At 40.5% G+C, this 121,741-nt stretch overlaps 5 protein-coding genes across 26 annotated transcripts; 3 read left to right on the top strand and 2 right to left on the bottom strand.

The window, feature by feature from the left end:
- Positions 1-1,008: 1,008 nt before the first annotated feature.
- Positions 1,009-62,818, bottom strand: SPAG9 (sperm associated antigen 9). 9 transcript variants are annotated; one of them, XM_088176615.1, is made up of 31 exons: positions 62,498-62,818; positions 56,322-56,442; positions 45,663-45,733; positions 37,488-37,582; positions 32,793-32,946; positions 28,512-28,722; positions 27,916-28,015; positions 27,227-27,348; positions 24,658-24,672; positions 24,138-24,195; positions 23,447-23,599; positions 23,307-23,358; positions 22,765-22,895; positions 21,075-21,131; positions 20,039-20,212; positions 19,248-19,377; positions 18,928-19,020; positions 18,487-18,654; positions 17,628-17,799; positions 16,302-16,529; positions 15,410-15,605; positions 14,856-14,978; positions 14,245-14,325; positions 13,703-13,770; positions 12,060-12,208; positions 10,837-11,008; positions 9,784-9,897; positions 8,044-8,082; positions 6,995-7,171; positions 6,472-6,609; positions 1,009-4,704 (listed from the first exon to the last, which is right to left on the bottom strand). In XM_088176615.1, the coding sequence occupies exons 1-31, from the start codon at positions 62,801-62,803 to the stop codon at positions 4,589-4,591; spliced, it is 3,984 nt and encodes a 1,327-aa protein (XP_088032741.1). In that variant the 5' UTR covers positions 62,804-62,818; the 3' UTR covers positions 1,009-4,588. The 9 variants fall into 9 exon arrangements, with proteins under 9 accessions (XP_088032741.1, XP_088032742.1, XP_088032743.1 ...); XM_088176616.1 differs by having other exon boundaries at positions 10,837-11,005; XM_088176617.1 differs by lacking the exon at positions 8,044-8,082.
- Positions 62,819-67,306: 4,488 nt separating this feature from the next.
- Positions 67,307-72,267, top strand: LOC106854320 (nucleoside diphosphate kinase-like). 2 transcript variants are annotated; one of them, XM_088176554.1, is made up of 5 exons: positions 67,307-67,502; positions 67,987-68,119; positions 68,655-68,756; positions 69,402-69,514; positions 69,843-72,267. In XM_088176554.1, exons 2-5 carry the CDS (start codon positions 67,991-67,993, stop codon positions 69,958-69,960), a joined length of 462 nt encoding a protein of 153 aa, XP_088032680.1. In that variant the 5' UTR covers positions 67,307-67,502; positions 67,987-67,990; the 3' UTR covers positions 69,961-72,267. The 2 variants fall into 2 exon arrangements, with proteins under 2 accessions (XP_088032680.1, XP_014733678.1); XM_014878192.2 differs by having other exon boundaries at positions 67,308-67,531.
- A 1,041-nt stretch (positions 72,268-73,308) lies between these two features.
- On the top strand, positions 73,309-75,860 carry NME2 (NME/NM23 nucleoside diphosphate kinase 2). Its single transcript, XM_014878190.2, has 5 exons — positions 73,309-73,393; positions 73,594-73,726; positions 74,284-74,385; positions 75,074-75,186; positions 75,624-75,860. Exons 2-5 carry the CDS (start codon positions 73,598-73,600, stop codon positions 75,739-75,741), a joined length of 462 nt encoding a protein of 153 aa, XP_014733676.2. The 5' UTR covers positions 73,309-73,393; positions 73,594-73,597; the 3' UTR covers positions 75,742-75,860.
- Positions 75,861-76,293: 433 nt separating this feature from the next.
- On the bottom strand, positions 76,294-111,588 carry MBTD1 (mbt domain containing 1). 13 transcript variants are annotated; one of them, XR_015807807.1, is made up of 17 exons: positions 111,410-111,588; positions 103,757-103,958; positions 102,475-102,614; positions 101,808-101,922; positions 101,634-101,719; positions 95,973-96,090; positions 95,224-95,358; positions 94,662-94,750; positions 93,106-93,340; positions 91,918-91,973; positions 91,563-91,667; positions 90,598-90,751; positions 88,115-88,197; positions 87,570-87,804; positions 86,915-86,992; positions 79,116-80,176; positions 76,294-77,715 (listed from the first exon to the last, which is right to left on the bottom strand). XR_015807807.1 is itself a non-coding variant. In XM_088176550.1 (17 exons), the coding sequence occupies exons 3-17, from the start codon at positions 103,908-103,910 to the stop codon at positions 80,058-80,060; spliced, it is 1,902 nt and encodes a 633-aa protein (XP_088032676.1). In that variant the 5' UTR covers positions 103,911-103,958; positions 109,485-109,673; positions 111,410-111,586; the 3' UTR covers positions 76,294-80,057. The 13 variants fall into 13 exon arrangements, 12 of the variants coding, with proteins under 12 accessions (XP_088032676.1, XP_088032677.1, XP_088032678.1 ...); XM_088176550.1 differs by adding an exon at positions 109,485-109,673 and having other exon boundaries at positions 76,294-80,176; positions 111,410-111,586; XM_088176551.1 differs by lacking the exon at positions 111,410-111,588 and adding exons at positions 109,485-109,673; positions 110,028-111,118 and having other exon boundaries at positions 76,294-80,176; positions 101,634-101,716.
- A 228-nt stretch (positions 111,589-111,816) lies between these two features.
- Positions 111,817-120,800, top strand: UTP18 (UTP18 small subunit processome component). Its single transcript, XM_014878273.2, has 14 exons — positions 111,817-112,411; positions 112,523-112,650; positions 112,746-112,841; positions 113,585-113,664; positions 113,896-113,981; positions 114,554-114,679; positions 115,574-115,748; positions 116,074-116,174; positions 116,927-117,017; positions 117,334-117,457; positions 118,392-118,566; positions 119,305-119,447; positions 120,035-120,094; positions 120,642-120,800. The coding sequence occupies exons 1-13, from the start codon at positions 112,112-112,114 to the stop codon at positions 120,057-120,059; spliced, it is 1,650 nt and encodes a 549-aa protein (XP_014733759.2). The 5' UTR covers positions 111,817-112,111; the 3' UTR covers positions 120,060-120,094; positions 120,642-120,800.
- Positions 120,801-121,741: the final 941 nt, after the last annotated feature.

The following is a 121,741-nucleotide window of genomic DNA, read 5'->3' as shown; positions in this document are numbered from 1 at the left end:
ACACCAGATCTGAAAAATTCAATTACTTACACACAGACCTGAGGGGCTCCATGGCTGCTGGAAGAGCTGAAACATTTCCAGAGTGAAGATTTATGATGTTTCTTCCCTTTTAATACAGACACACTCTGCTTTAGCACAGTGCAGTGTGTGACCTGCCTGGGAATGGACACGGCCCCAGAACCATCACTGTGAGGACAGGGAAATGCATCAGGACATCTGCTCTGGAGAGGCAAAAATCTTGCAGGAAAACTTCACTAACTAAGCAAAAATTCTGGCAGGTTTGTTAAGGACCAGCTTTGTAAAGCTTCAAGGTGGTCCAACAGTGGTAACAGGACATTTGGTGGTTCTCATCCCAGGATGATTCCAGTGTTTGCACAGGCATTTGTGCAAACAAATCCCAAGCATTTTTGTTCTGGAAGTTTTAAACAACTTCATGTGGGCCCCTCACCAAGTGCCAAGGGCAGGAGTAACACCTGCAGGGACACTCACAGGGAGGGCAGGGGGGCTTTGTGTCCCCAGCACAGCTTTCTGCACCCAGAGGGGCTCCCCCAGCCCCCGGGAATAGCCGGGGTTCTCAGGGACACTCCTGACACTGATCAGGGCACACACCTGGGACAAACGTGCTTAGAAAGGGGCAGGTGAGCTGGGAAAACACGAAACCCTGGCTCTGGCCAAGTGTTCTGTTTCTGTAGTCACCATGTCCTCATTCTTCTGCCTTAAAAACACATCATTTCCTTTGCTGAGCAGGAAGTAACCAGCAAGCATTTGAGCTCTGATGAATCTGTGCTAAAACAATTTCAAAAATAAATCTTATTGCCAGCATCTGTTTCATCCAAGCTGCATTAAGCAGATCTCCTCCAGATCTGTATCTCAAGAGAGGCACAGACATCACAGCTTTTCTAATGAAAATATTTGGTGTTAGTGTAAAATCCCCAAAATTGTGTCTTCTGATAGCACCAAAACTCTGCAAAATTAACATGAGATTACAAAGAACACACTGACCCAATACATGTTTCATATACATATTTATATATATTTCATGTACAAAGTTACATTCTGAACCTCATGGATTCAATAATAGAAATAAATACTGAAATAACTACACTGCTATATGAGCTCTTCTGCTCACAGAAAAGAAGCCTCAAGTTTTAACAGACAGCAAGTTTAACGCTGTAGAATCCATCTCAGATTACAGAGGCAAGTAAAATTCAGCGTAAAGTGTCCAACAGACAAAACTTGCAAAAATTACAGACCATAAAATGTTTAAAATATATGTTTAAAAGATTGAGAAATGTGCATCAACAAAATTAATAAAGGAAACTTAATCTTGTTAGAGGGTGGGAGAGACATTTAGTGTATAGAAAAATGCTTTGAGGTGCAATATAGGTTGTTACAATATGGCATAACCCTGTTAGAAAAGAACATTTAATTTCCCTAAAGAAGAACTGTATTTGAGTTTACCGTGTCTCGTTTTACAGAGTTGGGGCCTTCACAAGGCCCACCTCAACAGGGCCATTTACAGAGTGCTAAGTCAGGTTTAATCCTTTGGTAACTTTTATAATACTCACATGGAAATAAATATTCAGTTACACAGCATTTTTTAAAGACACACGTTCTTTAGAACAGTTAGTATAATAAAACAGATTGAACATTTGTTTGTTACTAAGGCAGCCTATGATAAAGTGTCTACGCTCTGTCAGCTCGGTCCTACCCGGCCCAGGAAGATCCTCCCAAGGAATGGACAATGCAGCCTCACCCTCACCATGCAAACACCCCTACCCAGGCAAGTCATGTGCTGCAGATTTTGTGCTCGAAATGTTTCCAAACTATTAACAAGCTGTAGCTATCGAGAGATTAGCTCCTATTTATATGATGCTTGAATCATGAGTGTAATGCATAAAGACATTCTCGAGACGGAGTCGAGGGTGTATTGTCATCCCAGTGCCTGGGGTTTGTGTGATTTATTCACCTTTCAAAGTGACCTTAAGGGGAGTTTATACAGCCCAGCACACTGTGATGGCAACAGGGACCCAGTCAGTCTACTGTACCCTAGGACAGGGGATAATGCTTTAAAATGAGAAATACAGAGAAGTGCACATGCCTTTATCTACACCCATAGTGCTACACAGTTCAGCTACTATCTATCTGCTTTCAAACCCTTCCACTTGTGGACAGAAGCAATCAACCATTCTCTGAAATATTTGCAGGGGCTGGCCCACTGAAATGACTAAAATGGCACGGTGGGCCAGCTCCATTTGGCAAAAGACCAGGTACACACTTGCCAGGTTGCACTGCTCCAGCTGGAGCAGTAACTCCACTCAGAGAAAACAGCTTGCCTCTAATAACAAATTAAATCCTACACAGAACCAAGGAACACAATTGTGCGCTTTTTTTTCCTAAGAACATGAGAATGTGACAATCAACCAGTGAGTAAAAAACTTTGGAGATTGTGTTTTCCAAAGAGAAAAAAAAAAAATAATAAATTCAAGAAAATGGCAGGAAAAGCAATTAAACTGCACCACTCACAGTGAAGATTCTGCACAACAGTAAAAGTTTAGACAGCATTTTTCTTAAGACATCCAATCCCATTAGTCAATTCAGATGTGCTTCATGTTCAGCATACATGCCTATAAGTTTAAAATAGGTCTAAGAGTGTTGACTCAGGTTATTTTTGTATAATTAGTATTTGTATAATTTTTATAAGCTTCCAGACTTTATATTTAAGCCGAAGTACTTTAAGAGTGACATTCAAGATGAATATGGAAAGCAAATTATGAACAACATGCTCTCATTGCTTTTGGCATTCTGAAGAGAAAAATACTACCAAGGTATTAAACATCTTTAATAAGGATTTTTACTACATAGTTCATGTCCTAAATACATATTTACGAGAGGAACAGCTGTGTACAAAATATGTTGCTTAAAAAGTATTTATACATATAAATCTAACCAATAGACCTGAATGGAGATTTTCTGGTTTATCAGCTATGATATGCATTTGAAAAAGCTGCCTAAATATATATTTACACAATAGACTTCAGCTAAATGTGTTCATTTAAAAAATTAAGAAAATATATAAACACATGTTTGCCTGATAGACCAGAACTGCTCCTATTGCATAAAAATGTTTAGGCAGTTTTAAAAAAGTGTTTCTATATTTACTCCTCTGAAACTGTTCAGTTCTCTCACACAATCAAGTTACTAAATTTCTCTGCTAATCTGAACAGCCCCAGCCTTTTGGGGATAAATGCTGGATGTTTATTAAAACCCCTCAAAACTTTTATTTTCCAGACACTAAATTAAAGAGCAAATCTGGTTTTTTAAATCTTCTGAAGTACAGAAATCATGAAGTGTTTAACTTAGATCTGATAATAATGCAGAAATTTCAGTGTAAAAGGAAGACAGTCTTAAACTCACATTTATGGTTAAAAAAATAGATGGTGAGTAGACAGAATGTCAGCCTAATATTAGTCTCCTGACTTTTGGTAATTTTCTCTGTCTTTGTGTTACCTGATAATATTGTTGCTAAATTTTTTTTAATTTTTTTTTTTTTCACTAAATTGGGGTATGGAGCTACAAAAAATACATTTTGTACTTAATTATCTGGAACTACACTTCCTTTATGATCTCACTTGAGCAGAATGTGTTTTTTTTTCCTGTACACTCTCAGTCTTTTCTCATGCTCTAATTGAGGTCTCCAACCTTCACACACATAGTGCCTTATGAGTTTGACCAGCTAGGCAGAGAAGATCATTCTAAGTGCTTAGGACACAAGAAGTTAAGACAAGAAAAGAACAAAACATATCCCCTGTTTGAGAATTTTACAGTTATTTTCCAATTTATATCAACCTAAGAATACCCTTTGGAAACAGAGTTGTTCCGTGTCAGGGAGATGGAAAAACATGATACTCAAAATTGCTCATTACTGAGGGCAGCAGTTCTCAAACTTTAAAGTTCCATAGTGAAAATATGATTTTATTTAAATATTTTCATTTTAATTCCTATACAGCCTCCTTTTTCCCCTCACAAATTCTGAAGAATGTTACAAATTAAACCGTGTACACTGTATGAGCAAGATTTCCCAGGTTTGAAAACAAAAGCTGAAATATACAGTTTATTTTAGCCCTCACTAAGTATTTGGATGAGTCTTAATAATCCATCTTCTAATTTGCCCATTTTTTCCATACTCTGGGAATAACTTTGCTGTTTTACCCAATGCATTATACAGTGAAATGAAGATCAGTTGGAACAAAGCTGAACTCAAGTGAGACTACCAAAGAAGGGAACACATGAGATTGCTGTGGTACAGTAAAAGTGTCTCAGCTGCTCACTGTGGTGTGCACACCAGCTGGAGAAACATCTCATTTCCTCACACTGTTCCATTCAACATGGGTGCAGTAAAACAGCACAAGCTAATTCCTGTATAGCTAAAGGTATGACAGGTCTGCAATATAAAGTTAAACAGCAAAGAAATGCTTCAACATCATGTAGTGAAACAGGTTCACAAAATAAAAAAAAAAAACATGCAGAAGCTTTTTTTTTTTTTTTCTCCCCCCATTTTTAAGGTCTCCAACTGCATCCTACAGGCTCACTCACTGCCACACATGACTTGCCACACTATCAAGTGACTCCTCTCAGCTTTGGCTACAGAAGGTTCAAGTGGTAGAGCTTCTCCCAGGAGTTCAGATTCTCCTCCTTCATCACCTGGAAAAAACAGCTTTGCTTGAGGCAGCCAATAACCAGAACAGCATCAACACCATATGCACCAAGACAAGAAAAACACTAAAAAGACAATGTTGCCATATGTTGATATAAAAACATATTAAAGTCTGTGAATGTAAAAAGAGTGTGTTGCATAATTATCTCAGAGCCCAGCATGCTGCTGGACATATTCTTTATTCCTGGCCCAAAAAATAATGGCATTTTCATAAGTATCCACATTCTACATGTTTCATTACTTATAACTCTTTAATGTAGAGAGACCTAATCTGCAAACTAGCAGGCAGACACAGAGATGGTTTTGCCACTAGAAAGTGCTCTGGGACAAACCCAAACATACAAAAGCCCTGGGACAAGAGTTGTAATTGAGCACATGTGAGACAACACGACGTTCATGTCTATTGTCAACCTTTCCCACTCTTTCCTCCTGTTCCAGTTATTCCAGCTCGTCACAACTCCACCCACAGTGGCAAAGGCAGCCTTGAGCATATTCTCCATTACTGCTCTTCAGAAAGAAGAGCAGTTTTGTAGCTGCACCTGAATTCTGGGTGACAGGAGCTGACTGGGACCAAAGGTGACACTGAGCTGCACATGGACAGCCAGGACCATCAATCCAGGAGGTCACTTTAACCACACAAAACAGGAACTGACCTACACCTTCAGGAAGGTGCCAGATCAAATCCTGGCTGTTGTTCTGGTTAGACTCCTCTGGAGGGCTGAACACAGAGTAGCCCCAAATTGCTCTTGACCAGTTTGCTGGGCTCAGGTGGCCCTGGCTGGGCTAAGGCAGCACTGGCACTCAGCTCATGGCTTTGCCATCGTACCACAGGGACAGCAAAGCCAGCATTTGGAATGTGGCTGTTCCAGCTGCCCTGGAGTGACTGCAGCACTTTGCCTTCACTGCACTGTGGCACACAACTTCCTCCAGCCCTGCCTCCCACAGAAATCCAACAGGCTCACCCCAGGAACTGCTTGTCACTGATTAGTGGGATGACAGGATTTGGAATGGCCTTCCCGAGTTTTCCTTTGTAATGGTTTATGTGGGTTGTTCTTCTGTTTGGTTGCTTTTGAAAGTTTACAGACAGATTCAGGCAAAAGGTCAAAAGGAGGTCTAAGAGTTGTGACACCTTTTTATGCCAAAGGTCTCCAACTGCAGACTACAAGCACAGAATCACAACAGCTCTCACTTTATTTCCCCAAAGAGTTCAATTTAAAAAGAAGATAAATGTTTACACAAGAACTCTTGAACGGGCTAGATCATGCAGAAGTGCTATCCAAGAAAAGCAGTGATCAAATTCGATGGGCATGCAGAGATAAGTGATCTACTTCATTCCTTCCCACTCAAAAATGAGTAAATTCTACACTGAGCATTCTTCACTTAACACGACTTGTTTTCATTCAGGCTGCATATTTAACTAACTAAGGACATGTTTTCCAGTGGTTTGAGACAGAAGATTAACCTGCCAAAGAAAGACTGAAAGCATAAACAGGAAGGTAGTAAATGACTCCAAAGCAGAGTTTCAAATAAACCTTCTTACACAGTCATCCCAAAGGTCATCGTTTATTGGGAGGAGGAGGAGGAGAAGCTGAAGGCATGTGTCAGAACAAACATACTTCTACCCCTGCAGTGTATGGTAAAAACTGTATATACTGACCACATAAATGCACTCATTGCAATTACAGCAGCAGTTATCATGTGGTTAATGCCCTTTCAGTATAAAGTATGACTCATTTAAAGCTCAGATTTCTTACCCATTCTGAAGTCAATGTATCCTTCTCCACCGCTTATCACCAATATTGATTTTAAGGGACTCTGGTTGAAGGACTCTTGGGCTTGTTTGTCAGCTGTTAGATCTGTTCCACCACTACTCTGAGGACAAACAACCTGACCTGGGTGAAAAATAGAACACTTTTTTATGCCTTATCTCAGACTAAAACCTTCTGTGTTTGGTCACTGGATGACAATGCCTAAAGCAGTTGAGGGCCTTCTTAACAGGCAAGTGCTCACTTAGCACAGCACCTTTTCCACAGAAGGAAGCAAAGTCCTGCCTTGTGATCAAGCCCTTTCCCTCCCATTAAACAGGGCTGCACTCAGCAATCAGACATGTCTTGTAATTAAAATACAGTACATTGTTTCTGAAAGCATGAATTCATACTCTTGCTCTCTTTGCCTGAACACTGTGTTTAACTAAGAGAATGAAGGAAAAACAACAACGAACAAACAAAAAATCCAAACAAAATAAAAACCCTTTTCAAGATGGTAACAAAACCTCACCTGGTACTGCAACAAAGAATTTCACAGCATCCCGGTGGCCGTGGAAGCAGAGCTGTGCGTGTGCCATGGAACAGTAGGGGATGAATGTCCCTGGAGTTACTTTGTCACTGTGCTCATCTCCATACACACGGATCACACTCCCTGGACGGTTTCCAGAGCCTGCTGCTGATTTATTGGCTGTAAAAAAAGAGGAGTTGTTTTCTACTTCAAAACACAAATTGCTGAAGTGGTTATTTGTTAAGAAACCTTATGGTACCATCTAAAAGCTAAAGCCAACTTAGATAAAAATGAAACAGGAGGGCAGCAATGCCAATTCAAGACAGAGCTGGAAAGAAAAAGATTGCATGCTTCGTTATTTTAAGTACATCAGAAAATGGAGCAGGATTCTTATTAGTCTAGCATAAACATCAGATTTCAATATCCTACTTTTGGGAAAAAATAATTTGTGACAGGACTGTATCTTTCATAGAAAATAACTACCTCTAATGTGTTTCAGTATGAGCAAATTCCATGTACTTAAACATGTAATTAAATACAGTTTCATTCCAACTAATCATAATGTATGAATGTATGCCCTTGCCAGCAAAAATTCTCTAGAAACAGCCACCTGTGGGCATGACAGAGCTACCCTGTTATCATTCTACATCTAGATTTTACTGAGAAGTTTTAAAATACATTAAACCAGAGAAGTACTCATGCTAGACATACAAGCCATCTCCATTCCAAAGACTATCAAAGTAGTGAAAGAAACAGTGATTTGTAACAAGACAGCAAATGATGTGGATTAATGACAAAGTTATAAGATGTGGTATCACATTGGCTGGAAGAAAAACAGTCTATATGAAGTTCAGCTGCAACACAGGATGATATGCTAAACTGCTGAGCAGATTGGTGGCCATTTAGCAAACATAAAACTGCTGCAATGCAGTAACTGCAAGTGGAAAAACATTTAGGAACATACAAAGGGTAAATCTATAAAGAGTGGGAAACAGCCTCAAAGTGGCTATTAGAAGCCTGAAAATAGGTTTTGGTTGAGGATCTGCACTTACCCCGCAGCCCCAGTAAACGTCCCTGGTGGAGGATTACAGCTAGTGAGAAAGGAGGAAAGGGGAAATGGATAGGTATGACAGTAGAGGAGAAGGATTAATGAGAACCCACCACTCATATTTTGGTTTTTGATAAGGTAGAGCTTAAAATTTTAGCTCCTAAAAAAAACCAATAGATATTTAATTACAGAAGATTCAATCAAAAGTCATAAAGAACAGCATCTTATTAGAGAAGTTTCAGTACAAAATAGATCACAAAAACACTGTCACATATTTTTAAGTTTATTATTGATTACCAACGTTTCCCCTTTCTCTCTTTCCTTGGTAGGAGACTTCAGAATATTATAGAACTACTCATGTTTTCAAGTATCCTTTTAGAACATCATCTGCTGCCCTGCTACTGAGACCCAGGGGACTGAGAGGTGCCACTGTTCATGCAAGGATGTGACTGCTTTTAAAATCCATTAATATTTTTCACCAGGGTTCTCAGCCCCACTATCAGGCTACCCCCAAAAGGCTGTTCTGACCCACAACCAAGCAACAGAACTGAAATGAAACTGAACAGCTTTAATAGGGATTTCTTCATGTTCACTTCTGGTTCAAAACAAACTCCTCTGGAAACATTAAATTAAGCTTGATGCAAATTAAGAGCTATAATTTTTGAAAGCATGATTTAAAGTGTCTCAAAATCCATGACAGGAAGCCTGTCCTTCCTTAATACATTCATGCAAGGCAAAAAAAAAAGTTACTGAATGGATGGAAATGCAATGGAACAATATGAGAAACAATGCATGTGTTTGCTGTTCAACAAAGCAGATACAACATGAAGAGTTTTCACTATTAAATCACCCTAAAACCTCACCTGTCACACTGCACTATTTTCTAGGTAACAAGAGTACAATTAGGACTATCAAAGGTCTGCATTTTACTTTCTGAAACTTCTGTCCACCTGTTATAACTTTAGTCTCAGGTACGAGTGTTGAGGCTTTTTTTAAATTGCTTAAATGCAATCAATGTACACAGACAGTCTTCCCAAGCTTTACCTAGTTAAGATTTGGTTTGTCCTTGAGCTGTTCTTTTCTCCTGAGATTCAACTGCCCTCAATTAGTTTCAGCCTATGACAAGAGTCTGGGGTCTGTTATTAAGGAAACACCAGGATTTACATGATTGGAATTTGACCTGGATGTTAATGCCCTGTTTGCAAAATGTGTTTACAGCTCCTATAACTCTGAACATGTCCTTTAAAGCAGTCTATGCTACTTCTGTTCCAGTCCTTTATACCCACTTTGTGATGAATTCTCAAGAACTAAAGCCAATCAAATTGTATTAGCAACAAAACCAACGTGCTCAAATCAAATAAAAATCCACTTTGTGATCATATGGCAATCAGAAATAACATTAATTAGAAAACTAATGATGTCTCATATAAGCAATAAACTTCTATCAATGCTGCTAATGCTCAGAACACCTCTAAGGCTTCAAAGCATCCTTTTGATTCAAGCCAACTCTGCTCAAATAGCAGCACAGGAGATTCTGGAGATGTGATATTTTCTCAGAGTAATTGTAACCACATACACAGATTTAGGTGCTAAACATCACACAGTCTGATCTGTTACAAACCTGAAAGAGTCAGACCAGGCAGTGAAGCTTTCTATCCATTAGCAAGCATCTGAATGGTGTTCAATACTCTTTTTTTATGCCTACAGCATATTGCACAGTGCTATTCATTGATATTTTACTTACTTTCTGTTAATGGAATGGAGATGATGACACCATTTCCTGTTCCTACCCATAAACGATTACAAGACACCATAAGTGCTGTGATTCTCACAAATGAGAATCCCAGTTTACCAGTACCTAAAAACAAAAGATGCTTTTCATCAAAAATTATGAGCAAGAATAATTTTAGTTCTAAAACAGAGAACTCCCAAATCACACAGACAAGTAATTCCCTCCCACTTCTGACAGAAACAAAGTAGAGGAGCACACTTAAGTTGTAAAGATAACCTAGAAGGCTACAGCACTGCAATTAAATTGAGAACCTATACTGCAAGAGTCTAACATTAGTTATGAGAAAGCAAAAAAGGTGTAACAGCTCCTTAATGCTGCATAGTAAAATCTTTTGAGGCTTACCAGCTTCTAAAACAACAAAAAAAGTGAGTTTACAGTTAGCAGATAGTGGCTTGTCATCCATTAAAATTAATTTCTCATTTGTTAGCATGATGAGGGGAGCAGAAGGCTGACCAGCCACGTGCAATGCACAGCAGTGACTTGTGAAGGATTTCCCAGCCTAATTACCTATATTTGTTGTGTAATGTAGGTGGTCAAGCTGCTCTTATATACATAATAATGAAGAAAAACCAGAAAGCTTACTAGACTCAACAGCAGTAAAAATTCACTATTTCGAGGGGTTTTTTTTTAAAAAAAGAGGCAATTTTTCCAGGCAGGTAATGGATTATTCACATTTTTAGCTATTAAAAAAAGTATCAATATAAAAAAAAAAGATTGCAATGTCTCTGTTGGTACCTGCCCAACTCAACCACCTCATTAGCTGTGAGTTTTTAAGGACACTTTACACACCAGCTAAGGTCAGACTGTAACAGATGACCCATCACCCCCATCATGCTTTACAGCCTGACTTAGGCTTCTACTTCCAGATTCAAGTTTGCACAAACTGATTTGAACTGGCCATTCCACCCACCCTTACCCTGAACCTGCAGTGAGAACTGCCTGATCCCCAGCAGGAAAAGGAAGCTGCAGACAGCAAGAACAAAGCAGTTTTTCCTGGGAGCTCACCAAGCATTTTGCTGACATAGGGCTCAATGTCCACGTCCTGCAGGTGCTGGTAGGTGTGGGCGTGGTAGAGGCGCAGGGTGGAGTCCAGGCGGATGGACACCCACACCCCGTCCCCCACCCATGCCAGCTGCCTCACTTGGCTCTCCCTCCTTGGGTGGGCATCAAAGGACTTCTAGGAAACATTGGGGTTCAAATCAGAAGGTAAAACAAAGGGAAGAGTAAGAAAAGTTTCTGTGTTACTCTCACACAGCTGGAACTGGCAATTTTAAATCAAACACAACCCTCTGATTTGCAAGATCACAGACAGTGTTTAGCTCTATCACAAACAGCATGTGATGCTCTAAAATTGCTGATTCCCTTCCTTGAGTGTGATCCCAAAGCTGTAATTTCCCACTCTGTCTTCATTTACACATCTTATCCCAGTCTGCTCCAGCTTCTGTCTCCCTTGAACCTGGAGCCTGTTTGGTCTGAGATCCTGTGGCCACAGCACAAGGTGGATGTGGCCAAAACGTGCCTTTCTTCCTTGTTCCATCACAAATGACTCTCATAAACGACTCCACCTGTGCAAAATACACACTATTCACCAGCAAAACAATCCATCTCACTTTTATATGAACTTCATTTCAGTTTTCCCATATATATTTATATTCTTCTTCACAAAACCAGGTTATTCATGGGTGATTGATGTTTTCAGAAGAGCTGAGCAGTCACCCTCAAAGGCCTGGCCTATGTCTCAGGCCAGTTAGCAGCTGAAGCACTTCTATTGCTCAAGGCTTGCAGAAACCTCAGCCACTTTCTGCTCTTGAGATGACAGACTAAACACTGTGGATAAAACACCACCTCACACACTTTGCATGAACTATTCTCTAACTGGAAGTAGAGTTTTTCCAAATTAACACTTACAAACTTCTGCATGGGACTGGAGGACAAAATGAGGCACACAGAATAAGCTAGGTGCTCACCTTTCAAGCTCTGCACAAGGACACTTCCCAGTTTCTGGCCAGGTAAAAGTGGAGAACTAAATCTCCCAAAAACTGCTTTCAATAAGTGAAAACTGTCTCATCACAGCTTTAAGTCTCCCTAAAAAACTATTTTGTAAAAAATATTTGCTAGGTAGCCTGTTTCCATACTGATGAAAACAGATGTTTCTGAAGTTACTCTGGAGTCTGAGCTGCAGCATTAACATCCAACATTTAATTATGTTGATCACCATTGGAACTTACCTCTATTTTCATGGCCTTTGGTTGAACAACATAGATTTTGTTCCTGTAGCCACACCAGACTTTGTCATGCACCACTGTCATGCAGCGGATGGAGTGGTGCGGCCGGCCCAGGTCCAAGAGGTGATAGTTTGTCAAATCCCACTGACCATCTGCAAAAACAGGAGGAAAACAAAGAGCAAAACTCATAGGAACCTGTGTTTAATTTAAGGAAAATTTAGAAGTGCAAGCACCTATCTTAAAAGTCTAAATTTTTTTAAGCATTGTAATGATCTAGGTAAGTCGGTACAAGTTTATGGCTAGGCCCCTCATTAAAAAAAAAACAGCAACTAACATTCCATATGTTACCTTTTCAAAAAAATAAAGTTATACAATGATTCAGGTTAAAAATCCAGCAAAACATTTTTAAATCAGCAGGTTAGCCAGTGCTACAGGGTGTGTTTGACTAGCACCAGCAGCTGTGTGTGACAGCTAGAGCAGTGTGTGAGCTCACAGACACATTGGCCACACCAGACCTCACCTGCACCAGCCTGGCTCGTTAGAGAATAGAAATAAACGAGTCCCAGGTAAGATAATTATCATTATTATTGTAATTACAGGTTAGATTGGAACTCAAACAAGGACCCCAAGCAATCAGGTGTTAGAGCAGGAATTTGGAAGCCCCTATAAAAGGGGAGCCCATCCATGGACTTTGGCTGCTGCCACATGAACTCGTGTGTTCAGTCACATGCCTGCCTCCAAAACTGAGACACCTGTGAAACAAACAGCTTCCCACACAGCACCAGCACTGCTGCTTCCTAAACAGAAGTGTTCAGTGCAGTTTTTTTTTAATTATGCTGTAAGATCTTTTAAAAAGCACCTGAAATCTACCAAAAGCATACTAAATTTGGTCATTCAACACCAAGTAAAATTGGTCTGTAGGCTGAACTAAGGCCACATATCATCAATGACATTCACCAGAGAGGCTTAGGTATTGTAAGCCACTGCAGTGAGTTTAAAAAAAATAAACAACAAAACAAAACCACTAAAAACAACTTCATCCCAGATGCATCCTTTCCAATATTTGCATCACTGTTGTGTAACCTTTTTAATTCTCCTAAATGCTGAGCACAAGGATTTAAGCATCACAAGGGAAAGATGAAATGAACAGGGTGAAAAAACAAGCTAATAGATTAGTTCCAGTTGCTCATAGTAAGACCTTCCCCTCTAGGTCCTATTCCTGGAGGCTGAAGAATGGAGCTGGTTCAGGAGCAGTTTGGGCAGAAATTCTGAAGGGATGCTTACAAATTCTCATCGAAGGACTTGTTCAGAGACAATTTTTAACACTAATAAAGCAGAAGACAGGACTATTGAGCATAATGAAAAAGCAAGAGAGATGGTGATCAAAGTGGACTTTCAGATGGCTTTTCCCTATTTAGCTCAGATTCATTCCATTCTCCCTTTCAAAGTAAGAAAATTCTCCATGAATGCACCACAACAGTGCAAAACCAGTACTTGAATCTGCAACTGAAATAACAAGAAATATTTCTCATGACAACCCAGAAAAAGGTCATTGGGGAATACATTATCAAAGCATGGAAATGGCACATTTCTTTCCTGACTACTGTTAAAAATGCCCTGCTTTCCAGATGCCACACACTCCTTACCAACTCCCCGGTGAAAGATGGCGAGTGTCCCATCTGCCAGTGCCACCAAGACTATTCCTTTGACATGTCTGGGGAAAAAGGAGGCACAACAACACACTCTGTTAGACTGCTCTGCTCAGAAGGCAGGTTTAAAGCTAGGTATTTCATATTTCAGCATGGTTTTTTTTCAGTCACATTTTTTACAGTCACATTAGCCCCAGTGTTTTGATTTCTACAATGTAGCTCAAGAGAAGGGATGTAAAAAGGGGTCAAAATCCAGTTCAGAGAGCTTGAAATATATCTGGCTACAATGCCTGAAGAAAACAGCAAAGATAGCAACCTATAACTGTTTGTACAGCTACAGCTCATCCTTTGGGCTATGTATTTCCAAGATTCCTTTCATTTTCCTTACTCCCCAGAAGTTTTCCACTGTCCCTCAAAGAGCATGCAGGCAGTTATGGCAACTGACATTCCCAATATCTGAGGAGGAAATATAAAACTACTTCGGAAAGTATTTTAACAGAAATTCATTATGATTTACATGACATTCTTTCAGGACTTACACAATACTGAGAATAGAATCTTTAAGTTTAATGGCATGAACACATTTCCTCCACTGGGCCACTGATGAATGAACATACAGGCTGCAAAGACAAATCAGGAGGGATTAAAAGCACTACCAGACAAAAACAACCACAAGCAAAACCCTTATAAACTGAAATCCACAATCAAATGGAAAATAAGTTTTCATCTTCCACTGGAAATTATGTAAACACTGAAAGGAAGAACTACATGAGCTGTAAAATGGCTTTTTCAGAGGCCTAAAGCATTACAAACTCCCTTGCAGATCCATCTGCAGTAAAAATTACAATACATTTTTCTAGCGTACTAAAATATTGAAAGTTATGGAATTAACAGACCATAACAATTTCTTTGACTACAAAAAATGTCCAGAACTTCTTTGCAGATGAAGCATTAGCTAACAAAAAAGGGCTTGCTAATACTTCCTTTGAATTCCATGCCTAAAAATGCAGCAAAGTTTTCAGGGTTTTGGCTCTCTTGAGATCATCCTATGCTTAATCTTGACTTGAGATGGTTATCAGGCCTGTAGGCACAAGAAACAAGTTTAAAGTAATTATAATAAATAAATGTAACAAGATAAGCACTTCCTTACCATCCATTCTGTGCTCCAAGCCACATAGTTGGTAAAAGGCTACTCATTTTCTGTGCTTCTTCTCTCACTAGATCTTGCTCATTTGGCAGAACTGCAACGTCCTTATATAACTCTGACTCAGTACTAGAAAAAAACACCAGTAAAAATACATTTAATGGAGTGCACAGATTACTCAGGCTATAACCCAGGTGTTTACTTCACTACTGAGTGTTCCTACACTGGCTTTTGAAGTACATGAGGTGTTTAAAAACACAGAAACCACACATGAAAGGACAATACAGATGAAAACCTCAATAGCAATGAATTTCTTGAAGTGAACATTTACTTTTACAAGGAAAACCAGGTTCCATTCAAGCCTGTCAGTATTATTATCTCTGGGGAATGGCAGAAGAGAGTCACAAAGCACAGTCTTGTACCAAGACTACTTATATAAACCTCAACACACTTAAAAAAGAAAAAAAAATAGTCATTTTGTCTCCATGCTATATTCCTACAAACATTATATTTCTTTTTTTAAATCCATTTTAAGAGGTATAAAGACTGAGACTAGGTACTTAGGCTGATACACTGGAGATGCCTCTGTTGTATGCTGCACTCCCAAGGGATCTGTAAAGACATGCTCTGTGTAGACTCCAGTTTGTGCAATATCAGCTGTGTCTTCTCCTGTCCCTGCATTGACTTCTGTTGCTTCTGTTGCTTCCTCTGCTGTTGGAATGTTCTCATCTACTGAATTATTTTCAGTTGCAATATCTATGAAACAAACAAATTTGAAAAACTTTTGAACAACTGTGATAGAATTTGCTTTTGTTTAAAACAGCCAGAACTTGATACTTAAAACTGCAGTGAATAGCTGTTCTAGCCACACAGTTAAAATTTCCACATCAGAATCAAAAACATCACATCAGAAACGCCCAAATTTTAGCAGGCTGCACTGTATAAACAGCTGTCAAATGCACTTTAAGTATCAACCCAGTGACTGATGGCTCAGATTAGCCATTAAATGATTAATTAGGACAGCAGTGAATGAGGCCAATCATGACATATCCAGTGACAATCATATCACCATACAGCTCTGCAGGGCATATTAAAAAAAAACAGTAAGAATGTCTATGAAATAATCAGTTTCACTTAAATCCCCATTAAGACTTGACAAAATCCAAGGCATTTCTTTTAGTCAGTCTTTGGGAAGATCTGCATGTCAAATACTACATTAAAATCTCCCTCTAGAGCAAGCACAAGAATTGTCTCAAAAGGACCTGCAAGAAGCAGCTGCCAATTCCCATTTCCTGTCACCTCCAGCACGTTTTCAGCTACAATAGACAGATGTACAGAGCTTATGTTATCACAGTTGACACACTGTTAACCTCAGTAGTTACAACATTTATTTCCAGCTGCACCTCGAGGTGTTTGGCCAGCCCTGCCCCACCTGCAGTGTTTATCACACACCTGACTGTTTCTCTGGCACAGGTGAGGCCCCATTGGTGTCGTGGGCAGCAGGAGCCCCCGTGAGACCCTCAGCAGTGCAGCCCACCACGGTGATGCCCCCCAGCAGGCTGTCAGTGTCAGCAGAGCTGTTGCTGGTCATACTGCCACACAGGGAGGATTTGTCCACTTGGCTGGAATCTGCTTCCTGGGACCCTTCTTCTCCTGCAGGGTAGTCTGTTTCCCTTGCCCCTGAAAGAGATTAAACTTAGAATGACAGAATATCCTGAGCTCCAAGGGGACCCACAGAAATCCAGTCCAACTCCTGGCCCTGCACAGACACCCAACAATCCCATCCTTTGTCTTAGAGCATTGTCCAAACACTCCTGGAGCTCTTGCTGCCATGACCACTGCCCTAGGGAGCCTTTCCAGTGCCCCACCACCCCCTGGGGAAGAATCCTTTCCTGATATTTAGCCTAAACCTCCCCTGACACAACTTCAGGCCATTCCCTTGGCCCCTGTCACTGAGTGTTTTTCATAAGGATAAAGCTGAATTATTTCTCTATCTCATAACTAAGCTTCAAATAGAATGACATCTCCAGCAACTGAGAATAAACATGCAGACAGCCCCTATCTACAAGGTTATTTTAACATGATCAGCAAATGTGGAAGATACTGTCACAAAGCTCACAAAACAAAAGCAAGATCGACATATGCTGCACTACAATGTCATTCACTGCATTGCAATCTGCAGTTTTCCAAATAGCTCGTTTCTATTTTAATTATATCTTCCTCAAAAATAAGACTTCATAACAGTGCATGTACACAATGGCACCTATCTATATCTTTATACAGAATTTAGGTGCAATAGATCCTTTGTTCTGGAAGAAAAACTGTTTTTCTCATCTTCAATCCTCCTATACTTTCAAGACTTAAAATACACTCAAATGCAACCAGGATTCCCTCTGCAGGGAGCTCCAAGACTTGCTGATTATCTTCAACAGGCTGAAGAGGTCAAAAAAGCAACCAACATATTATTCTTTTTGTGATGTTCACAATTCCATGAAATATTGACACTGTTGCATAGTTTACAGTACATCAAACAAAACAGCTCCCCTTGTCTGCTGACAGCTTTCTGACTTTTGGTTAATTTAGGTCAACAGCCAACTAAAGAGTGAAACAGTAGGGTAGAAATGCAATAGTTAAATGAACAACTAAACACTTTCTTATTGCTGTGTTACAGTAACTCTTTATCACACTAGGCAACAAATCTGTGGGTTTTCATGGTACAAGAAAAGCTGAATAAGAAAGAGTTAAAAAAGCAGGAGCTGAACCAGCCCAAGTGTTTACCTGGCACACTGGCAATACAAAGCACATGAGAATTGCAAACAATGAAACTGTCCAGAATATTCCCTGGTTGATTTGCATCAATAATGATAACTTTTGTAGCAGAATGTGTGCTAGTACAGATCCAAACTAGACTGGATAATTCTTCCTGATGCTTCAGTTCCTTCTGCTGATCCTGAAGGAAAACAAAGGCAGAAAAGAACAAAAGAAAGGGAGACAAGAATAGAATTATTACCTTTGATCTTTTATGGTCTAACATTTTCACCTACAGAAATACACATAAATATGTGGGAACTTAAGTATCTTCAATGCTATTGTAAACTACATGTAGTTACTTGTTCTCTGTGTATCTGAAGTATAAAGCTTCCTCATATTTCATACTTCTATTAAAAATATATAAAACATTAAAATTACACTGCATAATTTTACAGTTAGACCAGTATAAAATAAAAACATTACTGCCATGCCAACTGCCATACTCACCAGCACCACAGGTTAATGTGATATCCCAAAGCACTTCAAAATTAAGATTTTGTTTTTATGCCTTTAATATGAATTCCATTCATGGCAGTTAGAACATAAATAGTTCTGTCAGAAATGGTTTTTAAAGAAGGCAGCACTGGTATAAGCAGTATATCATTTTGATGTAAAATTGATTTGCTCCTGAGATTTGCCAGCAAGGGAAGAATCAAAGCATTTAATAGTTGGATTCAATAATCCAAATATCCTGAGCTAATGACTAACCAAGAAAAATCTATTTGTTGCCAATGAACTTGATTAGAAAATACTTTATTACTCTACAGTTACACAGTAAAGATGTATAAGTATAGAATTTATTAAATGTGCCTTGCAGTGACCTTACCTTGAGTTCCTGGTCTAGTTTATCTAAGCTGCTCTGGGATCCTGTTTGCTGCTTGTTGCCCTCTGCATCCACAGCAGTGACATCATTGTAGAACACACTGGCACCAACCACTGACCCTCCATCTCGTGTCTTCCCTCCTGACAGGTTCACCCCTACAGCACACCACAGCTTGGGAGAAAAAGAAATGTTTCACTTGAATCTCAAACTGAAAAAAGAGACACAAGCATTGTTAAATATGCTAAGTGATATCAACATTATTATATATCCAAAGTCTATTTTAAGTTATTAATCACAAAGTCACATGCATTCTACCGAGACATAAATTCTTCTTTGCTGTTTTAAAAATAAACAACTTAATTTGAAAAAGAATGCAAGTGAGTCCAAAGCAAAAGTATTCAGGCTATAATTTGCCCAAGTCTATCATCACTGGAAATATTCTACCTTCATAGAGGTATCCTTCTCATCCAAAGGTCTCAGGTAAACAGGTACAGGCAAGTTCTTCATCTTATTTTCACCCTGTCCACCATTTGCCACCTAGGTAAAAAACAAACAAGAAAAATGTTACCTTTAAAAAAGGTTTACAATCTTTGGAATCAGTTGCTCAGAATTTATTAAACACAATTAAGAGTTTTGCACTGTTGTTTCCTTTAGAAAGATTCTTAAGTGCTAAATTCAACAAAAAAAAAAGCTGGAATCACTCAAACCCTATTCAAATGTTACAAAACACCAAGCTGTTGCCATTACACTTGAAAACATCCTACCTGTTTGTACTTCTGAGGTAGACTCCAGCCAAAAGCCTGCACTCTGCCATCCTCCTTCTGGACATGAGCCTTCACCTGGCGGTACTGCTCCCTCTTCTGCTCCCGGCGTGAGGCTAAACTGGCTTCAGTTCTGGGCAACAAGCAGGACACAGCAACTGCTCATTTATGCTCTTTAGAATATCTTGTGCAATGGGAATTGCTGCTCAATTCAATAAGCAAAATCTCTGTGGAAGCACTGGGTTACCAAGGATATCACCCCTAGTTTTTTTCATCAAAACAGGAGGTTTCCTGTGGGCTATTGGTGAAAAATAGGCAAAACCAGAAAGTCTATTAACAGCATCCTTAAAAAGAAATTAACTTGGGTTGTGTATCTCTACTAGGAGCTTTAAAAGTTGTAACTCAAGGATATATTGCCAAAACAAAGCACAGGATAAAAAAAAAATAATTGCAGATTCTTGTTAGCTTCACTCTTAAGTGAACCTTTTGTACCTGTACAATTATTGCCCAGCTAACAACATTTGCAAACAAAAGTGTATCAAGTGTTGCCTCTTGTGCCTAAATGAACTTTTTTGCAAGACAGTGGTATTTACCAAGCAGAATTATTTCAGCCAGATGCTCTAAGTATTTAGCTACTGCACATTTCACTCTGCACTATCCTGAGTCCTTATGAATCAACACTCACTTCAGGAGAATATTATACTTCACTTAGCAGCATGCTAGTAATCTCAGAGGACTAAAAAAGTAAACTCCTGATAGAGCAAATCTACCAGTATAAAACCAAAGTGTCTTACTCTTCACTGAGGAATTCAAAGGCTTTAGATTTGTCACTGGGTAATTGAGATAAGGTGCTGCTTCTTTTCTTGACTGATGGAGTAATGTGTGAGGTTGGAGCATTATATTTAACATTGACAGGAGGTTCTGGTTTCTTTGCTGTATTGCTGGATGAACTGAAAAGCCTGCTAAAACTAGAAGAAGAGAAAAAGACAAGAGTCAAGATTTGTCAGATATATCCAAATTTGACTATGCAGGCAAAACACCACATATGCCAGCCTGCTCAAAACTGTTAAAGTAAGAAACTGGAGCCCAACATAGCAGCAACCACCACACACTCAGCAACACTCTCAAAGCACAAAGTCTGTCAGAAAAATTCTTAAAGGATTATTTTCCCATTTATCAAATTCAATGGAAACTTCATCTTGAACTAACACCTACAGGGAACCAACAAAATTAGGATGTGAACATCACACCTGGAAGACAGTTCTATGGAGGACATTCAGTCATGCAGAGAGCATTTTAAAAAACCCACTATTTTCTAGGCAACAAGGTAAAACAGTTATCAGCAAATCACAACATCAAAAGGATTATTTGACAAATATCTTGTTGTGAAAAACACTGGTTTAGATTTAAAGAGCTAGAAGTCAGCAAGGAGAATGTAACAATCAGTAAGCTGTACTTCACAGAAGGAAAAGAAGCTGAAATAAATGCAATCCACACACACTATTCAGGTTTCTACTTTTCATCATAAAAATGAATCCAGAAAAAACGTTCAGAACACGAATCCTGGTGCACATTCAGCAAAAAAAAAAAAAAAATTCCATCACTTTGGCATTTAACTTGAAAGTTCACAGCCACTCACTACATGCTGCAGCTTACAATACATTTTGTCTCCAGACCAGTCTTACCGGGCTGGCATGCTGGGCAACAAGAGGAGAAGGGTTAAGATATCTTCATCTGCCAAAAAATAATTAGCTAACATACACAAATGTGCCAGCTCATTGATTAGGGTCTTTAATTATTTCTGCCAGTGAGTTGTGTTTCTGTACTTACAATTGCCAAATGCTTGATCTTTTCTTCTCTTGCATGGCTGGATTTTCTCTGGATGCTCTAAAAGAAATGAATTCCAAGTTTACTGAGTGAGCAACAACTAGAAAAGGAAAAGGAATGGAACAGTGTGTAACTCTTATTTTTTAGAAAAGGATAACATCATGAAAATAACTAAGACTGTTTTTTCACACTGCTACTTTTTTACTGATCAGAGCACAATAGTGAAATCCCCACTAGAGAAAATAAAGTTACATAATAAACTTCATCCACATTTCTTTGAATCTCAAACAAATTGACAACTTTTCAGACAGAAGAGACAAGTCTGCATAACACTTTGTAATGAAAAAAGCTCCAAGAAAGCAGCAAACCATTTTAGATTATTCTGCCCCCTATTTAATATTTTAACCATTGCTTTTTGTTTTAAAGCCTATTAATCTTCAATGCATCAGTAAATAATTGATAAAGTGAGTGTTCCCATAGCCACAGACAAGAGATAGGAGAGGGTTTCTGCAGCAGACAATAGCTACAGAAGAACAGCCATGGCTGTTAGGAATGTGCATGTTTCCCCCCGAAGGGTCACAGGCATGAGGACAATGGGAACAGTTCCATGTCACTGCCGGCCATGGCCAGCAGGCAGCACCACAGCCTCTGGGACCTGTGGTCAGGGACAAGGAGGAGCTGGGCTGACGTCTGAGGCACAAGACTTAGGGTTTTAAACCATATTTTCTAAACAATTGAATATTCAGGATGCAAATCACTATCTTTACTGCTTATGGCTAACACACCTTGCAGAACTTTAAACTGTTTTATCCTGAACAACCAAGTCCTTCCAAAGGAATTATGCTTAGTCTGAAGACTACATAATCCATATTTTGACATCACAAGGTATGTGCAGACACAGAGTAATTTTTACTGCCCACCAGATTAACATTATTTACAATTACCAACTTTTGTAACTGTGCCAAAATAAGCATCCCTGAAAAAATGCATGTATTTCACATCCCATGAAGTAATACATCTTCACTGAGGTCTCACAAGAATCATTCTGACAAATTATATGCTAATAATTTTTAAAAAATGTTCCTCATGGGCATGAGGAAAACATGCAGAATGAGAGGAATGTTGAATTTGTCTTTACAAATGAGTTGTGGATCAGCCTGTAGATAAGGCTAGCACTGAGAGATAAAAGCAACAATGGGATGGATTCCACTGATTGATGAATGGAAAAAGAGATTTGCCTTTACAAACAAACTGTAGGGCTGCTGATAAATGAAACTGGATATCGAAAGATGAAAGAAGCAACGTGGGGAAAACTATGAATTCTATAAGAATTAAAAATGAAAAGGGAGGGTTATACATTAGAGGGGAATTTCAGGCATCAGGCGTTTGGGCAGTCTGCACCTCTCAGGTACCTCAGCCAATGGGGAAAGAGAGAGGGAAATGCAGATGGGAAAACAGGATAAAAAGGAGGCTGAATCCTCCAAAAATTGGAGAGATCCCAGGGGATTGTCCCATGGCCTCTCCCTTTATTGGAATAAAGCAAAAAGGACTCCTCTGTCTCCTTTGTGGACATAAACCTCTGGTGTTTGTGGATTACTTTTCCTGACAAGAAGAAAATTAACCTGCTGAGCAGATCACTCTGCAGGTAAAAATCACAAGGAGGTTGTTAAAGATCCTCTAAGAGCCTTTTCACCTTATCATCTCAGTCCATCGGACAGCCTCCTGCAGCTCCATCAGCCTCTCCTTGTACTGGTTCCTCTCCATCAGCACTCGTGCCATTTCCACACGAGTGAAGCGTTTCCTCTGGGCCGTGGGGACATCGCTCTGAAACACAGGGAACAAACAAACGTGGCAGGGACAAAGGAGCACCACAGGGCCCTGCAGAGCCACCCTCTGCCTCCTGACAACAGCCAGGCTAGGGCAAATTGCAGATTTCAAATAGTTTGGGGCTTTGGAAATTGGAGTTTTGCCTTCCTCTCCTCCCATCCTTTGTATGCAATATGGGAATGGAAACTGCTCTTCAAAAAAAGAGTGTGATAATGACGGGCAGAGAGGAAAGCAAGTAAACTCATCACTGTCAGTTTAAGTTTACTTGTGCTCTTTAGATCTTCAGTCATTTCTACACAGGGAGGAACTTAACCACTAATTATTAAGCAGTAAGCTTCAGCAGCACCCACTAAACACATGGATTACATTGAATTACACACACAAAACCACACACATCTATACACCTACATCATCATCCTCTTTAGCCTTCTGTCTTGCTTCCTCTGCTTCTGCACGAGCTCTAAATACAAAGTAAAAAACAGCTGCATTAAATACCACAGTAGAGGCCTACATTTTCCTTTTTTTTACAACCACAGAATTAAACTTACTTTCTCAGCTCTTCTTCCAGTTCTTTATTCTTCTCTTCAAGCTTTTGTTTTGCTTGTTTTACAGCCTCTAATTCACCTTGTAGTACATCCTTCTCACAGGTCAATTCATCCACCTTTGCTATTAAATCATTCTTCACTACATTCAGTGCATTTCTACACAAACATTGAAAACACATGGTTATGAGGATGACCATGGTCTCACAGTTCAGCTTCAGCCTTGGTTTATTTTTGAAGACCTACACACGTTTTACACAGAGCTGCTGTAAAGAGATACAGCTTTCTCAGAGGTCAAACCATCTCCCCCCAAATATCCAACATTCAAACACATTCACATTCTCTCTATTAAAAAAAAGTACTGATAAATCAGTTTGCTTAGAACAAATTCCTCAACAGTGCTCCAGTGGATTTGCTTCTGCACTTAAAGCTGTGTGTCTGACAGGGAGTTGCTCTCACCAGGACACAGCACTGCATTTCTTGGAGCCTTACAAGGATAAAAACAGATTTTGCTTCTTAGGTTCTTAATATCTAAAAGAAGACCAACTCAAACAGATACACCTACAAATTCAAAATACTCACACCCCCACTACTCTTAGAACTAAAATCAGATTTGTATAGTTTCAATTCTGTATCAGGATATTGAAAATATAATGAAATAACAGGAAGTCAGTATTTTTTACATATTCTCACTTACTTTGTCTCCAGCAGCTGAGTGTTTTCCAAAATAAGGTTTTCAACCTCACGCCCCATTCCTTTCCAAAGGAAACAAACACATTAAATTAGCAAATAAAATGGACGTTTTTACAACACTTATGTTTTGCCATTGTCTAAAGTCAACTGAATTTTAATTATGACAAACTTGTCAGAAGAACTGTGAGCTATTTGAAGTTTCAAGTCCAACCTACCTTCTACAATTAGCTTCTCCCTCCCCACCTTCTCCCAGTCTGACTTCAGTTAAAGCCCAAAGACATCCCTGACTAAGCACAGCCCAGTGCTGCTACTCTGTATATTTAGAAGATGTTACAGTACTAAGTCAAAAACCAAACACAGCTTATGTTGCAGAAGTATTAGACCACAAAAATTTAAGTTTAAAATGCTCAGTCTTTTATACCATGTTAGATACCAAAGTGTATCAGTTACAGACACAAGACATGCTGAATATAGTTCAGATTGTGAAAGCCCTGCAGATTTCCCCAGAGCAAATGATACCTTACCAAAGAAATTATGGTCTTTAAAGCCCATGCATTCCATGTAGAGCAAAAACAAGAACAAGAAACATTTCATGTGAGGTGTAGTATGAGAGAGGAGCAATAAGAGATTTAGGCTTAGGAAGTAAGAGCAAACTAAAACAAAGCCACCACCAAAAATCTGAAGTGGGATGTGATGTGATTAGAAGCAGGATTTATATATATAGAAGACTGATGCTGAAGAATTTAAGTTTGTCACAACCATTTCCACTGGTTAAACCTCTTATTAAAAAAAAATAATCAGTAACTTAATAAAAGTCTCATTTTCTGTGAAATAATTTAGAAGCACAACCCTTAGAAGAAATTCTAAGCCATTCAGAAGTTTTCAATTAATATGTTATTATGGAAGAAAGTGAACATAACTTTTCAAGTAACGACTTCAGTGTTACTTAAATTTCTGGAAAGTAATTTCTCTCCCTATTTTTAGCATATCTAATATAATTTTCAGAATTTTAAAAAAGGTAATTTCAGGAGAGAATAATTATTTTGTATCTTGTACAGCAAAATAATTACCACACAGATAACAGCAGAAATTATGTTAATTCAAGATTAACATAATGAATGAAAAAGGTATCTTAATGGTGGAGGCATTTTAAAATATTTTAGGAAAACAATCTAAGCAACTTTAGCAGTAGAAGACTTTAAAAATGTTTGGATAACAAAGAAAAAAGGTATCTATAAATAGACATGCAAGTCAAAGTTCCCTCTTTTGGCATTTCCCTCTCTGGGTTTTGGATTAAAAGTAAATGACATTTACTGAAGTAGCTTAGATCAGCCATGGTTAATTTATCAATATCTGGAGAAATCCCCTATACTGCAGCCATCAAGAGATTTTAATCAAGTTGCTATTGCTTTTTAAACATTTTCAGTATTCACAGATAAAAGAACATAGGATCACGTCCAGCAGGTTTCAGGATCTTTTATAATGCAAGAACAAAAACTAGAAAGCCAGAGTGCAACGGCAAAAAAAAAGTTACCAAGCAGGGAAAAAATGCAAAGAATGTATTTTATGAGAGCAGCAGCCAAGAATGCCTAACTGGAGAAGCAACAGATTTCAAAGATTTTTTGAAAAAAGAAGCATACACACCAGAATATTCCCCTGGGTATGCAGCCCAAGAGAAAACAGATTAGAGAATCCCAATTAACTATTTTTACACAAACTCCATATTGAAGTTTAATGCTCACTTAGAACCAGTCCAAATGCTTCAAACACACAGACTATCCTGGATGCAGGTGTGGCTTTTCAGGTTTTGGACTATGGTTGTCCTCAAAGTGAAATGACAATTCTAAAATAAAATTTTCACACCAACACATTCTGCATAACAAACGCAGGTATAACCCTAGGCTTAGTTTGCACACACTGGTGTTTCCAGCAGTAGATTTACAGAAAATAGAATAAACTCACTGACAAACCTTGAATAAGTTATAATAAAAAGTATATTATTTTTTGCCCATGAAAAACAAAGCATTCGAATCAGGACATCCTGACAATAGTTTGATTTCTTTAATCAATTTATCACAGCTGGATGTTGCTCCATGTTAATACTTCTCCAGTATCTGTATTTTTGCATGCAGAATATGTGATTAGTTGTCCCTGTGACAATGGAATGACATCCAAGAGTTTTGGATGGAGTATGACAGTAAGGATGTGGAGAGCCTCACTGCTCAGAGTGACAACAAAGAAAAACCATCTCAGACTGGAGACAGGCCCATTACTTCTAGTGAGTAATACCTGCAGAAATGTCACCTGTTTGATGCAAAATAAGTTTCTGGAGGAGCACTGAACAACCAGAAATCCAGACTGTACACAGGAGTTTTAACAGTCCTAACAACCTGTATTTTTGCAGGCTCAGAGGACAGAAGCAAACAAGCTGCTGAATGTCTGCTCACAAGCCATTTTGAAAGCACCTGGGACTGGCATGTGCATTTTATACACTCCATAATACCAGCTTTCATTATTTCAAAATGAGGTCTGAATAATTATATAGCAAAAATATCTTGCTATATTGTTTATAGAAAGATTATTCTTCTGGTAAGCTTTTTGATCTTGCTCAACTCAAAACTCAAGTTTTTTTTTCAATCAACACAGAAGTAATAGCAAGCTGCTTAGGGGAAGGAGAAATGTGGGTTTCCCCTCCCCTATCAATTAACAGTTTGATTCTCAAATTACCACCATTTCAGTTGCTGCAATTCTCTTTTAAGTTAAAATCCCTAAGGAGGTGATAAAGCCAGGCCACTACAGATCAGGCACGACCTGAATAAAACTACTTAAAACTAGTTCAAGACAAAAATCCTTCCTTGAGATAAAAATCCTTATGTAAGAGAACATACAGGGAGAAATTGAGAAGTGTCCCAAAAGATTAAGATCGTTATACAGACAGAAAGAACAAACACTTTCTTCTGCTTTTGCATTCCAATAACGACCTTAGGATGCCACTCAAACAATTTTAATGCAAATGAAGCCCGGCAATAATAATTAAGCACTTCCTAAAAAGGAAAATTGCTGTATACAGCATCTTTTAATAACCTTTCTTACCCAGTAAATCTGCACCTTCATCCACATCTCCAATTAGGCCAGAACCAGCAGATGACAGCTCTTCAAAGAGTGACTCTGTGTTTCGGTCAAATGCTTTGTTCTTGATGCCTTTGGTGGGAGTGCTGGGCAGAGAATTAAACAAGACATGAAAAAGCAGGGAGATAACACCCTCACAACAAAGAAAAGCTTTCTCTCTATTTTTTACCAGTAGTTCATTTGTTCCCTCAAACAAACCCCACAAGCTTTCAGTTGGCTTACAAGTTCTGGACTCTATTTTCAAATACTGCTTTGCCATCAAGATCCCAAACTTGAAGCAGTTGCTGATACTGAGCTGGACAGGATTTTAATAAATTAAAGCATATCAAGTTTTGGCCTATAGAAATTCAGTTGTGTCAGGACTTAGTCAGCCCAAATGCCTGAAGAACAGACAGCTCAGCTAAACTGGAAGTCATTTAATATAACAAGAATGCAAGAGAACTGAACAGTAGGAGGTCAAAATATTCCTCTGGTCAGAGAAGGGCTCCTTTCACACAGAGCTCTTACACTCAAGATTCACCATACAGGGTCATTCTACCCTTCTCATCACAAGAATGAAACAAAGACAAGAAAAAAGAAAATTCCCATACACAGCATCTTTAAGTAGCCTTTTAAAATTTGTCTTCTTCCTCAAACCACAACACACAACTTACCTGGAACCCTTATATCCACTGAGATCTTTATCCATATCCAACTCTGGAGTTGACTCAATGATTGCCTGAACTTCAGATTTTTCTTCATTTTCATTTCCCCCTGGGGCAAAGCAAGTGGTACATGTCCATAAACAAAATCATCATGACATATTAATTAGATGTAGCAGTTCTTAATCAACCACCAACTTAGGATACTTCTGTTCAAAGACTTATCAAGGTAATTAAATGAAAAGACCCACAGATTTTGATACTCTAGTGCAGACACTGGAATTTCTAAATCTCTCCCGAATTTAACACAAGTCATCCAACAGCAGTTCTTTCCTGCTATTTCTGTAATTGAAACCAAGATGTCCAACACTTCATGACTCTTTGTGTCTTTTCTACTGCCAAATAAATGTCATAAATAATTCTGATGCTGAAGAAAAAAGGACTAAAGTCACCAATAAACAACAGTCTTATCTCTGACCAATATTCTGTACTCCTCAAGATATTAAGTAAAAACCCCATTCTCATTTGTGGCACAACAAAAGAGAATTAATAAGTGATCAAATATGAGGTCCACAGTAACCCTACATTATGAAGTTAAAGCAGCTCACCAGTGCAAATATTTCTTGTCTCTTGAGCTACCTGTACTTCAATATTCTTGCTTACATCCAGCTTCTCATTTGACATCTCTGTGTCCTTTGCAAGCCCTTCAACATTTTCCTTTTGAGGAGTTTCAGCAGGCAGCACAGGAACATCTGAAGCAGCTGTGGATGCTGGAGTAGTACATTTGGAGCCTGCTTGGCTAACATCAGAGAGCTCATCCTAGAATTGCACAATTCAAAGTGTTATTAGAAGACTTGGGCATATAAACTAAGGAAGGGACAACAAAATCACTGTATTTTACTGAGAATTATGCAAATGCAAAGACAGATGAATAAAAATAGTATTTTAAGCCAGTACAGCCATCTTTCAGCCTATGGCTGTTTCAGTCCTGTTAAGGCAGTTATAGCCACATAAAAATGTCTTTATTTTTAATAGTTATGTTTGATCTCAGCTGACAATTTTAGTCACTACTTTTCTATGAAGTCTTCCAGAAAACAAGCAGTATTCTCATTCTAAGAGTCCTTCTAGCTGCACAATGAACTGTTTCATCTTCCCAAAGCTGTTATAAAATTTATGGTTTGGAATATACATGGTACTTTAAAAAGCAGTCCTGAAGCACTGTTGCAAACATGGATTTAACTGATATAAAACTGCAATAATTCATAGAATCATAATCACAGAATGGTTTGGGTTGGGAGGAACCTTAAAGATCATTTTGTTCCAACCCCCTGCTGTGGGCAGGGACACTTTCCACTAGACCAGGTTGCTCCAAGCCCTGTCCAAGCTGGCCTTAAACATTTCCATATTTGCAAGCACTTCACTCAGGTTTTATTCATTTTCCAGTGTGAGCTGTGAGCAGGGCTGACACTGGGAATGAGACATGGATGGAACTGCAGGAACTATTGTCCAGTCAGATTTCAGATCAACCAAGAGCATCAGCAAACAGCTCCTCCTCAGAAGCTGATTCCTGGCCACAATTTGCAGTGACACTGTGTCAACACCCACAAGTATGGCATTAATTAATTAATTAATGGACTTAATCCAGCTGCTGGACTCCAGATTGGGACCATCACTCAGAGCTGCATCAGGCATTGGGTGGGAAGGCAGAGTGGACAGAGTGACACAACCAGAGGCCACTACCTGAATATCCCAACAGCTCTTCCCTCATCTCCTTCATTCACATTTTACCTCCCATCCATGGCCAGACCCACATCAGATGTCTGATTTATGACTTAAGCAGCACATGACAGTGAACAACAGCTCACTGCAGAGAGGAAAACAAGTCTGCCTGTTTAGGCCAATACTTTCTAGCACACACCATTAGAGGAATACTGTTGGGGAAAATAAAGATGTTGAGGCTGCTGTGTGCACAATGAAGGCAGGATGGTAACTTTTAATAAAAAGTTCTTGTAGGGTTTGTTCAGGAATCAGAGCTGAAAGCAAGGTTCCTGGACAAGTCTGTGACATTTTTTAAAGAAATGTGACTGAACTTTTCAAGAACAAAACAGGTTTAGATTTTGCAAAGCACAAATTCACTGCAAGTCTTTTTGAAGAGGAAATTAAACTGAATTTTAAGGTTATTTTAGAAAAAACACAGAAGAGACCTGCATGTAGATATACACTGTCTCACTTGTACTTAGCACAAGATTACTATGAATTGTAACTTACAGATGTCTCCTTTTGGAACTTAACTAAGGTAAAAATTTTATTTGTGGGAGGACAGGGAGCAAAACATGCATTTATGTATATCAGCAAAAATGCAAATGCTTCCTATGGTAACATCTCCACATTGAATTTGCAAGCCCTAGAAACAAAGAAACAGCTCTAACTGCCTATCAATTACTGACAGCTCTCATTGTTTTATAGTAAACTGCAGAATAACCAATTATTAATATTTGATTTCCTGTCAAAAGTATTCAGAAATACAGACACCTCGAAAGGAATAAGAGAAAAGGAAAACCCACTCTGCAATTTACCCAATTGCCTTTTGAATGGGTGAAGTTGAGGCACTGGCTAATGGTTCATACTCCAGTGAGCAGATACAGAAAGGAGGAAGTGGTGCCCCTTACCAAGGGCATCCAGAGCTCACACAAATGAGGAATAAAACCCCAGCAGAGCTGCTGGCTCTGTTTAAACATTTCTACATCTTTGTATTCCAAGAGCATCCACTAACTGATGCAGCACAAACTGATCACTGACTTTCACACACAAAGCTCAAGGAACATAGCTTGATAGCACAAGTGAAAACAGGGAATAGAATGGTCTTTTCCCTAAGGGAATTTCAAATCACCCCATCTATTTTATATTTCTGACTTCATTATCTATGGTATTTTTTTTTTAGCTTACTCTTGGAAACCACACAGATTAAACAGTTACGAATGTTTGTTCTAGAACTAAAGAAAAGCAAAAGCAATTTCATTAAGTGACACTGAATTAATCAGAATATCTCAAAGCCTAAACATTTGAAAGTCAGTGCTGTGTTGACTTAGCAAAATTGGCTTTTTTGGTCATGTTGCCAAAAGACTTTTCCTGAAATAAAAGAAAAAATAGTTTAAAAATTCAATTATTATATCTGAAGGAGTAACTCATCTGCAATATTGTGCAGGAATGAGTAGAAAAAAATGACTGGTACAAAATTGTGTGTCATCTTACAATGATATCCAGCAATGTCACTATTGCACAAGCTACAGAATACCCAGTTTTCATCTCTGCCACCTCCTCTTTGTGATACTTTTGGAGGAAACACTGATCATTAATGAAAGGTTCAGGCATGAATGGAAAACAGATGCTAGAAAGTAGCAGAATCTTGTTTGTGCCTTGCACTGGATGTTAAAAATATTGGGAAGAAAAAAAATAGAGAAAAAAGTTTCAAATGCTGCTTTTGACTTCAATATGTTCAAATGGCTTCTGACTTCAATATTATTCAACAGGTTCACTTCAGAAGCACTTTACATTCACAGCTACAAAGTAAAGATGTTGCTTTGGACTCAGTGAATTTATTCTGAACAAACAGATTTGAATAACTACAGTTGGTGCTATTTTGTGAGTTCTCCTTGTAGCAGTGCATTATTTTTATAAGAATTATACCAAGGAGCCTATTTTGACAATATGGATTAGCCAATTTTCTGAGGGGAAAGATGGAATCAGAAGCTTCCCTTTCCATCTCATCTCCACCTACTCTTAGTCATAACTTGTATTTATTGTACATAAGCTGTATTTCAGTCAGCTTTCCTAAAATCTGCCCATTTAGTGATGTTAACAGCATAAGACAAAGGGAATTGGACATACTCAAGATCCAATCTCCTGATTAGCACCCTTTATAAGTGACAAATTTTTAGAAGCAACTCACACTGTCACTTTGATACCCCTATAATTAACCACTAGTTACTCTTCCCATTATTTCCCTATGACCTCCATGATAAATAAATGGATTCCTATTACCTCCAAATAGATTTTATAGTTCTGATCAGTTAATATTCCCCTGCTAGACAGGTGTTAAGTTCACTTAAGAGGAAACTATTCTCAGCTGTGTGCCTTTCCAGAAATAACAGTACATCCACAGGCTTCCAAAAAAACCTCATCAAGAAATACATGTAGGGAGGATTTACACATTCTGGAGTTCTTCACCCTGCAGATCCTCCTCCTGCTGTGCTGTGAGTACACCCTAGACTGCCAGACCCATCACACCCCAACACCACTCCCTCCATTCCTCCACTTCTGCACATTGTTTTATTCCACCTTCTCACAGCTGGAACATAGAACAAGTGCAGGAATTACAGCCAAGCCACAACTAAGGGAAGTCATGATCACAGACTAATTTAGGACATTCTCAGCTCTGTGGTCTACCTGCACCATACACCTGGGAGAAGGCAGAGGCTGCATGAAGAGCACTGCCTGTGTAGCAACCAAAGCTTTCCTTCTAAAGCAGCATTAATAAAGCTAATAATTAGACAGTTCCCACTACCTAGTAACATATTGTGGAGAAACAAGTTGGGACCTTCAGAAAGAGTCCTTAGTCAGAAAGAAAAGACCCACTGCTGAGAATAAGAGGAGAACTAGCCTGTATTACCACTCATTTGGAAAATGGCCCCAGAACTTTGTTTCTCGTACTAAGAAAGTTCCCTCAAAGCTCACTGGAGTAACCAACACACTTGGCTTATACAGACATGTTTTGGGGTTTACCTCCTCTCTTGCAATTTGGTTTGGGGTTTTTTTTCCCATCCTCCCAAAGATCTACCAGCTGTTATGGGAGTTTTTCCTGCCACACAAGGCAGCCAGGCTGTGCTCACCTTGAGGCTGGTGTGGGACCGTGGCTGGCTCAGCTCAGGGAATTTCCAGTGCTCTGCTGCAGGTGTTTCTGCCACGTCCCTCTGAGCCTCGGGTGTGAGCAGAGCATCTCCTGCAGGTAATGGGAAGATGCCCAGGGATATTGGACGCTCCTTCCTGTTGGAAAGACAAGCAGGGTTCATCAGGCATCTCAGATATCCCACAGTTGATTTTCCTGCAGACCTTTGAAATCAGCAGGGAAGTGGTGAAATTCCAGGTTCAAACATCCAGACACTGCTCCATTAAATTCACAGTGCTGCACACCCAGACTGTGCCACAGCACCCAATAATTCCTCATTTCACAATTGCCAAGTCAATTCCACGGCTTTAAATAGCAGTTATTGATTTATGCTGCAGCTAATCTATGGCAAACAAAAGTTTTATAGAAATAAAACACCAGCAGAAGTATAAGACAAAAGCGTTTTCTTATTTCAGACTGAAAACAGTTTTCAGCAGCCACTATTAAAAATACTATTTTGCACCTTTTTCTCCAAGATATAACCACATAATTTCTTCAACAGCAAGCAACTAAATCATCAACTGAAGCATTTGCAAAATTGTAAACAGTAAGCCTCTTCTCAAATCATAGGGTATTTTATTCCTGAAGATCACAGAAATTACATGGATTTGTGTAAGAGAAAAGAACTGGGTCAGGGAATTACCAATGTTACAACTGGCTCTGCTAAAAATTGTCTAAGTTTACCCAAGATCAGTTCAACACTCTACTTCACCCTAAAGCTGCACAAAAGCTTGTACCAGCAAAGCAAATAATTTCATCCCAAATTTTTACTTCTTCACTTTTTCCACTTCCCTATGGCAAATAGCATTTGGAAATTCCAAAGGTTTATGTAGTAACCCTTAAAAGAAACAAAAAATCCCCAGGTCAGTAGTGTGCTAAGTGAACAAAAGGATTTATTCTTCCTGCTTCATTTGTCTCTGCTAGCAAGAGACAAAACCATTGTGTGCAATGCCATTCATAGGATGCTGTGGCCAGCTCTGAAAAGGAAAAATATCAGCCAGGCCTAGAACTGAGATAAGCAAAGTGTTTGTTCAGGCAGAACAATGTAATGCAAAAAAAAAGTGATTGTAATCAACTAGCACAGCTTTAAGTATAGTAGAGCAGAAGATAAAAGTGTGCAGAAGTGATGGCATAGTTTTCACGTTTTAGCATTATAAAAAGTCAAGTCACAACCACACGTGCTTTCTTTCACAAGGCCCTTCACAAATTAAACATAACCCAGGCAGAATTAGTATCTGCATACAAAATACATGCAAATAAATATATGGCAGGGAATGCTAAAAAGCAAAAGCTAAGCATTTTTGACATATTTTCGATTTTGTTTTTTCACTTTGAAGAAAAATTAGTGAAGAGGGGATTTTATTTACCAATCAGTAAACTGTACTTGGTAAATTTTACATTGTCAAAATCACAATGTTCAAACAGCAAACAGTGCTAATTGGCATGAACCTTTCCAGTCCAGGTATACAAAGATGCTCCTTTGCCCCTAATTCTTATACTGGAGCTATCTTGGCCTTTCAGAAATATTATTCCAAATTAAATGATTAATTGTGAAGTAGCTTAGCACAACAAAGCAGGCAGCAAAGTGAGAAAAGTAAAATCAGTCTGGGTTACAAAATTCAAACCATCAGATAATGTTCCAGCATCTGCAAGTGCTGGAATGAGAAACCCCCCAGTGGATCCCGAGGATTGCCACTATTGTAACAGGTCCTGCTTTGCTTTAGAGTTCCCACAACTCTCAGGCATGTGGGGAACAAAAGACAGGCCACAGAAACTGAGATTCTGTCAAAAGAGGGCTGAGACCATTTCATTGGATAAGAAATGCAGGAACAAAAAGGAGGAAAAGCTGCCCAGAGGCTGCCAGGGCTGCACCATGGGGCAGAGGGTCCAGCACATCTTCCTGCAGGACAGGACTGCACAAAGCTGATCTGCTCTGCAATCCTCAAAGACAGGATATGAAATGGGTACCAAAACAGCTCACATATGGCATCTTTTTTTTTTTTTTTCAGATTAGTTCAAAAGAAATTTTATAACAAACGTATTTTGATGTGTTAGAACAGAGGTCAGGTGCATTGCAAGGCTGGACAGTAAATGAAGTTTGCAAAAGAGGCTAATTTTGGAAATTCATCTTATTATGTGAGTGTCTGCATTAAAAGAAATTATCCAATTAGACTGAAGCAATTTCAATTTATTTCACTGCTTTTTAAGTAGAAAGCAAAGAACCTCTTCTGCTTCCCCAGTGCCCAAAAAATATCTGAAAATGCCACAGTGAGCAGAATGGAAACATGTATTTGAAAAGCCTAAACTAATATTCTGAAGTGATGCACTGAAGCATTTACAGGAACCTTTAGGAACTTTTAGATACTCAGTTCTAAAATCTGACTAGTGTTAAAAAACAAACAATTCTTCTACAATTAGATTCCTTCATCCTATATTTTTGTTTCTTCTTTTAATAATAACGACTAAGAAAATTAATCCTGATTTGTGTAATTCCTAAAGCAAATTAGAAAGGCAGGAAAAAGCCTAGCTTCCCCAAACCCCTCAAATCCATTAAATACTCCAGGGGAGAAAAAGCACATTATAAAAAAAAGTCTACTACTTAAACCATCTGATTGTTTAAGATGTAAAAATATCTTATAAGTTACTAAATACTGGGCTCTGTTTTGGTTTAGTTTGGTTTTAGAGTTGGGAAATATTTGTCCTGGGTTTGTATTTCCCCCCATTTTAAACAAACATAGCCTTCCTAACTAGGTGAATCGACAGAGTTTCACTTGAAATTTATTTTATTTCTTCATATCTAAATATTAATTCAAGTTTTTTTATAAGCTGCTGGCATAAATTGGTATTTCTTTCATCTATTGATTGCCTTTAACCTTTGGAACAACACTTCTGTGCTCACAGACCCAAGTTAAAAGCAGAGTACCATAGTACCATACATGCCACATGCACCAAGAATTAAGGAGGAAAAAGTCACACAACTGTTCAGAGAACACTAATTTCCAGCATTTTTCCCATTTAAAATAAAATCCACTATTAAATTTATAACCACAGGTAAAACAAGTTTTCAGGCCAGAAAGCTGCATTTTAAAACTTTCCCAGCTGTAATTACAGTGTTAAACCATGTCAAGACTACTTTTGGCCACAATATTCTAATGCATTTCTGTCTGCTACTGCTCCAGGCACGTAGGACAAACCTGGGGGGGGACTGGGGACAGACAGCTGGCAACTTGCCATACAAGTACAGAAACAGAGGAGAGGGTAACATTTGGCTGAACAATAGTGAATAGGCTTTAAGAGCTCTAATGCTTAAATAATGAAAGATTTTTTTTTCCTCCACCAACCAATAATCAGATTTTTTGAAAATAACATGATCGACTAATTACTGTGGTTTTAATACCAATTAACTGATCTTGCATAAGCCTTTTGAGTAAAACAGGTGCAGTTTCATAGGACAAAGCCTCGGGCTGCATACATTTATGCTACACAAGATCAGCCAAGTACCTGACAATACACTGAACGTGAGCTTTATCTCTGACATTAACATTGCAGCTTTTGCAGCAGGTTACAATAAACTGATGTTAAGATGTGCACAGAAGATCCATAAATGACCTTTAATAAAAGGCAATGAACAAAATAGATTGTATCTCTGTACAATCATAGACACGTTCACAACAAAACCTGACATTTACACGTAATTTATTTCTCTAATTTGTCGCTGTTGGAGAAAGCAGGAGAACAGAAAGCAGAGGAGCAGCGAGAGCACACGAGGAGGGGGTTCAGTGGTTCAGAGTACCTGAGGATCCTTGGCAGGTTCTGTGTCAAGGCTGGCACCCCAGTGGAAATGGAAAAGTGCACGAGCAGCAGGACAGAGAGCGACACCAGGATGGCAGAGTTAATGACCACCGCCCCGCCAACGAAGCCAAACACAAACAGCAGCATGCAGCCCGGATTCATGGCGCTGCGCTGGCATGGTGGAACGCCGACTCCGAGAAGGCTACGCAGGGGCCAAGGGGGGATCTTTGTAGGCAAAGTCTGTCATTCAGCCGCCACCACAAAAACAATGCCATCAGCAGCAGCAGCAGCAGCAGCAGCAGCAGCGCGTTCCGCTCTTCTGCAGCGGCTCCAAAGCAATGACATCACCGCCCTCCTCCCCCTCGCCGCTCCTCACAGCATCGATGCAGTAGCGCAGAGGCTCCGGCAGCCCCTGAGTGCTTGTCCCTCCTTGCACGCAGGGTTCACAGGTTCCAAAGCTCCCAAATCTGCATAATCTATTCCCAGCCAGCCCTGGGGAACAGCGGCTTCCACGCACGCACCTCCATTGCTCCGCACACAAAGACGCAGCCAGAGCGCGGCCGTACCGGGACAGCCGCTCACATTTCCCCGCCTGCCCCAACACAAACACCCCAAAAGGCCGAAATTGTTTAAGGCTCGTTAATTTACCAAGTATATCTCGGTAGCACAACAGCAAAAGCCTCTTTCTACGGATTTCTACGCTGTTCTTTCACCGCATTCTAATCATACAACAAATCTTTCTGATTCAGCCGAACCGTTGTTGTAGGATTAAAGAACAAAGTCTTGCAAACACAAATGAATGGAATTTTTTTCTCATTTCAGGGTGAGAGAGCAATAAATAGCTTACCTAATTCTACTGTGTGTTGTGGATTCTAGTTGATCACCCCCTGTTAGCTGATGAAGTTTGGTTCTTTCCAAGTGCTCCATATAATTGTGTATCATCTGTTTAAAAGGACAGAAAGAGCAAGAAATTTTTAGTAAAATTTACTCGCACTACAACTGCATAGTTCTTGACCAATATATTCTCCCCCTGTAATGCTAAATAGTAAAAGCATTTAGAGACATTAAAGAAACAAAGAAGGAAGCAAAATTATACAGTGTGTAAAACCACAAACCAGAAGAGAAGCCCATAATAAATTTAAAATATTGGAGAATTTCCTTGTACATTCATGCACAGGAAATACCCTAAGGGTAAAGAAAGTGCATGCAATATTTCAAACATGAGTTTGGAAAAGAAGTGCCATGTTCAAATCTATTTTGGAATCTGAAACCTCTATGTCCAGCAGATATTAGCATTTTTTATATGATACATAATAGGCACTATAGGCCTAATTACAAAGTACTGTGAAGGTCAGACAATATGCCCCTCAAATATTAAACACTGAATCCACAGGCTAGTGATGAGATTATTTCTGTAGGCAGAAATATGAAGTCCCTATTTCTTCTCCTTTTTTCTTCTAAAATACAAATAAGGTTTCTATATTTTCTACGAGGGAAGTTTGGTTTTAAATTATCTAGACTGACATCTCATTAAAAGGACAGAGTAGTTGTGGATTTTTAGCACTCAAGATGAGCTCTGCTTGTTCTCTATTTCTCACAAGAGACAAGTACAGACCAACATGGTATTCCTGCAGTCATGACTTATTTAACGAGCCCCTACTGCCATGGCCAGAGGATGCTGCTGTCAGCCTGGAACTGATCCAGGACATGCATGGGGAGAAGGACCAGGTATCACTGCATCATTCCAAGGGCTTCATTTGGACACACATCTCTGAACTTTAAACTGGGAAAGCCTCAGGAGATACCCATGTGCAGTTTGGTATTTTTAATACTTCTAACATTCACATTCACAGATGAATAGGGCTCTAGGAACAATAAAGGAAATAAAAATCACTGGTCTACTGAAGAAGAATTTAATGTACTTTTTTTCTGCTGAGACATATTCAGGTCACATCTTAGCAGCTTCCTCTAGGAAAAACAAACAAACAACTATTCCTTAAAACTGTAATTTCTTTACTATTCTACTCAGAGTATACAAACACTTCAGAATAGTGATTCTACCAGGCATTTGTACAACTGGTTTATATAATCTTTTCTTTTAGGGGCAGCTGCACACATGACTACTGAACTCAGCAGGACCTGGAAACCTACATTTACGTGTTACTCTCAAGACAGCTTTCATGCATCTGAGTTTGACCTTCAGATGCCATCAACCTCAGCTAGTGCCAGCTTCTCCTCAAATGCTGCTTGCCAACATTAGCTACATAGGAATAAATATTCTTAGTTTCAGATTTTTTCTTATCAAACAAACTGGCTTAAGACATCCTGACCGATGGATATTCTATAAATCAGTAAATTATGTTAAGTGCTGTTTACACAGAGATGTTGGTTTTACCAGTATTCACCTGAACTAATAAATATAATTCAAATCAGAACAAAAATATCATGCTATTTTCAGAGGAACATTATATAATATACTTGGACTGCTGTCAAAAGCTTACAACATTTATCCTCCAACAAAACGCAGTGTTTCACCAGGCCATCCCATTTGTTTTCTGATTTTTAATGCTTGCTCACACAGAGGCAAACAAAAGGACTGAAAGCTCCACCTCCAACTATCCACATTTGTTTTTTTCCATTTTAACCAAGCAGCCAGAACTAGGTGTTCCAATCGTTCCTTTGCACAGTTTTACACAAATTTATTATAATGCAGATAGTTTAGAAATTCTAGGTGGGGTGGTTGGAGTCGTACCCCAAGACTGCATAACTTTAAAATGTACATTGGACCATTCTGTATCCTGTTCATGTATTCCCTTATCATGAGAGGAAGATATTGCTGACCTGCCTACAAACACTCTCATTTGCAGCACACCATTTGGTCTCTCAAAGTAAAATTTTAAATAGAACAACTATTGTGTTTTCAGCCAGTGAGCAGAAGATGAATGTCTAGTACCTCTCCAGGGAACTGCTAACACATGGGAAGAAAGAATAGGGTCAGGAAAACCCACACAACTTTCATGTTTTGCAAAGGACACGGTTTTAACCTACTCTCTTCCCTCCTCTCAGTCTGTTCTTTTGTTTCTGAAATGTCTCATCACATTTATTACCCACAGAGGCTGGAGGGCAGGTCAATTTAAAGGACTGTTCAGTTTATATTGTTCTGCAGCTAATAATAAAATAAGCAAATCTGTAGATCACATACTTCAGCACAATGCATAAAAGCTACAGGAACCCAAAAATAACATGGGAAAACAAAATGTGCAGTGCAGCATGGTAACTTAAGATTAATAACTTAAGATTAATAAGATCATAAGGTTCTATGTGCATGTGCAGTTCAGCACAGCAATTTCTCCACAGATTCAGGCTATATGTGCCTGTGGTGCCCAAAAAATCAGAACAGTGGTACCACCATGGAAAGCCCACTCTGCCTCAACCCAGGGTTCCAAGGATAAAAGATGACAATACTGGAATAGTGTCCACAAGGAAAAGAGTTCCTCACCTTCCCTCCCCATGGCATTGGGAGCTCCACAGCTGGTGCTGCAGAGTCATAAGAAATGGTATGTGAATTCCCAACTTCCACAAACTTGAAGGATAAAGTAATATGTACTGCAGCTTCTTGGGAAGTAAGCCCACTCTAACTGCTCATTTGCAATAAAACTTTGAAGACTCACTCCAAATCCACTGGGATTTGAACCAGATGACATTCAAAAATCCTTTTAATCTAAATGACCCTCAAGCCTTGGAATATCCATGAAGTGCCATTCTGATCCAAAAACGTGTAATGAATTAATGCACTAGAATTCTGAAGGCTCAAAATCTGATTAGAAGTTCTGCTGTTTTGAGATTATTCAGCTGTTGAAATAAAAAGGTTTTAATATTACTGACTTAAAAATAGACTTAAATGGATTGAATTGCTCTCCACTTAGCACAATTTTTACTGAAGCTATGCTGGAGGAGAGATGATAAATAATTGACTATGTCTACCCATCTTCTCTTCAATACAAGCTGCAGTCAACATTTAATCATCCATAACCTTTCACTACAGACAATTTGCTCTGCTGCCCATGAAGTCCACAAGTATTTTGAATGCAATCAGTTGTTCTAAGGAACACATATCACACTTCAGCATTGTTGTAATTAAACACATTGCTCAATTACCATTAGCTGAGGGGATTAAAGATAAACTCAGAACTAGGAAGAATTACTTTAGTTAACAGCATTTCACAGTTTAGGTGCTAATGATTTTAAGGCACATGTACAAACCAACTACAACATGCTTCTGAACACATTACAGCGTGAAGGTGAAATCCACTCCCTTTGAATGCAATGTCTTTCCACCTCATAAAAATACTCAGATTGGTTTCCTCATATGGCATGTGACAAGTTTTACAGCTGCAGAAGTGTTACAAGGTTTTTCTACATCTTAAATTTCAGCACTCAGTAAAAGACAATGAACATCCTGGCACTCATTTCAATTTCTACCCTTACAAATACAACCACTCCCAGTGTATACAAGCCTGGCATTTGTCACAAACAAATGTGGATATGCCATGCTGGGGATATTATTACCTGCACCTTTGCCTTAACCAGGTTGAGAGCATCTCCTTTATACCTTCCTTGCTCTTTCACTCCTCCTCCCTTTTTGTGTCACTGCTTTAGCTCCCCCGGCCAGGTTTTAGTAATTCTTTGGCTGTCAGACCAGGCTCAGTGCTACAGCCCTCACTGCTTATCCTGCAGATCCAATCAGGCTGGGCACAAGCAGCTCCTCCCTTTGGGAATGTGCACCCAACTGTGTGTATATAGATCTCTCTGTCCCACATAACCTAGCTTTATTGAGGTAATAGATATTTCTACGATTTCCTTGATTCAGTATCAAAGTCCTAAACATGCTTCCATGTAAGTACCTTTTTTCCTTTCAGGGTTTGTGGTGAGTTTCTCACCCAAGTAAAAGCACCATTCCCACTGGAGAGCTTGATGCATCTTTATCCACAAGCAAGATGGTGTTGCTGGCAGATACATTAGTATGTAAAGATGTTAAATCCAGGTTTTATAAATCAAGCTGTTAATGCTCAGCATAAGGCTTTAGAAAAACTATTTGCTTGAACTGATATCCAAAGTCTAATCTCACAGACAATGTGACAGCTGCCCATGCTTAGCTATAACTGTACATAGACACCTCCAGTAGCCTTCTCTTCCTGTCCCCTGGCCAGGGACTTGCTGGGGATATGTTGATCCTAATGAACCTGACAAAATCCATTCCCAATCCAGAGCCAGGCTCACTGTTCTGTCACGTTGTATCAGTGCAGAACACTGAGAAACTTCCATGGCCCAATTATGCTTCATTAAACTAAGCCCATATTCTGTGTCAGGGAAAGATATTGAACCACCTCAGCCTGGTGCTTCCCAAAGGAGAAAGAGAATAACTTCCTTAAGTAGAGAGAAAAGAGGTTTATTTTGGAAACCTGTGCAGAGAGAGGCCACAGGTATTAGTCAATTCTCAAGTATTGCTTTTGCCTCAGTTTCCCAACTGAGTAATAAACATAAAAGACTAAGCCAAGCCTTTAAAAAGCCAGAGTCATAGTTAGGAAGTTATGCCCTTAACTCTGCGAAAAAAGAAAGTAAGATCCTTTATCTCCTACTCAGCAAAAACCACACTGAATGGTTTGCTCTGAAAGAGGCACCAGCAGCAGTGCATCATCTGAGCAGCAAAGGCAAAAAAGCCCTACAGGTACAAAGAGCAGACAGGCCTGCTTTTATCCAGGCACGAAATCAAGCCAGATTCTATTAAACAGAACAGTATTTGAGATACAAGAGGCAACTGACAGAATTCTTTTCTAAGTCAAAGAGCAAAGATTTTAAGACTTTTGTGTTAGATCACTGTCAACCATTCTGCTTTCCAGCACACTGCCCTTGGCATTGATTGCTTCCTGCATCTGGTCTTTTACAGTCAGAAAAAGATGGAAAGAAGACTTTGCACAGTTAGGTTCCAGAAGTTCCACCTCAGGAACTCCAGCACACTGCTTTGTCACATGATCAGCACAAGATCAAAACCCACTGCAAGCACAGGAAAGACAAGGAACCAGAGCACAGAAGTCAGAACATGTTCAGGATGTTCCATCTCTTTTGTTCTGACCAAATATTTTATCCTCTTCACTACCTGCTACACCCCACCTTCCAATCTGCCATCTCAACTGCTCAGCTTCTCATACCCTAATCCATTTAAAACCAAGCCAGTTAGCCCAAGTACAGTCTGAGTGGGAAGGAGGCTTAATGGGATATCCTGCACTCACACCAGGCACCCAGCTCCCTCTCCAGAGAGCAGCAAGACAGACACTGATTTACCAGAAGGGTGATGGAAGGTAAAACTTGTCCCCAGAGCTCTCCCCTGCCAGGGCAGCCCTGCTACCTCTGCAGCTGCAGACACCTCATTGCTGGGCAGGCTTGTGCTGCAACTGCAATGCAGACCCTGTCTCTGGCAGGCTGAGCTCCAAGGAGAGCTCCCAGCTCTCACCACAACACACACTGCAGAGAGGGACTGATTCAGCTCCTGCTTCACGTCCCTGGTGGAACTCCCCAAGGTGACTCAGTTTCTTGGTCCATGGGGACTGAAAATGGGTGACATTCCCTGGGGTGCTGAGCCTTTGCTGGGCACTCAACTCCAGCAAAGGCAGCCACAGACAGGTAGGGAGGGATGGAAGGTGGGTGTTGTGAAGGACATGGATACAGAACCTCAGGTCAGGAGTTGGAAGAGAAAGACATTCAACTCTGAAATATTCATCAGTGAAATAAAGAGTAAGGAAGAGTGAGAGGTGGAAGGAAACAAATAATGAAGACAGAAGAGAGAAAAATTGCTAGAAATTAAGATTGCACAAAATGCAGTCACATTGCATCTTTAACATGACATCTGTCAAAGTAAGCATCTTAGAGCTAAATTTAAAAAAATAAAAATCTTCGTGAATGCTCTGCTCATTATTTGGTCAATTGAAAGAAAAACAGCTGCCATTTCAGTAAGTACCAAAGATGGATCACTTGTAATCCAATCCAAGTGGACTCAGAAGGAAAGAAGTATCCCCTCCTAGTAAAATATGGAAGAAAAAAGTTTAAGAACTAAGTATTTGACAGAAATATTTGATCCAATAAAACTGATAAACCTAAATGCTGAAACTAAGTTGGATATCTGCCAAAATACCTTGCATTCAAAGAAAAAACTTACAACACAGATCTAAAGTGTTAGAATTTGCTGGGAGAAAGGGAAGCAGGAAATCACAAAGGGAATGGGAAGTTGGGCATTATTATCAGCCAGTCCTTTCCAGTTCCCAGGGATTTCCACCCCGAGTCTTAAACATGCACCAGATACAGCACTAAAATGCTGAGATGCTCTATCCTTAAAGGAGGGGCATCTTTGCAAGATTCATTATGGTCTGGAAAACCATAAAAAACCCAAAAAAACAACCAAACAAAAAATAATCAAGGAAGCAATTATATTGAAAGGGAAGAGTACAGAAAACAGGAGATCTGATTTTAGGAGAAGAGGTACAGATATACCATGGTGCACAATAAATTATTTCTTTATGAAGAAAGGACAGTCACCCCAGTAATAGTAAAGCCCGAGAAAACATCTCTCCCTACACCAAAGAACGTGAATTTAAGATGTAAAAGCATTTAATAAATTGGAATCAAACCAGCAGAGGCTGTTGTCCATTTTGGAGCAAAACCTATGCAAAAAGATATTCAGAACATGTCATTAGCATTTCATTGAATTAATGCCATCCAATACATTTAATCTTGAACCCCATGAAACAGGATTCAATAAAAATCTGCCAGTTCTACTGTGACAGAACTCAAAGATTCTAATTACAATAACCAGAACTCTGCAAGCACCCAATACTCTGAAGTACTTCCAGTTCAAAAGGACACCAGACCTCAGAGGGCAGCATTAAGATTTGTCACTTCTCATTTTACTCAGACTTCCAGTTTTCAACAGATGTGCCATTCTAAAGCAACTATCTAGTAACAAATGTGATTTTAAAAATGCTATGATTACAGTAAATATATGAATATTTTAAGAGCTTCAGAAGTCTTGTCACACAAGTGCTACAGACTGGTTGTGGTTCCAGTTCACTTTTCAGCTGCTGTCAGTATAAAACACTTATAGTTGCTGCAAGTATTTAAGATAACCAAATCTGCCACCTGTATCTGCTTCCCCTGTCCCCACGTGGGCCTTTTGGACTGGCAGCAGCCAGTGTGGCATTGCTGCCTTTGGTAGCAAGGATCCAAAACCAGCTCTCTGACCTTCCCAAGGCAAAGCAAAGAGACTAAGGAGAACTGTGCTCAAGTGGGACTCCAGATTAATCAGAATAATTCAAAGGACCTAGTGACTTCCTCACTAAAATATGTACATAACCTAGGCAGTAAAACATCCCTACATAGGAAAGACAACTGCTACTGAAAACTGAGGCACTGCAAGTCCAGTTTTTATGCTTTGTATCCAACTTAAACATTGTGGCTCTTATTTATTTCAATTAATAAATTCAAACTTGTTCCATTTTCATCAACAAATCCCATTTTCAATAGCTATCATAAAGTATGTTAGGGAACTCTTCCAATCACAAATCCCAGGTAGGCCAAGTTTTGAAAAGATTTGTTCCTTCAGTGGTACAAATAAAACCAACAGAGAAAATTGACGGAAAGAGTATAAAAATGTAATTTCATTTCTATTTCTTTGAAGCTTATTAGTGTGTTTTGAAGAATTGCCTTTGAAATATGGAAGAACAAATTCCTTCTTAAAATTTCTAAATATCTGATAAAGCTATAAAAATGACAGATATGTAATCAAACATTGAGAAATAGAACAGACACTTAGATGTGAATGAGGAAAATTACATCACCAAATGAAGCCTGGTTACAACTCAGTGTACAAACCAAAATAGTCAATAATTTTCCCAATTGCTCACAACACAAGGTTTTCCACAGATCTACATTTTTACAGATACTCCAAAATCGTCTTGGTGTAACAGCCTACCTCTGTATGTCTTGAATGAAGTGCATTGTATTCCTTCTTGAGTTCTGCCTCCCGCTCCTCAAGTCTGCTAACTGAAAGAAGAAAACAAACAAAAAAAAAGAAAATTATTAAAACTAAATTCATATTTCTAGTGAGCCTGACTTGCCTGGGACTAAGGAAGCAGATCAGAGTATTCCTAGTAGTGAACAGCACAACGCAGGATAAAAAGTATGTCAGTGTTTGTGTTTTTAAGCTCTCACCACTGAGCTTTCTAAGGACATCAACAGCAGCACAATCTTGCAATTTGCATTCCCCTAAAGAGCCCAGGTCCTGTTTTCCCCTGCTGATTGCTGGGTCAGTAAGAGGGGATTTTTCTGTTCAAGGCCAGCTTACTGCTCACCCCAATCCAGATTGTTTCACATGGAAACTGCAGGAAGAGGCAGAGGCCACGTCACTCAATCCCAGATGAAGCCATGGGCTCCAGCTAAGGGCCTACAAAGGATCCTAAAACACATCCACACAATTTCCAGAGGTGTTTAACCAGGACAAACATAGGCAAGGTATTCATTAAAACAGGTTCAAGCCCTATGTGGTACAGAAATCAAGGTTTCTGCTGGCATTCACTCACATTTCACTGAGCATTAAGGCAATAAATTTAAAGAGAAAACATTTGAATACTTCTGTAGGCATTCCAAGAAGTTAAAAATATATTGAGTAGATTTAGGAGAACTTTAGACAGTAAGTTCTTATTAGAGAGAGATGAAACAAACTGAACAGCTCAGCTCATCCGTGCTGTGTTATGAAACTGAGCTGAAACAAACTGTGATATCCCAATGCAATTAATTTGCAGAAAAACTAACAGAATTCAGAACCTTCTACACACAACTTATTGTGTCATTCAAACACAAACATTTTTGTTGCTTATCTGTGAATTCCATCTTTTTATTCAGGTATTTTTGAATACAGTATTTATGTGACATAAGCACGTGTATCAAATTGTGTAGCTGAGCTTATTCTACTTGCCATGTTTAAATATCCCTGGGAAAGTTCAAATTTATAGTTCCATGTTTCCAGAGAGTCATTGCCAGACACATTATCTGAAGACAAATGCCAAGATCTTCTCTGCCATTTGCATATTTTCATGTTGCCAACTGGGTCTCCTGAAAATTAATTCTCAATATACCATTTCTTTTTGATCCATATATCTGTATTTTGGCACAGTATTTTATCATAAGTATGTTTTAATGGAAAAAAGTCTTTGCCCGAGTCAAATGCTGGAACCAAAATACATATCTGTCTACTCACTCAAATCTGTATAAACATTCTGAACTCCTATCTAATGTTGCTCTTATAAGAACATTAAGTTCCTTGACACAACCTTTTGCAGTCCACCTATAAATATCTGGCCAAAATATTACATCAAATATTTATAACACTGCCAGATCGAATGCTTCCATTTCTGCCCTGTTATCAAATGGAACAAAAGCTCTTTGGATCAAATAGCAGCAGGGGAGGCACAAGTATCTATAACACAACATAGAGAAAAATGTACTTTATAGCACAATTCATCCATCTAAAAATATATATTTATGTGATGCAGAACACTACTGAATACAAGAGTTCAGTTTATTGTTTTGAGGCACAAGGTGTTTTAAGTCTCCTTGTACACTTATTAAAGTGCAGTTTTATGGAAGCCTTTAGTAAAAGATTACAGAAACAAGAGTCAGAACTTACAATTAACAAAGCTATAACGTGACAGACCATATTTTATCCATTATCTTTGCTTGACTGACATCCTAGTTATGAGTTATGAGAGGTTACATACAGCACAGCTCCCAGAGGATCTCCCTCCTAACCTTTCCACTGTGCTAAACCTTTGGGGAAACAGGAGATCACAAAGTGCAAACTGCATGACCCAGCTCCCTCTCCAACCAACAGTGGCCAAGGAGCCTCCCTGCTGCTTCAGGCTGCCTGGTGAAGTCACAGCTCAATTCAGCCTCACCCAGAGCTCCCACACAAACCTGGGTGATGCACCCAACATTGTTCAGGGAGTTTGTGTCCAGGGATGAATTCTGCAAGTGCACTCTGGGAAATAGGACATTTAATACAGGTTAACACCACATCAGGTGTTACCAACACCCTTCTATGCAGCTGCCCAAAACCAGCCTTCAGGAAATCCATAAATGCATTTCCCACTGTTATGGATACAACACACACTTGCTCAGGGGTTGAGGTTCCATAAAGAAGCACACCACTTTCTGCATCTGTGAAGAAAAATGCTTTAAAATGTTTTAAAACTTTAATGGCCCAGTTATAATAAATAGTTCATTGAAGACAAATGTACATAGCTAGTGATGCTGTATAGTCAAGGGGGATATCTCCATTAGATCTGACCACTATTGATGTTCATTAAGTACAAAGGCTAAAATGATTAAAGGCCCAGAAGATTACATAACTGACATTAAGCACCTCCTTCTGGAAGTCATTTCCAGCTGTGCAATACATGACACTCCTAGAGCTGGAAGTTTCAGTCACAAGAGGATGTACACTAAGTTACATACCCTCAACAGACACCACATCAACAGTCCTCAGAGCTGCTTTTTCCAATACCAGCAGGATGAGCCACAGCACCATAAATCTATTCTACCCAAAATATGCCTCCCATCAAGACAAGATCTTGCCAAAACAACCAACAGAACAGTCTTTTTCCAATTAAACACTGTGCAAGAGACCAGATATTCCCTGAGGAACAGAGATCACCACTGACTGGAACACAGAGTCAGGCGAATTTAAAGGAACATTCCCATCAGCAGTAATGGGAACCTAAACAGGAGGGCAAAATGCCTTTCAATGCACCCAGAAACACATTTTTAAAACTGTCACCAGTTCCATTTTAATACACCAACATACAAAGGAGTGGAAGTCTGGCCCTGATAACATCCCAAAAGGAGTGGAGCTGTGTGCTGGCACTGCCTGCCACTCTGGGTCTGCCAAGTGCCAACCAGACATAGTTCCTATCAGTTTGACTTAAGTAACAATGCAAAAAGTTTCTCTGATATTTATCTCAGGCCTTTGTCCACTAGGATGTTGAATTCCTATGGGTGGATGATAAAATTAGTTTGATTATATATATCCTAAAAGCAAAAGCATTCATTCTCCCCGTTGAAATGTGTCTTTATAAAACCATTACAAAGCCTTATTACATCAAGGAAGATCTTACTTTGCAAGATTATACAGTTTAAGATAATATAACATGCAACAAAAAAGTTGCACCACTCACTCCTAGAAGCTTACATGGAAAAAAATATAAAGATTTGAGTATCATAAGTATGAGCATAAAATGCAAATATTACAGTGTTTTTAGGCTGATGAGAAGGCATTCCCCTGGAACATCACCACAAACTCAAACCCGAGGCCTAGTGCAAACTTCTCCAGCACTGTCAATGTTCTAACTTTAATGACCTAAGGTACCAATCTTGATCAAAGTTCTCTCACAGAAAACCAATTAAGCCTAAAAATGGGAGATTGAATATAATAGTAAACTAGACAAACTGGAGTTTCTGTCTCCTGACAGCATTATGAGGAATTAGGCAGCCAAGCTGCCCACCCTGCCTGTTGGAAAGTCAGAGCTTACCTCCCAAGTCTGATGGCTTTTACCAAGTTTGGAACACCCTTCATCTGTATGTTGTCCTCTGCCTCAAACTCCTGATAAGCCTGAGGGGGAGAAAGAGAAACAGACCTGCTAGAATGGCAAATCCAACCAGTGTGATGCCTTCAAGAGGAATTACAAGTTCCTCCTACACAAGCCAGGACAGAGATCCAGCTCATTAAGGAGCCTTTCCTGGCACCAGCACTGTCTGAAGACTCTCCTTGAACAGCTTTCATCCAGCTCTATTCTTTAATGCAGGGCCCACACCAAAGTTAAGATGTAGATCCAGAAGGACCTTATGACCTCCTAAGTATTTGCCAAAGAGCACACATCACTCATGGACTGAAGAGGACTGAGCTATCAGACAAGTGTTTAACCTGGAAGTGGTAAGACCTGCAAATCAAACCAGCACAGAAAGCTGATTTGTAAAACAAGTGGAAAAATCAACTTCTTGACAAGACCAACATCTTCAAGTAGCTCTTACACTGTGAACTACTGGTCTGGATCTCAGTTTAATAAGTAGGGCACCTGAAATTATGAAGATAATTTAGCTGTCAAGAATGCTCTGTTGATAGCAAATGTCAACACATGCAGCAGCAATGGTCTTACCCCTGACACTTCTGGACTGTTCAAGTCTGCACTACGGCTCAGGCACACAAAATCCTTGCAATTCATAACCAAAAACCCAACACAAAACTTAAAAAAAACCCCAACAAACAACTCTTAAAACATTCTGCTATAACATTTAATCTAAAGACAGCCACATACTAGGACATCCCTCACACAGGCTCAAACTCAAACAATCAAGAATATATACAAGAAACTTCTACACAAATCAAGTAAAAAATCCAACTTCTTGCCCAGTCTCTGCACAAAGAAGTGTTTCACTGAGAAAATTTTTGATTGACTGCTTTGCAAACAGTAGGATGCTCCATTTATACACTTGGCTATTGAAGCAAGTCCCTGTCTGAGAAAATCCACATGAAGTCAATGTGGACACAGAAGCTTTAGCAGATTGGATTTGTTTTAAAAGCCAGTGAAAACTCAGGAATGTAAGATTCTAATAGACATTTAAAGTAATTTTCTTAGTTACTGCACTATTATGAGCAACAGAATCACTATAATAACCAAACTCCAGCACATAAACTACAATACTCCCTTAATTTAAAACCACACATGAGCAGTTAATTATACACCAGTGGATTTCAAACTCTTCTCACTACTTTTGTATATCAACAGCTAAGCTTAAAGCAGGCCAACCACTGCTCTAATTTCCTGCTCCATTTTATTTTAGCCTTGAGTCCTGTAGCTTGGCTCGGTGCCTGCTCTGGAGCCATCTGTACCCCCTGCTCCATCTAGCGGGCTGCTAGCTCCCAAAACCACAGACAGCAGGTCTTTGGGAGCAGCACTGGGCAGCCAGGAAAGGCACAGAAAGGAGGAAAGCCTTCCTTTCCAGCACACCCTGACACTCACACTTCTTACAGAAGGATATTTCAGGTGTAGTGACTGATAGCTGAGGCACAGCGTAGCAAAGGGCAGGGGGAATCTGCCTGGTAAACAAACCTGAGATAATGATGGACATCAGAGATAAGGAACACTCACACTGAGAACACACTAGCACAGTTCAGTTCCACATCTGCTAATCAAGAAATGCAAGAATTCAAATAATTCCTGTTCTTCCTTTGCTGGAAATCAGATTAGTTCTGCTGCTGTCAGTCTGTGAAAACGAAACAGGAACAATCCAGACCCCCACTGAACAAACTTGAACTTTACAACTTCTTTCCAGGATCTATTGAAAAGCTTTATTGTACTCCTTGAGATAAACAACAGTTGAGCCATCCCTAGAAGCAGCATTTAGTGACAGAGCTGTTTCACACCAGTTTAAGTTATTCACATCACCATCTGTGCAGATACACAAATCAAATCTCAAAACAATTTTCTGGGAAGTTTCTGTTTCTGTTAAACTTCACAGCTGTAAGTTCACATCAGAGTCTCCCTGTTAGCTACAGATCCACATGAGCTGCATGATACCCCATGTGCAGAGATCTCAGATATAGGATGCCTTCAGATTATCCATGAGTGGCTGTCTGCCCGGGTGTACATTACAGCAATGCTGGTGTCCTGAGAGCTCAGAGGGAAATCAAATATCAAATAACATTGGCAGAACATCCACAACAAAACCTGGTCTTGCTTTTTCTCTTGAAGCCAATGGAAGCAGTAGTTCTGTTTAGCTTCTGAAGAAAACAAATGTTTTTAGGTCAGCTTCCAAAGTGTTTGTCTCATATCCCAAATAAAACCCTCAGCAAGCAATAGCTGCACGGTGTCACCTGACGTGGGAAATACCATCAGCCCAAGAGCTGTGTCACAACATTTACAGCTCCAAAACCCAAGAGCTGTTTCTTGGGATTATACTTGTTTGGGGTATTTTTTTGTTTGTTTTGTTAGGTTTTTTTACAAATGTAGTTTTCCCCAAATATAATATATCTTGTGCACAAAGCTCAGGTTTGATAAAGTCAGGTATGTAGATGTACCTGTTGTCTTGTGAAATTCAGTTTGTTGTCTTGTTATCTAGTTTAGCAATAGGCAGATCCAGAAAAGGAGCCAAAACTTTCAACTCCCACAGCCTACCACCTCCATCAGAAAGCTCTTCAGTCATGCAGACATTGCATTTTTCAGATTCTCTAATAAATAAGTTAGTCCAAAAATGATTCTTCCAGAAAGCTTATGCCAAAGCTGTTCCATTCCTGTAGTAAGTCAAAATATATGAGACATTCTTTACTCACAAAAATTTAATTAACTTACAGCCTGTCATACATAAAGAAAACTGACATTTCCAGAAAGAGAGGCCAGGAAGGAAACTAAAATAAACCTCTGTAGCCCCCCCAGAACTCAGTGGAACATCCCGTGAGCTCTGAGAAGATCTTATCCTCTCCTGTAACTGGAAACTGAACACTATCCCAGCAGTATCATGTGCCTTCACACAGCACTGCAGGACAAATGAGCTGTGTATTGCTATTAAAAGTTTTTAACAGCCCTCTATTTTCCAGGTCCAGTGTTGACATTTCAAACATTTCAATGTTACAAACAAATTACAAGTAGAACGAGGGGGTCTCACAACAGCAAAGATTTGAAATAATGTGGAAGTCAGGTATTTTGAAGTTTTTGTAAAAAATATTTAAGATTACATCAAAGACTGGCATTGGCCTCAGATACACTGCAGAACAGAAGAATGTTATTTACTGAACATATAGCATTATCATATTCACAGGTGCCCTCTGCTGCTGAGAAGGAAAAAATGACATGAATCCTAGATAAGTCATAAACCCAAAAATAGACATCTGCCAACACTCAGTAAAAGTTTACTATACACCCACAGCAAGAACTTCTAAAAACTCTGCCTGTACCAACATCATTCCTAAACAAATCCCCAGGAACTTTGTGCTATTTAACTTATTTGACCTTCCACAAAGCACAGACCCCAAGAGCACAGGCACTGCCTTCCCCCCTCTCTGTCCAGGTACTGCTGAGAGCCAGGCCACACAAGGGACAGGGACAAGCCAGGGGAAGTTACAGCCCAGAGCAGCAGTGCAAAACAAGATGAAAAGCTGGGTCACAAGCCAAGGAGCTCCATCAGTGCTGCACATTCCTGCACTCAAACAGAAGCTGCAAATCCTTATGCCTCTGCTCTCCTTTAAGCAGTTGTAAAATTGAATTCATTATCGCAGGGAGCCACATATTGCACCATTTTTTGGCAACAAATTTGACTTAGGCAACTACCACAGCCCATCAAGTATCAGGACTGAGTGCAGCACATCAGGCAGGAGTGGTAACTCCAGGGCATCTGCTCCCACCGCTCGCGATTTCATCATCTGCTGGGCTCACAGCGCTCCCGGCCATCAGCTCCCCCTCTTCCCACCTCCCCCAAAGAAAGAACACAGCACTTCAAGGTATTTCACTCATCTGGCAGCAACTGTTTCAATATCTGATGTGGGGAAAAGTGAGAGAACCACAGGAAGTTAGCAACTGGTTGACACAAAATAACTTCTTGATTTCACTTCTGTAACTTTATTCCAACCTAACTGGTTGAATACACGGCTTTAGATGCAATCCCACAGGGTAAATTTAAGTGCAAAGAAATACTTTTTTTTTCTTTTTATTTAATATGACAATCACTTAGACTGCACAAATAAGCACTTAAAATTCAAGACATAACAACCATAACTTCTTGAGCAATTTTAACTGGCACACAGGTTTAAGCAAATACAATCAAGCTGAACTCAACCATGTAACTTAAGAGCTGCCCCAGCTGACAAGTCTTCACTAAATCATCAGCACTGACAGTGCTCAAGAGAATGAGTCAAAACTTTTTAACAGACAAAATTGTTCTCACAGGCTTGGTTTATTTGAGGAAAAACATACAAAGCACAGGCAGCCTACAAGAAGCAGAAAGTCTTGCAGGTAAAGTGTGACACAGAACCACGTTTTACCTGTTTTTCATTCTAATCTATTAGTCATGTCACAAACTGATGTTGTGATCTCACTCTGCACTCCAAAGCCAGGTTTTATTTGTTTACTTGCTCTGTGCCAGACATTTGCAACTCTCATTAGCAGTGATAACACTGCCACTGTTTTGAATGTTGACGTGGCAACACAGTTGGCAATACCAAAGCCTAATTTAGATGCACAGGCAGTACTATAGGAAGTAGAAGAGAAAAAGAAATATAGCTGAAAGACTTGGAGCTGAATTAGAGTGACACATGGGTGATTTGGATCACACAACATGCCAGTTGCCTGGTCTTTATAGACAAATCAAGGTAATGCAGTAAGGTGAAGCTGCTTCACAAATATAGACACTTGTATGGCTTTCATACCTTAGAAATTTAGAGCACTAAAAAAAAAAAACCAGTTCACTTGCATAATATTAATTAGATGTTCAACAAATGTGCTTATGTCCCTTTTGATCTTGCTCTGCATCAGCAGCATGTCAAATCTTCCCAGCAGCCTTTCATGTTGTCCCAGACAGCTTACCAAAGCCAAACATAAGCAAACTCCAGCTTTAACCCAGCCCTATTGTTTCTCCAAATATACAATTTTGCCATCACAGAAGGTTTTTCTCTACTAAAAAGACTTTTTCTCCAATAAATACGTTTTGGAACTATCTAAAAATCATTGTTCTATCACTAGAGCTTTATGTAGTTATGATAACTGTTTTTAGCAATATTACTTCTTACAAAAACAGTAGTTCTAGCAACCCTCAGTGCTTCTACTGGAACAACTGAGATTCTTGGGCAAATACCTTCATTATTATTATATATACACATACATATACACACAATATATAAATAAAACTTTAAAATCATACATATATTTGAAGGCTTCAAAGTAAAAATAGAATTTCACGCCAACAGACTCACAGAGCAATATAAAATGTTGTTCACAATACATGGTAACTACTAATTTCTACTAGAGAAATTCCAGGTATGCTGCCACATACATTGCCAGAAATCCAACTGATTTTTCTTTTTTGTGCAACCACGTTATCCTTTGGATTGCATTAACAGAATAAAGCCATGGCCTATCAACAGGATGCAACCTTGATCCATAACCTTGCCAGAGAGCAGGGTCTCCCATGACCAGGCTGTTAGGGCTGTGTGTTTAGAGCACAGGCCTTCTAGAAACAGTGTCTTTGTTACCAAAACTCACCACTTAACTCCTGCTACAATGTTTTCTTTTCCCCTCTAGCGATGGTCATAAATACACAACTCCATTCCACAAGAAGCACAGGGTTTCTGGTACAAGTCTCTACAATTATCCATTTTAGCCTGACTTCATTTACAAAGGGATAATTCTAGGAAATAATCACCCAGGTCTTCACTAGGAAAGATTGCTTCAAGTGTTCCCCCACCCCTGCCTGTACAGAACCTGGGAATATTTGAACAGGGGATATGAAGCAGATGATGCCTCTAAGATTTGCCAACACCATTCTGAACTGCCCAAATTTCAGTAAAATTCTGCCCTAGATGCCACTTACATTCATCTTAATACTCTCAGACTAACTCCTGCCCTCAGACTCAGGCATTCCACTGAAAATTCAACTTTACAGGAACAGTGTTAGAGCTTCATTTGGAAAAGAGCTATAACTTGCTGTGTTAGGGGCAGGAAATGTGGCTGAGCAGAAAGAAAGGAAGAAAGAGCAGTGAAAAGGGGCTGTTTTGACGACTGGCACTGCTTTTAGAAACTGGTCATCTCTCAGCCTCGTCACAGTCTCACTTTACAGTCCTGCAGGGTCCAGCAATAAAAGCTATATATTAACTGATGAACACACCAGTCTCACATCAACAGAAGGTTGCTTAGAAGCTCAAAGTAGAGAAGCAGAAAAACTGATAATGGAATTTCATGGCTAAGAGCAGCCCAGCAGAATGTCTAAACTACAATAAATGTAACTTCAAGCGCTTCAAGACAACTAATCACTCTCATCTTTTTCCAAAGCTTGTTGAAGGGGTTTTTTTTTAAATTACACAGAACATCTCTAAAAAGGAAAGTGTTCTCCCTAGACTTTTTTCTACAAAAACTAAATGTCTCACAGAAATAAATCAGGAAAAATTATATAAAAGTTAATGAGAAACATCATCAATGCTCTTCTCATCCCAGCTGTGCTTCTAAACCTGGAGATTACCTTTATTTTAGCACAGACAACTGCTCAATAGGAAGAAAACAGCTTATTTTATCATCACTAGCAAGGAAGTAATCTGAGCATCTCCTGAAAAAGTTGCTAAATGTGAAAACAGCAGTGTCTAAAATGCAAAGAATACGAGTAGAATATTAGAAGAATCAGATTACAAATCACAAGCTCATATCTGATTTGTTTGCCTAAATTCTAAAGAAAACAGACTTGCACAAGAGTTAACCCAGTTATCCAAGTACAGAGGAATCAGAGGGCACAGATATTTTGCATATGTATTATCACTTTACAGAACAAAAATTAAAATGCACTAATATCACTCACAAGGAGTGCACCATGTTTTACTTACTTTGATCAGCATAGTTTTTTGCTTTTAGTTCAAGTTGCCGAGTTTGTGACTCTAATGCTTCCACTCTGGTCTGTAAGTCCTTTTTCTCTTGTTCTTGAGAATCTTCAAATTCAATGAATTTCTAAACAACAACAAAATAGTTAAGTTAGACTAAACAACTAATTACAGATTTTACAGCAGGTAGGAAGCAACACAGCAGCTCTTACAGTCAGGAAGGTGCAAGGTGGTTTCCAAAACAACTGAATAGATCCACAGGCCACATTTAAAAACAAAGAACTATTTCAGTCCAGGTCCATCAGTCAAGCACCCAGCCTAGGTTATACTGTGTAATAACTTTCAAATAAGTGCCAGCTACTCCAGAGAACCTGCTTGGGATTAGCATAAATAGGACTTATTTCATTATTGTCTAACTGAATGTACAACAACTGCCAACAGTGCATGTGAACACAGGGAGTCTTGGTATCCTTCCCTTGACTGATCACCAGTGAAGTTATTTTCACCCATAAGCCACAAAGGTACAGACACTGCAACATGGACACACCAGCAATAGTGCCACCAAAATTATTTGATCTCTTTTCCATTCTTATCCAATTCTGCTATAAATTCTCACAGTTTTCATCAAATCCTTGATAACCATCTACAATCTGTCAACAGCACAGAAAACCCTGTGCTGATCACCATCACCTTCTGTTTCCTTGGTTTACCACCTTTGTGACTTCCCATATTCTAGAGTCCCCTGACGAATGCATCAGTGTTTACATTCCCTAACATAAAAATTGCCAAAGCACCATTATAGGAGTTTTAAAAGTACATTTTTCTGCTATTTATCTTACCGAAAAAATCAAGAAATTCAGTGTGTATTGCTGGCACAAAGAATACTTGTAAGAGCCAAAGATGTTTTAGATCATGCAGTACTCTATGCTCTGCATTTCAAGAAGACAAGGCCTCCAACACAAATTATGCAGAAGATTCATAGAACAAAGAGGAGAAGCTGACCAGAAACCTCTGCAGGGAAAAATCCCAAGCATCCACAACAGTAAAAGAGGCAAAGGCAGCTGAGGACCACATGGAAGAAAGGAGACAGTGAAGGCAGCAACTCGAAAACAGTAATCTGATTTGAGTATTTTTTTCCTATGTACTGTTAGGAAAATCTAGTGGGAAAAATATTTCAAATGGTCCCACATCAACTGTTAATGAACTATTACTACATTTTAGCCACTTTGTTTTAGAGCTTTTACAAAACAAGAAATTCATGACCTTATGAAAAAGGCTTCAGTTGAACAGGGTCATCAGAAGAAGTTCTGACTAAAAAGTACTTCAGATGTAGAAATGCATCAAAACCTATGAAGTGAAACAAGAGTTCCTTTCAGACAGGCTGCTATCACAGGACTGGGCATGGTGTTCATGTGACTGTGCTTGAAGCTAAACCACGACACAGTTGAGGAACAGCTGACATAGCCCAGGTAGCTCCGCTTTGGGTGCTGCCATCGAAAATCCCTCTTTAAACACAGATGAGCAGAAATCTTTCTATCCCCTCCACACAAAGTTTCAGAATATTAATTAGTCAATGTAATTTGAAAGCCTCAATGTTTAGACTTGTTTTATGTCTTCTTTGTAGTAACTGATTGAAGATTTTTGCCCCTTTAACATTCAAGTCATACTCTTGGCAGACTCCCTTTTCAAAAAGGACTTCAAAGTTTGACGCAAATTTGGCACTGGGGCTAAAGACCAACACAGTTTGTTACACCAAACACGGGAAAACATGAAAGAAGAATTATAAAACTGTAACATCTTTGTTTAGTTGTTTCTATGACGTTTTCCCAAAAAATGTGTCATAGCTTGCTAAAGGCCAGGGACAATTATACTCATGAATAACAAACAGCCATTCAGAGCAATTAATGTCATTGTTATTCATGAAACTACAGATAGATATAATTTTGCATTTCCTCTTAAGTTCTACAACTGCAAGTGGTAAAACTGGTTTTGCCTCAAACAGTTCTGTTATCTTCCACTAGTTTACCTTAATTTTGTTAAGTTCAAATCTACATTACTATACTTTAAAGCATTTCTCCAATTACAGCTGAATATTTTTCCCTCCCCTGCTGTAAACTATATCTGATCAGATCTTGGGATTGAGAATCTTGGACTTCGAATATTTTTATTTTATTTCACATTTCTCCTTCTGGTGATAGTATAATCACAGACACAGCCCCAGCAAATGGATCATCACATCCTGACTAAGCCTGCACAAGTATGACAGAAGGACTAGTCAGATAAACCACCACAGCAGACAAGCACAGGCTGAGCACCCTTACTAAAAGACTTTTTTTTTATTTACATTGACAATACACTCAAATACTGCATATCTCCTGCACTGTTTTAATGTAACTCCAGCAGCACGTGTAGGAACATGTCAGACACTCAATAGCCATCCTCTCATTTCAACCCCTATTGGTTATACAAAACACTGAGGCAGACAATCTAGTTTTCCCCATTTTAAGTGATGCCCTGTTTGGGCCATAAAGATGTATCTTACATCTCTAATGAGAAGTGTGAGAAGTGAGATTTTTGATACTTTTTTTTTAAGAGCAAGCTAAAGGACACCAACTTGTTTTTAAAACAATCAGATAATATGAGATTACAGAAAATACAGTTGGAATGATCCTTAAAAGGTCATCTTGTTTCCAGGTTCTGATGCTCAGTGCTGGATGTCTGGACCCTAATTTTGCTAAGGTTATGATGAGGGGTAACACAGGATGTGATGCACAGCTCCTCTTGCATGTCCCTGCTCCTGAAACCCAACCTGTGACACCTTCATCAGCCATGTTTGGCAACTCCCATTTAATCCACCCCATTTTCTGCAGGCAGCATCAAGCATGTCATTTCAGACCTTTGTCCAATCTGTTCTTAAAGACCTCATACAAAAAGTGGGAAAAAGTCCCTCACAAACTAAACTCAAAAATCTTTATGTAATCATTTTCAAACCTACTTGAAAGTTTGCAGAGATCTTTGGAACAAATAAGAACTCAGACTACACAACAGGCCAGCATATTAGGAACCCTCTGTCCTGCACACAACCACTGAAGCACTCAGTAGCACATTAGAAGATGACATAAATATAGGAAGGGATATTTCATTTGGCTAATATTTCTTTACACTTTGACTTGTTTTCCTGTCACAGGACCCAGGTGCAATGCTGAGCACATCTGATGTCAGAGTCCCACCCACTTGGCAATCTTTATTACTCAATGACACGTCCTTCAGCAATGTGTATTGCAACAATGACAGATTCTCAGCCAATGGCAAGTTCTTCTTGGAGCAGGAAGAAAAAAAAAATCACCTAAAAAGCCAGTTCAGATGGACTTGGGACACAGAAAAACACACGAAAATGAAAACAACCTGACAGCTGTAAAATAGAGTGAAAGTTTTCTGTAAAATGCACCTCGGTTTTGTTCTCTCAAATGAAAAATACTTAAACTCTTACTGCACAGTGTTTACTCAACATACAATTCTAAGGAAGAAAATTACCTCTGAGAACAGTAAGAAAAAGCAGACATCAAGTTCATGCTATGACTTAAACCAATTTTACTGGCGGTAAATCCTTTTTCATGGTTGCAGAAGATTTCAAAAACAGCTTAATCCAACCAATAGCAGAAAAGCTAAAAGATAACCTAATTTGGCATGGCTAAAAAGAGTAGATTTTATCCTCTTTCCAAGTGCACACAAAACACATGGCAGCTACAGGTGCAGGTCTGAAACAGCACATTGCTGCAGAAGTAACTCTTAGCAGAGTATAAAATAGCAGAAGCACAAATGCTGATTCCTCTCCCACTTCCTTGGGGCAGTAATTGCTATCTCACAGTCACCAAGTGGGAAGGTAAGAACTGGAAGCAGAACAGCAGAGCAGCTGGTTCCTCCATTCCTTCAGCATTATAAAAAAACCTACGATGTTAAAAGTCAGACAAGTGATTTCACAGCAGCTACAAAGATCAAGACTGTACCCAGAGGCTTTAGTCAAGGTGACTTTAAAAAAATTTATTTCATAAAATCCATAGGCAACAACTTTTAATATGTTTTTTTAAGATGTTTACTTTTTAAGCACAGGAAAGAAAGAAAGCAAATTACAAAAACGGGGTAAGGAGACCCCTACCCAAACAGTAAACTATTTAATATTCATGAAGATACTGCTTCAAATCAATTTCCTACAACAACAAGCAGAAAGTAAAAGAAGGTGTGTTAATTGCCCAGAGAAGCTGTGGCTGCCTCATCCCTGGAGTGCCCAAGGGTCGGCTGGACAGGGCTTGGAACAACCAGGTCAAGTGGACAGTGTCCCTGCCCATGGCAGGGCGTGGAGTGACATGAACTTTAAGGTCCCCTCCAACCCAAACCATTGTGTGACTCTATGAACAGATGATTATAAATATGGAACTCAGCAGCTCTAAATTCTCCATTTTGCCACCAGAAGACAGTGAAATAAATGTGCCAAGCCAACAACTTTTTTGCCCGAGGAAAATAGTGTTAGATTTCTGTTCCCTCCTTTTATTTCAACCATACTGCACTCATCAGGTTATCTCAACATTGAAAAAATAATTCAACAACCATGGCTGACTAACTGAACATACCATGGCCTCTCCTGAACACACCAGGCTCTACCTAACACTTTCACACCTGTACAGCACAATGACCTCAGCACATCACAAAAATGACCTTTGTGCTTACCATGAAAATATGGTCTTTGGTCTAACTGCACTTTGGAAAGCATTAGGCAGCTGTCTTGCAGCATGAGCACTGGTACTTCAACTGCAAAAAGCCTGTCCCCTCAAGTTAATTTATCATGACACACAGAAACAGAGATGGCAGTGAAGGACACTACCAATACAGGCACATACAGTTCCTGAAAAGCTACAACAACATCATTAACCCATGTTCTGTTTCATCACATTGCTACGGTTTCTGTCCTGCTCCCCAAAGCCTTTTTTTGTTTTTTCAATCTGGCAAATGCTGCCTGTGCTTCAAGCCTGATGGATTTTCTCACAAAGTAGTTCAGAAAGTATTTATTAATCCCTTCCTATTACTCTCAATAGAAATATATTTTCTAAAAGACCTTTTACATCAGTTTGTGTAGGAAATAGTCCTCTGACTGGAGTCCATAAGGGCATCATAACACCACCACGTGTTTGACAAGGAGGATGAATGATCTATCAGTCCAAGAGTTGGGGGGACATCATTCATACCACAGCACTTCATAACAAACTGAGTCCTGGAATAATCTGCAGATAACATTTTGTACTCACTTATAACAGAAACAAATATTTGTACAGGGCAAATGTTTCTTAATTTAAGCTTTCACTGCCAATACTGTGTTCACCCTCAATGTGGTTGCTCTTCTGATTTTTGGAAAATTTAGAATGCAAGCACAACGAGAGATTAGCACAGAACAACGGGTCTGGAAATAGCCTTGTAAGAGGGCTTGTTCTATTACAGATAATGCTGCCAATCCAATTTCCTTCAGGAGTTTGGCAAGACAATGAGCAGGAGGAAGTTACCCTGCACAGCTGCTTTCTATTGCATTGCTTTATAACATCACATTATCTAATGCCTTGCAAGCCTATTTATGCTGAAGTGATTCTTGAAATAAAAACATCTAACATCCCGAATCAGAGTCGATGTCACTGGAGAGTCCGCACCACCTGTTGCTGCCTGCAGCTTTATGTGCCAACTGTGAAGGTCTACAGCCTAGACACTGTGCATCTCCATGGTTTTTGCAATGCGTTATCATTATTTTTGCAGAAATGGACAACCCGGCTCCCTCGGGGGGGAGCATCCCGCGGGGCCGTGACAGCGCAGCCAGCGCACGGTTCCATGTTTGCTCCGCTGCCCTCCCGCGGCCCTGCCGGCAGCGCAGCGCTCCGCAGGCGTTACCGGGGATGTCTCGGCTCAGGGCACGGCGGGCACACGGAGCCGCACGGACCGGGAGGGACTCCCCGCCCTCTTCACCCTCCTGCCGAGCCGCTTCGCGACCCCAACTCGCCACCGGCGGCTCCGGCCCCGCGGCCGGACGGGACAGCCGCGGTTCTCATTGCCGGTGCCGCCCGCTGAGCCCCGGGCAGGCCCAGCGCGGGAGGTGCGGCCGCCCTGCCGGAGCCGCCCCGGGCCCGGCCTAGCGCCGCGCTCACCTCCTCGGCCTGTTTGCGCAGCGCCTTCTCCCGCTCGTACTGCGTGAGCAGCTGCTCGTTGTCGTCCCGCAGCAGCTCCAGCTCCACGCTGGTCTCCTGGCTGTGCGCGCACACCGAGTCCAGGTTCTCCAACACGGCCACCACCAGCGGCATCAGCTCGGCCACCACCTCCTCATCGTAGCGCCCGATGAGCCGCTCGAACTCGCGGTAGATGGAGCCCGCCAGCCCCGACACCCGCTCCGACATCATGGCGGGGCCGGGCCCGCCGGGGTCCTCCTGGTACACCACGCCGTCCGCCAGCTCCATGGCGGCGGCGGGGGTTCGTGTGCGGCCTGGCGGGGCCCGGCAGGTCCTGCTCGGAGCGGCTCCCGGCGGCGGCGGCGGAGCCTCGGCGGGGCCGGGGGAGCGGCGCGCGTCTCTGACCTCACCCGCCGCGCCGGGCGGGGCCTGCCGGGACAGCAGCGTGGGGCGGGGCTAGTGACGTGATGTCATACATGGGGGCGTGGTCTGTGTGGTGATGTCATCGGGGGCGGGGTCTGTGTGACGGTGAGGGGGCGGGGTCGCCATTCGGGTAAAGGCGCTCGGTGGGAGCGGGGCGGCCCCGGGAAGGGCGGGAGTGTCGGAGATACGGCAGAGGTCACAGAATCACCGAGTCGAAAAGACTGGAAGAGACCTTTAAAAGGGCAGTAAGGTCGGGGAAGGGTCTGGAGCACACTTTGTGTGAGGAGCTGGGGGAGCTCAGACTGAAGGAAAGAGGCTCAGAAGAGATCTTATCCCTCTCTTGTCAGGAGGGTGCGGCCAGGTGAGGGTCGGGCTCTGTTTCCAGGGAACAAGGGACAGGACACAAGAACACAGCCCTAAGGTGCACCAGGGGAGGTTCAGGTTGGAAACTCTTCGCAGAATGAGTGACTGGGCTGCCTGGGGAGGTGTCACCGCCCCTGGAGGTGTTTAAGGACAGACTGGATGTGGCACTCAGTGCCACGGTCTGATTGACAGGGTGGTGTTGGGTCACAGGTTGGACTGGATGATCTCAAGGAACTTTTCCAGCCTCGTTCATTCTGTGGTTCTGTCACCCAGTCTGACCATGCGCCCGGCACTGCCACTGTAACTCCTGAACCGCATCACCCAGTGCTGGGTCCAGCTGTCTCTTAAATAGATCCAGAGTGGTGATTCCACCACTCCCCTGGGCAACCCCTTCCAATTCCTGACCACACAAACAGTAAAAATGAATTTTTATAATATGTAATCTGAATCTCCCCTATCTCAGCTTAGGGCCATTTTCTCAGGTCCTCTCTCTGCAGGCCCAGCAGGAGAGCCCCATCACTACACACTCCTGTCAGTAGTTTAGAGAGTTGTGAGGTCTAAGTCTCATAACTAGGCCTCCTCTTCTCAGCACTGAACAAATCCAGCCTCTGTTTTATACTCCATTTATAAGCCTTGTTCCTCTTCTCCGGACATTCTCCAGCCCCTCAATGTCCTTTTTAAAGTGACCAGCCCAAAACTGAACACAGCAGTGCCAAGAACAGAGGGACAGTCACTTCCCTGGTGCTGCTATTCCTGATTCAGGTCACCAGAGTGAACACTGAAGCCCTGGTGCTGTTGGTGAAGGCTCTGAGAGTCCCTGATAGCAGGAGTTTGGTCCCTTTAGTCCCTTAGTGTGGAACCAGGGTGGGGAGCTCTGGTTGGGTTGTGGGGTGGGGGTGTCCTGTAGGCAGCTCCCTCTGTGCATGGCAGATGTGAGGCAGTGCAGTCTGACAGCTCTCAGGGTATTTATTTGTCACACCCACCGAGGCATAAATAGACCCAGTGATTCACTGGGGGATGACTGAAGGAGTTAGGATCTTAGCTTCTGGATTTTGGGATTCTGCAGCTCCCAAACTGTTCCTGGGGCTCTGTGTTGGCTGGTGTCTGGTAGCAAACATGCTTTTCCTTTCTAATAAGGTCTCCAGATAATATCAGAAATCTTGTTTTCTTAGCAACAATACAGCTTAGAAGGCATCTTGCACTTGCTGAGAGAGATTGATTTTCCTCAGATTTGGAACAAGGAGTTCCATTCTGGATCATGTGTTCTGTCATGGGAACAATGGGAGCTGTTCGAGACATTTACAAAAATATGTACTGAGATTGAAAATTTTCTGAGTTGTTTCACATCCCTCATTTTATCACGGAGTTATTTAAGTTGGAAAAACCCTTTAAGACCATGAAGTCATCCATTAACCCAGCACTGCCAAGGCCACCAGTAAACCATGTCCCCAAGTGCCACATCTGCAGGTTTTTCAGATGCCTCCAGGGATGGTAACTCCATCATTGCCCTGGGCAGCCTCTGGCACGGCTTTACAGCACTTTCAGTGAAGAAATTTTTCCTAATATCCGCTCTAAACGTCCTCTGGTGCAACTTCTATTATACAACTCAAACTTGGGGAAATCAGTATTTTTCAGTAGGTAATGTCACATGTACAGCTGAGGAACTTGGTTGCCCAGCAGTAGTCCAGGAATAAAGAAATTCAAATGTGCTTTAAAAAAGGCAGAAAGCTTGAGAAGGGGTGGAATTTTAGCTGTGGTGATTGCATTCAGTTCCACTGGAGAGCAGCAGAGCTTTGCACTTAATTTTCTCTCATTTGGACTGGTTCTAAGGCAGGAGCTGTGCTTTAAAGGCATGTGCTGCCTTGTCTCTTCATGCACTGAGCCAGTGAGTCTGCGCAGGAATGACAAAGAAGAAAAGATTCCAGCCCTGTATATTGGATTTATTGTGAGTCCTGTTTAGACATCATCGTCATCCTCACAAGCTAATATTTGACATGGTACAGGAAAGGCACAGGCAGTTGAAATACAATTTATAAACGTGGCAAAAGGAAAGAAAAGCTGTTTGACTTTTAATTATTACCAAACAGTGACATCATTCCAGCTTAAAAATAATTTTTAAAAGACATGATGTGTTCTCTCATACATTTTCTCACGTTAAATTTTCATTTAAATTATCGGAAATTATCTCTATGAAGGGATTATTTTTTTTCCTGTTTCTCTTTGGCAGTTATACACTGCCCTAGTTTGAAAGACAGGTGTCTGCCAAGGAAGGAGGGAGCCTTCCTTGGCATGGAAAATGTGGACCCCTTCCCTCTGAATTGCTGTGACTTTGAAATTAAGGGGCTTTCAGGCAAAGAGATGGGAAAAGGAATAGCAGTTCTTTACTAATGTATTTGTATATGTAATGTATATATATATATATATGTGGATATGGATAACAAGGCAAAAGAAGAAGAGCAATGACAGCAACACCAAACAGAGCCACAAACCCAGTCCCAGCCTCTCTTGGAAAGTGCCCGTGGCTGAGAAGGGTCCCTGGGTTCCTGGTTCTGTTTGGTGTTAGTGCTGCACTTGTTGGGGGTTTTTTGCCTTGTTATACACACTAGTAAAGAACTGTGATTCCTATCCTCATATCTTTGCCTGAGAGCCCCTTAATTTCAAAATTATAACGATTCAGAGGGAGATTTACATTTTCTATTCCAAGTGAGGCTCCTGCCTTCCCTAGCAGACACCTGTCTTTCAAACCAAGACACCAGCAAAAGCTCATTTATACAGGAACAACTTGCTCTGCTAATCATGGATTAATCTCAAAAGTGACAAAGTTGACCCGTATTTAATGAGGTTAAAAGACTTGGCAAAGGTCACAGAACAGATCTATGGTAAAGCTGGAAGTTGTGCTTGCCCACCCTAGGGTAAGTACTAAGCTTTATTCATTAAATGACTTAGATTTAACAAGGCTGTAAATAGATGTCCTATTGCTGCTTTAAACTTATATTTTTATACATATTCTGTTTCTAGAAACCTTTTTTCTATTTTTATGTAATATTTTTCCATAGGGAAGATTACAGCATTAGAGTTTGTTTCAGTAGTGGGAAACATCTCAAATAAATGTGTATCAAAGCAAGAGAATAAATTGGATTGGCATTGCCAGGAGAATACTCAGAAACTCTGATTCCAAAACAAAATCAAGGAGGACTTGCTAGAATGTATGATGTTGTGATTTTAAAAATATCATCTATTCAGTCAGAGATCTTGGAAAGTATGATGGAAAAAGCCCCTAAATACGAGAAAGCAGGTTGGGTGAATAGATGCTTAGGTCATATCTGGAGTCTCCCACCAGAACTAAAAGTACCACATGGATGTGTGATGGGTTGTGCTGAAGAGAAGGGATCCCAAGTAAGGAAATCAATGTTAGCAAAAAGCTGAACTTTTCCCTGTCAAGCAGCAAAGTCCTCCCCAGAGGGAAGCAAAATCTTCATTGTTTTGCTTTCAAGAATAACCAGGGAGTGGAGCCCAGGAAGTTAATCTCAGTTTGGAAACAAAAATGGGACAAGCATGGATTTCCATCCAGATGCTTTACTCTCAATTCTCTCAAAGGAAATAAAATGCTCAAGGCAAAGCAGCTCAGTGGTAAATGGTTGAAGGATCTCTTGATTCCAAGAGCTAATATAGTATAACCAGGAAAAAAAGAGAACAAAATTAATAACCTCCTTTAAAGAGGAATTACAAGCTGAACAGTATGATGAGATTTTTATTGAAATAACGCTATGTTAAATAACGTTAAAATTTTTTTAATAAATCTTTTTAAAAGTAAATTTTTTTTTAAAACTAAATTTTAAATTCTGTTGAGTAAAGCCTGGGGTGCATGAGGCAAGGCTGCGATGCTGGAGGGGCAGGGCGCTGGCCGGGTGCGGGGTGAGCCGGCGGGGATGGCTCCGGGCGCTCTCTGCGGGCGGGAGGCCGCGCTGTCGCCACGGCAACCGGGGCGGGCACGGCTAAGCCGAGCGGGGACCCGCGGTGACACGGCTTGACAGAGCCACCGGACAGGGACACGGGAGGCCAGAGCCAGCGGGGACACGGACTGCGAGAGACACCCGGGGAGCGCAGCGGGGTATCCGGGCTGCCAGACACACCGAGGCCACCAGCGGGGGACACCGTTAGCCACAGCCACCGGGCCACCAGCGGGGGAAAAGGCTTCGAGGTTTGCGAGAGCCACCCGAACACCAGCGGGTAAGGCGGGTGGCGGGGCAGCGGGAAGGGTCCCCGTGTCCCCGGGCAGTGTCACTGCATTCCCCACCTGCCCGCTCAGGTGTGCGCGGACACGCCCCTGCTCGGAGCCCCTCCGGTCCTGCTGGTTTCCAGGTGAAAACTCCGCGTGTGGGTTACTTTATTAATTTTTTACACGGCACTGGAAGATGGATCCGTGGTGATCATTACCTTCCTTTCCATTCAGAGCTGTTCTGATTTCAGTATTCGCTGATTGTTCCTACTCTTGGCACCCTTCCACTGCTCCAAACTCACTCCTGCAGCACTTGGGAAAACTTGTGTGCAGTCACTGGTTCGTCCAGACACTGGAGACCGTGGATTACTGACCCTCAGATGCAGCCAATCTAATTAGACTGAGAGCAGACGGGGCTGGGATCACACAGCCCTGCAATAACAAATTTTATTCTCTCCCTGCTCAGGACCATGGCTGCCATCGACGAGCGCACCTTCATCGCCATCAAGCCCGATGGGGTCCAGAGGGGGCTGGTGGGGGAGATCATCAAACGCTTCGAGACAAAAGGATTCAAACTGGTAGCCATGAAATTAATACATGTAAGCTCTCCTCAATTACTGTGTCTGCTTTTTTATATCAGCTGTAGCCTTCGAATAGAGCAGCATGCTATAGAGAGGCCAACAAATGTGGCTTCTGTAACATTTAAAACTGAAATTTTGAGAAGTCATACTTGGGATGTTTTTTGGAGAAGTTCCAATTCCCAGCTCTGGCTAAATGCTTTAGACATGCTAAGCACACTAATTTTAGTAACCTGATGCCCTTAGTCTGAAGAGAATATTCTTTCAGGTGTATCCTTTGCCTAATAAATACCTTTGAGTATCTTTCACAAATCCCAGGTCACATTAACTGCCTGTGTGGGCAACAGAAACTTTTCTAAGTTTAATTGTTAAAGCAAACAGTTCGAATTTGTATCGACCAAAAGTGCTCCTAGGAAGGAGCTAGAAATACTGAATTTTGAAATGCGTGCAAGTTTCAGGATTCCAGGATTACTCCGTGGTTAATCTCTGTGATTTCACTATGCTCTTAAGTTCTTACTGTAAGCTTTTTTCTCTGTCTGTCTGGTTTTTAACCCAGGCCTCTGAGGACCTTCTGAGGGAACACTACATCGACCTCAAGGACCGGCCGTTCTACGATGGCCTGGTGCAGTACATGCACTCGGGACCTGTCGTAGCCATGGTGAGTTCCTGGCAAGGAGAACCACACTGCTTGATTGTCCTCCCTGCAATCAGATTGTGTCACCTGTTGAATTCTAGTTTATTTTTAAAAGGATTTAGAAATCTGGATTCGAATACTTAGTGTAGGAAGATGTGCTGTTAACTCTTTTTCTTTAATCTTTCCTCATAATCTTTCTCTCCTTTGAGTCAGTTTGTTGAGGAAGAGGGCAGGGGCAAAAAGGAATCAAAACCAGGACCTTGAGAAACGGTAAACCTGCACAAAAGTCCCACTCTGAAATGCCGTGTAGAAAGTAAGCTGAAAAAGGATGGTGGAATATTTATCTTTTTCTCCTTGATAATGTATTTGTAAAGTAGTTGAAGTCTAGCTCTCCCATGAGCAGACAATTCTGTGAGACTGTTTGACATACTGAAATGGAAAATTGTTCTCTCCTCACCCTGGGTGAGGAGGGGGGTTGTACAGAAGGGGACCATGTGAGCAGGGGCTTTAAGAATCTGATAGAAGAATTAGCGATAAAATACATCTCACTGTGATAAATATTCAGATGGTGATTTGTGCCATGATGGACACTCCTGGGTTCTTGTGGATGGTACAATTTATCTGCTGCTAAAATTTAATAATCTGAATGGATTTTTTTTTTTCTTTAAGGTGTGGGAAGGTCTTAATGTGATTAAGACTGGGAGATTGATGCTGGGGGAAACCAATCCATTCGATTCCAAGCCTGGCACTATTCGTGGAGACTTCTGTGTCCAAGTTGGAAGGTAAATTTAAAAAATTTTTGTATCATCCAAAGGCAGTAAATGCCAAATGTTATGTCATGATATCTGCAGGAACTGTGCTCCATCCTTCTCTGTCTTACACATGGAGCTGCCATTCCCTGTGCTCATGTCATATTAGGATCTGAGGATGGGAATCGAGTCATGGCTGTCCCCATTGACAAAAATGAGCAGCAAAGCTGGCACTGCCTAAGCTGTGTCTTTTCCTACTTTACTGTTTCTTAAAGCTCCTGTCCATAATGGGAAGCACTTCAAAACAAGAAGCTTATTATACTTTAAGAATTCTCTTACTCTTTTATTCACCTTTTCCTAGGAACATCATTCATGGCAGTGATTCTGTGGAAAGTGCTGAGACAGAGATCAATTTATGGTTCACTCCTGAAGAACTGGTTGATTATAGAAGCTGTGCTCATGAGTGGATCTATGATTAACACCCAGCCTGGATCTTCTGGTATCCCCATGTCCATGAGCAGCTGCCAGCCTCTAGTTATTCCAAAGAATTCCCTGGTAGAAACCTCAGAAAACAGTGAGATTGCTCTGTTGTGGATGTTAAATAGGGTCAGGACTTGCTGCTCGTTTGATTTAAAAGCTGTCAAGTTACAGATGGAACTGTATGTTTTAAAAGCTGCTTCTGAGATTGAGAGATATGAGGTGAAAAACACAGAGCAGATAACATATATTTTTTGAAGCACTTTATAGTCATAGAGGGTATTTTGGTAAGCATTAAAAAAATAGGTAAAAATTTATTTGGTAAATAAACATGCAAGTGGCTCAGAGTCAGAAGTTAACTTTGCTAAAACATTAGAGGATAACTGATGGTGTGTAAATGCATTAATAATATGCCCAAATGTTGAGGATTTACTGAATATCAAGTCAAGTCTGTCCCCATTCCTAAAACAGCTGCATGAAAAAAAAGCCCATTTCTCTCCCCAGAGCATGGTGTGCCACAGAGCTCAGCTCTGGCTAAAATGACATCTGGCCTCCACACGGACACTGTTTCAATTGCTCTTTTTTCCTTCTACGTGGGATTTATTTACCATTTTAAGATTAAAATTTAATTTAGCATTTAAAGATTAACAGGCCAGGCTTTATGAAATGTCCTTTTATGTGAAAAGGAGATTAATGTGAGGATGGATGAGGGAGATTCTACCTTCTGCCACTTCAGCGAAGCAGATCTCTGACATTGCCCAGAGTAATAAGTGGTGTTTGCTTTGCCAGCTGAACAGTTGATAATTTAGCTTTGTTCTCTTTTAGTGTCCTTGTCAGGGGTTAGGTTTCTTTTCTTTTGATCCTTCTTACCTATAGAATTTTTCCCATGAGTTGCTGGGAAACACTGACTGCTGGTACTTCTGGGTACTTGAGAAAACGAACAGTTGGCCGGGCCCAGGTGAGAGGAGGGTGGGGGGCAGCCACCTTCTGTCTCACTCTGCGGCTTCAGCTAGGAGCTGCTGGTGCTTGAGAAAAGGAATTCGCCATAACCCAGCCCGGAGCTTCTTCTTCTTCTTCATTTTCTTGTTCTTGTTATTTTTCTTCTTGTTCTTTTTCTTGTTCTTCTTCTTGTTCTTTTTTCTTGTTCTTCTTCTTGTTCTTCTTCTTGTTCTTCTTCTTGTTCTTCTTGTTCTTCTTCTTGTTCTTCTTCTAGTTCTTTCTTCTTCTTGTTCCTCTCCTTGTTCTTCTTGTTCTTTCTTCTTCTTGTTCCTCTCCTTTTTTTTTCTGCGGGATGAGCCTCTGCTCGTGAGAGCAGGCACTGACCTGGGGCCTCATTAACGCCCACCTCACTAAAGGAGGGGCCTGTCCCCATCGGGGAATCCCGAGCCCCCATCCCTGCCCTGCCAAGTCTCGCTGCCCCGGCCCCGCGGCTCCTCCGGCCCCGCTCTGGGTTCTGTGCGCTGCAGCCCCGCAGCCCTGCCCTGCCGGGACATCCCGCAGGCCCAGCTTCTGCTGCGGTTTCTGACACATCTCGTCCACCAGCCCGGCATCTTCTGCTCATTCCTGCCGTTCCAGCTTAGAGCTCTTCAGAGTCCTGCAGGGGCACCGGCACCGACTGCCCCAAAGCCTCTCCTCCCTCCTTTCCCGTCTCGGCCGAGAAGGCTGTCACGGGGTCCCTGCTTCTGTTTGTTATTAATTCCATAGTTGTTGTTTTGTTTGCCTTGTTATACATACTAATTATTCCCATCCTCATATAGGAACTGTGATTCCTATCCTCATAGCTTTGTCTGAGAGCCCCTTAGTTTCAAAATTATAATAATTCGGAGAGAGGGGGTTTACATTCTCCAATCCAAGGGAGGCTCCTGCCTTCCCTAGCAGAGACGTGTCTTTTCAAACTGAGACAGCCCTTTACTAGCTGGAACTACAAAGCAAAGGGTCCTTGAATAATTTCAGAAGTGACTTTAGCACTATCGTTTTGTATTAATTTAATGATGTAAAGAAGAACAGACATAACAATGCAGAAGGTGTTTCAGTTTCAACAGCACAAGTTGTACTGGACGGATATTATGTATTTATTAACCTGCAACATTTTATTCACTTAGAGCAAGAGTTTCATGGAATCAGTTGCTCAAGCTCCAGGATGTTTCCCCCCGACAGTGAATTCTTGTATCTGAATACTGAACTATGCAATGAATGTTGATTTGAAGGCTTATGATACCTTATTGTGATATTGAGCTCCTAAAAAGAGATGGCACAAAATAAAAAAATATTTGCTGTTTCTTAAGTGAAATAAAATTAAATTTTAAATATTTTGTCTTAAATTAATGAGTATAAGGAGGGAGAACAAATTCTCTATGAAGCTGTTGGTGAGGCTGTGAACTTCTCTTCTGAAAATATTCAGTGTTACAAAAGATAAATCATTAGGTTAAAAAAAGAGGAAGGGAGTGACAAATCTGTGCATGAGATGAGTAGTCCCAGTTTAATCTTTGCTTGAAAGGTTACTTGAGACTACTTGATTCTACAATGTAGAGAAATGTGGTTTATCTGGAGGTATGGGGGTTGTCAGAAAGCTGCTGATTAGTGTTTTAAATGTGATGAGACTGGGAAGAGGTGGAGGCCAGCATCCCTGCATGGCTGAGGTGCCTGAGCAGTGTGAAACCATGAATGTGAATCCTGTGAAGCCACTACTGGCCCCTCAATAAGAGACAATGCCAGGACTGCAGAGGTTAATTCATTGATATCCCGCCTGCAGTGATGGGGTACGATTATAACTTGCTCAGGCTAAGATGCTCTATCAACTAGGAAAGGGCCGGGTAGTAAACATTATAAAAAGGCACAACACACTCCCTGCTTCATGTTGTGACACGGGTTCAGGGACTGAGGTTTTGGCACTTGGCAGCTTCATCTTCCCAATAAAATCACCAGTAGTGTTCCTGGGTTACAGATCCCACATCGATTTCTATGATAAATACGCTTTTGAGGAGCTGTAGTCGTGCTGTGCTGTGCAGCCGGACTGGCAGGACCAACCCGCCGGCCACGGGAATACCTGAAAGCAGCCAACCCAGCAAAAAATGAGTAAAAAATGATTTACTTGTGCTGAACACCCGCCGTCGTTTCAGTGCCTTAAAGGCTTAACCCACAGTAGCTGCGTCTGTATATTAATAACCCCCGAGGCGGCGACAGGTGCCGCCGGGCTTGGCCAAGAGCCGCCAGGGCTCTCGGCGGCCGGGCCTGGCAGCGGCCGCAATCCCGGCTGCTCCCGTCTGGCCTCATCCCGGCCCGGTCCCGCTCGGTGCTGGCGGTCCCGCCCCCGAAGCGCCGCCGGCCCGGCGGCTCCTCCCCTGCGCGGGGCGGGGGATCCGCGGCCCGCCCGCCTCCGCCTGCGCCTCTTCCTGCGGCGGCAGCGGCGCGGGCGGCAGCGGCAGCACCGGGCAGGTGAGGCCGGGCCGGGCCCGCGGTCCCGGGGCACGGGGGGTGCGGGCGGAGGGGCCCGGCGGGGCTCGGCGGGGCCGGGCGGGGTTCGGTGGGGCCGGGGGGGGACGTTCTGTGGCGGTGCCGCGTGGCGGGGCGGTGCCGCCATGGCCGCCGCCGACCTTGAGGCCGCGCGTCCCCTCACGCCGCGTTCCCGCCCGCAGAGCCATGGCTGGCAACGCCGAGCGCACCTTCATCGCCATCAAGCCCGACGGCGTCCAGCGCGGGCTGGTCGGGGAGATCATCAAACGGTTCGAGCAGAAAGGGTTCCGGCTCGTGGCCATGAAGTTCGTGCACGTGAGTGCCCGCGCCTTGTCCCCAAACCTCGTCCCTGCCCTGCCCGAAGGGGCTCCCCACACCCGCACCCTCACCGGGAATCCATCGCCCCTGGCCGCTGCTCCCGCGGCCCAGCGCGGATCCGATGGCGGATGTGCCGGAGCACGCGGCAGGCCCGGCTTCCTGCCCGGCACGAGGCTTCTCCCCTTTCAAATAAAGCGAATTTTGCTGCAGGGCTTTAATAGAGCCCGATTGAGAGCTGGAATGGCCTTGGCTGAAAGGCTGTATTGGGTAACACCAGCCCGGGATCCTGTACTCTGCTTATCGCTGAGGGTCACTGCAGTGCAAAGAAATCATATTGGCAATTCCCAGCACTGCCACAAAGGACTCCTTTAATGTTACAGCAGGAGCTCTCACTGATAGCACAATAGCACCGTGCCACAATAGCACTGCAGCACTGTTGGTAACGTCAGCTATTAGTGAATCTAATCACTAACGCCATAGCCGTACACCTGTAACACCTTTTGTTCAATGATACTCAGAAAATTATATTAAAAGTTACATCTGCCCTTTTAAAGGCCTCTGAAGACCTTCTCAAACAACATTACATTGACCTGAAAGACCGCCCATTCTTCCCTGGCTTGGTTAAATACATGAACTCTGGACCTATTGTGGCCATGGTAAGTGGCTTGATTTTAGTTTAAGATTACTTTCTTCAAGATATTTGTCTTGCTGTATAAATTATTAGGAATATTCGGAGATGGTTGCAGAAACATTTTTTTCAAACTACCTAGTTCTGATAGTGGTAAAAGAAAAAATTAAAATTAAGACAGTGAAATTACTACATAACGAAAAAAGTGTACGTATAAAATGGGTATTAAAATGCCTAACATACAAATGTATAAAGCAAAATTCCTGAAAGCAAATCTTCTGCCTCAAAAAATCTGTTTTGGGCAAAAAAAGGTCGGGATCTGTGACACAAAAACCCATTTCTGTGTAATTAATTCTTACATTCCCTCCTAAACAAGGTACTTGCTCCAATATCATCTCCTAGGAGAGAACACTCAGCAGGGTGTTCCTATTCCACCACAACACAAAGGGTTGGGAATTGGCTTTGTACATTAACTCTGAGGCTTGGTAGAGTATCTCCTTCACTGCAGTAACAATGTTGATAGTCCTTCTTTCAATTACTTCCAGTTAATGTTTTTTTTTCCCTTGTCACCTTCACAGGCCTAAGACAGAATCTAGGCAAGGTCAATGTCTTTAGTGGTAGAGCCTTTGTTCTTTGCAAAGTAGGGTAGAGCAAAGATGAATTGTCAGTATTTTACATAGGCATGGCTTAACAGAATTTTCGTTTTTTACCTTAAGGTATGGGAAGGACTCAACGTGGTTAAAACTGGGAGAGTAATGCTGGGGGAAACCAACCCTGCAGACTCCAAGCCTGGCACCATCCGTGGTGACTTCTGCATCCAAGTGGGAAGGTTTGTCTATTAATTCATACTAAAAACTCAACAACAACTACTCGGTGTTTATCTGCCAACACAAAAACTGTTGGCAGTCTTTTATTCTAGAAAGGCAGAACCGGTGGCAGAGACCTTAGTGTGATGGTGTTTCATTTGCAGGTCACAGTGCATAGCTGCGGCTTAGGCAAGTGGCACAAAGCTGACTTTAATTGCAGTCCAGCTCCTCCCCAGAGCAGCATGTAAGCTCAGGCAGGGGCTGGTGTACAACAGTAGCTCTAGAGTAACCTTGATAGGCATAATTAGCTCTTGGGGGGAGTGGGGGTGTTGTAACACTCTACCTGAAATAACTGCAATAGTCTCCCTCCTCTAGATGCTTCATCCAAGTTTTTGTAAACTGAGAACAAGGCTGCTGAAAGTGTATTTTTATAGAGAACAATGTTTGTCTCCTTTCACAGGAACATCATCCACGGCAGTGACTCTGTGGAGAGTGCACAGAAGGAGATCAACCTGTGGTTCAAACCCACAGAGCTCATCGACTTCAAGCCCTGTGCACACGACTGGATCTATGAGTGATGGGTTCCCACAGTGATTTGTGCCTTCCAACACCTCATCTCATTCCAGCTGCTGCCCTGGGAGCAACCACACTTATCTTAGTGCTGAAAGTGACTGTCAAATAAATGGGTGTGAACTAATTCCTTGTGGTGCATTCACTTACAACTGAGCCCTGGTCAAATACTCCTAAAAGTCATTTTAGTCATTCAGGAGCCACTGACAGACACTGGCACAGCTGCTGGACTCAAATAGTGGCAAATCTGCAGAGGGAGAGCTGAAGGGAGGCTGGAACTACTTCCAACACAGGTAGAGGAAAAAAAGGGATACCACAAAATTTCCCTCCTTACGCAAATACTAATACTAAATGAAATGAGAACGAGTGCAAAGCTTGCTCTCTGAAATGTTTATTTAATTCACCTCTTATCAAACCCCTTACCTTGTGCTCAGGGTCTCACACAATTTATCATGCCAACATACTTTAAATTACTTAAAATACTCAAAAATACTTAAAATCCTGGGTATTTTTAATAGGGCTAAGAGTGTCTCAAACAAAACAATCACTATTCAGAAAAATATTTTTAATCGTTTTTATTTTGTGTAAAAAAGGCAAATTTAGTGAATTATTTTCATCTTGTACACAAAGTTATAATTTTAATGTTTTTCACATCCATGCTGAAAATCTGCAGTCTCGTAAAAATGAAAGTAACATTAATTTCTCCAAAAGCATTTTTTCACTTGAGTTATGTACATTGCATGAGAAAGCTTTAAATACTCTCTCACTGACCACACAAATTACCAAGAAAATAAAAGATTAAATTTGTACAGATATTGATCTATATATCAAATACATACAGAAATGATGTAAAAACCCATTTGTTTAATCTTGATTCCCGCCCCAACATTTTCCCAGGGGCCAAAGCTGATGCCTTTTTTGTATAAATGGCTGTGGCGTTTTAAATATGAAAAAAAAGGAAGAAAAATTCATCTGAAATCACAGTTTTTAAAAATCCCTTCCCAATAAAGGATTGTTACCAAATATATTAGCACCATCGTACAAAGATCGAGGGAGGGTATTCACATCACAGGAAACAACAATAAAAAAACCAAAACAAACACTGAAACCCGTGTTAGTATCCGTAGAACAACGAATCAATAACTGCTGTAGCTCTCCTCAGATGCAGCAAGGAACAGGTTAGAGAGTTCTACTGAAAATAATGTAATAATCAAAGATCAGCAGAGAGATCTGGAATAAGAAAAGAGAGGCAGCAGCCAAGTCAGGGACAGGGCTTGGGCTGCCTCATGGTCAGAAAAACCTGCTGTGCCAAATGCCAAAATTAGTCCAACCCCATTGAAGGTTTTTAGGTGTCCAACATTTGCTGCTCCTTCAGCCAGGTACCACAGCTTGAAAGAGAAACATCCCAGAGCCACAGGAATGCTTTGCAAAGCCAGGGAGCTGCCACAGGACACCCCACAGGCTCTCTGGGGATCACAGCCCTGGTAGCACCTTGCTCAGGTATTCCCTGAAGTGACTTCCAGCAGCTCCTTCCATGGTTTGCTCAGCACGTGTCACTGTACTCGACAATGACACAATTGAGGCATATTATGAACTCAGACACAAAAGATGTTTCACCAACTGCTGAGGTCACATGGGTACCCGAGAACATACATCACCTCAAAGACTTTAGTGTTTGATGAATAACAGAATATTATAAAGACTGACAGACTTTAGAACAGATTCTTACATTTCTCCCAACACAAGAAGTGTGTTAAGGATTAATTTTCCCTCTTGACATTTGAAGACAGACTCCAAAATCAGGGATGAGCCTGGGCCATACTCAGTTTAGTGACCGGGCAATGCACCTCACTCATTAACTAGCCCGACCTTCTACATTATGACACACTAATTAATGCAACAGTTTTTCTACTGAAGTCAGAAGCTGTTGATGAGAGAAGAAAGCAAGACTGTGAGAACCTTGTTCCAGCTGATGGGACAACCTACAAGTTGTTGCATTAAAGAAAAAAAAAAAAAAAAAGAAATCAATAATGCTATACTTACCAAATTAAAATCAATGCTTGCAGAGCTGGATTTTACAGCAGATTAAATTGAGAACACAGGAAAACAATCAAGGCTCAAAGTGTCACTACAATGGTCTCTAATCCTAGTTCTCCAATCTAGGCTGTTCAAAATAAACATCATGGGTGGGTCAGAATCCAAGAAGGTATTTGAAGTCTACCAGGTCCAACAAAATCCTTTTTATGGCTATTTTAGAGAGCTAAAATGTCTTTACCACCTGAAGTTATAGATTCTTGTAATCAGATTAACAGATTCTGTCAACAGAAGAAGCTGTTGTTAAAAATAGGTCATTATTATGGAAATTTTACCAGTAAGGGAGAAAAGAATTCCAGACATTCCTACACTACACAGGACATTTTACTTCCAGTAGTAAATACAAAACTTTACATAATTAACCCCTCTTGCATAGAATGAGGTAAACCTGTGCATATCACCAATACTATGTACCCAAACTTGGAGCAGTATTTTAGAAAAGAATCAAATTGCTGGTTTTCAACTTTCTATGCATTTTTTTTTTTTTTAAGCTCAAACAACAATATACAAAAATGGTCTCCTGGGGCTCTCTGGGTTGATATCCTTAAAGCATTTCTTACGCTGTAGGAATACAGATGTTCATTTTTGATCAAATTTTTTTTAAGCCCTAATTTAGGGTCAAGAGTCAGATGATCATTGTACTGCTCTGAAGGGGACCTGTGAAGACCCAGAAGCACTTATAGAACTTATGAGATAATTCCTGAGAGTTTAGTTAATGAACCTTACTTGTAAAAGCTAAAGCTCTTGATGCACATTCTTCCAGTCACAGCTCTGCAGGGCTGATCAACCACCTCACTCATCAACATCATTTACAAAAATGTACAAAGGTTAAAAATATGGAAAGATAAAATCCAAATTATTAAGACCTCCTGCAAAAATACCTTGTGTTTAAGCTGTCATCATTTTCACCCTTTTATGTGACTTCTGCCTTGTAAAAATCTGGAAGATGACTAGATGGGGCTAATGGAATGCTTGACATGAGACAAGAATTCCAGGCAACAGGCAAATCCAGTTTATGAATTATAGACTAAAACCATGTGGTTTTGATACTGTTCTCACATCTCAATGTCTGTGTCACACATTGCAGCAAGACATGACTATTGCAGGCTATGCAGGACTGAACTCATTTTTAATCCACAATATCGGGCTCCTTTCAGCTCACCTCAAACCATGTGGCACATCAGTTTGGAATGGTCACAGATAAATATTCAAGATGGTAAGGAAACATTTAGGACTTGCTGAATGGGAAAAAAAAATAAAAAAATCACAAGAATACAAGAATACTCACAAGTTCCTTTCCACTACCAAGGGAGTCCTTAGTGACTGTCCATCTAAGCTGCTTCTTCAGTCAAAATTCAGAGCTACAACTAACCTTCCAATGAGAGGATTTTCCAAAGTTCCAGTTTGGCATAGGGCTCTGTAAACATTTGCTGAAGCATTCCAAGACTACAGACATTCATATACAGACAAGAGCTTTGTAGATCCAATCCAATGCCCACTGCAGTCGATGGAGACAAGGCTACTGATTTTAATGGGCACTGAATCAGACCCTAAGGAACGTTAAAAAACAAAACCTTATATAAAAAAGGATATTTTAAACTAAATAAAAACACCTTGAAAAGTTAAAATCTTCCTCAGGCGATGGCTCTGTTGCACTTGGGGCTACTCACTGAGTAGAGCTTTACAGGACTACCTTCCACATATAATTTATGCCTCTAAATCAGGGCTTTAAAGCCTTATTTTCACAATTAAAAAACCAGAGGCGTGACCAGTGCAGTTCACAAGAGTCTAAAAGTCTCCCAACTTGTACCAAAAAGGTTCATTGTTATGACAGTTCGTTTGTATTTGCAGCTATATCTTCCTCCAACTGCTTCCCACAATCATGCTAAATAAACTTTAATCTTACAAAAAAATTAGAATTTCAGTTCTTGTTAACAATGCACAATAAATCTGAACTTGAAAATATTACAAAATTCTTTCAAAAGCTTCAAGTACAACACAAAAGTGTCCTTTGTTTTTGTTTTTAATAAATTGAAAAATCTTTTTCACTAAAATAGTTTCCCCGCCCTTCCAAAAAATTCGGAACTGAGTCTAATTCATCTACATTTAGCAAAGCACGTCAGGCACAGTCACCTGAACTGCACCATCCAAGTGGGAACAAAATCAGTCAGGCTTGGAGAAAGGTTCTTTTCCTATCACCAGTGCTGTGCCCTCACTCCTGGGAGCAGCCTCAGGGCTCCTGTTTGATGTAGTAGCTGGCAGAGCCGTTGCTCTCATGGTCGGATGTCCCCTGCAGGAAGCTGTACTCCTCCCCATCCAGCAACTCCTCCTTCAGCTGTAACGAAGTCACTACAAATCAAAAATGCACATTACACATCTATAAAATTCACAGTGCGACTTTGCCTTAAATTTACTTAATGTTATTGATATTGGGAGCATCCCAGATTCCTCATTTTTTTATATTCTGCATTTTAGTAATGCTTTAATGCTCAAGATCCCACAGAGAACAGACACTTTGTGAGTGCAGATGGAGCCTTAAGTTCTGCTCTAATATTAACAGATTTCAAATTACTTACAATAATATATTCTCTAGCAGATTTTCTCAAGAAGTGAGTATTTTAAACCACTTTAACTTTTAAATCACTTTGCTTCCTACTTAATCTTTACACAAATGAAAATGAGATTGAAAATGGCCAACAGTTAACCTACAATTTAAATTACTCAGCCCAGTTACTGCAAACAGTCTACTTGAGACCACAAAATATATTGACAAAGATTTCTCAATACATCATTAAATTTTAATGATCCCAGAAGGTAAGTTTCATTAAAGCAAAACATTTTTTGTAGTTTTAATCTTATCTTCTTTTGTCAAAATTAAATAGAAACGAGATTAAGACAAAGATGTTTTAAGTATAAATGTCACAATTACTTTTCCAGTTTAGTTAATGGAGATGATTATCAAAATATGAGCACAATGAGAAGAACACCAAAAACAAAACATGTAAACGTTCATTAAAGGTGCAGTACCCACTTTAAAGGGTTGATTATACAAAAATAAATGCTTCTCTATGACCAAATGAATGAGGAGAGTATCAAAGTTTGTAATTATTGAATATAAAGTTTATATACATTGTCAATGTGTCTTGAAATGCAGAAATATGCAGTGAAAGGAAAAAACCCCAACCCAGAACCTGCTACTGATGGCCCTGCAGTGATTTATAAGCTGTTTGATTATTCTTTTATAAATATTCCATGTTGAAACAAGCTCTTGAGCTAAATAAAAATAAAATTTGAAAATTAAAATAGTAGAAGATGTCAAAAGTTGCTGCAGCATAATGCAAGCTCTTTTTGTCTTTAATAGATTCCTCCTCCCACCTACACAGCCCACAGTCCCTTCCTGATCTTTTTCTCCCAAATACTTTTCCCTGCATCCTGCCCAACTCTGACCAAGATTCCTGCTCTCTGGAGGGCAACAAAGTGGTGTCTAAATGATAAGAGACACAACTGGTTACCTGGCTATGCTGCAATGCCTTCAAGGCTACACAGAGGTCAGGGATACAAACCAACCCACCATGCACATTGTGTCCCTTCTCTCCCCCAGGCAGGAAGCTCCTGCAGGTACAGGAGTAAGAGCAGCTGCCATGATTTGGATTGTCTCTGGCTCATTTCAACCAAAGTCCTGACATTTACATATTTAATGATATCTTACTTCATTTGTTCCTATTATACAGCTTTTAACTACAATCCCTCCATTAGAAAAGCTTTGTTACAGCTGCACACCAAATCATTTCGAAGAAGAAAAAGGAAAACTAATGGAAGTCATTCAACTGAAGGAAAAGGCATACAGAAGGGCCAGTACTCCCTTTTTACACTGTCTCAGTGATTTGCCAGGACATAGAGACAGATTGTGTCTGCTGCCATGACATTCAGACCTCCCAAAACCAATACCAATGGAGCAATATGCTCCAGAGTTGGGTGAATCTCTGGGAACAGTCTCCTACTCTGCAAGGCTTGCTGTAGGTTCTTTTCAAAAATGAAGCAGTCCAACAGGTGAATTTCAGTGCTTAAGAGATCATTTCAGACGACTGAAAGATGCAGAGTACTCATGCACCCTAAAGCAGCTCCAGGAATTTGCTAGAGAGCAAAACCACTTCATACAAACCAAGGTGAAGAAATGCTGAACCTTTGTCCTGTGCTCACGACAACACAAAAGGGCAAAGAATTGAGTTTGAACCTTACTGAGATCTCCCATGGACAAGAAGTTTCAGAACAGATGCTGCTTTGTTACTGATGCACTGACTCCATTCAAAGCCATGCAAACACTCCCTGCACTGTGCCTGCACATGTCCTACAGCTACAGCAATACAGGGCGCTGAGGAGTATGCAGGTAATTAATGACTTCTAGCCAATCTCAAACGTGTTCTGAACTGATTAGATGGTATCAAGGTGATGCCTCCTTCCAAGAGACTGAAAGGGTATGGTGTTGTTGGTTTCAGTGTAAACACAAACTTATCTTTGGACAATGACAAGGCTACACCACAAACAAAATTAGTTTTGTCCAGCCTTATCAAAACTCAGCATTGAAAAGTTGCCCTCAATTGATCACAGAAAGCACTGAGTATCAGAAACTAAGAACACAAGTGTTTCATAGGATCTGGGAGATCTAATGACACAAATTTAGACTGTGTATGTCTTTGCACTATAGAAATGCACTGCAGGTGTGGAAGAACACCTTCTTTGGCATAAAAGAACAATCGTGCAGAGATAGATCCTCCAGAACACTGTCCCCTAAGCAAGGCTTCTCTTTGGCATCAAAGGCTCTGCTAAACACAGCATGTACACACCAGTAGGAACATGAAATGAAACTGAAAAGGTCCTTGAGAAGTGTTAAGAGATGAGCAGAAGACAGTAAAGGTTTTCCTCGGGTCCTAAAAGGTGGCATGTGGGTTCCTTCTTTTCCCAGTCTGTTAATGGGTAACACATGGACAAGAGAAACTGTTCTGGATGGATTCCAGAGTCAGCAGAGAGTGCTGACAGGGCAGCCTGTGCAGACTAAGGCAAGCTTAAAGAAGTAATCAAGCAAATCTGAAGCAAAATCTATCAACCTGAGAACTGTCCTGCAGAGAGAGCACCATCCAGCCTGACAGCTCCTATTGCCACAATGTATTTGTTAGCAGTAATTTGCTGCATTATGCTGCCAGAGATATCAGGAAAAAAGAAGAGAAAAACTACCAGACCCTTGAAGAGAATTTGTATAATTGAAGATTGATTACATTATGTAAACTATACTTAAATAAGTTCAAAGTTTTAATCTCCTTCAATATTACGGATTAATTTTTAAGAGTTTTTCTCTGCTCAGTCATACAGATGTGTAATTATATTGCTTTAAATATATTTTCTCAGTAATCCACAAAATTTCAAGCACATTCCAAAGATATTTTCCCAGATAACTGCCTTTTTCTGATAAAAAGACAAAAATGTTTATTTACAGCATATAGTCATTTTCTCTGCAAAGGATAATAAACAATAGTGACCTACTTACATCCAATATTCCCAGATCCACATTACCATTCAGTTTTACAGGGTGCATTTTTATATTTTAACACTCTGCAGAGCCCCTCTGGGATTCTCAGTAACCCACATCACAACCTTCTTCCTCAGTTCTAAACCAGCTGCAACCCTCTGCTATGAGTAATTCAGTGACATGGTGCATCAGTGAGAATGAAAAGCTCTCCAACAGAAAAAACTGAACCAACTAAAATTCAAATTAAAAAAGAAAAAAAAAGAAAAAAAAGATTGGATGAGTCAGCACATGACACCCTGGAGCAGAGCTTTCCCAGTGTGCAGTGACACACTGCTGTGAGCAGTTACCTGTTTGGAGGCTGGGCCTGAGCTCCTGGCTATTCCTGGGAGGCTGGAAGGCCTCAGGGGCTGTGTGTGCTGGAAGGGCTCGGTATGGAGGAGGAACCAACTCGTCATCCCCAGAGAAGCTCCTCCGCACCTCACCTGCCATGGGTGGGCTGGACAAACTGACAGGTTTCTTCCCAACTGGTATCTTCCTCTCTAAACATCAAGTCAAACTAAAATAAACGCTGGGGTTAAAGTGCATCAGGCAACTGTGTCTGTTCACTGAGAAATGGCTCTGAATGATATTCACCCATTCTCAAAAACCAGGGCCTGTACAATGGCACCGTTCAGTTAATACTGGGAATATTGTTCCCAACAACCACGCTGTGGTCCCCGAATTCTACAGGCTACAGGTAGGACTTCAAGGGCATTGTTTAATGCCATGACCCACTTATTTCATGCTCTATCAATGAAATACAAATGCTGTGAATTACTTCTGCTGCAGCTACACTGCACAGTCACACACATTGCTCTGCCTGGACACCCAAGACATCTTGGCTCAGTTTCAGGCTGCAGTCGTTTCAGTGTGCCCAAGAGACAGAAGGATGATTCTGGGGAAATAATCCTCTCTAGACAAAGTTTATCACCTCTAAAAATACATGTTCTTAATTCTCTTAGAATGGTATTTCCCATTTTATAGTGCTTTACAAACACAAATAACCATTTCAGCACATAGAAAAAAAACTTCCAAAATGCCCTGAAATTATTAAACACTGCATTCTTGAAAAAATGTTATTAAAACATTTCCCATACAAATTACCATTTCTCTCCTTTATCACTAAGATGCTCCCATTCTGTGCTCAAGGCATGTTCTCTGTGGTATTGAGGGTACAAGATCTGTAACACAAATCAGTGCTTTCAGCTACATCAAAACTGTGGCTGCTGGTGCTTCAGTCCTATCAGCACTGTCAGACAGACAAACAAAAGCTCAGCCCTGAAAAGGTAACTGATTATGTACAAGCTAAAGATGCCACCCTGCTTAAATATTCTTATAAGACAACTTCAGGATGAGCCTTTTAGAAAGGCTAAATGAGGCAGAATGCTGTCTACAGAATCCCAACCTTGAAAATATGGAGGTCAGATTATCATTTCAGTAACCTTATTCTGATAGATACACCCAAGATGAAGCAGACACTACCAGCAGATATTCATCCTTTATTATTAATTAATTATCTGGCCATGCTGGCATGTTAGCCTTCAGGAAGTCACCTGCACAGCCTTCTGAGCAGCAGGCACACAGCACAAAACCCTCCTCACTGAAACAAACACTACTGGAAAAGGAACTGGGGGAGATTCTCAAGTATCCCCAAAAGCCTTCCCGAAGTGTTTAGGATGCAATCACTTCTGCTTCTCAGCAAACATGTGCACTCCCAGGAAGGAGGGGACACTGCAGCAGAAATCTGCATTACACACAGCAGAATGACTCAATGACATCCTGGGCTGTGTTGTGAGCACATGAGAAAAATGTGTGGAAATAACCCTTCCTTGCTAAAACTAATCTAATTTAAGACATAAATTTTCTTGTTAATCATCTGTGGTGACCACACGGTACCATAAAAACATGGCAGCTGCATTAAAAAGTTTTATGACTGAAATCCTTTACAAAATAACTTTCTATTTTATTTACAAGTGCTGAACAAGAAAAAGCTTCAGAAGACATTTTTAGTGTTATTTCCTGTGACTCAGCACTTCAGTTGCCATAACCTACTTAGAAAAAAGCTATGTAAGAGACAGCCAGCTCTAACTGCTCCTGACCTTGTTCTCTCATCTTCTGGTGATTAAGAGGATTTCTTGGTATTGAGCAAACAGTCCAGAGCACAATCAGAACTTTTCCTTGCTTCCAGAGGCAACATGTACCTCAGGTTAGTGAGAAATTAAGAATAAATTTCCCTAGACTGTATTTTCTCAAGCTAGACTAAAGCTTCCTATGGCACTAAGTAAGAGGAATTAATTTTCCAGGTTTGGGTCACATTTACTGTAAGATAGGTAGCAGAGGTACTAGGAAGGGGATAAAGTAAGGACTGTGATTGTCTAGAACAGCTTGCTAAACCAAATCTGCTCAGACAGTGCAGAATTATACAAAAACAGGTCCTACATAAAGGTAATTAACCACAGAGCCATATTTCCCTTGCTTAAAGCAACAGCACTCACAGCTTTCCCTGCATATTCTCAAATCAGGAGTTTTCCAGTACCTGAATTCTACTTTAAAAATACTGCTGCAAGATTCTGAAGAGGATCTGGATTTTACTGTTTTTTCCTCCAGCAGCAGAAAGAAAAACCATTGTAATGTTTGAGGCACTTAACAAGAGGTTCTAAGAACTTCCCAGACACCTGTTTTATCCATGGCACCCACCTGCCACCTTTTCATGCCCAAAGATCAACACAGCAAAGGTTGTATTCTCAATGACTGGGGAAGAAGGTTCCAATTGGCCTTAACAGATCCATTCACAAATTCACCAGGAAGACCAGGTTTTAATTCCTCACATTAGTTCTACACAACAACAAAATATCTAGGAACAAGGCTAAATTAAGCAAGCTCATTTTATATTTTGACAATTTGATTCTGAGGGAATCAATTACTGTGGAAACTACCTGAACACTGCAGATTCTTAAAAACATCATTACTGTGTTTTACTGTGACAAAACCAGTCACATACAGCAATGCTGTTTGTTTCTGAAAGTAATAATACAAAAGCTTAATTTACATAGATGCCTAAATCAAAAAATTTGGCATATAAATTGCTTTTTTATTTCAAAGAGAAACCATTTAGATGATAACTTCAATTTTCTACACCTCGTTCTTTCTGATCACAGTAACTTGGTTTTTATTCCTTCACCTGTGGTACAGAGAGTAGAGGGAAAACTGTGTTGATACCTGAGTATTTTGTACAAGGCAGTACAACAGCACACAGTCGATTATTTAACCGAAATTACGTCAGAATACAAAACTATTTTTACCACTGTCCATCTACAATTCATAGATTATTATTATTAGCAACATCTACCCTATCATGAGTTATTAAAAAATATTCTCAATGAAAAAGTTCCTTTTGTGGCATACTGCACCTTTAAGCACAACACCTGTTCAGACACAAACATTAGCAAATAGAACAGGGACTTAGGTAGAGACCACAAACGTTAAAACAGCAGGTAAAGTGCAAACACTATTTTGTCACCCACTTTTCTTATGTCCTTTGTACTGTTGTGATTTAGCTTTTTTCTTCTGTTTGGATGAACTTGACTGGCTATCTCTTGATGCTGCAAAAAATGAAGAATTCAAAATCTATACTTATTATTTAAAAAAAACCAAAACACTTAAGAATGTGTCAAAGCTGCTACACATTTACAGAATTTTTCTTTAGTGACTGAACAAAGACAAATCTACTGTGGAAAACCAACTTACATTAAACTATTTAACATGAACACTCATTACCCTTTCATTAAAAAACAGTTCTTGAAAAGCATTTCATCAGTTATTATCACTTGATCTGACAGGACAAGTTGTGATGTAATAAATTAGGTAGAGCTTCTGCATAGGCTGAGTTCCACCAAATCCAGGAGGTGAAACAGATACACTGGCAGTCTTAAAACAATATAAATGCTCAGTGAGCTCCTCCAGAACTGACAAGAAGCTTTTTCCCCTCCATCAAATCAGCATTGAAAAACAGTAAAAAAACCACTCAGAAGTACTTAAGAAATCAAAGTGGGAAAGATCAGAACTTTCAGGCATTAGCAAGAGTTTATTTTTGTTATGCCTGAGGAGACCTAATTGGAAGAGATTTGGAAAACGAGCCCCCATTAAATTCATTTCCATTATTGACAAAGCAAGGCTCACACTGTGGTGCTGGAGGCTGGAGCTGGTATCCAGTGAGCTGACACCATCCCACAGGATACAGGTCTGGGGACTCACAGTCCACCCACTGATCATACTCATCCTCCCAGCCATCGAAGTGGATCCTCAGCAGCCGGTGGATAATGCGCGTCACCGTGGCCACGCACACCAGGCGAGGCTCCATCAGATCCACGGCCTCCAGTTTCATGCCAACATGAAACCCGTGGTTTGGAACTTCCTGGGGGAGAAAAGAAGGCAAACATCAGTGAACAGACATGTGCATTAAGATAGTTTAAGCACAGTGCTGAAACAGGGATTTCAATCAACTTAATATAGAAAAAAAAAACCCAAGTATCATTAATGAAGTTTCCTGTACCTCTGCATCTGTTTAGCATTTCAGAGATACCAACCTTTGTTTACTCAAATGGTTCTTATCTCTAAAAGTCTTAGTTTTTCAAAACTGTATTTAACAAATGGGTCCATCCCATGCACTATGCAAAATATAAAGAAAATGTAAATTCCAGCACAGACATGTATAATTTCATTACCTTATTGAAGAGCTTTACTGGTGCTGCTATTGAGTCAGTTTCCCTGAGGTAGTCAAACCATTTAAAAGGGAGTTTTGCATAACCTGTGAATTTTAAACAACATTTTCATATATCAGCTGCAAACTTCATGGGTAAGAATAGCAAAAATAGAACACTGGGAGTGTGTCACAGCTAAAAAGACAACAAAAGTCAAACAGTAGTATCAGAAACTTCCACTCTCTGAACTTTGATCTAAGTGACAAACAGCCACCTGGACATTGCTCATTTGCAACAAACAAGAAGAATGAAGTACTGGGTAACATAAAAGTTATCATTTAAGTTAAGATTAATCACTTAAACTGGGAGTTTTTTTGTCAGATTGTTATCTCTACAAATGACCCAAAACAGCTTATGGAATTAAGAACATACAGTTTCTTCCCTGTGGGGAAATAGCTCCACTATTGAAACACTTAAATTGTCAGGAACAGAATGGTAAGAATAAACATGGATATTTTAAAAGTTTAATAAGGGTAAAAATAGTAGTAATATGTAATATGGAAAATTAGAGTATTTTTAAAAAGCTATTATAAAGGGAACAAACTCTCAAAAATAAATGTAGCTGCTACTGAATATGCATAAAACACAGGAATATCTTTTCCTTTGGGTAACTTCAACAACTGCTAAAACTAATAATTCTCTAATTCTAGCTGGAGCAACAACAGCCTGGAGGATTTCTCTGCAGCAGTGTGCAGTGATGGACATCCTGAAAATCTGCAGTGTGGTAGGCATGGAATGGGAGCTACAGGAGAGGTCTGGATCTCATCTCTGGGGGGGCAGAGGGCTGCCACACTCGGTACCCACAGCTCAAAATTCAATCCCATCCCTCCAAATGCCTAAGCATCTTCATCTTCCTCTGATTTCAGCATGGGATGAAGATGTTTGGGGAATGAGCCTTGCAAAGTCCAATGATTTCACAGCAACTGAAGTTATCCACAATGCTAAATGCAACTTGGACAAGAGTGCTCACACTGGCTATGGAATATCTCCATGAGCAGATGCAGCTGGAGAGTTCATTCATAATGGCATTACTGTATCAGTTCTGCATATTAATGCTTTTCTTCTCAATGTAACATTACACTGCTACACCAATACATTTGTACTCAAGACCATCACACACAGGAAATGTGCATGTGGGCCTTGTCAGACCAGGCAGAATTAAGAAACTATCCATTTTCCAGCCCATAATTTGGAAAGCAAAATACCTTCCCTGTTAGAGCTAATGAGCTTCGATCACTTTGATCCTATTAAAAATGCTAATGAGCTTTATGCTCTGTATTTTACTGCTAGTAATTCCTCTTCCAAATGGCTTTTAGATTATTGCATGTGTGATTTATAATCACCTGTCATTGATGACACAGGACTTAGGAAAAACTGCAGTAAAAGGGGAAATGTACATGGAGGTAAAGAATTAGGTTGCCATGATATGAGAAACATTAAGTATCATAAACATGCTAACAACAAAATCCACATTCTAAAAGTAGTGTTTCAGGAGTGAAGAGGTAGTCTCATCACCAAAGGCAAGTTTTTCTCCTTTTCTGTCTCATCAGTTTCATATATGTATTTCTAAATGGATTGATACATATTGATACACAAGCATAAAAACTTTTATTGCAAGAGTCTCTGCACCTCATATTTTTGAGGGATGCTGGTGCCTATGAATTTCTAGGCAATACATTCACTAAATGAGCTGACTGAAAAATAAAACTGAATCTGTGTAACTGCACTTTTCATACTGTAGAGTGACAGAGTTGTCACTGTACAACAAAAATGACAGGAAATTACTTTCTTCACATTACACTGTAGTTATTACCTAGAAAAATAATACATTAAATACAAGTAGAAGCCTGCAAGAATGAGAATGGAGGGAAAAAGCCACAGAAAAATCATTGTCCTCTGCTGTTATACAACTGTGATCCTCTTAAAAAGTGCCAGACCAAGGCAAAAAATGGGAAAAGGGAGGTAAAGTCTTCTGTAGGCACATGTGCTTGTGAAAAGACAGCTTTTCCTCACAGAGGGGTTTATTCAGTGTATAGTCCTGAAGCTGAAGTTTGTGTATAGCCTTCCAAAAATTGACTGGTATATTGTGAATTAGCTCGAGATTCTTTACAATGTTCATTAATTGTTTTAGTGGTCAGGACTTCCCAACCAGTGACACTTTCTGAAGAGCCCTTTTAGTGACTCCCACACTTCCCATTGAATTAGCAGAATCCTCCATTTCTGACAAAAAATGCAAATTATTTCAGCTAATAATCAATCTAACTTCTTCTAAAGGAAGTGTTGGCTACCTCTGGTTTAGATTATTTCAAAGTAAAGCTGTATTTGTTTCAGACTTGAGAAAGTCCTAAGAAGGGACCTGAATTTTGTAGGCTGAGTTAAAAAACAAAGCACATGGTACATGCAGTATGACTGAGCAATATTCACAATAAAAGGTGTCAGAATGCTACCTGTACCTCTCGGTGGAGTTAGTTCAATCATGTTAATTTCACAGAAACCAACAGGGAAAATAGAAGGGGAAGTGGCATGGTAACAAAACCAATCAGACCCATCTGCTGCTTCTGAGCCATCAATCCCAATCATAAGATAGCCATCTGCTAACACCTTGGTAAAGAGAAAAATATTTCACATTAGATACCTTCAGCTGGGTGAGAAAGCTAGAAAGAGAGCATGCCACGTTTCAAGAGTGAAAGCAACTCAATAATAATGGAAGCACAATTAGAAGGACATTCAATTATGACAAAAACCTTCCAAACCATAGCTGTCCCCAGGACTGTGAACACAACTGTTACTTTATGCAACAGTAAAGGCACTTTATGTACCTTTGATAACCACAAAGTTATGAGAGCAACATTTCCTTTTTCTGATCTCTAGTTTATTTTTCTTGGGAACATCAGCACTACTTCTAAAGCTTTATAACTCAGTCTATCTTCAGCTTGCAGGGGTATTCAGTACACCATTACTCAAAATCATAACCATTCTCCTCCTCACTGGAAAGGTTAAACAATTCAGCTAAGCTGCTTTTTACATTTTCTCTTTAAAAGCAGATTTCACATGGATTGGCTCCCTTTCAATCAAGCTAAGAAAGAAGGACAGCCTTAAAATATCTTCAGACTTCTGCAAGTCAGGAGCATGAGGGTTGGTTTTGAACAGTTGCAAAACACTTGGCATAATTAGCAGAATATTTTCCTGCACATTCATCTCACAAATACATTCTAATTAAAGGTAAGGCCGAATTTCCAGAGATTAAAGTCAAATTTACACGAGCACATTTTCACAGCAGTTGCATAAACAACTGACAGACATTCCCCATTCACTGTCAATGAACTCCACTCATTTTGGTTTTGAGCCTGAATAAAGGTTGGGGGAAAAGGATTCTTCTCTGCCTCCCTAAAATGCAGATTTGCTTTCTTACCTTTCTGATAGTTGCCACACATATTGCTGAAAGGTTGAGGGGGTCTATAGCTTCCAATTTCATTCCTTCTTTAAACCACTCTCCAGCTGCATCAACCTCTTTTACCTACAAGAATCACAGAACAACAGCAGAAACATAGAATTTAATGAGCCTGGAACAAAACATACCCCACACTGCCAAAGCAACAGACTGAAATACCTGTTCTACCAGTTCTATCAAGGAGGTCAGAGAGGATAATAAAAGCAGAAATGCTTGTGCTGGGCCAGGATGTAAATGGAGTTTCAGGTCTGGTTTACACACAATAGGAACTAAAGGTCCTCAACTCTGCAGAGATTGCTCTAGCTACTGAACTCACCTTCATAAATAAGTGTGGGGGTGCATCAAAATGTCCATCCTGTTTCTTTGTAATATCTACAAGGAAGAATAATAATACTACTATAATATTGTTCAGAAGTTTTGTTCACAGAGCAAACAATATGTTTTTCTGAATGTTAACTACCACCACACAATCACTGGTATGGGAGGCCCACAGTTTATAGGAACACTACCACAAAAATCAGAAGGACATCATCCATCCATTTTCCTTGTTGACTTTAACCTGAGCTGCCTCTATAACACAAACATCATTTCTGGAAAAAACCCAATATCCAGTATTTACAAGACCATTTGATTATTCACAAAATTGATGGAAGTATTACATAAACTATTTCACACTATGACAGAAAAATACGTTTATATATATTTATTTAATTACATATAATAATTTTAAATACATATATTTGTATACGTGTATCTATAGCTATCAGTGAAACTTGAAGCATTAGGAAAACTGAAGGCCTTTCCCTGAAGGGAAACCTTGTGGGATGCTTTACAGGAATTCTGTCTCTGACAAGAGATACCAGCTCAAAGGAACAGAGAAATAATAAAACACCCAGACTTTTTTTTGTTAGAAGCCTTAACTACTTCGAATTACAATTTCTTTTGTATTTTAGGTAGCAAAGGCCTTAATTGTGTCCCTTCTATCAGACTGTCACTTCACTTTCCCACCCCATTCCCTAATGCCCTCTAAACCACATACTGCAATATAAAATATTAGACAGTCTTTAAACTTGCAAGTAAAAAGAAATTCTGTATCTACTAGGATACTTGTCCATGTTGTATAGTCCAAAAACAGAGTTAGATGTGAAGAAGCCAGGAGTTTGTGAAGCAGGGCTGTGATTCCAGGTATCAGCATGAAAAGTGAAGTTTACCATGCTTGAACTGTGCAGTTAAAGGTTTTTCTGCCTACAGTTTGCTGACCTCTGTTAATCATTGAAACATCTAAACATTACAAATCAACCTTAAGGTTATTGTGGCTTTTCCATTGCTTAACTGAAATTCCTGTGTGCAATAGAATTAAAACCCTGGGCCACATTACATAACAGTTTTAAATATCATTATTCAAGGCAGTTTGATTAATTGTATAAAGCAACAGAACTACTTAAACCAAACTCCTCCCAGCCAACACTGCCCACAAAACACCTCTAACCCCAACCAAACTTACCAGATCTTTTGAACCTGTGTCCTATACTTCGAGACCAGCCAATATGATGAATGAGTGGGCTGTACATATGGCACCAGAAGTCATCAGTTTTGTCCTCACTCTCCTCATACACCAACCTGAGGCGGCCCCCGATGACACTTTCCACCACTGCCACCCTTGTCCTGCACAGGTGTGTCTTGTCCACTACTTCCACCCTCATGGAAGTTTTGAATGGGTACTGCATACTCTCAGACACCTTGATGCAACACAAAACACATTGTGGAAGAGCATCCCCAAACACACATTGTGGAAGAGCATCCCCTGGTTTTCCATTTCCTGTCCATTAAAGCACAGTATTGATGCACTTGTCATTTAATTGAAGGATTTGTTAATCAATCTGAGACGAGAAATGACAAATTATTTCTCTTCTATTTCATTGTAATAGTATTTCAGAAAACTAAAAATAGATCCTTCAATGCTTTAATTGTTTCAAGGTCATCCCTTATATGAGAATTGTATCTCATCTTAAGTTCAAGGAACTTTCCACTGACGTAATAAGTATTTGTTCAGTTGTTAACAATGGGTGAAGTTACCTTGAGAAACAACTTAAACAAGAAAAACCTCATGAATTTTTGTTCTTGCTCTGTCATCCACTCAAAACTCATCATTTTATAAACAGGATTAAAATACTTCATTTTAAGGCATGGAAAACAAACCTTCAACGTAATTAAAGCTGGCCAATTTACAAAAGTATTTCTTCAAAATACACGAAAGAAGGGAAACAGATGTTAATCTGCTTTGTGCAAATAGACTGTTTAAAAATCAGTATCTGTCACTTGCCATTTTCATTACCAGCTCCCCAAAGGACAGAGATCTTGCCAATATAATTTGGCTTCTAACTGAGCCAATTTTAAAATAAAAATTAACAACTGCAGAAAAGCTTTTTGGTTGTTTTTTAAACATTATATGCAGTGTAAAACAACAAATTAAGTCTCATATTTCTACTAAGAACAATATGCATCATCATCTCACAATATTGGTAAGCAAACTTCCAGCACACTACACAGCAGCTGCCACACCTGAAGACATGACTAAAGAAACCTAGTCCAGAGCAGGAAAAAAATACTAAGATTTTAAAGTATGCTCTTTATTCCTTCTACACCCATGCTATATTAACATATTCTGTTCAGTTTCTTGACATAGTTCATGATAAAAATCATTCCTGAATCAGAAAAATCAGTTTCAGTTCAGTTTTCATTTTTTTCTTACGTATCACAGGGTATGAGCACTTCTGGGTTTTCTGTGGATTTTTTAAATGAGGTATTTTAAAATTAAAATGGACTAACTAGTTTTTATAGAAAGTTATTCTTTCTAGAGCAAACAGTTTTCCAAATACATACTGCCAAGTGTGGACATAACTGGAGAAGGGATTCCAAGGAAAACTTTATCTAAGGGAAGAATCTGCTGTACCTCCTTCACTGCAAGAGGAGCTAATGTACCACTGTACAATATTTCAGTTCTTCACACTGTGCCACAGTTTTCTTTACAGAACATCATTGATACTGCATCAGCCTTACCTTCTGAGAAAAGTCAGGAGGAAGTGTTTTGGCACCAGTAAGTCGTTTCACTAGAAAAGCTTTCCAGTTTGTGTATTTGTGTTGGATGGCTGTTGCAAATGAAGGGGAAAAAATAAGCCACTGATTTTTAATTATGCCCATTAGAGACAATATTAGAGTCTGGAATATGTAAAGAAGAAATCCCAGATGACCATTAAAAGACCTAGATGACAATAATGACAAAAAGCCTCTTTAGAGAATGAATGCTACCCAAGAGTAAATTTACGGGCCAGGGTAAAGAATTTAATAACACAGTATAAATAAAATCAGTGCACATTCCCACCACTGATTAACCAACTGCTGCCACCCCGACCTCAAAAGCTTTGAGTTGCATCAGATGGGCTAATCCAAGAAACACTTTCAGCATCAGTCAAGCTCTCATTTTTCCAGAATTTAAAATTACTAATTCCTAACTGTTGAAAAAGTTTTTATGGTAAAAGAATACTTTGAAATCTGGGCCATGAGAAAATTTAGTTTAATAAAGAGACTTTGAAATCAGTCAGTAAGGCTACTATTTACATACTTCGAGGAGGAACTAAGGGCTTCCCACTGGTTGCACACCAACCAACTGGGTGGATGTCAGACCCACAAATGTTGCACCAGAAGTCAAGACTTGAGTCATTTTCAAAGCCTTCATACCTCAGCAGAGCATTGTAGCCTGAAAGAAAGCATTTTAAAAAATACAAGAATGAAACAAGATTATAAAATATATGTATGACTATTTCTTGACCAATCACCATGTACATTACATTGGTTTTCTAAATGTAATTTTTAATAGCAAGTTTTTTTTTAATGGTACATTTCTTGATGCTATTAATGCACAGAATGGATTACTTTGATAAATGTGCATGTATTATCATGTAAGTAAATTTAAATAAAATTAAAATTCTTGAACTATAATCTTTTAGAAATTATACAGAAGAGGACAAAATTAATTACACAGTATCTGCTTTTGAATTTCTAACTTTTCACCAAGACAGTGATTCATAGTGAGGCTTCTTGACAGCTCTTACACAGTCTCCTATCTGCTCTGCACTGCTTTTACTGCACTCTGAGGCAGTATTAAAAAAAAACCCAAAACCATGGACAGACATTTTTGAGCATCAGAGCAGCAAGGGTAGAGCAGTGACAGCACTACAGTGTGCAACCTACAGCCACAGCTCTGCCAGCCTGCCCAGTGTCAGCATTACTCATCAGGTGATCACTGATGAAGTATTTGATCCCTTCACACAGCTCTTTTGAGTATTTTAGTTTCAACTGAAACACATTTACCTGCTAATTTTACAATTCCAGCTATCCAGAAGACTTTGGTAGGTAGGCTGCAGTCAGTGTTTGGAACCTCCACTCTCACTCCTTCTGCAATGTCACCCCAGCAAGTCCCCATGGGTGCCTGCCAAGGTTGGGGTTAAAATGTCATCAATTCACCATGTGAAAATATTAATTTTTTGTTATCTCAGTGTTCTACAAGCAACTTAAAAAGACACAACATTCAATATACATATAACAAACATATGGTTAGAAACCACTGTTTCTATGAGAACCTACTTTGGTTTTGATTTGATGATTATGTGCAATACTGTAATTGTATCCAATTATGCCTGTGTATTTACTGAAAAAAACCTATAGCATTCCAAGTTTAGACAGCAGTTAAGCACAAGTACAAATTGTACATTCTCAAAGGTCAGTTTTGTTCTATGATGTTTCAATTAGAAAGAAACTACTGCTGTTAGTAAGAATGGTGGAAATTGCTGTGCAATTCTACTTGCAAGAAAATCATGGTACCTGTAGCACAGACATCAAAACTTTTAATTCTGCAAGTCAGGCATGGTGCTGGAAGAATGCCTAAAAATCATTTCTTTAATCTATTCTGATGATTTATTATGTTGGGGTTTATCACCCACTGGTTCACATCCTCTCAGAGGAACAGGCTTTCACATCACCTGCAAGCAATCACTCCTAGAGCAGGCAAAGAGAACAGAAGGCTCTGAGTGGCACCTTTTTAATGAACACCAGAAGGAAAGGCACAGCAAGATCCCTCACACTGCCCCATGTGAGGAATATGTTAAGAACAAGAAGGAATATCTGCCTGATGAACTTGTAACAGTTTGCAGAAGCTGGTGATAGCAAATTAAATATAATTTCTATCTCCAGAAGAACATTTTGTTGAACAGAGCATCATGAAATGTCAGTCAAAGATGGTATTGCAGATACCAGAAATGCACAGTGCTGAAGAACCTAAATTCTTAACAGTAACTCAACCAAAGTTACATTGGTAACAAGCTAGAAAATTTCTCAGTCTGCATTGAACTTGGAGACTACCCAAGAAAGAGAGATTCGTATTCTGGGTGTTTTATAACAACAGCTACATCAATTCTGAAAAAAAATAAATTCTTATCAGTTCAGAGATTACCCAGCTATCACTGGGAGAACTGAAGGAGGGATCCTCTGGCTCTGCACTCTCATTTACAAAGCTCTTTGCAAACCCAGAGAACTGAACTAGTCAGTGAGAATAGCCTGCAACTGCATAGAATTTTTGCTGAGAGCTACAAGTAAAAAAAAAAAAATCTGGATTAATCCTGAATGACTGGAAATTACAATATTGGAATTTTGAATTTTGCCAGAATTAGAATTCTGGCAATTGCCACTAGCAGCACTAGAAGCTGAATTTATCTTAAAAAAGGCAATCCCTTCACTAGTGGAAGTATTGGAGGTTATACAAAACTTAAAACTAGTTTTAACTCTTAAAGAAAATGTAAGTACGCCAGTTTTTATTCTTGAAGCCTGGTCTCTTCATATTCTGCTATGTCCCATCTACACCAGTCTAGACCACAGAGCTCTCTTCTGCCAACTGGCAGCCAGAGAAAAATCCAACTGAAAAGATGGCTTAGTTTCACACACAAAATATGCAGATACAACTTAAGTCCCATCCCATACTCACTACTCTCTCTAAATTGACATAGTCTAAATTGTAGGTTTTTAATTGAATTGGGAGATAAACTTTTCAAATGGCATATTTTACCAAATCTTGTTGCCTGTATAGAGATACAGATGAGGCCAAACAATCAAAAATAACAGTGCTGAATAATTTCATAATCCAGCTGCACTCAATTGAAGTACTGCCTGCTCATCTATTCAGTTGATTCAGAGAGAACAGTATATCCAAACACTTCTCCTGACATCAACCTAGAATGGAAATTTCATTTCTTGAGTGTGGATTGGTATAGACGGAAATAGCAGAAAGTTAAATTTGTCCTTGTCTGTGAAAACATTGGTTCTGCTAGTTCTCCTACACCAATCCATATGGCTCACCCTTTCAAGAAGGAAGCCATCCTGTGCAGCATCACTGCTGAAATGTCAGACAATGGTACTGTCCTGAGGGATGGTTTACAGCACACCTGCTACACTGCACCACCTCAGTCTCCTTCCCTCATTGGCAATATTCTTGAAGCAGGAAGACCTGGATAAACCAGGGCTGTAACAGCCATCTTCATCTCTCCTCTGTCTCATCTGATTAATCAATCAATCAATGTTTGAAGAGTGCTTTTAAAAACTCAAAATGCACTAGAGAAGTGGTCTTACTTATCTGCTGCCTGGAAGGTGATTGCAGTCTGGATTGGCATAGTGTGAACTAGCAGAACCATCATTTACAGGTAAGAACAAATTTACCTTTCAGACTCATGACGAAGAGATCCACTTCACATCACTGCCAAACAAGGAAGAGCTGGTTCCTGGCTTCCTGCTCCGGGACATGACCTGGGAGGGGTCTATCTGTGAGCACCAAGGGCCTTCTCTGCAAGGTAAGGTGCAGTCAGGACGGGCCTGTTTGACAGGAGCACCTAAAGGCCAAGTATTCCCACATATGCACCTGAATAAAGAGCTCACATAGCTTAAAGCAGTGGTTTCCAAAGGTTGGGGATGGCATCAACACTGCCACGATTCCAGACTTTAAATTAAATCAGGATTTTAATGGCAAATCCTGATGGTGATGCTACCAATTCCTGAATTGTATGAAATGCTGAAACCTCGTGTGTGAGCAGTGCCCCAACAGGAAATGCCAGAGGAGAAAACATGCAAAAGGGTTTAGACAAAAACCTTCAAAGCAGAGCACTGCCACCCAGTGTAGCATCCTGGAAATGCTCCCTTAAATCTCTGGATAGAGCTTAAAAACACAAGACACCAAGAGAATGAAAATATTTCTGCTCAGAACAGAATTCAGCTGGAAGAAAGAACTTCAGGAAATGTGCCTCTCACTAGAAACAGAGTGAAAATAAACAATTGCTTTTAATTGTGCATAAAATTGTCCAGTAAGTAGTACTGAAAAACAACTCAGACCACTGTAACTTGCTTTCAGTTGTGGGAATGGTTTGAACTAATAAAAGCAACTGTAGAAAACAGTAAAAGTGTTTAGAGGAGAAAAAGTGGAATGCAGGTCAGCAATGAGCTCACTGTATGAGACTAAGCTATAACTCAATATTAAAAACACAAAATTGAGTTTTTTCTCCTTGCAGCAGCTACTGCTGTGTGCCTGATGAATGCACTTTGACAAAATAAAAAAACAGGCTGCAAGGTGCACAAATGGGAATTCTGGCATTATCATGGGTTCCCTGTAGGACATAAACCAAAGCAGTTCCCCACTTCAGTTCACTGAACACTGAAGTCATGGGCATGGCCACTCTATTGCTACTGAGTTTCATTAGTGTGACTCAACACTCAGATCTGGAATAAAGGTAACATGGAAGCACGAAAGCACATCAAAATACTTTGAAATTAATTCTTACCATAGAGAGAAAGGGAGGACTTCCCAAGATTTAGATACTTTAATTCTAAAATGTAACTGATTTAAATTGAAGAAAAAATAACTTCCCAGGAAAAAAACAAAACCCGAAAAACCGATGCGTAAAAACTACATCTGAGACACTGAAGTATGCCAGATTATTAGAAAAAAGAATTAAAAAGCCTAATCTTGCATCTCATAATTCCCTTTTCTTTAATATTGATCCTAATATTCCATATCAAATACCCATAAAGATACACCCAGTGTAACCAATAAATTCAATATATTTTATTGAATAATGAATTTAAGGGGAGATATGTCATGATTTTACTGTCAATTCAAAACTTTGGTCTTGAGCAGAATAAGCTTTATGCATTCCATCACACACATACAAGTGTATGAAATCCATAATATGGATGGTAAATAAACATCAACTAATACAAACTTTTACAAATCAAAGCAATACAGTACACAGAAAACAGCAATAATCTTCCCAGAAAGGCAGAAAGAATATTGTTTAATTATCAGTGGAGAGTGATACAAAGAAGGATCTAACAAAAAAATAACTGATGTGTTTTTCAGATTCTGTCTGGTTTAAATAATGTATTTTTCAAAGAAATAATTACAGTGAAGTTTAATGCAAATCATATCCTTATAATACTAACTCATATCCACCGAAGAATTAGTAATCTCCAAAGAAAACTGTAAAATTTACATTTTAAGTTGTATGAAAAAGGAAAATAAGGACAGAAAAGAAACAACTTTCAGGCTATTTGGTAGCACTGTTGCCATTATCTTGTGAAAATTTTCGAGGTACAGTGTGACCATGAGTGTGATCTTGGTTCACATTACTGGGGCACTGGGCAGCTGAATGAATGAAGCAATGAGAAAGGAAGATACAACTCCTTCTAATAAAATGTCACCTTGGAGCATAATTTACAAGTGACCTGACAATTGTAGCTCTCTCCTATTAGAGGATGCCACCCATCCTGAGACATTTGTAAATACAACAGCCCATGTCAGCAAATTATACTTTTTGATATGGACTTATGAAATCACTTATTACACACACATATCTGTGAAAGCAAAGTGCAAACATGCTGCCCTGAGCATGTGGAATTTGATACAAATTCCCCAAGTTCTCCTAATGCAAGGCTCAGCTCTGGGCAGTAGCTGAGACCTGTGAGCATAAAGGGCACTATTCACAAAGTGCCAACTGCCAGGAGCCCTCAACTCCCACTGGTTTATGAGCTGAGAGGGCTCAGCAGGAATTCCTGAGCTGGACACAAAATATGTCTCTTCTCCCTCACAGGCAACTTCCATGAAGCAAAAATGTTTGTTTTGATTACAACTTTTCAAACAATGTTTGTTTGATTGCAACAACAAATTTTACATCATTTCCAGCAAAACAAAAATTTTGTAATACGGAACACTTCAACTTCTCAAATTAAAAAATATGCTGAAAAAAACACCTTCTGTCAGAGCTTTTACTGAAGAGACAAAGTAGTGACATATTTTAATTGTCAGCCTAATGTCTTACTACTGGAATTTTACAAACACAATAAAGACAGATGGTACTAAATATTTTCCCCAATCCCTAATTTCCTCAGTCATTAAAGAATGTCTTTTTGTCTGAAACTTGTACAACTCTAAAACAAATAAAACTCTTTAAATTTCTGATTTCTGAACAGCCTTCATTTTCCCCTGACAGCACCATTGACAGGGAGAACCCGACTAAAAATTAAGAAAGTAATCCCAAATCTAAATATGTAATGGATAGATCAGTCCAAGACAATGGAACAAGCCTGATTTAATCTAAAAAGCCTTTTGTAACTGTTTTCAGTACAGCTTGACTTGGTTGGTTTGTTACTTTGCAGTACATGGGATGATTTTGTGAGTTGAACATAAGAAAAACAATTCTCAAGTATGTAAGAGCCTTCCATTTTATTTATGAGAGTGTATATATGATGAAAGTAACGGTGTTCAGAATGGTTTTAAAGGACTGATAAATTATCTAAACAGTAGTCATATTCACAGTTATATTTCACAGATCATGAAAAATATTTAGATATGAATGTTCTGGAAAAATGAATTCAAGAACTTCCACGGACTCACTCATACACACACACAGAGGAAAGCACAAACTGAGAAATACTCACGTGTTTAAAGCAGGTAACAGGAGCTGCTGTAAAGCTATTACTATTGATGTAGTTACCCCAGCTGAAACCTTCCACAGGAACAGCTGCTAAGGGAAAGTTATTTTAGTTAGGAAGCTGCTAATGAGGCACAAATCTTCCAGTGTTTTTGTCTCAGCTCTGTTTTTATGCTGTTACCTGCTTTTGTCTTTGCCTGGTTTTGTAAAGTTGCTTGGTACTGGGCATATGCTGCTAATTTAGCTACTAAAGGCTGTTTTTGTAGAACTTTAGACTTCTTTGTTGGAGGCTTACCCTAAAAAAAAAAAAAACAACCCAAGTAAATAACATCTTTCCAAACTCCCATCAGGAAATTTCCACTAGTCTGCAGCTATCTTTGGCAGATTTAAACTAAAATTAGAAGTACACAGAGACTAAGTATCACACAACTACATGTATTATAAAATAAATTTAAAACATAGTCGTAAGGAGTGTCCAAAAGATGACTTTTGTACTACTATTCCAACTTGAACAGCATTATAGATTCACTGTTGTTTACCTGAAAAACAGGTATCTCTTAAAAGCAGGTCAAAATGAAGAACTTTTAATCAAACTTATAGCAAAGCAATTTCTTGTCATTTGTTGCAATGAATTTGAGACAGAGTACAGAGATATTTCTTGACATTTCTTTGTCTTTTCTTGACTATTACAAACATGCCTGGATGATTTGATTAATAATTAAGTCAACGGACATATACTTATTTCGCAACTCTATAAAGAAAACCCTCAAACCATGCAGCCATGTGTACAAACACCCAATTTCACCACCACAGATGACAGAAGGATGTAAAAAAAACGGTGTCTGTACCGCTACCTGAAGCCTGGCCAGAATGCTGGCCTTCTTGGAGTTGGAGGAGTAGCTCCTGGAGCACGACACGCTGCAGAAACGCTTGGTTTTAGAGTAAAAAGCGTCCCGGACACCAACCATGCCACACATCTCACATGTAGCTAATGAGAGGAGACAAAAAACAACCCAAAATGTTAAAGAGTGTAGTTAAAACTGCTAGTGAAGGTTCAGAATGAAGAGGACAGAATGAAAGTTGTGGAGGTGGTACTATCAAATAGTTTGAGTGTTTGACCCCAAAGAAAATTGCACAGGAAAAGAATTTAAAATGCCACCACTACTATCAGTGAAACATTAAGAGCCTCAAATTCACTGGTGAAACAGTGCCTCTTTCTGCTCTCTATTAATTTCACCCCCAGTGCATGTGAATGACCCAGCTAAATCAGCTCAAGCTGATTTTTGGTTTTACACTGTTCTCAAGGAAGCATCTGCTTTGCATCTGGGCCTGCCAATCTTGATTTCCTCTAAATATTGAATACTTCCAACCTAAAATAAAACCAGATCTCTTGTTTGATTCATAAATTAGCGTATCCCAAGTACCCCAGCCCACCAATGTTTCTTTCTGGCTAGAATCATATTTCAGAGGTGGACAGCATCACCCACAGTGTATTCCATGATGAGTAAGACCCAGAGACCAACTAATGCCAGTGAGACAAAACCCAAATTCTGCCTAGAAAGCTCCACAGTAATCACTAGGATTTCACATAAAATATTTTTCCCTGATAACAAAGGAAATCTTCCCGTTTAAACTTATTTTCCTAGTATTCTCCAGCTCACAGCTAGGGAGGAGTGAACAGGTACACACTAACAGGTTTTATACAGTAGCTGTAATGAAGTTTTCCTAGTATAGGAAGAAATATATTTAAACATATAATATATGTAACATAAAGGGCAGAGAGAAGGTGTGCCCTGGCATAGACAGAGCACACTGACATTGTCCTGAAAGCTCCAGGAATAAAACCAATGCAATGAAAACACACACACATGTATTGCAGAGACAACATGTTTGACAAAGGGCAGATGTTCCCATACTATTTCTTCCCCGTCAGCAGGATTCAAGCCCTCTCTTATTTCAGTTTAACAGAACCCAAACAATTCCCCCTCCCAAAACCAACCAACCCCAACTCTTTGGCTGCTTTGGTCTCTTTTTAGTTGGGACCAACATTTGGATTGGGACCCTCACAACCCAGCACAGGCTAAAACCCATCAATATCCAACTCCTTGCACTCCCACAGCACAAACTTACCCATGCCAGATTTGCCATCTGGATAAGTATAAACTTGCCCATTGTTCTTGATAATTGGGAGACTGGATGGCAAAGGGGCAACCTCCTCCTCACTTTCATCTGAGCTGGAGCTGCTGCTGGTGTCCTCACTACAACTATCATAACCGTCAAACATCCCGAACGAGTCTCGGCGTTTCCTTTCCACTCGAGAACTATGTTCTGTCTAAAAATTAAAAATAACCAAACAACAAAAAAAACCAAAGTATAGCAGAATGTTCTGAATGCAGAGATTTCAAAGTCAAGCTTTAAAAGTTTCACAGGTCAAAAGCAGGTATTTTAAGGCATTGCTGTATCAGGACAGACATCAGCCAGGTATTGCCAATTACATGAGCATTGGTATAATCAAAACTGGCCAATTTTTGGTGTTGTGTTATACAGGAAGAAAAAAAAAAAAAAAAAAAAATCTATCTCATGATCCACTGAGAATACACAGGAGCCATCCATACATTTAATTTCCTTGATCTCTTTAGAGTTCATTAAGCCTGATGTGCTGAACACTGACAGCCACACGGATCTTATATGCAAATGAGCACATTCCAGATGGCTGCAGCCAATTCCACTAAAATTCATTCATTTGAGAAAGCTGGGCAGAGAAAAGACAGTTCAATCAAGAGGGCACTTATACCACAGGAACAGGAACGAGAGGCTCTCTGCTCCCATTGGCTTGTGGGGTTATCCATAAATCACTCAGCTCCCCTATGAATCCGTGACTCCTGTGTGAAGCAGGAACACCTCTCAGCTCACAGGGCTGTTCTGAGGATTAATACATTAACCATTATGAAGAGCTCAGTTACTATGGCAATGGGGTCTGTACAAATGCTGAAAGAGAGAAAGGTGACTAATTTGCCACTGTCATATACAAAAAACATACATAATAGTTTCAAAAAGTCTGAAGTAGGATAAAGCCACACAATTTTGAAGAATGACAGCTAAGCAATTTCCAGCAAAGACACTAAAGAAGCAAGAGATGAACTAATGCACTTTTTCTGAGGCACATCCATCACATGCATTTTGATACAGTGATAATCTTCATTTTATTAATATCTTACATAGCTCTATTGAAACAAGGCTACTCCTTTGTGAGCTGCCCTCATTAAGCTAAAAAAAAATTTTATGTTTCATATTCTTTCCATAATCTTAAACAGTATCTACTTAGTTTGAGAGGAAATAACAAAGAGAAAACTAAGAAATTAGACAATAAAAGCACAAGTTAGGGGAATGAAGTACAGATAGGAAAACAGAAGAAAAATTAAGAAAGCCTTTGGCTCAACTTCCTTTTCCAAGAGCTAATTTTATATAAAAGTCAGTGTAGGCAGAAAAGCAATGTGATTGGGCTTTTCCTTCCTAAATTGCATTTGAATTCACAGCTTCAAGATTTTGTCACAATTCCCCAAATCCCTTTCCTTGAGCATATGCCTGAATATCTTTTTTTTTTTAGATCTCATTCAAAAGCCTTTTCTGCCATGCTGTCCCTTTATTGTATTATATTATATTATATTCTGCTTTGCAATCTAAATAAATCCTATTACGGAAGAATTTCCTAGTAGGTACAAAGGAAAACTGATTTCCATGCTGACCCAATCCTAGCATGCAATTATTAAAAAAAAACTATTCCCCAAAATGCCAGTAAGCACAAAAGGTTATGCAATAAGGCAAACACTTTTAACACACTTACAGTAGTTCTGAAACAAAACAACAAAAAAGTCAGTGTAATGTTAATTATGAATATACTTCTCAGCCAAAAAAATTAAAATTGTATTAAACCAAATCAAATTTAGAATAGGGCATAACCTGACAACTTCCTCAAGGCACTGAAACCAGCAATCAGGGTACCCAGGGGCTGTTAGAGGAAACACTGAGCCATGGCACACAAAGCCCAGAGCTGACCCGTGCTGGCAGCAGTGTCACCCATGCTGTGTCACCTGTCCCTTCTGCCATGAACATCCATGAGCAGGGACTTGTTTGTGTGTGCACGTGTGTGCAGCTTAAGGCAGAAGCTGAATGCAATGTTGCCATGGATACAGTGTCCTGCCAACACCGGCAGGAATTTCCAGAGCAGAAGATGAAAACTAGTCATCTTTCTCAAGATTTCAGGAGCTCCTCGGTATCTCACAGTATTTAAGTTAAGAGACCACAGTCTCTGCTAAGATATAAAGTGTGATTCCATATGAACCATTCCCAGAGTACTCCCAGAGCACTATGATGCTTGGAGGGTTTTATGGACAGATACTTGTGGTGTTTCAGAGCCCAAGGGGGATCTCCCTCTTCATGCCCCCCTCCTCTCAGTCACCTGGTGTGATTTCACTGAGACTGGGGCCTCATCCCCTACCCAAGGTGTGATTCTGTATCTTCAGCCCTCTTATGGAGGCTGCAGTACCAGCCAGTGCCAGGATGAACCCTGGACCTAGAGAATGGGAACTGTGCTCAGTGCTCTGCTGGCAGAGGTCTGAAATGCTGTTGTTGCTCAGAAGGAACTGAAGTGCAGCCCATTCCCAGTCCCTCCAGCTCCCCATGCCAGCTCTGCTCCCACTGCCAGGGAAGGTGGAAGAAGAACTGGGAGCTGGGGGAAGGTGAAGGGCCAGAAGCTGAAGCACAGGGCCAGGTGAACACCACAGCAGTGCACCTGGCTCTTTTTGTTGATCTTTTGCATCACTTCCATTTAGAACCTCAATATTATTGCTAGGCTCTCTTTGCCAAAATATCCACAGATGGGAAGGAAAAGTTTCTCTTTGTAAATGGAAAGTTGGGTGCTCAGTTAGGAAAAATCGTTCTTCAGCATTATACCATTTCAAAAAGTAGCAATCATCAAGTTTTTGATTTTAACTAGACTGTCAAAACAAATCTCATATATCACCTTTCCATTTACTTAATATTCAGCCAAATTGTTCCAATTCGAAATTACTGAACATCAAATCTGCAAGTCAAATCAGCAGCTTTGCTTACCATTTTAAAATAATACTGTAGCTTTTGTAAAACATTTGTATCCCAGCTTTTGCCAGATGACCACATTTGCCAGATAATTCATGCAGGAAGTTCTTAATGTTAACTTGTAGTTATTACCTGAATTGCAATTGGGGAAACTACTCAAAACATTTTGTGAGATTTCAAAAAGGCAGAGTTTGCAGGAAAAAAACCCCAACAAAATAGTTTGTACACAAAAGCAGGTGAAAGTTAGGTAAGATTATATACAAATACCTATGCTGGAATTTTGTTAGAGCAGATCAAAACACTTCTACTTTGATAATAAACACCAGAGAAGTTCTTTTTAACCCATGTTGAACACAGCATTTGTAGACATAAGTGAACATGAGGAAGTTGAGATAATCCTTCCTGCAGAATTCAGATGAACAAAAAAGGAGCTCTAACATCTGGAAGTGAAAAAAGTTGGAGCACTGCTCTGACTTCAAAGGTCAAAGATACATCCTTACAAAAAGGACAAACAGAATTCTAAACAAAATACAGCAGTGGCTTTGGCACAGCAGTAGCCTGCAGTTCCTGCTGAGTTCTTGCTAACTGGTTTCACCTTTTTCTTCTGAAAATTAAGTACAAAATTTTCCCCTTTCTGATTTTCTAGGGCCTCAATCTTTTTCCAGAAGCTCTCAACCATCTCATCAACAGCTCCTGAAGTGCTGGTGGCCTCTAATACATTATGGTGAGCTTCATCACAGATACCAGGCAATGGGAACCATCTACTTTATGCACACATTCTCTGTCCCTTTGCTGTTACCCTTCCTATCTTTGGAAAAGGCAAAAGGAGAACCCAGGACATGACAGGTCAAAGAGCCTCATCTCATCCCTGGTGAGGTGATGGAACAAGCAATGCCGGAAGTCATTTCTAGGCATGTGAAGGACAAGCAATTCTTGAGGAGTCCTTTAGGTTCCACAGACATCAGCAACACCTTGTCTGTCTGAACCAGCCTCTCCCCACAGCAGCTGCAGGGTGTTGGATTCAAAAACAGGTGTGTAAAATAAAAAAACAACCCTCAAATCAGCAGCAAACCAGTTTCCTACTCTTCAAAGCTGGACTTAGCACCAAAATCATGCTGAGGAGATTGTCTTTTCCTCAAAACTCAACCTGATCAGTGTTCAACTTCTAACAAAAGAGGGAACAGCCTCCTGTCTATCCACAGAAAGTGCTTGCAGCAGGAGCCTGGTTTGCTATAAAACAGAACCTGGCAGCTGGTTAATGCCAAAAGAGCAGCAGCTTGAGTAACTACTCCACTAATAGAGTCTATCTGTACATTAAGCAGAAGTAATGCACAAACAAAAGAACAAGACAAACTTTCAGGCATTCTAGCTAAGGCTTATTTTCCTAATAAGATTACTGGTTCCTCAACAGAGTTTTTCAGAGCACTGTGAAATGTAGTGTGAGCAGCACTGGCAAATTACCCTGTACTATTTGCTCGGGGGGTTTCTTGCATACTTTTCTTTTTTGAAGGGATGGGTGGAGAAAGGAACTCTCAAGAACTGCTTTCTTATTCTGCCCAACTTCCCACTTTCCTGTTCTTCCCCTCCTCCCTGTGAATACTTGACAAGAGTATTTTTAAGAAATACTCTTAATTAAGCATTACATAAGGCAAATGGTATGAAAAAGAATATAGTTAAGGAAACTGGTTTCCCTGAGAGCAGGAAGGCAACTCTAAACATAAGAAAATAACCAGTTTCTCACTCTTAACATACATTTTTATATATGTATATACATGCACACACTGAATTTGATCAACACACTATAGCATACATACTTGGAGTGTAGTAACTACTCTTACAACACAAAAAAGTGGGCATAAAGGGTGAGAAATCCATAGAAAAAAAAAAACATTTCATGTTATTTAGACATCAAATACTCAGGGAATGGCTTTAGTGTCCTGATGAAGACTGTGCTCAAGCACTGGCAAAATTAATGCAAAAGACTTTTGAAGGTAAAATCTTGCAAGGAAAACACCCCATTATTATGTAACCAAGCCTCTTGCCCCCAGGTAAGTGCAGCTGGCCACAGGAGGATGATCCAAAACAGTCACAGAAAGGTTTCAAACCACTCCAAATGGTTGTTGTTACTTTTGAATTCAGTTTAGGGCTTGAATTCAGAATGGCAGCAGTTTGGAGCTCGGAGTTCAAGAGCCGTGGCTCAGCAAAGGTACACCAGCACTTGAACAGAGGCATCACTTGCTATATTCAGCTCCAATCCCCCCAAACAGGACAGAACTATGGACAGATGGGATCTGAGGCCAAGGTCAACAATGAGGTCACCACAACCTTCAAGCCAAGGGTCTGTCATTAGACAGATCTACTTTAATTGCATATCCTTAATGGATCCAAGGGTATTTCCAAGTTAGATTTAAATTTGATGGTTTTGTTTACAAAAGTTCATTGATTCTTTATGCTACAAACTTTGTTTCAGCTCTGAATGTTAAGGAAACGCTACAATAGAACTAATTTATTACAACTCTTCTGAATGCAAGTTGGCCAAAATAATTTACAGTAGAATAGTAGCTTGTTCCTGTGGAACTGAAGCCTAATTGTGCCTCAGAACATGACCAAAAAAGAAAATTCAAACATGGTACCAATTTAAAGAAAACACACTTTCAGCTTTCATTAAAAACAAACAAACAAAAACCCCCAAAGCTAAACATCTTGGGATTCTTGGAAATCAGAACCAACCAAACTTACTTTTTTTATATAAGCAACTCACCTCTATCTGGAAATGTGCCTTCCACTCTTATTATAAGTAAAATCTCTGCTGGAAAATTACAGAAATGTTTTTTCCTGTCTCTTCATTTGCTATGTATGACAGCATTTTGTCTGAAGCCAGTTTCTGCTGTTTGCCAATGGTTTTGTCCATAGCCTCTTCCCCAGGGGGTTTCACACAAGAGGGGAGACTCTTTCATAAAAAAATATATCACATTAGCAGGAAATTTTGGAGGGGGGGGTGTGATGATTAATATGTGAAATATCTGAGTTCTGATAAAAACTAAAAATCTTTTACAAACTCCATTATGTTTCTATAAAGCCCTTACAGGAGTATCTGGAAGAGGCAAATATTTCACTTTAAACACTGTGTTACCATTAAAACAAACAAAAAACCAAGAACTCAAATAAAATAACAAATTTAAATGTAAAAAACCCCAAAACCACCACCAACCCAAAACCAAAGTCTTCAACACTTGAATTCATTCCACGTGCTCAGAGCCAGGTTCAGCAAATAATCCCACATGCCCAGAGAGTACCAACTTACCTGAGAAATGAAGGAATGCAGTAGTGGTTTTCAGAAGATATGAAAAGCCTTGCAAAATTAAATCAAATTTTAGAAGGTAAGAGAAATAAAAAGCCAATGAGAGGGAACTTTTGTGCATGTTACCACTGCTGCCAGAGGCAGCTCACTCTGTAGGGAACAATGAAGAGAATTCTTCCAGTTTGCAATCTTTCTGCACGTGCACAAGCCCACATGTTCTCAAGAACAATACCTGAGCTATTCCTGGGAGACAAGATCCCTCTGCAGAGTTTCCTACAGCCTACATTACACACTTTCTCAAAACGATGCCTAGGCTGAAGAAATGAGTAAAGACAAAAGACCTGCCAAGTTTTATTGCCTTCTTAAGGGAGTACATTGCTTTAGTTCTCATTAAAGGCTCCAGATCAGATTCTCATAGCCTTATTCCATTCCTTTTAAGTCAAAATCAAACTGTTGAATACAATAAATACGTAAATGCAGGTCCTCAAGCCTGCAAAATAATTTTTCAATTAAAATACAAGAGATTGCCCTGCAGCTTTCTTTTTGACTAGATTTAGATTTGAAAAATCACAACAGTTGCCAGCTACATTTTAAAATAAATTGCTTTTTCACACAGAGATTTTTACCATCATCAGCATATGCTTTGTAGTAGGACTTTTAATTTTCAAAGCCACGCAGGGCAGAAATTGCTACACTTTCAAACATTTCCAGCAACAACCTGAAAGTGAAACTGGTTTCACAAGTTTACTACTCCTTACAAAGGGAACAAAGTCACAATATCAGAAGTCATAAAAAATGCACGGGAAGTGGGGAAGTTGCCGCAAAGAATCCAAAACTTTTGAAGCGCTGACATTAAAGAAAACTCTCCAGCACTTAACATGAGAACGCTGGAAAAGTGAACTTTAAAGGCTGGAACTAGAGGAGGAAGTTACTGAAACCCCGCGCTACAGCGGAGCAGGGGGAGAAGCGGATCCGAGCGCGCCCGCGAGAAGCTCAAACTTTTCTCCGAGGCAGGAGGGAAGAGGGAGGAAGGACAAAACCCGACCCCGCACAGCCGGGCCGCAACAAAGGGGTCCGGCCGTGCCTCCCCCACGTGTCCCGGCCAGGCCCCCCCGCGGCTCCCCAGGACCCTCCCCGAGCAGCAGCGCCGGCCCGGCCCCCGGAGCCCCCGCCCCGGGCGGGCACAACCCCCCGCACCCTGCGGGGCCGCCCCCGCAACACCCGGGGGTGTCCCCGGCTCCCTCCCACGCACCGCGGGGCCGCCTCCCCCCGCACGGGCACCGGGGGTCGCTCAGCTCCCGCCCACGGCTCAGCCCACGCCGCTCCCCCCCCTCAGGCGCTGGGGCTTCCGCGGGGCCGCGCCTCCCGCGGGCTCCGGTACTCACCAGTTCCTTTGTGTTTTCCATCAGGCCCTCATGGGCAGGAGCTGCCTGCTGCCTCTGCGCGCTCGCCGCAGGGGCTCGGGCGCTGCGGGTGGCCCCGGTCGGGGCTGAGCCCGGCGGGGCGGGGGCGGCCCGGGCAGTTCAGCCGCTCCGAGCGCCGGGGAGCGACCGGGACCGACTGCGGCCGCCGGGACATCAACAACACGGGCGCACGGCTGCGCAGGCGCAGACACGCCCCCGCCGGGCTCGGGCTGCGCGGGGCGGCCCCACTGCCGTGTCCCCCCCACTCTGGGCGAAATCATTCATTACCGGGGGTGGGCGCTGCGCACCGAGGCGGGGACCAAGGGAGGGTAAGAGCAGCCGTATCCGCCAGCAAGTGACGGCGCGCAGAGGATGTCCCGGTGAGGGGCCGATGAGCAGCCGGTGAGGGATGCGTGTTGCCTCACAGGTCGAGGATCCCCCCCCGCGGGCTCGCAATGGAGCGGCCTGGCTGTGGCCGCGTCACGTGGAACTCGGGATGGGCGGGGGCGTGGGAGCAAAGGGAGGAGAAGAAAGGAGTCACGTGACCACGAGTCACCGCCGGGGGCGGGGGCTCGGTCACATGGGGCGGGGGCGGGGCGGCGGCATCAGCCTATCGCGGGCGGGGGCGGGACCAGGAGGGGTGACGTCACCCTCCCCGTGCACGTGTTCCGGTTCCGGTGCGCGATGCGAGCTCCGGCGGCGGCCGCGGGTCGGGAGCGGGGAGCTGCAAAAACGCCCAGAATGAAGGCGGCGAAGAAAGTGTCTAAAGCGACCAAAGCGGCCAAAATGACGAAACCCAAGCGGAGGGCGATGCTGGCCGCGGCGAATCAGACGGCGGCCGCCGAGGCGGCGCGGCGCGCCCGCCACCTGAAGGTGCTGAGCTGCGCGTCGGGCGCCGAGCGGGAGCTGGAGGAGCTGGTATTCGGCGACAGCCTCAACGTGGAGGAGGATGATCTGCTGCGGCGGCTCGCCGGGCCCCGAACGGTACGGTACATGCAGGCCCGGCCCCGGGCGGTGCTCGGTGCGGCCCCTCCCGCTCGCTCCCCGGGCCCCGAGCCGTGTCCCCGGTCACACGGCCCCTTTGGTCGTTTTCAGGTCACTGCTGCAGAGGGGAAAGACCTCCAGGAAGAGTCCAGCGACTCGGAGGTGGAAAATGAAGCGAAAGGTGATTTACTGCCCAAAAAGCCGGCATGGGTGGATGAGGATGATGAAGCCGAGGAAGAGTAAGTTCAGGTTGGGTGATGGGAGTTACGTGTCACACTTGGTAAGTGGCTTTGGTTTGAACGATCTTTGCGTTCTGTGTGTTTTTCTCCTCTAGTGTTGATATGACCCATAAGTACAGGAAAGATTTCATGAAGAGTGATGCTGAGACAACGCTTACTAAGAAAAAACTAAAGAAGAGACTTGAGGAACAGTGAGTTTCACCAATGTTTCTGTGGCTGACTATATTGAAATGAGATCATTGATCTCCAGGGTGGGTGCCAGACTTTTCAGTGGCACCCAGAACAGGATGAGGAACAGTGACCATAAACTAAAACACAAAAAATTCCATTTCAACATGGGGAAGAATTCTTTCCCTGGAGGGTGACAGAGCACTGGAACAGCTGCCCTGGGAGGTTGTGGAGTCTCCCTCTGGAGACATTCAAAAGGCACCTGGACATGTTCCTGTGTCACCTGCTCCAGGTGACCCTGCCTTGGTCAGGGGGTTGGACTGGATGATCTCTAGAGGGTTCATCTCCCTTCCAACCCAACAGTTTTGTGAGCTAAAATACATTTATCTGATATTCAAAGCCACTTTGCTCTTTATCCACTCGTGTTCATGTGGCTTCTTCAAAGCCAGTACTTCCTGCAGTATTTGTAGTGCTTTTAAATCACAAATAATACTAAGAATAGTAAATAAAATGTGCATTAGCATTGTCTAGAGTAGTTTGTTTAATACTTGTGTCAAAGTGCCCAAGCTAATTTGTCTTCTAGGGTGTATACAAGAAACAGTGAAATCTTAAAGATTTTTTGAAAGAATTAAAAGCTTGCATTGTGTTCTAAGTGCAAGTAATCCTGCAAATTTTGACTGTGCTTCTTCTAAGTACTTAACTCATAGAAAGAAATTACTGTCTCACAAAAGTTATGGGTTTTTTTCTCTTCCTCTTTTCTCATAAGGTTTCAGCAAGCCATGGGAGGAGTTCCTGCCTGGGCTGATCTAGAAAACAGGAAGAAATCCAAAAGGACTTCGAGTGATAGTAAATATATCCAATACTATTCTGATAAGTGTTTCTGTAATTCCCTGTTCAGCTTGCTAGAAGATAATTACTTTTGATGTCTTCTCAGTTTCAGTAGTGTGATAATATGCTGGGTATGTTAGCTTTGTTCCTTCAGTGTGCTTTGATTTAATTTGTTTCAGTGAGGAATGTGTTGATTTTGCTGTGGGTGTTTGTGTAATTAGCTGTTTCCATGTGCTTTGGTTTAATGAGGTGACAGTGATGAAGATGATGATCTGCTACGCAGGACTGGCAATTTCATAACGAGCTCAGAGTCTCTTCCAAGAGGGATTTTGAAGGTAAAGGCAGACCTTTCCACTTCAGTTGGACTAAAGTGCACACTTTGACTTTTGTTGTGTATAAAATTAGTGATTCTGTGAATTTGTTTCTGGAGCTAGAAGCTCTAGAGGATAAGCAAATTGAACAGTTCATGTGAAAGCCTGAAACAAAAATAACTGAGGTGGATTGTTTGACATAAGAATTTTCTGCACTCTAAATGGCATCTTGTAGGATTTTAATTTCTGCAGAGGGAGGATGGAATTCTCCCACAACTTTGAAGCTACTGAAATGATCTTTAAGAAGACAGGTTTAAATGAGTATTTCTCACACTGTGTCCCCTAGCTATCTCAGATGAGTCAGAATGCAGCTGGTTTTACACTCAGTTTTAAAGCAAGTAGAAAGGCTATTGAATTCAGCCTCTATTTGCATTGGGGCAGCTCCCTGAATGGGCTGTGTGTGTGCTCTGCTCACCTCATGTTGCCCAAAACTTCACGACAGGGCTTGAGGTCTTGTAGCATAAAGAGTAACTGGCTTTTTATTCAGCATAAATGATTGTTGGGGTTTTTTTTTAACTGTCTGATCTGTGTTGTAGGTGAGCACCTGCCTTCCTGCAAACCAGGAACGTTTTGCCAATGGAAAACTGGTGACAGTGCAGTTTCATCCTTCAGCTCAAGTAGTGATGACAGCTGGCCACGATCGCTCTGTGTCCCTGTTCCAGGTGAAGACCTTCAGTTTGTACTCTGCTGATGGTCACTAACATAGAACCTTTTTTTTGAGTGTACATTAAATAGGCTGGAGTGGTAGACTTTGTTTTCTCTCTTCCTCTGCACACTGGGTGTAATATCTGTGGTTACAATGGAAATTCCTTGGTTAAAGGCATTTTGGAAGGAATTTTCACTTGTGACTTCACACCAAGCACCTGTACAGTACTGGCAAACTTTTTGTCTCAGAGATTTTAGCTGAAGATTTGTGTTCAAAAACTTATGGTTTGAAGGTTTGCACTGATGAGTACTAACGAGGTTTTTTGTTCCTAAATTGTTTGGAGCGTCTGTAGTGGGGGGAGCAGCCCACTTTGCTTTGAGACTGAAAAATTGCTGTGAAATCATGTTGGGGATGGAGAGGCTGTGCTGCAGGGAAGAAGGTGTTCATCCTGAGACACTCCCCTGCTCCTCTGAAAACTAAAGATCCTAATTTTACTGAGGAACTTTTAGCATAGCCCAGTGTCTGAAAATGATCAGACACAAGTGGAACGTGGCTATCCCCACAGAGATTATCTGTGGATATCCCCACAGAGCTGCAAGAAAACCCAAATCAAAGCACATGTTTCCATTTAGAAAAAGCACAACAGAAGTGATTATTTGAACATAGGATGGGCAAGATGAGGAAGGGAAAGAGGTGTGAGGTCTGTCAGAAAGGCAGGGAGTACCTGTTACATGAGGTGAGGAGCTAAGAATCAGATAATTTGTAGGAGAGAGGAAGAGTTCAAGGCTTCACAGTGCTGTACCTCTTACTAGTTAAGTCTCAGCTGAGAAGTTGATATGATTTTTCTCTGTAAAAGTATTTGATATATTCCTCAATATGACAACCTGGTTTGTTACTTTCTTTTTTGAAGGTGGACGGTATAAGGAACCCAAAAATACAGAGCATCTATTTAGAGAGTTTTCCAATTTATAAGGCTCGTTTCAGTGTGGATGGAGAGCAAGTTATAGCCACTGGGACTCACCACAGCATGTTCTTTGTGTATGACATGCTAGCTGGGAGTATCATCCCTATCCCAAAAGTACGAGGTATGTGTTGCAGCTCTGAGTGTCTGGGCATGGTTTAAGCTGTCCCAAAGAGAGATGGCACATGAATTTGCTTTAAAAGAAAGTGCAATGGGTTGTTGGAGGTTCTATTTTTAACTTGTTTTCAAGGAAATAAAGTACCTTTAGTGTTAATTTGTCTGGGATATTCATTATCACGCATGAGCAAGGTTGAGTTCAGCTTCTCTGGGATAGAATATTGCAGAAATGAAAAGCTGGAGTCAGGTCTTAGTCATATTCATCCTACCTCTAAATGTTGAGGCCAAAGTATAAATTATGACAACTACAAGTTTCAAATCTCTTTTTCAAGGTGTGGAGGAAAGATTTCTCAGAAACTTTGAACTCTCTCCAGATGGATCATTTATGCTGCTAATTGGAACTTCAGGTTACCTTCACTTGCTGTCCATGAAGGTATTTTGTCTGCATGGTTCATGTAGCTTCATTTCCTTGCTGCCTTTTCCCTTTTGAATCTGCTTTTAATCTCCCCTGCAAGGCAATCTGACTTTCAACTGAAGCCAAGATATGACACGTACTGTGACAGCCCTGAAAAATGCACTGCTGAATCAACCCACTGCAGCTTTAGGGAATTATTTTGGACTCTGAGACTTTGTTCTGCACCTCCATGGGGCTGGTGGAGCTCAGAGCAGTTCCATGGGGTTCTCAGCTGGAAGAAGTTGTGTGTCAGTGCTGTATTTCAGCTGCTTGCACAAGCACTGTGCTGGCAAAAGAAATGGAAACAGCATGGGAACAGGCACCTGGGGGTGGAAGAAATATAGGATTGCTTTTTTGGGAGTCATGTTAGTGCATGCTGCTGTACCCTGTTCATGAATCACGCCAAACACTGATTCATAATGCATAGAGCAATCTTTCAGCTGAATTTTAAAATGCCTTATGCAGGTGGATTTGTTTTAAACTTCCACAGAGAAAAATACTTTTAAAGGAGAAATTTCAGTTTTGTGTAACTCAGGCCCTTCAGTGAGGGGGCAAACAAATGTTTGTTGATCCAGCTGCAGTTGGACTCAGGAGCTTGTGCTCTGCTCTGAAAATGTTGGTGCTGTTCTCTGAATGTCAGGGTAGCTAACTTAAGATTTTTGTGGGACAGGAAACAACTTTTCTGTAGGTTTTTGGTAGAATCTCTGTCAGCATTGTTCTTCATCCTACAGACAAAAGAACTGATCAGCACTATGAAGGTGAATGGAAGGTGCACTGCCTCTGCTTTCACCCCAGACAGCAGTAAAATATACAGCTATTCGAGTGAGTGTTCCAGCAGCTCTAATCATAACTCCGTTTAAATTGCATGAGTTCTTAGAAGTCATTTATTGTTTTAAAAAAATAATTTAAAAAATTTATGCTAATATCTCTCTTAAAAATAGAACCAAGTGATCAATCATTAAAGAATGGAATTAACTATTATAGTATGCCATTAATCGTCGGGTTTCTTAAAATACCCTGTATTTGATAGTTGTAAATGAGCTTCTAGTTGTCATCTAATTAAATTTATTTTACCAAAATGGACCAACAAAGTGATGTGTATGTGTGTTTTCTCCAATATCCTTCATTCTGCAACCAGAGGAAGGTGAAGTTTTCATTTGGGATGTGAGAAGCAGAAAGTGCCTACACAAATTTGAAGATGAAGGTTGTTTAGAAGGAAAGTGCATTGCTGTTTCAAAAAATAACCAGTATGTGGCATGTGGGTAAGTGACTGAACTTTGACAGCTTCTTCTGCTCTCATTTTGAAGCTCTTCAGTGAACTTATGGGTAGCTGGTGAGAGTTTAGGAACATGGTTTGGTTCTAATAAGCTTAGAGTAGACATGAATAGATGAATATTCTCCATTTTATGATAATAATTGACTTTTTTCTGTGTACATATAAAATACCATAGTCCACCTAAAGCAAAGGAGTGATAGTTGTGTGACTGTTACCATGTATGGGTACAGTTAATTCTGAAATCACACTGACTAAAATCACAAATTCTGTCGCAGGAATGTTGATTCAGGGTCTTTTCCCTTTTCTGGTTCTCTTCCCTGGACTCTGAATGAGGCTCCTGCAAGGCAGCATGTTAGCCTTTCAAAAGGGGCCTCAACTCAAAGCCACAGGCTGAAACTCTTACTCCACATTTCTTGAGATGCAGCTTCAGCCAGTGTCTGGATTCTTTTAAATGACAATAGCAAATAAATACAGGACTACTATATATATATATATATATATATATATATATATATATATATTCCTAGCTCACTGTAGAAGAGGATTTTAAAGTGAGCTTATGCTACAGTTATTGAAAAGATTCCACAATAAAAAACTTGAAGTTATTTCAGGATATTTTCATACCTAGCTCTCCTTGCTTTGAATTCATCCTGATAACAGATGGGCTCATCAAGGCTCTCCACAGTTGAGTCTCTTATTATATAAGTAAAAAGAAAATCCAAACCAGCAAAAACCTAAACCCCTCCTCTAAATACTGTTATAAACTCCATTGGAAAATCAAGCTCCAGATAAAGTATTATTACAAACTCCAGTAAATAATTGGGAGTTACATTTTCAGGTGAGTAGTGGCTATAGATAACAAGGCAGTATGTACTGAAATGTTACTTTTGAGTATAATCTTTGTTCATTTTGTTCTTTAGTTCATCTTCTGGAGTTGTAAATTTATACACTACTGATGCCTGCCTCAAAGAAAACCGTCCTAAACCAGTGAAAGCCATAATGAACCTTGTTACTTCTGCCACCTGTGTGACCTTTAATCCCACCACAGAGATCTTGGCAGTGGCTTCACGTGACACTGATGAGGCTGTCAAATTGGTATGTTCAGCTTCTTTATTGCAATATTTCTTTTATATCTTTCTAAAAATACTGCTGGTGACATCATAAAATTGATATGAAGCAGATACAGGTACTGCAAAAGGTGCTGGACCAACCAGATCAGGACATGGCCAAGACACTCTGCATTTACACAATTTTATTTTCTTTAGTAAATTTGCTCTGAAAAGAACATTTTGTAGTTTAGTTGACCTTTTTACCTTTTTAAAATGTCTTTCTAAAATGTCTGGGAGTGTTTGAGGCCAGGTTGGACAGGGCTTGGTGCAACCTGGTCTCGTGGAAGGTGTCCCAGCCCATGGCAGGGGGTTGGAATTACATGAAAACTTTTAAGTTCCTTTCCAACCTAACCAGTCTGTGATTCTGTTTCAGTGCTGTCAATATAGCTCTGCAACAAATGTGAGTTTTCAGCAGCTGGTAACTGTAACCATCATATTATGTTTTTTTTTTTTTTTTTTTTTTTGCCAGCCTTATCAGAATTCTGGCCAACAGTGCAACTGTTGAATTAATCTGAGGATTTGTAGGCCTGAGAATTGCAATAATTGGTTCCATGGTGTGTTCCCTGCTCCTTTTCTGCAATAGAATTCTATATATAGAATCATATAGGGTAGGAATGTAACTGAACATTTGAACTTAACATTGAGCTTCAATTATAGATCTGTAATTTAATTTTATTTTTAGTAGTTTTTTCCTAACTTTAAATTCTGACCTATTTCTCAATAGGTGCACCTTCCTTCATATACTGTATTCTCAAACTTCCCAGTGTTCAGAAGAAAACAGATTTATCTCACTCAATCTATGGACTTCTCTCCCAGAAGTGGATATTTCTCTGTAGCAAATAACAAAGGCAAAGCTTTGTTATTTAGGTAGGTACTAAGTCAGGTCCATTAATCCCAGATAACATGTTTGTGGTCTGGAAGATGGGGCAGATGACTGTAAGTGATAAAGTGATTTCTGAGCTGAATTTCACCTGATGAGTTACTGGAGTGTGGAGTTGGCTTTCCCTGCTGGAGAACAACCCTTGTTGTTTGTCTGATTATGCAATACACTCCATTTCCATATTTTTTATTTTCCTTCTCTGCTGCTGTGGTCAGGGCTGACAAGCTGTGCTAACTCTAAGCAGGAATATTTATTTATTTCAACTCACAACTTCATGGTGCTTGAAAAACTGCTGAATTTTAAGATAAGATTTTAATGATTTACCAAGATAGGGAAAATTTATAGAAATATTCCTAAATATGAATAAATCTTGTTATTTGTCCTTTATTTGAACTTGAACTGCATATTATAATGGCACTTAATTAATTCTAGCAGGTTTGCTATCTTTTACTGCATCAATGTTTCAGATTAGCTGAGGATACTCAGTGGCACTGCTGAAGAGTTGTTTCTTGGTGTTGTCCCCTCAACAGATTACTGAGAAGTTTTAAACATCTCAATTTTTTTTTTTCTTTAGGCTGAAACATTATTCATCCTTCTGAAAGAAGATACAGGAGAAAATGAACCAGTAACTGAGGTGAAAATAGCACTAGAATTGTTGAAGAATTTCTTAGCCCTGTGTGATCTGTCCTGCCTGAGTCACTCATGGGCTGGAGCAGGACTGGCCTTGTCACTCTCAGCTTTTCTGATAATGCACCAAGTTCACAGTTCAACTAAAAAGTGCTGTCAGCCAGACTGAGCTGATTCTATTTCAATCAAACTCAGCAATGTTGATAAAGAGCTGCAGGCTGGCAGGGACTTGGTTTGATCCTGTTCTGGAGTATTGTGAGCCCCTACAAGTCTGGATCATTTCAAACTCCCATTACATGAATTACTGAAATTTGAAGCATAGTTTGTGTGCAGATATGATTTTACTGTGCACTTAAATGTCTTCTTGGGGAACTGGAAAGACTTGTAGCCTTGACAGCAATACAGCAGATTGACAAAAACTGTGTTAATGAGGGGAGGCTGAACTTGTTTAGACTGGAAGCAGCTCTGACTGCTGGATGTTAAGCTTGCACTGAATTTATGGGCTCAGTGTTTGGAAAATACTAACAAAATTATCTCTGCTGGTCTTTCCCCAGGTGTTGTAACCTGCAGATACAAGTATGCTGACAAAATCAAAGCTTTTTTTTTTTTTTTTAATATATGGAAGCTAAAAAACATTAAATGAATAGATTTTTTTAAAGAAATAATAATGTTTGTTTGTTTTAAATAAATATACCTGGTATGTTTCCAGGCAACTTGTTTCAACTTATTCCAGTGCTTCATGTAGGGTCACAAGTAATATTTTATTGCTTGGCACTCAAGCTGGTGTCTTCCAGAAGTGCTTAAATGTCTTAATTATTATAAGCATGTAAAACATGCCAGTGCTGAAACAGAAATTTTGTGTAAACTGACCTCTGCTCCATGAATTTAGCAGGGGCTTTTCCATCAGCCTTGGTTCCCTTGAGGCTGGGTTGGAAACAGCATTTTGCTGCCTGGAGGAGCCCAGTCCCCTGATGCCCTGTTGGTGTTGGTGTTACAGCACAGCCCAACTTCCCAGCTGGAGCTTCACGGTGCCCTAAAGCAAGAGGTGAAAAAAGCCCACCCAATTTATGCTTTCCTGCCTCCTGCTGCAGGCATTTTTCCTTTCCTGCAGGAAGGGATCCCAGCCCACGCTCTATCCCCCCAGATAACAAACACTCCCTGGGGGAGCACCCTGGGATTAAATGTGGACAAGGACAGTGTTGCACTGGTTACACCAATCAAATCAGATTTTCCAAACTGGACTCACTCTGTTCCTGAGAAGGGATTGAATATGGTTGGATTCTGGGAGAGGCTGATGTGGTCACCAATAGTAAAATTGAATGCAGAATGTGGCCCTGGAGGACCCCAACAGATCCAATTCTTGGGGTTCCTCTGGTGCACGAGGCAGAATCCTTGTCCACTCATGCCAGGTATCCACTGGGTTGGGTCTCTTGCTGTCAGTGGAATTCCCACCAGGCACACAGGGGATCACTGAGGTCACCCATGGCCAGGCACAAGTTGTCTTGGAGGGTTTTTGCCAGGGTCACCCAGCCATTTTGCTTGGATTGAGGGATGATCCATCCAGTGGCTGTTGGTAGGGCAAGGAGCATCCAGAGGTGCAGGTCTGGGTTTACTTGGTGGGTCTCCTATCTCCAGTTTTTCAATATACATTTCA

The sequence above is a fragment of the Sturnus vulgaris genome, chromosome 20, assembly GCF_052056855.1.
Source record: "Sturnus vulgaris isolate bStuVul1 chromosome 20, bStuVul1.hap1, whole genome shotgun sequence".
Taxonomy (NCBI): domain Eukaryota; kingdom Metazoa; phylum Chordata; class Aves; order Passeriformes; family Sturnidae; genus Sturnus; species Sturnus vulgaris.
This window is presented reverse-complemented; position numbering and strand designations above follow the sequence as displayed.

Coding starts and splice junctions, on each gene's coding strand:
- MBTD1 (XM_088176544.1), bottom strand. CDS start 111,430: ATGGAAAACACAAAGGAACTG. Junction 103,959..111,409: donor TGGAAAACACAAAGGAACTG/GTGAGTACCGGA, acceptor TTTAATTTTTAG/ACAGAACATAGTTCTCGAGT. Junction 94,751..95,223: donor GCCCTTAGTTCCTCCTCGAA/GTATGTAAATAG, acceptor CATTTGCAACAG/CCATCCAACACAAATACACA.
- UTP18 (XM_014878273.2), top strand. CDS start 112,112: ATGCGAGCTCCGGCGGCGGCCGCGGGTCGGGAGCGGGGAGCTGCAAAA. Junction 112,651..112,745: donor GATGATGAAGCCGAGGAAGA/GTAAGTTCAGGT, acceptor TTTCTCCTCTAG/TGTTGATATGACCCATAAGT. Junction 115,749..116,073: donor CCCTATCCCAAAAGTACGAG/GTATGTGTTGCA, acceptor CTCTTTTTCAAG/GTGTGGAGGAAAGATTTCTC.
- LOC106854320 (XM_088176554.1), top strand. CDS start 67,991: ATGGCTGCCATCGACGAGCGCACCTTCATCGCCATCAAGCCCGATGGG. Junction 68,757..69,401: donor CGGGACCTGTCGTAGCCATG/GTGAGTTCCTGG, acceptor TTTTTCTTTAAG/GTGTGGGAAGGTCTTAATGT. Junction 69,515..69,842: donor TTCTGTGTCCAAGTTGGAAG/GTAAATTTAAAA, acceptor ACCTTTTCCTAG/GAACATCATTCATGGCAGTG.
- NME2 (XM_014878190.2), top strand. CDS start 73,598: ATGGCTGGCAACGCCGAGCGCACCTTCATCGCCATCAAGCCCGACGGC. Junction 74,386..75,073: donor CTGGACCTATTGTGGCCATG/GTAAGTGGCTTG, acceptor TTTTACCTTAAG/GTATGGGAAGGACTCAACGT. Junction 75,187..75,623: donor TTCTGCATCCAAGTGGGAAG/GTTTGTCTATTA, acceptor CTCCTTTCACAG/GAACATCATCCACGGCAGTG.
- SPAG9 (XM_088176615.1), bottom strand. CDS start 62,803: ATGGAGCTGGCGGACGGCGTGGTGTACCAGGAGGACCCCGGCGGGCCC. Junction 32,947..37,487: donor ACAACACACAGTAGAATTAG/GTAAGCTATTTA, acceptor TCTTTCCAACAG/GAAGGAGCGTCCAATATCCC. Junction 19,021..19,247: donor TACCTCAGAAGTACAAACAG/GTAGGATGTTTT, acceptor TTTTTTACCTAG/GTGGCAAATGGTGGACAGGG.